We start from the raw sequence: 144,179 nt of genomic DNA, 5'->3' as shown, positions 1-144,179 counted from the left end.
GAAAGAAGTGTGAAGAAACCTACGTGAAGTGTTGTAATTGAGCCCAAATCGACGCTACGTTGAACCAACGAAATAAGAACGAGCATCTCAAGCTTTCCCGATCTTTGCTGCTGAAATTTCACAGCGATACCACGTGTAGCAGCGATCGGTAAAGAATGACGAGACGAATCGCGCATGAATAATGCATTGACCTCACAAGGCATCGAGCAATAAAAATCATCGAATGTGGCCGACTCCGAGATCCGAGGTCAACGCACGCCACGAAATTAATAATTTTTGGATTTCGCCTCGATTGGCCAAAATACGCGCCATTAATCAGACTGACATCCTCGATAAGTTACCCACCCGTAATTCCTCGACTTTCGCATATTTCCACTGAGAGAAGACGACGACCGAGCTATCTCTACGCGTTTCGATACACACCCAGGCAAAATCGAGTCGCCGCACCGACTAGCCGCGAAACGAGCGCCAACGAAAGAAAGATGTTCGGCGTCTGGCGCGCGTCTGCTTGTAATTGATTTAAATCGTTGTCTATTGCCGCGTTTGAAAGTATTAGCATACGAACAAGGCGGCGTATATTTCACGCGTTGGAATTCATAATGACGCGGTGCGCGAAGAGGTTCGATGGTTACGCGAGCAGAAGTCACGCGGCGACAGACAATTATTCAGAAATGCGGCTGGCAAGTATTGCGAATATTTTAAGAAGCAGCTGTCGAAATGTCTCACGGTGTAACTTGCGATTTCTGTACTGGGATTTGCAGAAATTTTCATTGGAACGTATCTCACTTGCACACTGTAGACTAATAGATTCTGGATCTCTACAATCCTCGAGTGTAAGAGACTTGAGGGCGTATCTGTACAAACTCGAGTTGGTACGGTAAAACCTCGACTATTGCACGAGAGCCTCGTCCATTTGCATAGTGTCGACAAGTGGAGATGGTTGCAAAGCAACAAGTAATGTTGAAGACCCTACTACTCGCTGGATTGATTATCTTAGCTATTGCAAGCCTCGATTCCTAGCAATCAAGGTCCTACTGTTGTATTTCAGGAAGGAATCTGTGGGTTACTTACGACTTAAGCTAGAGAGTCGAACGAACGAGACGCAATGCCGGACAACGTAGGAGAGAAACAAATAGGGTCCGGCCCAATTAGGGATTTATTTATACGACTGCGGGCATATTCAACGAGAGAAAATATGAAAGCAAAAAAAAAAAAAAGATGAATAAATAAAAAGTAAAGGAAAGTCGCGGGATCGTGTCCCCCCAATTCGAGCCCAGGCGATCGTAGATACACGTCGCGCTTATAAAGACCGTAGCGGGTCCTCGTTAACGAACTGCCAGGGCAGTTAAACATAAATTGTAGCTTTGAGCCGTCTCCCTGCTGGCGTGTCCTGTGCATTCTGTGCGTGCAGCCTCGTTTTCTCGCCTTAAATCCGCGCCAACCGGCCGAACCGCTCGCAATTTCAACCTCGCGAAACGGTCCCGCGTGACGACGTCTCAGAAAATCAACCGGATCAATTATTACGCCTCTCAATCTCGATCGTCCGGTCCTGACCAGCTCCGCGTCGCCTGTCGAATTTATTTCGGGACTTATCCCAAATCTTGTCATTCCTTTTCATCGATCGCTGGCGACGAAACAAGGCCGGTTCTCGTCGCATCGTTACTTAAGGCCATACACCGATGTGATAGAAGTCTCGTTTCTAACGAATGGCGAGCTAACGGCGCGGAGACTGCGATCTAGTCTCGCGAGTCGCGTTTTCTGATTCGAACAAAAAAGTGTGAGAGAAAAAAGGCACCGTTTCGCGGTGAGTGACAGGGAGCTGTCCTCTTTGCCGCGAGCGGGGCGAAAGGAAAAGAGGAGCGGAGGCGCGGAGCGAGAAAAGACGGACGGACAATGTCGCCTCGTTTATCAGAGCGGTATTGTGGGGGCATCGTTGCCCTTCTCGACACCCTCTTTGTTGGTTACATCCAGACTGCGAGCACCGGACCGCTCAATCCTTTCTTTCGTTCAGCTCTCCCTCTTGACTCTTTTCATTCTTTTCTCGTCTCGGTCGCGCCAACCAACGAGAACTCGGAAAGAAGAAGCGCGCCAGAAAGAAGGAACGGCAGGGAGATGATGACGCACGCCCTGGACCCGACGTGCCCTCGTTCCCTGCTCCGCGATTATCTCTTTAAACGGCAATTGTACTCCAAAAAATGGCGCTGTCGGTATCTGGGAAACGAATCGGTTAGGTCGTCCAAGGTGGAGGAGGGTTCACCTCGCGACTTCGTTTTGAATAATGGGGGCAAATCCCTCCCACGATAATCTCCTTCGATACTCTCACAGACGTAGTAAATTCGTCGATTTCAGAGAGTACTTGGAGCAACTTTTATAGATCAACTAATATCACCCATCGATGTGGATCATCCGTGTGACCCACGCTAACGTTCGAAAGATAAAGGATTGTCGTTGTACGCGGAAACTTCCGTATTCGTGTTCTCCTATGATATCGAGCTTGTAATGTACCCTTCGCAGTGTTTCAACGGAGATGGAAGGTAAACGGACGAGAAAGGCTGCGAACGTAACATTTACTTTCGATTAAACTTTTACGCGAGTCCGTCAGATCCGCGTCTATTCTGTTCGCGACGCGCGAGCGGAAAAATCCATAAAAGCGCGCCGGGATGAGCTGTCGATGCAGAAAGGAACAGGCGAGGATGGCAACGGTTGGCGCATTAAATTCCATCGTCCACGCTCTAACCGAGAGTTATTCACGAGCAAATTGCTCGTTCGCGTTTGAAAGGACGTGAAAAAAGTGCGACCCGCGGAGGGAAAGCGAAAACGGAAAAGCTTTTCACCTAGAAATAGGTGAAATCATATTTTACTACTGGAACGCGCGATATCATAACTTACGTGTCAAGAACGATCGTCTCTAGCCCATGATGTTTCTCTTGACTGATTTTTAAATTTACCGAAAACAGATACGAGATCGATATATAAAAAATTCGATCGCGTCGCGAAATCGGTGTGGGAGTATGGCCGTTTGCTTTTGTATGCACGAATATTAGGTTCGTGTAGGCACGTTTAACGCGAAACGCGATACGATCGCACGAGATATTCTTGGCAATTTGGCGGACCCCGGGAGTAGGTACACATGTCGTCTTCAGAATTAATTAACATATGCATGAAAAAAAAAAAAAAGAATTTCGCACTGATCACACAGTGGAAATGACGATGAATTTTTCCATATGAACGTAAAAATTACAAGGATTACAAATTTGATGGTGAAAAAACTGGCGATACGTCGATAAACATTTCTGCGTACGCGCAGCCCAAAACGAACGATCGGTCGACGAACAAATTGCTCGGTGGTCGAAGCAAAGAAAGAACGATGTAGGAGGTAGTACTAGAGAGAAGTCGGGGAGGGAAAGATAAAAAGCCGAATCGCGAGTTAACATCGGTACACAGGAACATCCTGTAGCAGCGGGACCGTGGAGTGTCTACGTGGGGCGTTACATAATTTAGCAGCGTGTATGTCGCATAAGTTAAAGGCACGGTTGAAACAGGGTGACTATAATTTCATCTCGGCCGGTTATATCTCAGGGCCTAACCCCGACGAAATGTTCAAAATAGTAGTACAACCGATTGCTTTTAAGGAAGACCACCTCTTGGTATATGGTCGCTCGATTCTGCTCCGTTCCTCTCTCCCCTAAAACTCTCTTCTCTTCGCCTATCGCGCTGAAGCTCATCGGTGATTCGAGAAACAAAGTTAGCCTGTCACGGTTATTTAAGGAAATAACAAGACTCGATAGGAAGCACCCTCCGACCTAAGTAGGTTATTTAAAGGAGTATCGTTCAGCAACGATGACGAAAATGGAACCGAAATAAATCAGTGGTAACGTTTCTTCCGGTAACGGTCTTTTCACCGAACCCCGTTTTCTTTGGTTCGTCCACATAGAGATCGCGAACGGGATTAGCGAAGGCTGAGTCGCGTCGTTCGTTATCATTAATGTTAATGTTCTAGGAGCGCGCCGTTACACTCTGGAGAGACGTTTAATTTATAATTGGGAAGAGCTTAGAAGAGCAGAAATTTTATTCACCTTTATATGCGTTTTTCACCACGCGAGGAGGCATTATTCCTTGTAAGATAAGAAAAAAAAAAATATTTTTTCCACCAGGGAGCCATTTGAATATTTCATTTTTTCTTACGGTACGCGGCTCGTTAATCTCTCCACTTATCCACTTTTACATCGTGCGAGGTGACCCTCTCGGTTGAATTACGATTTCAGTTAATTACGCTGTGAAATATTTCCTCGCGATAATTGTGTACGAACTTCCAATAGCAATCCATTCTGTCGTCGAAAGAGTTCGAAAGTCTTAAAATTCTTTATTTTACTCTTTTTGAGCGTAAAATGGGCTCGAGACTCGACACCAAATTTCGGAGTTTTCCTATTGGCAAAGCAGTGTTTATACGCGCCTTTTGACTCGCGATCCAACGCTACCCACGACGAGTAGTTAGTCTCGTAAAATAAAAAGCCAACTATTTTTTTTTCACGGGGGCATTTGAATATTTCATTTCTCTTACGGTACACGGTTTGTTAATCTCCAGACTTATCCACTTGTGCATTGTGCGCGGTGACTTTACCGGTTAAATTACGATTTGAGCTAATTACCGCGTGAAATATTTGCACTAGTGTTTGTAAGAAGAGCGGTGCCGGATCGTCGGATAGGCGCCTGTGTGTATGCAATAATAAGGCTGGCATGACTATCTGATCGAGAAGATAATTTATAATCGGCAGGGGTACGCGTAATAGATTGATAAACAAGATCCGTGTCTATTAACGGGATCCTCTTACCCACATCAAGCAGGAGCCCGCCCAACGGATTCTATGACAGGCCAGAGGGGGGGCAGACCTTATTTGAAATTTCTCAAATCTCTCCAACGACTGGATTTCGAGGCAAACTCCCATGCGCAATCGTAGATTTCGGTGTGTAGCGAGTAAATATGTAAGTTTCAGCAATTGTCTAATTGCTACTCGTTATATTTTTTCTGAAGCATTCGCGTTACTTATTTGAGGTATTTTGTCGAACAAATGTATCTCGTGAAATTCAAACTGGCAGTCGAGGAAAGACAAATAATTCTCGTCGATGTGGAAACGGGGCTGCATCAGGTACGTGCCCGTTTTTTGGGGCACCTGAAGTCTCGACGCCGGGACACTACGTTATGACGTAATAATTTAGGTCTGTGAATGCGGGTGACTCGTAAAGCCGTCCTACTAGGGCGTTTAACTTGTTTTTAATGATTTCGAGGCGTGGACAGGCCAGATCCGGATTTTGAATGGTGCGCCGCCGAGGAAATTAGGCGCGCTGAAACGACGCCGACCACCTTTCAACCCCTATTACCGTTTCGACCTGCTCTCTCGTTCGAGAAAATATATAAGAAACGATCGAATTTAACGGCAATCCGAAACGAACACCACGAGCGATAAGAAAGCATCTTTACACCGTCGTTTTAGACGCGAGGTAAAAATTAAGGCGGAATTGAACGTTGAAATGAATTTAATTCAGAGGTTCTCGTTACAGTTTCTTAACACATCCACGGCTACTGGTTTAATTTGACGTCGTATTTAATCTTTCCGATGATCATTGATTAGAAACTCGCTCGAAACTGTGGGATCAAATTTTATATGTTGAATACACGCGTATGGTACATAATTGATAAAATATCAATATATTTCGATAACCTAAACTAACAACTTGCTAACAGCCGAGGAGAACCGTGAGAGTCTCGTCGGAAAATTCATGTACCGTTTCGTTCCGAGTCGCTTTCCCTGGTGGACCGTATCGACTAATCGCGGCCATAAACGTGGACGGGATAAAGAAAAACGGCGAGAGCGTAGTAAACAGAAACGCAGAAATTCGTGAAAACGTAATTGGGGAGGGGTACCCAAAGCGTAGGTACCTGTCGGCCGTTACGGTCGATGCAAACATCACCTTGGTCCCCGCATCTGGTCGGCACGTGGACTCACCTCAGGTGTTCGTCCCCGAAAACGTTTCCCATTTTCACGACCACCTGACCAACCCCCTGCGAGCCCCATCCGCCCTCGTATATCCCGTAACTGGCGAAATCTCAGGTGCGGAACGTAGCCCCTCAACATGTGTTTCGTATTAGCGACGCAGGACCTTCCTTTACCCGCCATTAAACGCAACGAATGAATCATGGGACAGAGGGATTCTTGCATCTGGCATAAATCGTTTTATTGGCATCGGCAAGCACCTTCGAGACGAAGGTGGAGCGACCGTCTTCTAAACCAGAGCCACGGAAACGTAGTTTTCGCAAAATCTCAACGAAATACGTGTCCGAGGACAAAGAATGCTTGCACGCTTCGATGACAATGTTCTTTTTTTTAAATCACTGCAATCGCGAAATGAAAAATGGTGTTCTTAGTTACGAAATCGTCGAAATAAAATAATCTAAACGTTGTTCAGGGGGCTGAAGTAAAGTAGTTAATTACTTTAGTTATTCGGTTGATTGTGCGTTAAAAAAAATATATTTTATAAATTCATCTGATATAGAATCGATGTCTCCTTCAACTAACAGAAGTAGAAATTGACAGAAGTTATGCTGAGGTCAATAGAGCAAATATAAAACAGTCTATTTTGTATATACGCCTGAAATTGTAGTTGTACGTATTTCAACACGTCGTGTTTATTCACGCGATGCTGATACATGGATACACGTGTAGTTATCGCATCCTATTTCACGTGCATTTAATATTTCAACACGTAGAGTAATTTTCACTTTGTTTAATAGCATTTATTGGAATAAGAAAAAAAATTTCCTAAATAATTAAAAAGTGTAAAAGTACGAGGCATATATGGATATTACATGAAAACAGACCTAACGCACGTTAAAATTCGTTCTATTCACGTTCCTGCAATGATTGTCACGACCATACGTGACACCTGTATATTTTAATACACCGTATAGAATCGTAGGTTCCGCGTTATCATAGTTTCTGCATCGCATTATGCAAAAAAATGACGCATTTTTATCGCGAGAATGTGCGTGCAAGAACAGTAACTATATTTGATCCGCGACATAACCTCAAACCATAATGAACGAATAAATTAACGAGCGCATCGATTTCTCTATATTGCTTACATTCTTTTCTATCGTCTCTATGCTTTTAGAAAGAAAAAATTCGGTTCTAGACGTAGCTTACTTTCGTTAGAAATCGTAAGAAAAAAATCATAGACACTGCAATTATCGTCGCGAGACGAGGGTTAAAAAGGTTATGTCTCGTCGGTAACGTGGGTGACTACTCGACGGAATTCACCAAGTAGCAACGCATTCATTGTATTCGTGATCCTTGTAAACCGGCGACGTTGTAAACGGATTTCGACCACCCGTCGACCGTGTGTAAATACGGCCACCAGCCAAATGCCAGGTCATTTCTAACTGGCCACATTCAGCTGTATACACAGACAATATCGACAACGTTCTTGTCGTTTTGTTTACTACGGAGAAGCCGTATAATTCGAACGAGGGACACGCCCATAATCCCTAACAAATGGTTAACCGTTCGCAAGCAGCGTTGCGTAGAATTTTCTCGGAAAAGCTATATGTTTACAAACTGCAAGAATGTCGTTATTTCAATTGTTCCTACCACCGCTGATATTATTTGATGCATTTAAGACTTTATCTTTTGCACCGCAATATCATCTCCTTTCTTCGAACTTTCTCCCAGGAACTCTGCCACGGTAAAGAACGTCTTCAAATGAGACACATGTTGCAAAGCAATCGTTCGGACGTCGACCAATAGAAGTCGCTGCTGGCGGTACGTTGCCATCTCGGGCCCGCGCAACATGTAACTATCAATGTATTATTAATAATAATTTCTTCACAAATTATCTCATGAAATTTCGTATGAACGTTGTATCTTCCAACTATTCATGAGATTCTTAATCGCTTTAGTATATTCAATAAAAATATTAATGGGAAATTCGTTTTTCTCGAAAACAGGAGGTTATGGTAAAAAATTTCGTTCTATACTTTCGATTCGTTTCTGTAAGAAGAATCACTCTTTGTCGATTAAACTATGATTCTCGTGTACCCTGTGTAAAATAAGTGTCATGTTGTACGAAAATTTCCATATTTGAACAGTCTTGACTCCTTGTTAGTACAGATAATGAAGGCTCTGTTGTGTTTCCTCGAAAAAGGTTACACGTACAGCTTCGCAATCAGATAGGTCGAATATTTCAGAAAACTTCGAGGCACGTTAATCGCGTTAACGATCCGTGTTTACCTCGCCGGGATAAACCGCGTTGGCGAGGATGACGAGAAACCGCGCCGTAAGCTGCCGAAGGCTTAAGCGATAATTGTTTAGCTTGCACAGTTAAAGTTTCGTCAGAACTTTAGGAGTAACCGGATATTAGCGTTCGTCATCTTCGTTTCTCTCCTTTTTCCTCTCGTGCTTTCCTCGCGAATGAAAACTCGAAAAGTGGCGCATCCAGAAATTCAACTACGGGGTGCCACTAATAATTAACGCTCTCGCCACGATACATTTCGACGCTTTGCAAAATTATTAGAGGGGATAGAGAAATAGTTTATTATAATATTCTATGCGAAATTTAATTCTCTTTGAGTTTTATCTCTAACATTTTTCTGAATTGTTTACAGGTAACGAGTACATGTTGGAGATGCAGGCTACACTACGACTGCGAGACAAATGATGCAACATAGCAGGACATGCGGGAGAGATTGCAGATAAAAGCACATGGAATAATTGGAATAATAATTTGTATTGTATGTAATATTCGTTTCTTTAAATAATATTGAGGAATATTTTTTAACCGAAGACAATAACTAAAAACCTCCTTCGTCGAGGTTTAATCTTTATGGCATTAGTTGACTTTGACACATAAATTGAAGAAGGTTTTAATGGTTGAAGGATTGATATTCTTAGAAGGTAGGAGTGTAATTGGCCCTTTGCGCACCCGATGCTTGCGTCACTGTCTCAACGTATAATGCGTTTATCCGTCGTAGAATCAGGGCTCTGATTGCGGATCTTCCAACTCGAATTCCCGGACTCTCCGGTTTTATTAGTTTTAAACACGCGTTAAATAAAACGAGGCTAAGCCGGCTCTAAGATCAGCCCGTGGTTTAGAAACGTAAACGTTCTTTAGGACAAACCGTAGCAGGGGCGAGACCCTCGCGGGACTCCCTTTCTCCCTTTTCCGTTCGGAGGGATTTCGTCCTGAAAACGCAAGATTTCCGTGAGCTCTGGAAACGGGGAAGCTGCGTAGTAAATTGTAGGTAAATCAGGAGATACTAGCCACTTCCGAAATTATATTGCTGAGACGTTTATTTCCCCTCTGTTTGTCGCGTTCGTTGCATCGATCGGTTATACGGGATATGATGGAAACAGTCGTATTTACAACCGAAAGGGAAATAATTCTTTGTGCGAAAATAATTTGAAAATTTCGGAATAAAATGTCGTCAAAGGAAGCTTCGTTTGCGATAACGTAATTACAGGATGATTTATGGAACGGTGATTTTGACCAGAGTTTCTTGCTTCGAGTTACATAGTTAGGATTCGATAAGTGTAATTTCATTAATAATTACAATGTGTAAGGATTTGTTACAAATTGATTGTACAATGTATCATCCATTCTTGGGAAATTAGTGTTCGGAAACACCCCGTATAAGTTGTCGAGAACTGGCGTACGAAGAGAAGCTAATGGGATCGTTCAGGGGAAATTGTGATTCCGCAGAGGACGAGTCGTTTTTCCGAAGAGAAAGAACACTCTTCCCGGAAGAAAGTAGCTCATTCGTAGCGGATCGACCCCGCGTTTAATTAGGCAACCTCTTTTCCGTGGTAGTCCCCAGGAGAGCGAAAAGAATCACGAGGCGAGACCGGAGGTATTCTCCGTCTCGGAAAAGTCCTTCTACCGGTGGCACGCGGACCCTCTCAATCAGCGCGCGGATTACACTTTTAATTCATTTTTTTAACTAACTCGACCGTGTCCTGTCTCGCGCAATCGGAGACAAAGGTGCTCGTTTCCGTGGAACAGAACCGAGCGTTCGTTCAATGAAAGCGAAACGAGGGACGCGGACGTGCCTCGTAACTCTCGCAAACACTGGCGCACAATTCGTTACGACGTTAAACATTTTTTCATGCAAATGAGACGACCGGCGTTTCTCACCTGTTCCTTCTTTTTCGCGGGAATCTGTTTTCGTTGCGGTCGATTCAGTCCCCGTTCCACCTCGATGTCGTACTATTAAATTTCCCGCGAGTTCTCGATAAACTTTCAATCTGGATCGCACGAATCTATCGACGTCTACCGCGTCCTTATCCTAAATCAACGAAAATTTGTCGCGTCCACGAAGACTATGTTCGATTAAAACGGGGGATGTAACGAGCGCACGCACTTTTGCCAGGAAGCAATTTTATTTTTATCCTTTTTATTTCGAAGTAGATAAACGAATCGAAGATTCTCCGCAGAGATACGCGGGGAAAAGGTACGAAGCCATCGAGCGAACAGAAAAGGGAAACATACGGACGAGTTGTAGCTTCGTTTTCCTCTCGACCCATTATTGCTTATCAGGCCGCGCTCCCCCGGCGTTCCCGACTTTCCGCCCCCTTCGTCCCGAATTGCGTGGAATTGTGTCTTGGTTCATTCTCTTCCCCCGTTCTGTCCCCGGCGAATGAATGGCCATAAACGTAAACCGTGTTCTTTTAAGTGAGGCGCGTTTAAAAAGATCGCCAAGGCATGTATGAGCGGCGGGGTTTTGAGGGAATCGTTTTCTCCCTCCCCTTTCCCATTTCTCTGGCTCGCTCGATCTCGCGTTTCTTTTTCATTTTCCTTTTCGCTTTCACCCACGCACCCTTCTCCGTCCTCGGTGTTCCAGATCGGGTAAAAGCAGGGAGACTAAGCGGCACGGAGCTCTGCTAGTATAGGATCCAGAGTCGGGTTCTCGAGAGGGTGGGTCGACGGGGGGAGGGGGTAGTTTAGAGGAAGGCGTAGGGTAGGCTTCGTGCGGATAGTAATATTCTTGAACCCCCAAGAGAAGGCTTACTGCAATAACCCCCGCGGCTCAAACTCAAAACCCACCGTTCACTCTATGTATCTCTTTTACCCTCCCCCTTCCCCTTTTGCCTTTACCCTGCTGCTCCACCTACTACACGTTCCCGGCTCGCTATAAATCTTAGCCACCTTTAAAGCGGACGAGCGGGACACGAGGCGTCGTCCTGGAACCCTGAAGAACTACTAGAGGGCTCGTCGTCGCTTCGTCGACAGCGGATCAACCCCGTCGTTTGCCTAAGCGTGCAAACCTCAAACGGGGATGCATCGGATTCGAACGTACGCGCGTAGTCGAGGCTATCGCCTCTTGGATTCCTTCTTCGTTTCGTTTCAATCCTGACTATAAGGCTAATTTCTTTAAGGGGAGCAACCTATTAGAGCAAGAAGGTGATTGATATTGGTTTGAAAAATTTTGGGAACTTCGATGTCTGGGTTTAGGACTTACTAGCTCTAGGTTTATCAACGTACCCGGAACCCTTCGATTAAAAATTCTAGGAAAATCGATGTTACGATGGTTACCAGGGTCAAACGTCCCCGAAAGCGCTCAAAAATGCGTAAAGCGACGATACTACTTAAACTAATTATTATATTGCTCGAATGAAATTTGCATACTGGATCGTATTAAAGACGCCGGGATTAAGAAATGGAAATATCAACGGCGAGAGTAATACCGGTAACCGGTGACGAAATTGAAGATAAATGGCGATTCACGAGAAACCACGCGGTTTTCTGTAACTACGCATTCACAACCCGTACACCTAAAAAGGTAGGCGAATGAGTTAACTCGAGTGATTCGCGGCACTCTGCGCGGAGCCCTACGTTGTTGGATTTCATAATGTCCGCCTCGTTTATCTCCATACATACGATATGTATCTCGCTACATCGATCTGATAACGAGTTTACTGGGTGCTACCTCGTCTATCCGCTATCTAACCTGATCTACCGGCTACGAGCTACCTCCGCGTCCAGTCTAATGTTATAATTCTACCGCGCGAGCCCTGCCTTCAATTCGACGAGAATGTCGAGCTTAATTGTCGAATCTGACTTCTTCTTCCCGCGTCGTTTGCTATTTCCTCTTTCCCCATTTATCGAGCGGGTATTCGATTTTACGAGTTCAAGAAAGTCAATTCTCTCTTATTTCCTTATCTATTCGTACGCGTGGAAACACTTTATCTATTCGATAAAACATTTTTGAAAACTTTAATTTTCCAGTAACCGTTCTGATAAAAAGTAACGTCTGAGAAAAGTATACGTCAAATTAAGTGAAAGTTTCAAATTCTCGTTATACAGTGTAAATTAGTATAATTAGAAAAACAGAAAAGTGTCAGAAAGTTGTTTTCACATGGTATTGTTATTACACAGCGATAACGATAAACAGACTAATTTCCAAGAAGTATCGGACGATACGTGCGAGTCGGTAGAAGGAAAGTCGTAAATCACGAGCGACCGGTAATTGTACCATACCCGATTCAATGAACTTGAAGATATTCAAGTACGACTTGGCGTAGTCATCGCAGAACCTTTCTTACCATAGATAGAAAACTATCGTTATAACGCTTTGATTAAGTATTCGTGGATGAAATAAACAATTAAAGTATATGAAATTTCGAGAATGGATACGTTCGGTTAGGGCTTTCGGCGTCGAATCTCTCTTGCCTCTCGCGGAGACGAGAGGCACCTCCTCCTCGAAATTAGTAGGAGCTGATCGAGGGGTAGAAAAAAAATTGGTGGCAATAAAAATAAATTACATGCATCGTAACGCCCGGTAGTACCGGCGGGAGAGCTCGCAGGCATCCATCCTGCTTGCATACTTCGGGTCCTGATTAAAATTGGGGTGCGGTGGGAGAGAAGCGATCGGTTTGCCCCGGGCCTCGTTCCTATGGGAGAGACTCCTCGGTTTACCGTCCTTCTCTGCCACGTCTTCCGGCTTCCTCTTGCTCGTTTTGCCGCGCTGAAAATCGTAGCTGTTCGACGCGATCCTCGAATTAACCGCCCGCGAACACTTGCTGCCTCTGACACGGTTGTTAACCGCGTTTCTCGACGTTGTTCAGCGTTTTCGTTCCTCTTTATTCCAAGGGAGAGCTCCCTTCGGGTCGCGGGGTCGTTGCCGACGATACGAACATTTTCGCGGACTTGTATAAAGTTTTGTCTACAGAACCACAGTTGTCCATATTTGTCGTTGCGTGATGATCTCGAAATGGAGATCGAGCAGTAGCAAAAAGTCTTTATCGTCGATGCGATCGCGGACATGATTCATTCGATTAGCAACGGAAGTTCCCTTTCTAGTTATCGGGCGAATCGAGGCTGGCTCGTGCGGGGGGGAGGGTGGTACCAGCAGATAACAGCATCCTGTTACGCGCGTTTTACATGCGCGGCTTTAAAGAAATACCAGAAACATTGATTTTCTGTGTAACGAAGAAAACGACGTTACGGATAAAGAAAGGAGGGAGCAGGAGAGTGAGAGGAAACGAGATGCAGCTAGATACGAGCGAGGACAACGATGGTTAGAGCAACGCGTGAGCGCGTAGGCGTAAGAAACTTGCCTCTCCTCTCGAAGTAAGCGTAAGAGGAGCGCCGCGCGGTATCGACGCCGTCCAGGTACTGTTTTCGCATTTATTTAAAGCACAAGGACACCTAGTCGAGTTCAGGCTTTGCAGTCCGGTCGCAAAGTGCCAAGATGTGTCCTCGTCCGCGTAATCGAGTCGCGAGGCTAGAACGAGACGGGAAAGTCAGCGAAGTGAACGAAAAGCGAAGGAGAGGCGAGGGACCGCGCGAGCCGGTCGCTTTCATTACGCGCTATTACTCGCAATAAATCGTACGCCGGTAATAGCCGAACATCGAAATCGTTAATGGTTAACGATCAAACGATATAATCGCATTAATTGCCATTATCCACACCGATTACCGCTACCGGCAGCTGCTCGTTCGCCCTATTCGCTGGAACACGAGACCTCTGCGATCTTTTTCGCTCTATCGTCAGCGGATCTGCTTTTGAAGATTTAATTAGCATCGATGCGTATTCATTTGTCCACTTGTAAATTTCGGAAATAGTTGGTCACTTTCGGGTAGAATCGGAGAGATTAAATATCGAGAAACGAAATTTATCTCGGTTACGAGCCGCTTTATGCAAAAATGAAAGGTAGACGTACCTTGTCAGCGAGCAACAGTTATAACGAGAAAAGTCTGTCCGTCCCTTGGCGAATGGACTGGCCATTACCTACTCGAGGGACCCAGGTCCAAAGACAAGTGTACGCAATCAATTGCACAACCCGACCGACCCGAGGTGGATCGTCGATATTTTAGAAACGAAATTATTCCACGAAGGAACGGGTTCGTGTCAGGCGAACGAGAACAGCTGAGGGCCGGCGCGCGGAGTGGAATACCTGCGATGGCCAATAACTTCCTGGGAAATGATGTCCCGACGCCAAGGTGGTATCCCACGGATTAAGGAACGTCCACCTCGTTGTCGGACGATCGCGTGCACCACCGCGCCAAGTGCGCTCGTGTGTACGCGTGGGCGTCTACGAGTTTGTTTGTAAACCGTCTCCCCTCGATCAAGCTCGTTTCCATTGCCTTCGGATACGGTCCTTCGATCTTTCGAGGATTAAGGCCTTCCATGTAAATTCACCTGGCGTAAATGCGGAACGGAATAATTTGTCACCGCGGCGAGAAATTTTCGCGTCATTGGCACGTTTTGCTTTGGATCTCGACCCTTCCGATGCCAGGGGAATAGAAAATCCATCGAACACGTTCGATGAGACGGAGAAATACTTCACCACCCCCTAACTTGTGGTTAATCCAGTGGACAAATTACAACGAAAAGTATATTATACTGTTCGGTTACCTAACCATTCCCAGCCAGTGCCGTCGTTAGGTGTTTAGCAAAAAGATTAGCCACGAAGGGAAAACAAGTCTTCGCGCAGTTATCGTGAACGCATCGCAGGGGTACGGTACACGATTTTATTAATGGTGCGTCCGCGGTATAAACACTTTACGTAAGAGTATTATCGATGGATAAGTCGAGGCCTACGCGAGCTGTCTTCTCCTATCCCGTTCTATCAGCCAGGCAACCTATCGTCGATCATCCCGTTCTCTTGTAAGCGCCGCGCACGATAACTCAGTATCCGTTTTCGTTCACCCGGCGTCAAGGTTATCCCCCTATCGAGCGTCGTTTCCGATCGCCTGGCACATGGGTATCGATTCCGATTCATCGTCCATCGACGTTGAAAAATACCCGCGAAATTCGATCGCAAAGAAATAGAAAAAACGCTAACGATCGGGTCGCGTTCCGGGCGAAAGAATAAGATCGTTCTTTTTAGAAGATATATCCACCCTCGGTTGGCCGAGACAAGCAAAGTGCTTTTAATTTTATCGGGGAATCTACGCGCGGTGTTTCGGCCCGGAAACATTTTAATTTGCATTTAATCCGGCCCGACGTACAGGAGGAGTTCGAATGCGTATACGTGGTTGGCTCCGTGCAGGGCTCCTGTCGTCATTATCGTAACAGGATTCCAACAGTAATTCAAGAGGCCGCGCGTATCCCTGTGCAGCAGCGTGCAACGTCAGACGTCCTGGAATCTCCCGTTTTCGATGTCGTGCAGGAGCCCGTAGGCGAGATCGATTTCTCCGCAGGGCGATCGGCCGGTTCGCGTCTCGAGGAAGGATAAAATCGTCCCCTGGCACGGGACACGCGTTCTTCCCCGAGCTGAAAGTGCGTGCTCGCGGCGCATTCTCGTTATAATTGCACGTCGCTCGTACCTGAAACGCGATCCGGATCGCGTGACCGTCTGTATGGCAGCGTTGACGACGCCGAGGATGGCCCGCGATGGTGCCTGCCCGTTGAGTCGGTAGCAGCGTCCGGTTCCCGGAGGCTGGGCCGTCATTAGCGGCTACGATTAATAGGACGACAGATTCTCAGGAACTCTTCCAGCTACTCGAGCCACCGTTGATTAATAACCCTCGGGGAACAACGACTCACCCGTCGCTGTCGCCCGTACTCACGCTTCAGGTATTGCATTTTCGTTCGAGCCAAGGAACGACGCAATAGCGAATAATCGCGACCGTTTAACTCTTTATATATTTTCCCACCCCTTCCTTATTGGTAGAAATGAATGAACCAGTGACCTATAAAGGATTAAAGTGAATCTTTCAGTTCGGAAGAGTTCGAAGAGATGTATGTACGAACAGGTCGAATGCAAGCGTAGCTTTGTTTTGGATCCTCTCAGTGCTCCGTTAATGACATTCTTGGTATCGCGTCGCCATAGTTTGCGACGGGATACACCGCAACTCGGTCAAGAATTACGTGGCATCCTAAATAGAGCCGCATCCGTGTTACTCTTCGTAGTCTTCGTAACAACGCGCTATCAAGCAAGCTGATTAGCATCGGCAGGCAGAGAGGCACCCCGTGAAAGCGCGCACAAGGTCGGCATACCTACCCGCTTGCATAGGAAGAGCAGACGGGGTTGGTTCCCGCCACCGCCAGGATGGGTGTTGCGCGTAGAACGCGGCATAAATATGTAAGAGCTACCCCCCTTCGGGCCGTCAGCCCCCTTCGGTACCCCCGTCCCTCCTCCTCCGCCTCCTCTTCTTCCTGTTTCGCCTCCGCCGCCCAGACCTTGCGCAACCCCCGTGAGAGAAGCGTAGCTGACGTCAGAGAGCCCGCGTCACCGGCTGCGTGTAACGTCAGTGATCGAAGCCAGCTGAACGGACCGTGCCAGAACGAAGCCCCTGGAACACAACCTCACCGGTTCGGTCGTTGGCTTGCATGTATTCATGAGCTTTGTACCCGCGATCCCGAGACCCTGCTACAATTCGCCCTCCCGAGCGAGTATCGAGGCGCCGCGATGGGTCTCTTTTCTCTGACGCTTCCCAGATGCGTGCAAGGGCGAAGAGCTCCAACCGTCAGACATAGTCAGGGTTGCAGGCTACGAAGAAAGTTTCGATGGTCTTAGGACCATTGGTTTACTCGTCCGTTTAAAGAACAATCATCGACGAGCTTTTCGCGAAAAGAGGAATCGTCGCAGGTATCGGGCTTGGAATTCGTGAATTTTTTACTGGTCACTGTCGACGAAAAAGGATCTATCAGCCGTTCTTCAAGTTCGATAGGGGTGGGTTTCGTGCCATCCACTTGAATGGAGAAGACGAAAGGAACAGGACGAGGCAAGGCAAGGTGCTCATTGTGATGAAGCATGAGTCTGACCTAGTCGGGTAGTGGGGCAGGTCGCAGCGGATGATACATACATATTTATGTCGTGCACCGCGTACCACCACCGCCGGCACCACCACCGCCTCCGCCGTACTACCAACCAACCAACCCCTCTCTTCGGCTCTCTTTCTCTTCCGCTCGAATACTCTCGCTCTCGCGTCCTCTCCTTTTATCTTTCCCTCTTCTTCGCTTGCCTCGCACTTCGTTCGCGCTACCCCTTACGCTGTCGGTGCGAAAGACCAGACCAGCGGCAAGGAAGGCAACCAGCCAGTCAGGGTGCCATTGGCCTTCGCTCGGTCTGGGTTGCTAATCAGAACGCGAAGGTGCGCATCCCGAGCACGCGCCGTTTCCACGTTGCCGTTGAAAACCACCACGAGGATGCCACGTGAGACGAAAGCGTGAGGATTCCTCGCGAAAGTGGAACGTGAAACGGGCCACGCTCGCGCTACCCGTCGCACTCGGTGCAGACGTTTCACGGTTACCGAAACTTTCGCCGCGAATGGTGTTTTTCTTTTTCGAAGTAACGGGATCGCCGAACCTCGCGACGACGCTCCGTTCGATCTCGTTCCGTCGCGAAACGGGTATAGAAGCTTTCCTCGTTCCAATCAACAATCGCGCTGTTTTCTCGTCCCCGCTTCGGACGACACGTACGCTCGCTCTCGTTTACGACGATCGCCTTATTTGTCCCGTCGAACCCGATAGGCGTTAATCCATCCGGTTACATTGCAAACTCGACGCGCTTACACCGGTGACTCGTGTAAACGTTGACTGGAGACCCTTCTTCGGGAAAGCATCGTTGCGGAAGCTGGAACAGGAACGTGTAGTACACGTTCGTGGTATCCGCGGTCGCAAAAACAATCCCCCGATGGGACAGCAGACTCGTTTTATTCGACAGTCGCGGCGCATGACCACTGAAAGCCTGTGTAGACAGCCTATCGATGAAATTCGTTGCTCGGATTCGCGATCAGGAGCGATTCCCATCGTTGATCCTCTTCGATTTTGTAGCGTAAAGCGAGACACGTCTGCACACCTCGCGAAAGTCCCGACAAAGGCGCTTTTCATGCGTTGCGATGGTCTTTAGCCGCGAGGCACGGTCGACACTGGTCGGTCTTAAGGTGACGGACAGGCGCAACTCGTCATTTGCATACTTGACGATGCACGCCCGCGAGCATCCATCGACAGGTACGGACGGCGTGTACTCGTCCACCTCGCATAAGGAACGATTACCGCGCGTTTGCGGATGGCGTTGTATTCTCGCGGAACAAAAAGAAACTCGCGCGTGACAGAAACACGAGATCCCCTTGGTAATCTTCTCTCGCGTCCCTCCCTCTCGGTTTCTTTCCTTAGCCGCTGTCGTTCGCGAGATACCACCAGAAATGGGTAACGGCTTTTACGTTTTATTTTACGCGTCGATCGCTAATGCGCATTTATTATATATCGCCTACTCTTAATTCGTCGTTGCTCCCCTGCGTTACTCTTAAGCCTTTCCGTTATTGGACGTTCCGCATTGCTTCGAAAAATTATCACTTGGCCACGACGTAAGGAGATCTCGCGCGGAGCTGAAACGACAGGACATGCTCGCACGCCGGCGTAATTACAGGCCCGTTAATCGACGATAATAGAAGCTTATAGCGGATTTGTATAAATTTACGAGGAGCAGCGTTCGCCGGTATCGAAGAAAGGGAAGAAAGCGAGGAGACTCCTCTGGCTGGTTCCTCGGGAAGGGGGGCCGGCGGGGGCGGAGGCGCGCGTCGTCACGGATTACCCAGGATGCGCGTGTCTTCCCTTGCCAGCTCTCGTCCATCCCGATGGAAATCGCCCAAGAAAAAAAACACGTACCGTCGGTTACATAAAGGTTTGTGCGACCGGTCTGTCGCTTACGCCGCGTACCTGGCAATGAGATCCAGAGGATTCGTCCGGAGATCCGAGCGATAGGGACGCGCTTCCTCCGACACGATTGAGAAAAACTTCTCCGTGGAACGTGCGAATAGAGTCCGTGAGAATGCAACCGAACCTCTCAGGTGGTTACAGAATCCGCGGCGTCCTTTCCAAGGATTTTTCGTTGACACTGCGCTGAAGAGATTGGGCCGGGTGAGATCGATTTTTGATTCCGAGTTCTTTCGTGGAAGTGTTCCAACCTTTGTATTCATCGCGTTACATTCTATTCGCGTTCAATCCCTATAAAATAGAAGATTTAATTTATCGCCTCGCACAGTTTCGAGACGAATCTTTTAGGATAGCCATCCTTCTCAGGGAAGCGTTGCCCGCTGGAGGCGACGCTGACTCGTTTGCTGACGCGATCGCGTTGCATCGGAAGTAGCGTGTTAGCGGGTCGAGTGTCTCCGCAAGTAGAGGTTAATTAAGAGCGAGAGCAGAGAATACGGGACGGAAGATCGGCGATGCGACCTCGGGTCGCGCGCTAGTTGGACAACACCGCGGCGTAATTATTAGGTCGGCTCGTAAGTAATGCGGATTTTTCGAGGACCGTGCAACGAAATCGACGATACTGGACACGGAAGCGAGAGAAAATCTTCTACTCGATCTTCTCCAATCTTCTACTTATTCAAAAAAAAAAAAGAACGGATAATAGTGGTAATTTATGATCAAAAAGCGATATTCCGATAAAGAACAATCCAACTCACTCAAAGCTGATAAAAACAATTGGCTGCCTCCTAAAAACCTGTCCAGGTTCTCATTATTATGATTTTCGTGCGAGCATTTATTCTTATAATTGTTACGTACGCTCTTACGGTGATCGTTAGCAGAAAGTCATTTACTGGTGCCTTGAACACGTACCAAAGCAAGTCGCATTACTTATCGATGGCGTAATACATTATCGCGGTAATAACAGCGTTGCGTGGCGTACAGTTGATACCTCGAAGAAAATACATAATATACGAGTTGCGCCCGGATCGGACGTGACGGTAATCGTCCGCCTCTTCGCCATTAGCCGTGAACCATGTCACCCTTGTGTTATTACACAATCTCGTTACATGTTCGCGCGCGTTGCGCTTAGAAACGCGATCGGATGATCGAACGCGAGGCATCCGCTAACGCTTCAAAAAAATTTCCTCGGGGATTCCCTACCGGGATCGTCGAGCTGCGGTTCTCCCGACTTACAGCCGTGAGTAGTCGCAGATAAGGCTAAGCCAACTCGTAACACGGACTCGTTAACCGTAGAAAATATAAAACAAGCCGAAACGAGGGTCGAGCCTCTCGCCCCTAGCTGCTCCCGGGTTCGCAAACATTTGAAAAGTGCTGATGCGCGCGAAATCTGCCCTCGACGTCCTGAGATACCGCGGATCATCGAGTACGATTGTACTTTGAAGATCTCGCGCGGTCCCCGCGGACCCTTTAATCCGTCACGGTTCAAAATGCGACGAAGCTGAGTAGCCCATCGGGAGAAACAAAAAGGAAAGGGTGTAGCGTCGATTTCGTCCAAGCATCGTGTCTGGTCGCGCTCGATTTCCTGCGGGATCGAGCTGAACGTTCCACGAAATTCGAATCTACGCTTTTCCATTTGAGGCGAGCGGCGGTGGACTAATCATGCGTGACTAATCGTGTAGCTCGACGAAAAATGTGTACATCAATGGATATCTCGAACTTTTTTCATTTAAGAAAATTCGAAAAATACTCCAGTTTTTCCGTAGCCAGACGAGAATACCTCCTTGAAGACCTTTATCGAACGAGGGTACAACGCGAAGTTTCCCTCGAAGGTTTCAAACGTACTCGTGGAGAGCCAGGAAGCGGCGGAGAGGGACGAGAGGGAGTGAGGGAGTCGAGCGTGAAGAACGCGAACCGGGTAAAGCGCTCGGCTGCAATTTTTCTCGCTACATACGTGACAAGAGTAGAAACGAGTCGAGGAAGGAGCAGATACGGGCAAAGGGCGCGGAAATGGTAGGGGAAAGAGTCGGTTGCGAATTTCTGGCCATCGCAACGATGACCAGCCTGATGGCCGCGGACCGGATTATTCGCGTGGGATTTTTCACCTTTGAAATCCTTTACCACCGATTCCTTTCTTCGCTTTGTCGCCTACTGAATTATTTCTACGAAAAATTTCCCGTCTCGTGCATTTCCGAGGAACAAGACGGATTCCAAGAATGCACACTTCGTTGCTTTTAATTCCTTCGGCGTACGAGTATAATAGTAACGCATAACCTTTCGAATCGGAAGGGAGGGGGCGGAATCCCATGAAACGTGCTCGACAGATTTGTTAAATCTCATACAGACGGCTCAATTCTCGCGTGAATGGGAAAGGGGGTGGATCTCTGAGAAGAGAAGCGTCAGGAGTAAATCAGACACTATCGGAATCCACATTAGATCGGTAAGTCTGATTCGCATCGACACGTATCGTGCCTCTGGGGCGGAAAATATGATTGCTTCGTATCCGTTGTCTAGATGGGTAAGCATCGGGGAGGGCCTAGATGGGATTAATGCCACCCTCGGGGATCCACGTGGCTTTTCCACCTTCGCCAAGCCTACTCTTCTCGATCGCGATTTCGTCTCGTACTTTTATGCTTTTGTGCTTTTAAGACTGGCGCACCTTTTACGGAGATTAATCCTGCACCCTACGAACCGAATTTCTTTAACTTCTCGAGCATATTCGCAGCATGCGCAATCAACGAAAGGTCTGGCTGAAAGCCGAGGGCTACAACTTTCGCTAAGCGATGAAACATAGAAAACAGTTTATTCGACCGACAACCCCGAGCCTGGAGCCGCGAGCGATCGGTCAGCCTTTCGCGAATAGATAAATCAATCCAGCATGTACTATCTCTTCATCGGTGAGCACGATGCAGCCTTCGATGCCCTCGCGAGGGCCGCTTCCTGGCTAATCTGTTGGCAAAACAACGTCGGGGCTCAGATAAAGGAAACACGTGCGATTTATACAAAAGTTGGACAATCGATCGGACGTCAACCCGGAGTCGGGAGCGTCGGAAAGTTATCGGGATCGATAAAAAGCCTCGCAATAAGCCATCGATACGGACGGCATGGTCGTTTTATTGTGTCACGTGCGAAGCCACGCCGAGGAACCCCTCCGCGTCTATATATCAGTCGCGTCAGAGGGGAGACGTCGATATCCCTCGATCAATCATTAATAAGGCCTGAAACCCCAAATACGTAAGACGAGAAAGTCTCTGTTCCCGTCTCTCTCGCGCTTTTGACGAGGACGCGACGTGCCGCCGAGCAGCCAGCGAGAAAAATGTATCGGCCGACCGAGAATGCTTCGTGCCGTCCGCGAATTGATGGAATTTTATATTTTCCCTGCCTCGTGATTTCTTATCCCGTTTCCACGAACCGTCACGCTTTCGGTCGCGCCCGACGGCTCAGGCTTTAGATGGCTACCGCCGTCGCGATTTATGGCGGCGTGCATCGCGACACGGTTTTCAACTTATCGACTAGCAGCGCTATTTACCCCCGACGATCTTTCTCCTTTACCAATGAATCGATCGTTTTACCCTGTTGGACTCCCGATGGAAAACCTCGATGAAAACCGCAATTTTCTCCAGACCATATTTCCATTGCGAACTTATTCCTACCTAGAACTGCTCGCTCTGAACGAGCATCGACGTTATCTCCGACACGCGACGTCGATAATTCAGGTTTCAAAAGAGGCCAAATGTCGATGGTCGCGCTTAAAACCCAGGGAAACTGTCGATTCCCGTAACTTGATCGTTTCCTACGGCGATCCTTGGAATACGCTGTGTTTAAATCTCTTCAAGTTACAGTGCAATCGAGCGGTGACAGAGATTTTAATAAATCCCCGGTTGGGGCCTGTGAACGCTGTTAGGTGTCCGTGGATGCGGCTTTGCTTTTCAAATTTTTGTGTACCAGCGCGTATTTCGTCGGCCACCCCTGTCGTTTCCATCGGAATCCCTGGGGGAGACACGGGGGTTGGTTACGATCCAGGAACGAGTAGATATCGAGTTGCGGTTTAAAACTCGCCGTTTTTCCCCCGGTTGTCTCTTCTCGATCGGCAACGACCCCATCAGGAACTCGGGATTCAGCAGGCTGACCAGCAGAAATGCGCAGCCCTTGCCTTCACTTGCACTCACGAGAGCCACCCTCGACTACGAGTCGATGTCTTTACAGTCGATGACTACCCTCTTGTTTCGCGATGAGCGGTCGGAGAGGGAGGACGATGACAGTGGAAACTAAAAATCGCTTTTTGACATTGGTACCTTCGACGACCTCGGGGATACTCGAGGGACGCAAACGTCAAAGAAGTGTCTCCTTTAGTGGATCGAGCTACAAATTGTTGAGTATCCCTAGTGTAACTCGTAAAACGGAATCCATCTTATCGCTACGGAGAAGTATTAAATTTCTCATACCTCTCACGGAGTCGCAATTCACCCCTAAGCCAGCAACGTTTCGACAGAAATCCCTGTACCCGCGCGACGCAGGAAATCAACATCGAAGCCGATCGTCGTTCGCTGTTGCGATTAAAAGTGGCCGTGCAACCCGTTCGGGGCATCGTTAAAATATCGTCGTCAAAGTCTGCGGTCTCGGGTCGCGCGCGGCGGAAGAATAATGCACGCCACCGAAGCAAAGTCGCACCTGATAGGCACGACTATAAACTTCCTAAAGGAAGACAAACGTGCGCTCGATGCTGCGAGGTCGAACGTTGCATCATTGATGCGGTCTATTCCCCAAACGACGGTACATCCGGCGCTAAGGTCGTGGTTTATCTGGCAATAACTGTGAAATATCTCCACCAGCGATGCGCCGTGTCGCGGCTGATTGGCGCGAACCGTTGCACGCGGTAAATCTCTCTCCTCCTCGTCCGTTCGTTTCTCCCCTTCTGTTCAGATCGGTGCTTTATAGAGCTCCGGTGTTCACGGGCGGGCTGCTCTCGGCCTGCCGTCGCTTCGAAAACGTCGGACCACATGCGTTAGTCGGAGAAACGATCCGTTTGTTGTCGTCGATATAGGTGTGTTTCCTCGCGTAGGTGTGTTTACATGTAGCCATGCGCGGAAGCACCGAGCGAAGGCACGCGTGCTTGGATCTTGGCGAACGTTGACACATGTGGCCTCGAACGTGAGCACACGCGTTCGTGTACGTCAATGCACGTCAAGTTTAGATTAATTCTGATTCGCGTAGCATTTTTAAATGGCAGTAGGATGAATTCGATCGATAACGTGATCCGTTCCGTTCGAGCTGGCCCGAGTCCAGCCGATAGGTAGCTGGAGAGAGCGAGAAAGAAGCAGAGAGATCGCGGCGGCCCTATAAGGGCCAGACGGCGGCTGTAAGGCCCTTGGCCAGTAACAATGCGGCCTCGGCTCGCCTTCGCGGTGTCTCGTAAATATAAATGATGCCGCGACGCGGTTATAGCCGTGCTACCGTGTGCAGCCCCTCGTGTGGATGCGCGTACGGACATAAAACGCACGATGCGTAGACGGGGCTTCCTTCTCACTCCTTCTGTTTTCTTTTCTCATCTCGTGTCCCGGGAGCTTCATTTCCCGGTACCAACAGCGACTCGATCCGATGGTTTTCTCTTAGGGACGGATACAAGTTTTTATTCGTTTTCTCAAAATTCATGATAGAAGAAAGTTTGGTGGTACATGTTGTATCGAAAAATTTGGAGTATCGTTTAGTTTATTATTTAATAAAATATCTGATTTATCGCGTGTTATTTTTCTGTCTGTTAGCTACGCCCACCTCTGGACGCAGAGCGGTGCAGTCATTTCGTGGTATTCTCTCCAGTTTGTATTTGTAATACGACGTGTGATTCTGTGATTAATGAACGCGCTACTGCTACCTGCTGGGGTATAATATTTGCTGGTTAGTCATGCCTGTGTTTGTATTCTATAGCAGCTTCCCGTACACGTTCTTGTTATACGTTGGATTGTTTCTAATTCCTTATCGACGCTGGCCGTTTTCCATTATACTTTCCTTACCATTGCTATGATTATGATTATCGATGAAAGTCACGGAGTCAGGTCGGGAGACGGGTCGACGCTAAACGTTCGATCGGTTCTTAGACGGTCTCGAGTTCGGTACGCTCCAGGGAAAGGATCTGCCGTAGGAAAAGGCGAAAGAGACGGGACCAAGGGTAGAGCAAAAGGGAAACGAGAAGGCGAAGAGTGGAGAAAGGGTAGGCGGAGGTGGAGGTTAAAAGTGGCGTTAGAATGCAGTTGTAGGCAAGCAGAGGCGGCGGGCAGGGGAGATAAGGTGGAAGGTGCTGGGAGGCGGAGAAGAAAGATCGAGGACGAGGGCGAAGGGAGGAAAGGGCGGGGACGGTCCATTAGGCGGTATCGGGACCATCGCACGGTAGCACCAACGCTCTCTGCATCTCAATGCTTTCGCCCCTAGCCGAACGCGAGGCTCGTCGAGGGCCGAACAGAGCCGATTTTCGGCCCTCGGCGCGACTTGAAGCGCGAAGGCATCGTTGCGAGCTGACCACTGTCTCGTCTTGCCTCGCTCGCCTCGCCTCGAGGAATCGACGTTTCGCTGAAAAATCCGACCCTGCAGCTGCCCAACAATGTTGGGCCAACACCGGTAGCCTACGGCGGCGTTCGCCTCTGATCCGGCCCGATGAATCTCGCAACCTACGATTGGTTATTTAACCCTGCACAGCCGATTCGACTGGCTGAATCGTCCCGAAAACGGAACCTCGTAGGCAACGGGCGCGATAGAAGGTTAGACGTCCATGGTTGACATGCGTTATCAGACGGTGGCGTACGAGCGACAGTATCTCAATCTGAAAAATCCATTAGCGGGGCGTCCGTAGGGAACGAGGGAAAGAGAGCCACCTTCGCGACGTATTCGACGCGGCGATTCCGCTAATGGCCGGCTTAATCGGATTATAAAGGAATTAAATTAGGGGAGTTGTACTTGTTTTCGGTGCACCCGGGCTTCCCCGTTCGTTCTCGTGTGCGGAGTTCCGCCACGCTTTCCTGCGCCTCTCTCCTCCTCCTCCTCCTCCTCCTCCTCCTCCTCCTCTGTGCCACAAAAAGTCACCGGAGCCGTATAACCGCTATCTTTTTATCGAATTCTGAAACGCTTGGAAATGTTAATTCGCCAGAGGGCCAGGCCGTTTTTGAGAAACCAAAAATAAAAATAAATCTTCCGCCATGCGGCGAAGAGATACTTCAAGCTGTCAGAGCCCTGAGATTCTTACCTCAGCGACACTTTTTTCCCGGCTCGAAAGCGACTCCCGACATCATCGTTGTTGATTTGCCGAAATCTTACTCCCTCCCTCCCTCGGCCTCTCTTCCTTTTCCGTTCCGCCTTTCTCTTTCTCCGTCTCCTTTAAGAATTCTCTCGTAAATATGAAAGAGCCGCGCGCGGAGCTCTCTTTTTCGAGCGAAGGACATCGCTCGATGAGACGAGCAGAAGAGCGGTGAGGTAAGCCAAACGGAGCGAGTCGACGACGCCGACGAACAGGACGACTAGATTTTCCTGTCAATAAATCAAGCCCGGTATCCGTGCGCGAGGCAGCCTCGGCATTTCTGCCGCTCGCGACTCCCTTCGTCCCCGTGTTCGCCGACGTTCCACGCTGCTTGGTTCCTCAGCGCGGACCGACAACCGTTTGAAAAAACAGAAACTTACCGAGAAACGTGTAATCTCGCGAGATCCCGCGATTATCGTTTCCACACGGTGGAGAGTTTGGTCTTGTCCGTTGGCCTCCGCGTCCCCTTACGCGAGACAGCGGCGAAAACTGATGGAAGAAGCTGGGCATAGCTCAACAAGTTAACCCTCTATTGCATCCGATGAACAAGTCGGGAGAAAGTTTCGCAGGATTTACGCGCGATGCTTTCCGAGGGAGGAGTACGAGAGCTCTGCGGAGCCAGTCAGGAACCTCGGAACCTTGCGTCGAATAATTTTGTTGCGAAAATAATTAGTCTGTGACGCTTGGTAAATGCACTATTCATTCATCACTCCAGATATGAGAAACGTGGCAGTCGACGTGTTAAATAAGATATTTAGATCACGATCGCTTCGACGACGGTCCTTGTCAACCTTCCCTTGCAGTGGTTGTTTTAAGCGGTATCGGATGGCACTCGTTAGCTCGGCTACAGAGCTAGGCGATATTCTAATCGCCTGGATCGGTATATTCCTGCCTCTCGTCTATCCACGCCCAACCTATTACTCCAGAGCTGTTGCTAAACTTGTCAAGGTATACCAGGAAGAACCAGCGAGCAATGCCGATTTCGATATTTCCCGGGTGATTGAATTTCCTCGCAAGAAAGGAAAGACGACGATCACGACGGAAAACCAGCCGATGTCGTTCCATCGATTGCCCCGCTGCTAATCGAAGGATCGCGACTCAGCGGCAATCGATGGCTTCGATTTCTGGGAACCGTTGCGCGGATCGTTGATACAAATGATCGGTACGCGAAGAAATTACGCGAAAGAATGCGGATCGTCGCGGATTAATTGCAGTCGACCTGGACGGATTCCAGGGTAAATAATCGATGGCTAACCGCGGACGATCGGCAGGGCAATCGAAACGAACGCGGTGGGTGATAAAGCGAAACGGCGTCGCGCGTTTAATTGGAGCATCTGACGCGTTTCTGGCATTAAGTATGATGTTGCGTTGAGTTCAATTAAAATGGAAATCGGGGATGGTCGTGTCCCATCGCGGGTCATCGTCGCTCTTCGCGTTCTTCTTCCAGCACCGGGTCCTCCGCACACGTACGGAACAGACGGTTGTTTTCTCTCGTACCGACCGATCCTTCCAGCCTCCTCGTCCCATTTTCGTCGCTGGGCATCCTCGAGCCAACCCTATCGACTCGTTCGTCCTTCTTCCTCGTCCTGGCGCGTCGACGCTACTCGCGGCTGCGGACTCGGAGCCACCATTCGTGTGTCCCGATCTGAAAATAGTTCGGTGCTCGTCGGGGCCCCTAATGAACCCGAGATTAGAAGTCAGCCCGGGGTTCGAACGGTAGATACCGGGCGCAATTAACACTGAAATATCATCGGTGTGGGTCCGTTAGGGACGGTACACGCTCTGTGTCTCAGGTGGGGCTCCACGAGGAGAAAGAGGGATCGGAGCCCGAGACAAGGGACCAAAGGACCGGCCAATTTTATGGACTCCTAAATTAGCCGATCCCTGCTCGCCGATTCGCGCCAACTCCCCGTCAAGCTACTCGTTACGCGAGAACGTCCACTCCTGGAAATGAACTTTTCGATGGCAGACAAATTCGCTACCGTGTGCTCTAAAAGTCTAGTTTGATACTCGTTGTGTATTAGTAAGTCACTAAGTTGTACAGATTACGCTACATACCAGAGTTTGATGCGTCGAGTTTTCTACGACGGAATTGTTCGACAAAATGGACGTTTAATATTTATGTGCGTAATTTACATTTGAATGCGATTATTTATATGTTGCCTGGTAGGTGGATGACTCAAGGCATGGAATAAAGATCGAATGACTTACAACTAATTCACAAGTAACTTGCGCCGGAGATGAAAGTGGAAGTGACGGTAGAAGTTTGGTTGCATTGTACTGGTTGTATTTGGTTCCTGAAGAGGGTCATCTACATTGACCGCAGAAACGTTACGTAGTCGCGTCACAGTTAATTTATTTATTTATTTATGTATTCAAATAAATGGAAATATCTCATTAATTACAATAATTATAATGTAACTGTCGGTTGGTATCTAGAAAAGATAGCTTGGCAACTTTTTAACATTATGCATTATGGATGGACGCTGGGAGTGCGTTTTTAAACGAAACATAAGAATAAAAGAAAGAATCAGAGCTACAATTTGAATTTCAGGGCCGCTTATCAAAGGTCTCGCCTACTTCCCAATCGGTTCGGACCAGCGCGTTACAGTGGTGAAGCAAATAGGCGTCTTATACGAGGCAACAAATCGTAAATCGTGAGCAGAGCGGCGCGCGTTTATCCTCGAAATCGCGAATCGAAGCAGAAGCGGATCGTTAAGCGGGGACGAGTGAGTCTAATAGAGGTAAGTGGCTCGCCTCGCCTCGGCTTGGCTCGGACCGCTCCGGTTTAAAGTTGCTCCTGTTGCCCCCGTGCGTGGTCGAGGAGAGACTGCTCCGTGGTAGAGAGTTAATAAGACATCGTGACTCGGCGTAACGTCAGGCCCTAAGTGATCGGTTAATTGTACATTAAACCGTACATAATAGAATTATCGACGAGGCGGATTGAAAGAGAAAGAGGGCGAATCTCTGACTGGCGATCCCTTGCGTGGATCGGCCCCTATTTAGTAGGTCTCCCGTTCTGACATACTTTCGGCATTTTTTCAATGTTTTCTTCTCCTTTCCATCGAACCGTTCCTAACAGTGTGTTACGCAATCCGACGACAACCTTCCGGATTACCTTTTTCTTCCTCGATCGACTCGTTATTGAATTCGAGGTGCTCGTTCGCGATCACGCGGCCCCGTAACGCGAATTTGTTCGCAATTAGGATAGCGTGCCGCGAATTTCGATACGCGAAGCGGATGATTCGCAGACGATATCGTATGAGATATGGACGAACACACGACACGTTCGATAGTTACGCGAGGCAAGAAGATACTTGAATGGCGTTAATTGCCTAGGTTTCGTAAAATTCAATCCGTCTTTTGTATTAATTACCAGACGGTGTAATTAGTACGTATACCGGTGGCAGGGCAACGAACATCATTCCTAATCCAGCGAGCCCATGCGCAGCCAATATCAATCTTGCATACCCGTGGTGGCTTCGACTGGCGATGGTTCGGTACCCGGTAACCCTAACGCAATCAGTCACGGCACGTTACGATGATTTCATTCCCGTCCGACGCTATTAATTATCGCTCGAGTAGGCCGTAAGCTTCGTATAAACACGGATCTAGCACGTCGAAATAACTAATACCACTCGCGGGTAAAGAAGCTGGAAGTAATTAATGAAGTGCTTTGCGATACCATTTTAGTCAAACGCGTACGACTGGTTCTGCGCGGAACGTATGCGGCAGCGTTCGAGTTCGCCTCGCCAGGCCGCCATTTAAATAACGAGAATCATCCAGCGTGCTTCCTTTTACGCTTACGAGAACATTCGTAAAAATCGAACCTTCCCATTTTCAAATACGGAATATAGGATGAAATAAAAACGCGTAAATCGACGGTTACGCACGTATGTAAACAAAGCTAGGTACTCCTTTTATTTCGCGGAAGATAAAAGTCTATTTTTCATCCCTGTCTCCAGCAAGGTTGAGACAGTATAACAGATATCCCTAAAATTATTGGGTATCTACACAGAACTAATGATACACCCATCCCATCAGGGGTCTGCTACCATGCTGCAAAAGCACGTTGAAATTGGAGGGGGCAGGTCGGGTCCTCCGCGAGGGAAGGGGGACCAAACGGCAGGGCAAGAATAAGAGAAGGTAGCAGCGGAGGCAGACAGGTTGCAAGAGATTGCGCGATTGGTACCCGGAGGTAAACGCGTTAACCACGAAGAGCTCGTTCGGGAAATATGCGGGTCTTCGTCGTAACCTGTACGAGAAGCACGTGCTTCTTCGGTTCGTTTATTAACCGCGGGTTAATTCGCCGTTTAGAGGCCGGCGATCGGTCGCATTATAAAGCGAAGTGATCTCGCGATAGGTATTCATTAACCATCGTTAATTAAGACATTATCACTTCATAATGATCTCGGGACCGCGCTTTAATGAATGAATGAAACACGCCTCATAAATAATTAATCCCCAGTCGATTAAGCCCTAGCCAGCGAACGTGGCCGTGTGCCACCGTCGGTCGCGAGAACGACCGACCGTCGTCGCCTTTTCGCGCTGTAGGATCGTCGTGGATACTCCGATGATGGTCAGTGATCGTACGTGCCAACAAACAGCCCTATCTCGGGGTTCGTCCCCTGGTGTTGTATTCTGCATCGTCAGAACTTCTTGCCTCGATGAAAAGACATATAGTAAAGGGCTAGTTTCTCCATTTTCAGTTTTGGTCTACTCATGGGAATTCGTTAGAACAGGAACAGTTACCGTACTAGTGGTAACTGGTACTAATAATCAGTTCTTGGGCGCCCATTCGTCGTTTCGTCCGTGGATGGGTTCAAATTAGCACGAGGACCTGAACGCGAAGCCGGATCGCGATTTGGACCCGCGAGTCTGACCCATAAAGCAAGAAAGCATGATACACACTCGCTGAACTAAGAACGAAAGTACAGCTGACCTGTAGCGCGTGTTAACGCGGCGAATACTCGAGATTATCTTGCGCTCGCGCTGCTAACACCGTCTTCGAGAACTAGAGCCATCGATTCACGAAACATATCTCGATCTTTCCTTTTTATCCGTGGCTTCCGAGAAATTCATTATTTAACCGTGCTTGTATCTCGATGCGCAATTCGCACGTGACACGGTCACGTAACGTTGCGCGCTCGCGCGAGGACTTTATTTATGGATCGCTTTGGTTGATCGTTAATCAAACGATTGCTACGGAATCGCTTCGCGTACGACTTGGTCGGAGCTACCGTGTTTTTCGATCGATCGAATCGAATCGCGTTGGCGGCGTCGTTCGTTATTCTCGACCGTGAACGATCATTTTATTTAATTTATAGATCGATAGATGCTCCTGGACCGCCCAAGCAATGTATTTAGAACGTTTTCTCGATCTATATATGGCGAGCTTCATTGGCTGATTTTAAACGTGTTATTTTTATAGTTTGATCGTGGAAATGTACAGGGTGAGGCAGCTAAACTGTTACAGAGCGATGATGCCTGAACTATCGTAGACACAAAAAAAGCTTACAGGAAAAAATTAAAAGGTTCGAGGAGGCCTATTTTATATAACCATTGCTTTTCTTATTATCATCGAAGGATCATCATAGCTGATCGGAAAATATATAGTAATAATCGGTACGCTAATGACCTGATGAATTATATGCCTGCACTGTAATCATTCGTGTCTAATATAATGGACAATTTAAAATAGTTTTTTATAGCCAATACTTGTAACAAACTACACTGTTTTAGTTTGCATAGCTTGAAACTCTAACTTTCACCCATTGAATTTTTTAGATCTCGTACTTTAACAATTCATGACCATAAACGGAGCTAATGTAACAGTGATTCTATTAAACTGTATGTACGCAAGGTTCGATAACTCCTCGTTTTCCTTAATGGAAGATTAACAAGTCAATCTTATGTCAATGTCTTGAGTAACCGATTGTATGAATTATTGAATGAAGCTTCATTAGATGTTCATCGCAATGTGGTTTATGCATGACGGTGTACCGCTACATTTCAGACGAGCAACCAGTCATTTCCCGAACGAATAATCTTCTAACAAACGTACAATCGATATTCCCTATTCGTCCCTACGAAAGAGGCCGAATTTTCACAAATATACGTACGAACATATTCGATCCACGAAAGTGAAAAAGCTCCAGCGTCTACGACGATCTGGTTCTGTCGATGATGTAACGACAGCTCGAAATGTCGTCGGCCTTCCAGGCATTCGTTCCCTCTAGTCGTCCGGCGGAATCCGAAGATTGAGTCTTTCCCTTCGCTCCTTCGTCCCTGGCACGTTTCCTCATCAACGTTTCGTAAGCTTGAATTCCGAGGTGCCCTGTTCTTCTTCTTCTACTTCTTCCTCTTCGCGTTTCGCGTGATTTCACATCGTTTTGGCCCGACGACCTGCCGCGAATCGACTAACAGCCCCACGAATCTCAATCTTCCCGGAGATCCACGAAAATCGCTGCAGCGATCGCTCGTCGAACTCGAACTCGAGTCACGATATTTCCTCCCGTTTGATTTCTTAGTCTGAAGCGACTCTTGGTCGCTTATTATTCGAATAAAATTTTGAATCCGACGTCAGCTCAAGCCGACACGAGTCCGCGAGCGCTCGTTAAGGCGTTTCTCGTGGACGCCGATGACGTCGTCGGATGAACGTTGTTGCGACACGTGACGACGACTTGCACCGCGCTGGACATCCTTGACTACACGTACACGCTGTTGACGAAGAAAAAGAAAAACTTTCGTGTCGGTACTTCGCGGGTTATAACCTCGCGGTCGTGAAATCGTCGAACCGCTGCGACTCGAGAACCAAAGTCGAGTGGTCAACCTTCCTTCCGTCTCTATTCTCGGGTGGACTTTATTCCGCTACTCGAGTTCACGTGGCATGAATCGTACCTGTCGCGATGATAAATAATCTACCTGTTTCGCGAGATTCTCGTTTAAGACTAACAAGGGAGGCTTGAAACATTTGTTTTTAACGCGTATGGCGCTTCGACCCTCGGTTCGTGGTCATCCTCAACGCAAAACGAGTATATTATAAATTAAGACGTGCAACAAATAGACAAGTGACGCGTAGACTACGTACTTATGCATATTAAGTTACAGCTTTGTTGACGTTTTCAATAGTTTCCTTGTTTTCTCCGGTAAAAGCCACGACCGCTCCAGGAGAAAAAATGCGTAATATGTGTGCCTTACTTTGAAGTAGATTTTTTCTTCGTAGCTTCCATTGGTGTACATAAGGTACACGATAGAGCACAGCTAATCGCTTCCTGAAATTATACGTACTCGGTGTCCAGAAATATTTAGCGTGATAACGTGTTAAGCCGCGAGGTGTGCGCACCGATGATGTAGTCGGATGGAAGTTGCGACACGTGCTGCGTAACTCGCATGGTTGGCGGCCATCCTTGACAGCCTCTAGGCTCGCTCCAACCACGGCAAAACTCTTCGTACTGACTAACTCAACCGGATCACCGCGTAGGTCGATCAGCAACCACCTGCGAACCATTCGTTCAAATTATCCGCGGAAGGATCGACCGAGGAAGTCAAAGATCTTTGCGATGTTCCTTCGCCTACAGAAGTTGCCTCTAAACAACGCGAAATATACCTCTTGGTCCGTAAAGTCTAACGAATTTTTCGCTTGAATATTTATCGTTGGATACAAATTAGAATCTGAATTACCGAATGAATTACAGTCCACGCTGAACGAGTAAAAACCGATACGTATGACATCTCGATCGATTAAACGTCTAAGCGTCATTCTTATCCGATCTCCATCATTCCTGTCGGGTGTCCCAGGCGTTAGCTCCGATGATACATTTTGACAAGGTTAGCCCCTCGGAGTTAATTTCTCCCTGGTAGGAAGCGAACGCCGTCAACGCAACGAGTTGAAAGGTCGAGCCGGCTCGCACCGTCGCGATTAACGATCGTTTTTCATACGACGGACGGTTCGCGGCGATACGTGGCCAATAACTCGCGTCACAGCCGGTCGTTTCTAGAAAATTAAGCAAACCTCGCTATCGAGCCTGCCCGTCGACGTTGTCCGACCAATCAGGATCAGCGAGATCGACTTTCTTGCGAGATTTACTGCCAGCTGCTAAGATTCCACTAATTTTACGCTCCCACGGATCGAAAACTTGGCTCGTTTCCAGCGATCGTCGAACGAGAATCGGAATCGAGCTGACCTCTCGGGACCTTTGGAGTTTCCTCCGCCAAAATCATAAAAGTTCCTCCGTCGAGCGCTTTAAACGAACCCCGAATTTGAAACGAAAACCCATGTATCAATTAAGGGGGTAGGGAGATGAGAGAAGTTTGTCTAAGCGTTCTTCGAGACATCGAAAACAGACGTTCCACGGGATTCTCGCTCGACGCCGAGGAACCACGTCTCCACCTGACTTAAAATGTTGGAAAAGTTTGGTCGTTCCAACCGTCCCCGAACAGCAATCGCGAAGGGACAGCACCACGGCGCTCGAAATCACTAATAGTATCCGGCAAAATGAAATTTATTCAACGGTGTATGGTTGCTACGTGCTCTAAACGAGGATTAATTTCCGAAAATGGACAGCTTTCGTTTCTCAAACGCGATCAAAACAAGGCATCGCTATCGACCTATACAAACTCCGCATTTCTCGAGTTTTGATGGAAAGCTGCGTTTCCATGGCCAACTTTTTAGGGTTAAAGAGCGGCGTCCTGAGCGCCAGGTGCAACGTCCGACGAAGGAACCGAACGAATATCCGTGTAAACGTGTGTGTAACCACCGGAACGTGGCAAAGGATCATGCGTGACCGATACAATATTTCGGAACGAGGTCTAATTAGCCGAGAACGCGTGCAAGAAGCGCCACGCTTGGGGAAGATGAGAACGTAGATAGTCAATAACTCGAGCAGGTGAAACGCGTGCCTCGACCTTGCGTTTCGTTAATACCCCGTTCGAGTTGCAACTCGATGGCCAGAATTGGATCAGCCGCCTTGCCGACGAGACGGTAACGAAACGGTGAATCGAACCGAGGGCTACCTGAGGCAAAAACCATCTTTACACTTTTCATCGTTGGATCAAGGGCGGATCCACCGTGCATCTTACGAAGCTGCGACTCTGGATAAATAATAGGATATTTAATCGATACCTCGCATGGTACTAATTATTCTCTTTAATACGGGAGAGACTGAATCGCGTAAGTCAAAAACGTAACACACATTTTGTCGCATAGATTGACTAGCACATTACGTATAACTATTCAGGCCATCGAGGTGATATCTAGAGCTAAGCTGCTCAGGTAAGAAAAAGGATAATAACGATAACGATCGAAACGAGCAGCGAATTATCGCGACCGGTCTGGCTAATGCGCGTACTTGGCGTTTTGTACCTGGAGGACCTTTGACCGCCGCGTACAAAATAGTGCATAAATTCAAACGACATATTTTTTTTTCTCTATTTTTTTATCGTGGCAAAACGAGTTCAGCTCGAAGGAGACCTCGATGACAGAAACAAGCGTTCAGCGTTGGGTAGTAATGGGACTGACAAGATACATATTGATGATGTTCAAGCAGTTCGTTAGCAAAGTAATTAACGCTGAAGTAGGCACGCGCGGGTCGAGTAGATCCATGCATTGTGCGTTTTTCCCCGATAGAGACTGATTATTATTTAACAAAAGTGAAAAATAATGGATTACAGGGAAAACTGAAACGCAAATTTTTAGTCAGTTTTTACCGCGTTAATGTCTAAAATAGTCGAGAATTTCTTAAGCAACTATTCGTTTAGAACCCGAGTCGCGAGCTCTTGTCGAACAATTACTGTTTCCTCGACACAACGAGGCATTTGGTACACCAACTACGCGTTGTATGCAAAGGATTTGATGTAAAATGATACTTTATTATTTGTCGTCGATAATATCGACACGGTATTAGACCCATCGCTAGCGTCGGGTGTGCTTCGCGTGTACAACGCGTGTACGCGCTCACTGGGCCCTCTGACACCTGCGTTCACCGGTAGCTCACATATCGCGCACGCATACCCGCTTAAATATCGCAAGGCACCGTTCACTTTGTGGCATACGAGAGATACAAACCGTAAACGGAGAGACGTATCGACGCGAAACTTGGAATCGTCGTACGACTACCAAGTTTCGAGGAATCGATGACAACCAGCGGTGCGTTTTATAGCGAATATCCGATCTTGTCAATGCTAGCACGCAATAGATTCATATAGTCGCAGAGGTGCAATTTTCAAGCTTAAATGCTCGCGAGTACAGCTATAGATTATTATGTTACCGTGTAATACGCGTGCCTCGCTCTCAAGGCTCGTATTTCTCGGTACGATTGCTGCTATTAGATGCAACGTTAACTGGTACATAATTATACCGTTTGAGCGTCGAATATCGCTAACCAGCGAGCGATTATCAGAGCACCCGTCCCGGACTATCGTTTATGTGTCGTTCGATGCACGCGGCATTTCCAGACGACTTAATTAGATAAATAAATTTTTATACGTTTCTTACGCGCGACACATTTTCAATTCTCTTTAAAAAATATATGGTGCGAGTCGTAACTGTGGTCGAAGGCCGGTCGAGACCCGTGTGTTTTAAAAAAAAATCGAGTCAAAGTAGTAATCGGCAACGTTACGTTCTGATCGGTGACACGGCGCAATGCTATTTGCAGCTACGGGAAGTAGTCGTCGGTAGGGTGAGGAGAAGGGGGACCGCGAGGATATGCAGATCGTATGGTAATCGTGTCGCGAGTCAAGCGCAACCTGTGTCGCGTAGCACCTCGACGGGAGAGAAAAAATAAAGTAAAAAAGAAAAACCGAAAGAAACGCGAGAAAAATCGAAGAGGAACGATCCAAAGTCAATCGATGGACATTTTCGAGATCGACGACTGAGGGACCGCTGAAAACCGTCAGCGATACGAGAACAACGATAAAAACACATTTGCACACCCGCATCGAGCGTTGTTCGATCGTTCCCCGTTCCAGCCGCGACTTCCACGGATCATAATCCTGTTATCTGGCCACGGGAACGTAATTTATGATATCCTTTTTTCCTACCTGTGTTTACAACGCTCGCACGATATTTTCTTCGTCGCGCGTCCGAGCCGGGGTTAAACGAGCATCGTGTTCCGTTCGCGAAAATGCAAATCATTCGCCGTTGTTTTTCACGCCGGATAGCCTCGGGAATCTTCGCGAAACGAGCGCGAAAGTCCGTAAGGTCTGCTTGAAAAAAAAACTCGGGGCAACGCTGGATTCACTTCGGTAACATTCGTTAGCATATTTTTAAACGACTCATCCGATCTCCGAAGAAACCAGATTCGCGCGATCCCGTTGGCGTTTCCGCGTCCAAGAAACGCACGACGATTTCCGCGGGATTCTATCCACGCGGCGGTACGTTACGCCCGGTGAAACTGGTTCGCTTATGTTGGCGTCTGTCGCGGTTTGAAAGGACGAGCAGGACGAAAAAAAGACGCTTTACGAAACGGGAAGGGCAGGCCGTGTCACATACCGGATTTTCCGGTATATCTAGACGCGGCTAAGCGCGCTCGAGCGGCCAGAGGCGTGCGTCGCGACGAAGGGAGCAGGTACGTGAACGCAGGAACCCGGTGTAGGTACACACGCGTGTTCGTGACTTTTCGCGATACGCGTTTTGAATTAAGCGGCTCTTGTCCTCGCGCGATTTCGCAGTGTACGCAAGCGGCTACCGAGGGCAAGTGTCAACGAACACTCGACAGCGTCGACCTCGCGGAAACACCGACAGCCGACTCCGTTACTGCTGCGAAATCATGCGCGTGACTGTCACCGGTTTACGCTGCTCCAAAATCAAGTGCCGCTTTATTCGCTTCTTCGAAGAACTTGACACCTGTAGATTCGTTTATTACGAACATTCTCTGGCTGATTCGTTTTACATTTCATTCGCAACACTGGCGACGAAGTAATAGAATCGGAGCGATGACGGCTGGGCGTCGGAGGACATCGGACATAAAGGACAGAGGAGGATCTCCACGCGTCTCACGAACGTCTCGCGTTCGAGCCATTCATTAGAGGACTCGACCGGCGAGAGCAAAGAGCGAGAGAGCGCCCATTACGAATGCATTGGATAATAACGCGGTGTGGCATCTCCTATAAATGGATCTCGGAACGACTCGAAGCTACCGGATGCTCGCGCAAAAATCGTCGCGCTAATTGGAACCGGTAGCTCGACGCGATGGGACGTGCGCGCGTTACGCGAAATGTAATTTTAATCTGCGACGCGATTACCTGAGGTTAACGACGATTCGGTCCGTATAACGCAGGACGTCGATGGTTTCGATCAATTTGCCTTACGTTTAACAAAAGGAATCGAAGGGACATTTCCAAAATGCAATGGTTACGGTATAGACGTACATATATTTCGATGTGTACTAACAATTTTCGGGCTACATTGCTGTGGGATGCATCGTTGTAGCGATTGAAACAGGGTTCGAGGAATCCGTGAAGCGACACGCGGCCTTCCAATGCCAAAAGGTTCCCCACCGTGCCTAAAAGGCACGCGGCCACGCAGAGGATAGAGACGATGCTCGAACGAACGGCGTGTCCAGCGTTCTCGAGATAGTAGCTGTCGATCGTACGTGGAAACCGTCGCCTCGGGGACGGACAGCCTACTTGTATGCAGAATTGCGTCGTACATTGTGTTTGTTTTATTAATGCGGCTCGACCTTGTGGCTTTCGTGCGGCGCAGAGCGGCGCGCGTAAATACCTGCGGCACCCTCTCCGTTGGACGAGTTCATTTAAACTGACCGATCAGGGATATGATCGACTAAAATTGATTCGAGGAATCCGAAATCGGTTTCGGTTTTGGTCGGTGGATCAATTACCGCGGGTCGTCCGAGAACTTTTCTCAGAGACTTTCGAGACCTCGTCCATTTTAAATAAATAAATGCGGATAAAATATCCGACATTTAATTCTCGATTGTTTCCCACGAATCTCGCAAACGATATTTTAATAATCGAACGTGAAAATAACTATGGGCAGTAAAATCTCCCGCATGTTTCCCTGGAATTTATTCGATCGAAGATATCACCTGACAAGTAATCAACAGCTACCTTTATTTAGTATCATATATATCATTGCGCGTTACATATTTGCCGTGCGTATAATATTTTTTATTGGAATGCATTATATTTATGTCGAAACAAATTGATTTGCATTTAAAAAGAACATAAATGCGGGCACACAGGGGTGAAGAGTAAAGTCATTCGATCGACACGTTGCGTAATTGTTCTTTGCGCCCGATCCCTACCGTTTTTTCCCACCCCTTTTTTCACCCGAACGAAACGTCATTCGATCGTGCACGTAGAGGCGCAATTAATTCCGTCGTATCCCCGATTATTGTTTCGAATATAGTTAAAAGTTTACGATCATCGTAAAACCGCGCCACGGCTGGTGCCGCAGCTCCCATAGAGCGAGGCTTCATAAATTCTTGAAAAAGAGGCATAGACGGTTTTGCAACTAGCCTGGTCAACCTAGAACTCGCCGCGACGCGTTAACTTTTGCATAATTTACACCGGTGCGAGGCAAAAGAAACATTTATTATCGTTGTCACCGAGGAAGGAGAGCAGGAGGAAGAGGAACCGAGAAAGGCAGAGTGGGTGGCACCAAGGACTAATTTCGCGCAGAGGCAAGGCCATATTCGAAACATCCAACGATATATCGACGTTGTAAATTTTCAACATGCATCGACGTACCGTACCAATTAGGAGTGTACATCGCTAACGGAGTTCGCAAGACTTCCCATGTCCGTTCGGAGGTGACACCTAGCGTAAAGGGTCAAACGATATCGCGAACGTATGCGGAGCAGCGAGAACCACGTTGCGCGATAGCCCTCGAGGAAGGTCTCAGAGGTCCGCCAGTTCTAAGACCAGTTCTGTCACGGAGCCGCTCCCAACTCTTAACGGCTCCGGCCGAAAGCCTGGCCACGAACCAGTGTCGCCTGGCTTCCGTTTACCTCTGCTTTATCTCGATCTACGACGATCGCCGATCGAAAATTCAGGTTTCATTTTTTCTCCTCCTTTTTTTCGCTAACCTCCTCTCGCCCCTCCCCCGTTGTTACCTGCCCTCCTCGATACGCGATACCACTCTCCGTCGCTGCTCGTACCGGTTTTAGACACTCCGATACCTTCGAATCTGTGACTCTCGCGTCCTTTTTTTCGCTCTATTTTTTTTTCGCCAGTTTCTGGGTCCACGACGGAATAATATGTAGTTCACCTTCCAACGAGTGTAAAAGCGACGCCGAGACGCAGAAAACACAGTTTTCGTTTCCTCCTCTTGCCAACGATCCGCTCTCGCCATTTCGACGGTGACGTTCGCGCGAACGCGAAACGGTACATTTCGCTTTGTCGCCGTGTTATTTCGTTTAGTTTGTTCGCGTACGAAGGACACGCCCTGCGATACATGACGCATTACAATCGCCGGGTGCCGTAACGATCATTGCTCGAGAGACTGACGCGGTATCGCCGTGAAAATCTAGTTCGTGACTGTTTAGCGCACGTTCTAAAGTCAGGATCAATGCCGATGCAATTGACAGAGAATTGTTAGGGTGGCAATTGTTAGGAAAGCGATAGAAGCAATAGAGCTAGGTATCCCAGTACTAAAGACTAAAAAGGGGAGACGTTTTTAGGAGGATCTAACGAAAGCGTGGAGACGAGGTTTCCGAGACAAAATAGCAGGTTTTAAAAGCAATTTCATCGGTATCGAGCGAAGGTATCGAAAGAACCCGATGCGGAGTTAACCCCTGCACAGAGATCCGGTCTTGAGCTCCACTTTGGTGCGTCGTGGTAGACGAAACGTCTTAGGTACGTTTAAGCCCCGTTATCTCGATCGTGGCTCGATCGTCCGGCTACTGCCTACTCTCATCCGAGTGCGAGTCTTGAGGTCGTGCCAGCCGACGATAATTTACGCCTGGCGCGAAGCGTTGCGGTGATACGGCATCCGCTCGAGAAAACGGCGCGGTGCCCACTTGCGTATGTCGCGATGCACACCGTGGCTCCACGCTTAGCCCTGACTCTCGATGTTATTAATTAACGCGTCCCGATGAACGGATACTTGTTCCATAATGCGCGCGTCGTCTGCGTCGCTTGCCCGTCAGACACCGTCGACTAACCGAAATGTATGCATTTTGCCAGAAGCATCGTACGCAGACACTTTTCACCTGTAAACCACATTAGTCGCAAGAAGGTGTCCTAGTCGTCGTTCAATCGGCATCCGCTCGATATAGCGCTGCCTCGATGCACTGCGCAGCGATCGAGCTCGTTGGAAATTTCCAGCGGCGCAAAATCGCCTCGTCTCGACGCGAACCCGTGGAATTTCGCGAAAAAGACGCCGATCGAAAAGACTCGTTTAGCGGCAAAAGGAAAACGATCAGCGAAAAGGAAAAAAAGCTCCCGGTTGTTTGTACGCATGCGTAGAATCTGCGCGTACACGTCTTCCTGTGTGCGACTACACACGGCCGTCCATCGGTTCGTTCGGTACAGTCAACGTCGTGTTACACGTGTTTATGTACGTTTATGTACGTGTATAAAAAAGAAAATATATATATAAATGTTCTAGAGCCGCGATCCCGCTCGCCTTCGTCACTGCGGAATTACGCAATAAGTAGAAGTCGCTTGGTTGGCTTCGACTGCTCGTTGGACGTTTCCACGGAGCTCGACCACCTCGCGAAGATAGGAACGATTCCGTGCCTCTTACCAATCGTTCCACGTCGAATCGCAGCAGGTACGGATTCAGCTTTGTTCTTTTTCGCAGCGGCGATGTAAGGGGAATTCAAAGTTTTAATACGACGAACAAGGAAACGAGCAGGAAGGAGAACACATCGTCGGTGTCCTCGTTGTTTTCTCCGTTGTTATTTCGAGGTGTTTAAAGTCGCGTTGGATGCTGTTTAATTTAGTACATTTTAAGATTTGAAATACGGAGGAAATACCAAACGGATCACGTTTTCGAACGACCTAAGCAGAGACTCGCGTTTATGGCGAAATGACTCGTAGGAGAGTAGCGTTTCGCGATTAATACCCGTGCGGTCACAGCAGATTCGTTTCTGAGGTTAAGAGACACACGACCGCCGTTAAGACGCCGTAAGTGGTCTTCCCAGTTGGAGACGAGCGATTGGAAATCGTTCTTGAGCCGCAATTTGCAACCGCAATGCTGTCCGTGGCAATTCAATCGTTGCTTAACGTCAGGAAACGGTCGTCACCGATTTACCGTTTTAGGCGCGGCTCTCCGAGTGTCGATTTTCATGGCGCCTCTCGTTGAACGGGTCGAGACGAATCTCCGTCGTCGAATATATAAAGGAAATTGAGTGAATCGTTTCGTAGTCGAATGCTTCTCGACGAAATTAAACAAAGGAAAAGAGAAATCCGGTAGACCCCCTCGGTAGAAACCCAAATTTCAAATGACCAACAACGCGTGTACGTCGGTTTCACCGAAATGCCCGACCTCGAGCGAGGAAAGTGATCGATTTGGCCGTGGAGAGACCGAAACGGAGCCTTGAGAAGTCTCCGTAGCGGCCTCTGACGAACGTCTTCGCAACGGTATTCGAGGCTAGCGAAACGAGGGAATATTTAACGTCCCGCAGATCCATGACACGAGATTAAGCTTCGCGAGGATGGAAATCATCCGGACGGCTCGACTAACTGGTCGGAGAGAAGAGATATTGCCTAAAATTGGCCGTTCGCTGCAAGTAGGTCCAACGGATACTCGGAGACGACCTTTCGTCCACGTCGACGGCGATTATCGGTGGGATTCCGAGGCAGGCCGTTCTTCCTAAACCGAGTATCATAAATTGAACTTTCCCCCGGAGCTCGTGCGGCCGACCTCGTTCGAAACGAAGCGCCTCCTCTACTTCTGCAGGACGAGCAGAGAGGCGTCAAGACGCGTACGCGTATCCCGAGGCGCCTAGGCGGTCGGTGCCTTTTGTTTTTAACGCGACAGGTGACATTTCGAGCGTGTCTAGACCAACCTTGATGCCAGCAGCGCTGAAATTCCGTTTCTACCGTTGTTCCAGCTTCGACGGTCTTTCTCTTTCCCCTGGAGGATCGGTAGCGAGAGAGCCATCCGATCCGCGAATATAAATTCTTCCTGGCGAGCCTTCCAAAACGTCGTGTAATTAATTGCAGCCGAAATTGTGGTTCGACGAGGGATCACGGATGAGCATAATTCCGAATTTTGGTTCTCTCTCGAAAGAGAAGAAAAAGAGAAACGCCGCATCGCGATCGTGGACGATAGAACATGCTGGGAGTTGCGGAAATTACGCCATTCGAAAACGACCACTCCCGTCTCCTGTCAGAGATCCTACAATTTTTTACCGAATTCGAAATTTACATACCGCTGGAAAAATTGCGCCGCTGCCCGTCGACGACACCTTGGGAGTGAAACCATGCCGTTCGTCCTGTTTTCGACGAGAGGATTTTGGATCCTGCGCGTACACTCGCTACCGCCATGTTTAAGTGGCACGAACAAAAGTGCAAACGCAATAGTTGAAACGCGTCTTTCGAATCGACCTAAGACCAAACTTGTCTATATCGATATTCAATCGCCACGCCCGTCGGGCGGTAGATGGCTATCATCGTTCGTTATCGGAGGCGACGCGTCGCTGAAGCGGGACGTGAACTTGAGGCAAGGACGCGCGAATCGCGGCTAACGAGACGCGACGCTCACGCGCTTCGCGGCGATTTCGCAACGCGTAACCTCTAAGGTGGAATGCGTTTAACACGCTCGACGCCTACGGGACGCCTGCACGGCCGCGCGAAAAGCCTTGGGAGGGAAGAGTATTGCAACACGATCCTTTGAATCTCGGCTGACTGCCAAGCTTTTAAAAGACGCGCTCGTGTGCGCGCCTCGACTCAACCTGTCCGTAAACCCAGCACGCGGCCTGGAAAAATTTTTTCCTTCGTCCGTGACGGAGCCGTTGCCGCGAGTAGAGGCGAGCCAACTCGCGTCGAGACCTTGCGCGTCTCTATTGCAGGAAGAAACGAGCCTGGCGAGTTTCGCGCGGCTTGCCTCTTTTCCAGATTTCGCGATAGCCCCCCCCATGTTGAAGTTTACCCGATGTCCCTTCGAGAGATGTTGCTTGACACGCCCTGATCGAGACCGATCCCGATTTGTCCTTTTTGTGACGATGAAGATGATTGAAGTAAGTTAATAGACACAGGTGAGAATAATTCCGATAATTTCCTGAATTTACAAAGAACCTAGTTGGTTTACGGTGTCCCAAGACGGCGACTCAACCCGAGCGTCTCGAGCGTCCGCCCACCCCCGAAGATCGACGGTTCGCCAATCGGAGTAGAAGACGTCGAGTCGGCGGTGAATCGTCGCGAAAACGCGCGCGACTCGTCGGTCTGGCAAGAAAGGGTAAAGAGGAGAAAGGACGGAGGACGAGGGCACGAGGGTGTCCCAAGGACTCCCCATCGCGAACGGTGGCGCGAGTTATTTCTCCGGGACGTAATTCACATCGGCGGGGGTGGGGGAAGCCCCCTCGGGGTTCCGTCGGTTGCTCGCATTGTCCTCTCTCCTCCGAGGCGCACCTTTGAGCTCCCGCATTCTGCGTAGCGTCACTTTATAATATTTACAGCCCTCCGCCAAATTCCTTCTACGCCGTTTTATCTTGGTGACGGTGCCCCCCTCTGTCCTCCCGTCGGGGTGGGAGAACGAAGGGCTGCGGTCCTTTCCTCTGCCCTTCGAGAGAGACCCGATCGGGACCAGCGGTGGCCTTTGCTCGATTTTCTCCATTTCGATCCTCGAAGAGGGAGGGCAACGAATTTTGGGGATCGTTCGTGGTCCTGGAGAGGAACAGGAAAAGGAGGAAAGGAGAGAAAAAGGGAGAGGTCGTAGCTGGGCCCCTAGCGAACGGGACGCAGAAACGACGCGAGACGAGACGAGACGGAGGGAGCAGAGGAGAAACGAGGGAAGCGATCGTGCATGCGTCTTCTATTTGTTAGGCGGGAGAGGCTTCGTCGGCTCGTAACCGCGGCCTCTTATAAGACCCGAGATGGGGGCCCCCAATCGGACACATGAAAGCCAAAAAGCCGAAAGTTGTCGTTGATCTAGTGCTCCACCGGCCGCTTAACTAGGGCCCGATACCTTCGGATAAGGCCCCTCCCGCTCGCTCCCGACGTAGCAGGCCCATCGACGATTCGACTCCGTGGACCCGCCGTCATCTATTATATCCGCCAACCACCCTTTATCGAGACCTCTCCCGCCGACTATCGGCTACCATGCTTCCTCCCGATCCCTTCGACGATCCTCCCGTCAAGGGGTGAACGCCTCTTTGTCGCGAAAATTGGAGAAATTCTGCAACTATGGTGGACCAACGTCTTGAAACTCGAAAGAGGACCATCTATATTAGTATTATCGATTTGAGCTGACCTCATCCTCATACACATGGCGAGACTGTTCCCGAAGAGGACCACAAACGATGATAGGAACGTTGAAATAAAACGTACACATAAAATGATATCACCGTTGCATAAGAGCCATTATCTGCCCATCTCTTTCGTTTTATATATCACGGCGAGTGTGGCCTCTCCTTTGCGTCGATGGATCCGGATAGGAAAGTTCCAATCACAGGATTCAGAAGTTCCACCGAAGATCCCGACCGAGTTCGACACGACACGTCCGGCACATCCCTGGCGAGCATTCTGGAAGGCGATTTCGTCCACCTCTCGTCGGTCGTACGGCCAGGATTTCGTCATCGAGCGCAGCGCCGTGAAGGGAACGGTACAACCGCCGAAGAGAATCGAACGGTCGTCTCGAAAGCAGCGGTGTCGGCTGGTTATACAAGGTTAACGTCTCGGGATACTAGGAAACATCGCGTTCTCTCCGGGGAGAGACGGAGAGAAGCGTGGACCGAGGCTGATGCACGCGTGCTGCCTCGTGGATATGGCAGACCGACCATAACTTATTCACGCGTACGGCTATGGTACCTGACACGTAACAGTGTTCCCGAGGTCGAGGGCCCCTCTGTCTTCTCTGTCTCTCCCCGGTGGCGTCGCGGGCGCGGACGTGAGCGTAGAAACGCAGCCTGGGATCCCTTCGAAGCACGAACTTACGAGTTACGTATGCACGCTGCGCCGACGACGACGACGACAACGACGATCGGAGCTATTATCCGTGTCTCCTCGTTGGAAGTGAAAGGAGCGATAGTTCCGCTCCTCAGCGCGAAATCGTAATCCACTGATCGCCTCTACACACCGTTGGAATAATAACCCTAATAAATTGTTGTCGCAGCGATGACAATAACGCGACTTAACCTTTGGCTACTTTACAGCACGATTGCGTCGCGTTGTGCCGTGTACGAGAAAGCGATACCAGACTGGCACGCCGCGCCAACGAAACGGAAAGTACCGAACGGATATATCGCGTATCAGCATATTAATAAATACGGACGATTACTCCTATAAATTACCGTACTCGTTGCGTGTTCGAACCCTTGGTCCATCGCGCGAAGCGTCTGTAGCAGTGGAGTCGACTAAGGCCCGCGTAATGGCGTCAGGATATTCGGCAAATGTCAACGGTATCCAAGACGCTGCCGTGCTTTGGACAAGTCGACGAGGAATGTTAATGCAGGGGCACGTAGTGGCGTAGATGCAGCACTGTCGAAGAAGACGCGTCCGAAGGGAGATCGGTCAAGGGTAAAAGCAAGGGTCCGATGGCTGGTCCCTGGGCCCCCGCGGGGCACGTTTAGCTCGTAGCGCGCTGAAACGGGCCCGAAGGAGTAGGTGCGGACCTCTGAAGGTGCACCGCACGAAAGGGTGGGATGTACCGCGTGCAGACAAAAAAAAGGAAATTAAACGAGCCAGGCTTTTAACATTGCCGAGAACAGCCAGCGCCCTGGCACGGGGTGAAGTCGAAACGCTCTCCTCGAACTTTGGTATTCTTACTCATTGATTAAGCATACGTCAGAGATACGCAAAATGTAATCTGCCCTACGAAATTTTAATCTTCTCTTCTGAACTAGCATCGACGATTCGGTAAGAAAGTAAACAATACACCTATCGACAGAAGGGTTAACGATCCACGATGTTCACGGCTGAGTTCACAAGATGTAGTGGAAAAAAATGGCGCGCGCACGGTAGGCAGCACCGAGGCCGAGAAAACGACGATGCCTGTCGTGCGAACCGCAAAACCGCAACCGCGTCGTAAACGCAAGCACGCGCCTCCTGGAACCACGTGGAAATCCCAGCCAGCTCGTAAATGGACGCCGATCCCCGTTCGGATGCCTGCGGGCTCACCTCCGTTTTCGAAATTGCGTCTCTGAAAAATTGCTTCCCGGCGCGAACGCCGCGGTAAACGCTTCGCGTGTCTCATTAGAACGGAACGCGAACGTCGAGGCACGCTAAGAGATATTTGTCTTCGGCCCCTGGACGCGTGTCGCTCCGCTCGAGCTCTCTTCCCAGCTATCGATTGCTCGCCTTCGTCGAGATGTTTGATTTATATCGCCGTTGAACCACTTTTTCTCCACCTCTGAAATATATATCCCAGGATTCGAATGGACGAAACGTTTGAATCGGAATTCAACGCAGAGGCTCTGGCTTTCACCCAAACTGTCATCCAACAGAATCTTTGCCGAGGAGATATCCCAGCGATCTTCCTTACGCTTCCGCTCTTAATTCCGAGAGAAACGGACCACGATCGTCGGGGCCGCGTTCCATTGGGGAAGAACAGGACGTCGATGGGTGAAGGTGAGGGCTGTGGGTTGACATCACCAAAAGTAAAATCGAAGATCCGAAATCGAGCTAGTCTCCTAGGAGGCTCTCGAGGGATTTTTTATTATCTTCTGGAAGAAGGGGCTGGGGAGAAAGAAGCAGAGAATGAAAGAGGGGCCCAGGGTGGAGCAGGAGGTGGACGAGGAGGGGAGGGAAGGGCGAAGAGGGGAGATCGAGGGAAGAGGTAAGACAGGTGATGCTGGGCCCGAGGCTGCGCACGGGGAGAACGCAGACGCACGTTTTACGCATCCTACTCGGCCACGCACGCACTCACACAGTCTCAGGGGACGTACGAGGCGCGCACGATTCGAACACAGCCGCAGAAGGCATTTTAACACACGGCATTCCTGTTGTCGGGCCCCGGGATGGTTCAGCTGGCAACGTGGCTGGTGTTAAGTCTGCTTCACAAGAGCCGGTGCCTCGTGGCGACGAAACGATATCGTTGCGGGGAATTCGATCCAGCCGTGATATTTGCATCGAGTCCTCCGCTTGGCTAACGGAGTACAAGAGCGGGCCTCGTGGGGAGATGCCCCGCTCCTAGAATCGCGGAAAAATAATTAATGGTACAGTCGAGTCCACGCTATGTCGTACTATGCCACTCTTCGAGGAACTAAATCGGACATTCTCAAGGGAGAAACCTCGATCCAATCCACTTTTCGCTCCAATTCCGAAACTGCGAGGCGGTAGGAACTATAAAGATTCGGCTAGCGGAGAGGTACGTGTTCGATGGAGCTTCGATTCGAATTCGAGGGAGCAAATCCTCGGCGTTTAACGCCTCGTGTGGGAACACATAGCGGAACGTCGTTCGTCGTCATCATCGTCGTCGGCGGCGGCGGCGGCGGTGGTGTGGCATCGGCAAACACAATACACCGCGAATTTACATGCGCATACAAACAACGCGCCGGGAATTATACTTACGGGAATGCAGGTTGTAGAACACAGATAGCGAGAGAGAAAGGGAGAGAACGATAGAGGTAGCCGAAGGTGCCGTGGAAAGAAGACGAAGAAGGTGACTGCGAAGGCGGAGGAGGAGCGAGGACTCGGTATGGGAGGGCCCCGTTGCCGCAGCCTGACAAATACACAATAATATACATGCTCGACCTGTATCTCCGCGTATCTCGTACCTTTCGCTTCCAATGGACGATCCCGCATCGACGAAAGTGGATGCCGTATAACTACTCGCGATTACGTGACAAGTGGTCCGCCACGGGGGCTTGGGAACGGAACACGAGGAGCCGGTTGCATTTAAAGGTCAGAAATCTACCGGTAAATCATCGGGGAAGCGAACTTTTACCGAAACGTCCCTGGCTGTCTTTCTAATCTCCGCATAAAAAAACGTACGAGGTTTCTTTTTTTTCCGAAGGATCACGCATAAAATTAACGCCTCGTTTCTGCTACTTTTTTTTGCCCGTTGACACTCTTCCACGGGATTTTTATCGCCTCTCGCCGAAGAGAAATTGTTTCCTGGTTATTTATACGTCCTTGATGTCCGCAGAAAAGGAATACGTAATCGTTGCTTTCTTGTTAACGCGGATAAACAGCTTCGACGACCTTACGGAGACGATAATGGCGAAATAAAAATCGTGAGCATCCAGTCGGTTTGTCAAACGCTGGCGTTCGATCGATCTCGATGGCCGATCCAACATGGCGACCAATCGGACCGCGAAACCATCGAGCACCAACCGAGACATCGCGTGAATAATGAAGATTACGAGAAGGAACGTCCCTCCCATATCAAACTCATTAAACGACCAGACCTTCCGTCCTCCTCGCTCCCTGACGTTCAGCTTCTTTGCATGCGCTTGCACGCTCACGCACGCGCGCAACGTTACGCGAATGCGTGCAGCCTCGTCGGGGGAGACTCGAGATCAATTACTCTATCGCTATTGAATAATAATACAATGTAAAACTGCCGGGTCGGCCGGTGTGCGTGCATACGTTTTACATCCACGCGAGTAACGTTCCCTCTCCATCCAATTTCCTCCCCTACTCCCTCGATCTTTCTCTCTCGCGGAGGATCCCGCTCCTACCGCGCGCTCTATCCCGCGGTGCACCTCTTTCTCCTTCTTTTGGTCCCGCAACCGCTCCAACCTGGTCGCGTTACAGCGTAAAAGTTGCCATCGCGCGTTCGTCCGTGTTCATTCATAGGGGCCCGGTGAATGGCGTGTTGGCGGTAAGCGTATAGTAAACGCATGGTGTACACGCGGACTGGGACTCCAACACGGCTGGCTCTCCTCGATCGCTGCGGAATTTCCTCATTTTCATCGGTGGTTTCACGACCTGGACGGAGCAGATTTTCGTCGAGCCGAATCGGGTCGGGGATCGAGCAATAGTTTGGAGATGCGTTGACGATTTTTTTAATTCAACTTACAGTTCGTATTATGGGACGCACCGTGCGAGAGATGCTTCTGAATGCTGAAGTAGCAGCGGTGGATTTTTATGGAGCCATCGATATCGATTAAATAACAACTCTCGAAATTACGAAGCGCGACGATCTTTTCCACGAAGCTTCATGCTCGCGGGAGAAAACAACGAAAGCCTCGTAGGGGGACGGAATGATGCAAAACTCCTGGGATTTTCCTTCTTTCCTGGCACATTTTTTTTTTTTTTTTTTTTTTTTGGACTGGCCTTCTTGTCAGTGAACGCACGTACGTCTGTAACGCTGCCTGTTACGCAGTACCTCTTTTTGCATGGGTTCGTTTCGCTTGGAGCGAGCTCGCGTACAAGTCCACAGGATGCTCGACGAGCTCGCGTCGTCTTCGTGGCTTCTGACGTCATCGTTAACAAGGCCGTTTTGCGTGCAAAAACTGAACCGCGTGCACGATCGACTCAGCCTCGATCTTCGATGTCGGTGTTCCTCTCGACTACCATTCGCATTGCAATTGCAGCCATGTAAATTTCGTACAGAACTGAAGAAAAAAAAAGATCTTCCCTAACTGTGTGAGAGGCTAGTGTCCGTTCGAGTAGGTACACCAGCTAAAATTTTGGGTGGTTGCGTGTCAGGCCTGGAGCTATCGAAAACCCATCGGGCACGGTGCGTTCCTCATCCAGACGACTTTCGAAAAGGTCAGACGGCTAGGTTTTCGCTACTCGTTAACCCCAGACTAGGAGCCACTTCGGACCCGCGGGCCTCGCTAGTTCGTTAAGTTGCTCGTACACGCAACGGGGGCTATGTAGGTGAACCGATGCGATAGAAGCCTCGTTGACAGTCCCTGGCGTGTCCGAGAAATGAAAAATTAGCGATAGGTAAGGTGGCTGTAGTTATAAATAGCGACGAAAAGAATTCTAATCGTATAGCTATCGCTGACTGGTCTAGGCGCGTGCCCGATCACGCGACCGACGACGAAATCGGCGCCGGTTCTCCTAAGGACTCGAGGCGTTGCTCCTAGAAATGATGATGTTTCGTCGCGGATAATTGCACCCTATTAAAGTTTCTTGCTTGTTCCAGGTAACGCTTCATCGATTCCCGCTACGTCCCGGGGCACGGAGCGAGAAAGACCGGAACGAAAACGAGCGCGGCATAGATCCTGACCGTGAGTATGGTTATTATAGGCGTTATTGGCGCTTGCCTAAACGATAATTGGAATTATCGACTGGGGCGAGAAATTATGATAATGACTGGGGACGGGACGGAGGAAAGGTCGTGCCCGTTTTGAAGCAATTTTTAATAATTATTAAAATTCGCTCGAACCATAAACAAGCTCTGCAGGCTCGTAACGATTTTCACTGGAATCTCCGCCCTCTTTGGTAAATAAATAATACGATTATAGAAACGAAGAGGGATGAAATGTGTATAACGCGTGGATCACAGTCGGTAAAGCGCCGAGGAGGCGAGTAGGTCCAAAGGGTGCCCACCCCGAAAAGGTCCTTGGGCCCTTTCTCGCGAACCCCTTACCGACAGAGGCAGATGGAGTCAGCGAGATCCCGCGGGGATGGTGTCCTCGTAAGCGACCCATTTTCTTCCCATCGATACCGATCTCGCAGGGTGCAGAACTTTACTCTTCGTCTCGCGTAGTTCGTAGATGTCGCTACTACGTGACCCCTGATCGAACACCGTTTCACCTGAAAATCCAACGGTGAAATCTTCCGTCGAAACTTGCTTTCCACCGGTCGGATAGCGCGACAGGTGACACGAAAGAGACGGTGGTAGGGCCTGGTCGTCTAATAGTGGGTCAAGGACTCGACGCGTTGAACGCGGTAGAAACTGGCAGTTCGGGCCACAGTGTTCCCGTTCAGGTTCGAGCGTAAGCGACGGCACCGTTCGTAAGGGTAAGGGAAGCCCTCTCTTCGCTATCTCTGATGCAACCGGGGCTGACCCAGTCTCGTTTTCAGGTCTCGGCTTAACGCACGCCCGCGCTGACCTCGCCCTTGCCGAGTGGAAACACCATAATAAAACTCGTCGTAAGACAGTGGGACTTGGCCTCCTCAGATTACCCAGATAACTTTAGCGTGGTCGTGGCTAACCGCCCGTCATTCATCAACCCCCACGAACAAACCTGGCGCTCCGTCTCCCTTTCTCTCTCCCCCTTTGGCCAGGACTTCACCAGACACGCGTCTCGCTCTTTCTTGGCCGAGCACCGCGTCCATGTCGCTGCTTTCCGTCTGGTGAACCGCGGTATCTCTTTCGGGTTCGTGACTACCTTCGAGCACGGTGTACACGCACGTACGTCGCCGCAGATAACGGACCCGGCCGAGATAATTCTTCTTCCACCGCGGCATGAATGAACCCACCCCGCCGCGGGATCCGTACGAGGATCGATAAGGGCCGAACACGAAGGACGATTCACGTGAGATAATCGCGTCCCAGAGGCGACGTCGAGACCAGTCGACCGCTTCTGTGAGCCTTAAACGCATTTCGAGACGCTCGCTGTTCTCCGAGCAAAGTGCTGTTCGGTAACGATTGGTTAAGTCTGAGAGATATTACGGTGTTCGATTACTCAAATTGTTATTCTACTAGTCGAATATCGTTCCAATAGAGAAAAATTGATAAATATGTACCAGTCCCGATGGACATCGTGGGACAAACGAGGTTCTCGCGCAATAAACGAGGTTGCGATAACCGAGGTACTACCGCACCGGTCCACGTAGGACAGCGCATAACGATACGGGCGGAGAAGTCGTAAAGTCGAGTGGAACTCGTTCGGTTCACGAGGTTGTTTGCGTTTCAGGAAGGTGTCGAACGACGGATTCGGTTCGAGCCTCCGCCAAGCATTCTCTGGATGTCGTAAAATATCTGTTCCACGACAGGGACTTCCGGGCTACCGCGGGTTTTTGCGACCATCTCGTAGGAAAAGGTGACCGAGACAGCGAGAGGAAGGTAGGCCAAACACCCCCTCCGACCAATTACCTTCAATATTGTGACGGGGATTAGCGTCACGCCGCTCCGGGATTTGCATCGTATTTGCATAATTTTCGTTGCATCTCGCGGCGTCTTGTAATCTTTCGGGCAACGATTACGTCACTGGGGTACCACCTCACGGTAAACCCACATGAACAACGATCCATCGAAATTTTCTTCCACTCTCAAGTTCGTTTATTTGCGCTTTGAGACGAAAAGTCCAGGTTCGCGGTAGACGCGTCCGGATTTTATCGCGGACCGTCCTCGGTGGGCCAGACGGGTCCGGGGTACGTGTTCCTGAAAATTCGTAGAATCACGATTGGAGCACCGACGTGTCTGCCGCTCGAGACTCTGTCCCAAGATGTGACGCAACAATGTTCAAAAGTTTATGTTTATGCGTTCGGTAGGTGCAAAAGACAGTACATAGAAGTCGAAGTAGCTGTTCGCCGATGTGGATACTCGAAGTATCGCGAATAATATCGTTCGTTTCGCGGAAAGAAATTATTGGAATCGTGTGGAAGTCGACCTGGCGAGACGCAGCGGCCTATTCGGGCAGAAAACAAACCGTCGAAGCGTCTGAATGCGGCGAAGGGCTCGAAAGAGGCCTCGCGGTCCTTATAGGACCCGTGCGGCCCACGCGAAGGCACCTTCTCGCCGGTTTTCTCGGTGCCTAACCCAGCGAGTGCCGTCGCTGTCGGCTCGGCTCGCACAACTGGTTTTTTAAACGCAGCCAACGACGATGCCTATACGCCTATACGCTCCTCTTTCTCTCTGTCTCCGTCTCCGTCTCCGTCGGGTGTCTCCTCTCTTTTCTTTTTTACTGTTCTTTATAATCGCCAGTCGCCAGTCGCCAGTACTCCGGAGACCGGGCCCCGAAAGGATCTCTGGCCCTCTCTCGCCTCTAGCCGCGAGCATTCCCCAGCGCTATTTCGGCCCCGTTGCCCTACACCGCGCCGCCAAAATCCTGCTAAACTTGCTCCGAACCGTGTCTTTCGAGGAACATTTTCACCCGTATACCTCTTGATCCTCTTCGTAACGAAGCATGCTGTTGGTCAGATCGCGCGAATAACGTTAAATTAGACGCAGAAGCAGCCCTTTCATCTCCCTACGAAGATGACCCGAAGACTCATCGGGATCAATGAACCTTAAAACGTTCGAAACGTATCCAAGTTTCTGGAGCTCCTCGACGCAAATCCTCCAGGATTACGCGAGTCCACCACGAGAACCGTTCGCACAAAGGAAATTGGAGTACTTTGGAGCCAGATCGCGTCCGGATTCCAGCGATACGTCGAGCTGACTCGATCGCGAATCGCCGATTCGCCTAGAATTTTTTTATCCTTACGCCGCGTTGCGCCCGATCTCCCGTCGTATCGTAATATCGACTCGAGGCAAGTACGCGCAAATAAGAACCGGTTGCCGTAACGAAGTCCACAAGCCGCTCGCGTCGCAATTTACAGCGTCGACGACGCGATAGAGAATCGCCCGGAGAAGCTGTTCCAGGCTAGGAAATATCGCGTCGGTGGTAACACGAGGATGGCCTTGATTCGAGAGACTCGCGGAGGTGGGCTATCGGGGGCCAGCGAGTCTCTCGTGTCTAGGTGGTGCCGAAATTCTCGGTATTCGGAGTCCCCTCCGTTGCGAAGGTGGACCGTCGCCGTCGGTGGAATAGTCGAGCCGCTTGTCCAGCCGCGAGAGGAGCAAACAAATAACGAATACTTGGAAGTTGGAACGAATCTCGAAGGTAATGGCGTTCGTCGGACGGTTTGTGTGTCGAGCATCGCGCGTCCGACAGCTCGACTTCGCGTGTCCTCTTCTCCGCTTCTCGCCCGCTAGCTTCGTCTCTCTCCGTTACGCTGCTTGTACAAATATAGTCGGATCTCGGTACGTCGAAGTTGAAGGGAAATGAAGAACCGCATAGCTTCACTTCGTGCTTCGCGAGATCCGATAGATCCAATGGAAGCGAGTCGTGATTTTTCAATCGTTGGATCCTCTCGTGAAATTGCACTCTTCGAGTACCCCCTCGTAATTCGACTCGAGGAGCTGTTGCCTAACGTGGCAGAGGCTATTAGAAGATAGAAAGAAAAGCTGTCTACCTCGTAATTCATGAAGTCAATTTATATAAATTCGAATCGCGCGGTTCAAGAGGTATTGCGCAGGAACGAATTAGCTTCTGTCTATTTTTTTAATTATCAGGAATTTTCAAAGAGAAACGAATGCTCGACTCGAAGAAGCTCGAGTCACGGTCTCCGCTCCGAGTTCACCTTTGCTCACGGTCCCAGCGTTGTGTACAAAGCGCGCGAGAACGTCGCGTTAGAACTACGCAGGAACTCATGCCAGATGAGACGCGTTACTCTGCGCGACGACCTTCTTTGTCTTCTTCATTGACGTCACCTAGAACGAACTGGCCAAACTTTCCTCGGTTCCTCGTTCTTCGCTTTCATACCTTTTCCGCGTCCTTCGTGAATTCGCAAATTTTCCGCGCGAAACGATCTCCCTGGAGACCCGCGAGTGCTCTTAGAGTTCAACTCGTCGAGACTGGAAGAGATAAAGTTACCGCAACCAATCGAACCGCTCTTTACAAGTATCGGATTGATTGCCATGACGACACCTATGACTTAGTGAAAGTTGTACTCGTAAAAAATAATTATTCATCGGAAACCTAACTCCTTTTTTATATCTCTGTTAGCTTTCCATATGCTTATACATTCATTCACAGCTACGAGAATATTTTCCGCTCGTTGTACACGAATACCAACCTATGGAAAAGACGCGTGTGAAATATTTTTTAATGATTCATCCAGATGCCAAGTCTCATCAAAATCTAGAAGAAATATTATCCGCAGACGTAACTATTGTATAACACCAACTGTTGTTCTCAAGTATCCAGACCATCAACTCGTTATAAAAAAAGTGTCTTTCCTAAATTTCCCAAAGCGAGCCTTAAGGAAACGTATTTCGCATCGCGACGCTAGCGTCGGATACCGACTTTACGACGCTCGTAAACCGATAATCGACGACGACGATGTCTGCGATGGTAATTAATACGCCAGTTCGGAGTGCCACCGGCTGAGAAACTCTGTCGCCGCTCCTGATCGTTGCAAATGAAGAAGAAAAAAAATGAAGAGAACGCCGTATTTTCTCGACGCTCGGCGGCGAGAAGACGCCGATATTATAAATCAAGACCGACGACGGGCCGTTTCCCAAGACGAAATGTTTTCGCGCTTGAGTAATATCCTGTTTTGCTTTTAAGCTCGATTTTATCGCGACGCAATGGGATAATGCGTCGATACTTGCACAAACAGGTGACATTCCTGGCTCTGTTTTTTTTTTCTCCGCCGAGCACGTTGCCTCGTATATATCCAACGTCGCGCCAGTGCGTCCGGTTATGAGCACCGGTCACCGTGCGCGAGTCGCGAGAGACACGGCTTCTTGAGATAAATCCTTCGGAAATCCTAGCCGCAAGTATTTCAAAACACCGGTGGGGCCGCGTTCGCACACGTTCCACTTTGCTCGCGAAGAAAAATGTATCGCGCGTCGCGACAGGTACGACAGCCAATCAGGACTGAAAAGAGGGACAGCAGCTACTCGGATATCGATAAAATTTGGCGCTTGGAATCCACGATCGAGAGTCGTACCCCACCACTGTTCGCGTGTCCAACTTCGGCTGGTCGACTGGAGCGAGCGGTAACAGTGAGAGCTGGGCGGACCTGTAAGCGGTAACGCGCGCATTTCAACGAGACGGTTACCAATGCGAAGCATAAGTTCTTGTATTTTTACTGTATCTTCCCACCGACAGCAGGCGTTAAAGCTATCGCGAACGATGAATTTTCCGAGCGGGAACGCGAGGTAGCGCGCGTGCAGCTACGGAAACCAGCGACGGGAGCTTCCTACTGTTTGTGTTTGAGAAGTAAATTACAATAATTGAATAGACCGCTAATTCCCCCTTGGTTTACCATCTCGTTTCACGAGTTAGCCTCGTCTTTTCCTCGCAGCCTCCCTTCGAAGCCTAACGACCAGTCTGCCACGGTAGCGTCTTTCCGCTCGCTGGACTGAGAAACGTTGCTCACTGGTTTTATGGCGCTCCGAAGCTGCTCGTCGTGACCGGCGATTATCGACGAAGGATTACTGTCGGAGAAACAGTTCCTGGATGCGGTACCGGTAGCGTAAGATCGCGAAAATTCTCCAACTTAGAAGAGCCACCAACGGCGAACGAGACTCGTCGAGACAGACAAGCGAAAAAAAACCGTTGGCACCTTTTGGAGAGTCTTGGGCGAAAGGGTTGCTGCGGTTCATTCACGCATTCATCCAATCGAAGAATGATCGATATGCATACGTTTATGGGGCAGCGCGGACGGGTCGCGTTTTCGGTTGGACCCTCGTTTGAATAACAGTGGAAGGAAATTTCCCTAAACGGTTCCGCAGGTCGGCCCTGGGCTCGAGTTGCGCGGCATAATAGAAGAGGCGCGTTAACACGGCCCGCAGCCATCGCAGGATACGTTCACCTCTTTGAGCTGGAGTCGCGGTGTCGATCGTCGTTGGAGGCACCGCTTAGCCTTCCCGTCAAGAGGGAGGAACGCGCAAGGGTGTTTGCTTCCAGATCGCAACCGAGCACGGGTCCGTCTACCTCCTCTACCTGCTCTATTGACGTGGATGCCACTGCTCGGGGTGCTGGTAGCGACGGATTCGAGCTCAAACTTCTCCCGGAAGTCCAGAACCTTCGATGAAACGGTTTTCGTAACGCAAGCCTTGGTTAGATTCATGGAAAAGTCAAAATTATGGCCGGATGATTTAAAAGAAACTCTTGAAAGCATTCGGAGCTGCTGGTAACGAAATTGAAATATAATTCGAAGTGCAAAGGGTTGAATCTCGAAAGAAGAACGTCCGAGGAGGGGTTGAAATTCTAATTTCTTCCCTTCGAGATAAAATAAAATATACGCAACAGAGGGTAAAAGAATAAGTTACATAAGGGAAGATCGAATCGATTTGAGCCCGTCGCTGGAGACACGGCGTGACATCCCTAAGCGTCACGTGCACAGCCCTCGATTCTAATCGAAGCGAAATAGGAACGATCGGATGTCGCGCTTTCAGTGAATCGAGTATCTCCCCATTGACAGAGCTCGGCGATGACGAAAAGGAGACACCTTTCGGAACAGGTCGCGGCGCGCACCTGGAGGAAGCCGTGTTTCTCAGGTGGACGTGCACGTTCGGTGCAAGCTGGATCATTTTTTCTTCGACACTCTTTCCGACGACTGGAGGATGTTGCGCAATCAAGACACCTATCACGAGGGTGAGAGTAATGGATCTTCCAACGATAAACAATTCAGCTACTGGATCTATGTAACCACGGACGAAATACTTTTAACGTATTCCTAGGTCTTCGAACAGCGACGATAACCAGCGCGGGATTCCCAGCGGACTTTTCCTTCCGTTCGCTCGAAACTCTCCCGCTAGCTGAGAATCTCGAGCACGGAGGATAATTTCGGATTCGTTCGGGACTCGTAACTGAATTTCGAGTTCGACACGCACGCACACGCTTCCGGCGAGAAACTGCAAAGTCCACAGAAGCCACGCGAACGTCTCTTTGCGGCTGGCGGTCGGGAACGAGTCTAACCGTAAACGCACACACGCGTCACGACGCCACCTTCGCCAACAATTTATTAGATAGTCCTGGATAACTGGCAACGCTAATAACGGTCGAGCAGAGGAAGCTGGAACGGCGATAAGAGACCCAGCGCCGGCCTCGACGCCGCGGTTCGATTTCCTGGGTCTGCTCGACTCGAGAAAATCGACTATCCTCCCACGCCTTGGGGAACGTTTCGTCGCGCGTACGGAGAGGGAGGAAGGGTCTGCTTTACGACGCCGATTCTAAACCGAGAATCGAGGTAATCCTCGGCACTGGTTAGTCAGTAAAACGAAAACTGCTACTCCCCTGGATACTTCGTTACGAGGTTTATCGACGGTGCCCGTTCGATGAAGCGATACAGGTACGGTGGACGAGGGAGGATTGACGTGTCGCTGGAGCGAGGTGCTCGATTCCTTCCTAACGAGGGTGGAACGGCTGTCCGACCGATCGGACATGTTTCAGACATAGTAGACTTGGCGAGTTCTTACTTTGTATGTAAAGTGGATCGTTAACACGTCGCGAGCCACGAACAGCGCGGCCAATTTGTCCGAGTAAATCAATCCGTTACATTCTAACGTAAAAACGAGGGACAGGGGCTGATCCGTTGCTGAAAGGCCTATCATAAACGACTCGACTCGTAAAAATGCAGGTTGCGAGAAACCGTGTTCCCGTAGTCCAAACAAAATTCACGAGAAAATGAAAAAAGAAAAGAAAACCAGCGGTTGAGTTATCACTTCGGTGGACGGCGTCGCTCGAAAGCATTGAGTAACAGCTTCCAGACGACTCGTAAATCGCGGTCTATCGGTTAGGCTGCGGATCTCGTTACGATAGTAGCCAGGTGCCTGCCGACAGCCACGGAAACGCTCGACGAAGTGGAACGCGTACTACTTAACAGCGCGTGTCCGAAAATCTGTTCTCTTCTCCGGCGTGCGCGGCTCGCTTCTGCGTGTAAATCAAGCGAATTGCCGGCCAAACGGTCTTAATGTACCGGGTGACAACGTGGCCCCGTGTCGTTGACGATAAGCTGACAGGTTTTCTCCATCGCGCGCGATAAATATCGGCCGAAACTCGGACCGTGGAGTGATGCAACGTTAATGGAACGAAAAAAGGAATCTCGACGGGGTCATTGTGCCAAGGACAGAGAAAAAGACCCTAGGTGACGAGGAAGGGGACCCATAGAGAGAGGGAGGAGTCATCGGTTTCCCACATTTCGAGAACGGACCCTCTCGTCGAGCACCTGTCCACCTCGCTTCCACTAGGCCCCTCTCGATGGATAATACGAACCGTCGAAAAGGGTAACAAGGGCCCTTTTTATTTCCCGAAGTGTTCGCTAGCTTATCGCTGGACAGACTCATCGTCCACCGATCTATGTTCCAAGTGTTTCCCGCCTATTTCGACGCTTGTCCCGACGCGTTTTCTCGTTAAGCTCCGCACACACTCGAGAATGCTCATCGTACTCGTCGAAATTAGCGAAAGAACGCTGGCAACTTTCTAGGATTCAATAGTTTTCAAGTTACAAAGCATGTATTGTGAGGCAGTTATCTCAACCGTCCTCTTTTAACTCGTCGAGCAATAACGGAAAAACCTAGAATTCTTGAGCATGTGCAAACCTCCACGTGGAACCGTGTCGAGGTATGCATCGAAATGGACGGAAGACACTTCGCAACACGCACTGTCGCGAAATAAGATTCTTTCTTGCAAACTATTACTAGACACATGTTTGCTAACATTTTTACACTCGTGTGTACCTAGGCGTAGCTAAAGCATGCAGCTAAAATGTGTAGCTGGAGTGTGTGCCTAAAGTTTGGATTGCCAATTTTAGCATACTACAGTGCAAGAGCTAAAAGAACCAGCGATGACGAGCTCTTGAGGACGCGCACGAGCCTACCGGGTCAAACGTGTCAGGAGATGTTTGACGAATGCTAATAAATGGACCGCGTGTAAAAGATGCGTGCTAATATGGAAAAAAACTGGATAATGCGACCTCGAGGAACACGATACCGGTGCATCTGGGTGCATCCCTGGCCCTGAGCCCGTGTCTCATGCTGGACGTTTCACGGGACGCGTGCGAAGGATCGGCCGGCGCGCACAATTCCTGCATCGTCCATTCAGGCTGCATGCGCTTGGGTAAACGGTGGTAACAGGTTCACGTGGATTAGCATAATCGTCATAAAGCATGCAGCCTCGATGAATTATTTATCTGTCGGAAGAGTCGGTGCGCGCACGACGGAGATATACCGGGTAGGGCGGGAAAAAAGTCGAAAAAATGAGAGGACGGGAACGCGTGTACGAGTAAGAACGAATTATAGAGGTTGCGTATATCGACTCGTTCCTTCTTTTTCTTCCCGTTCGCCGCGGTTGGGATGCCGGTCCCAACGCTCTCGCGAGATGAGAAAGAACGCCAAGCGGAAGGCGACGCCGCCGTCGAGATAGAAAGGGCGAGCGAAGGAAAGGTGGAAGGTGTGTGTGTGTGAGGGGGGGGGGGGGGGCCGGAGATATCTTCCATTCTCTTCCTCGTTTCGTCGAGGCGCGAGCCGGTCTCCAGACATTTGCATATTACGCCTGGCTTTAGGTAGCCAGTCTCGGAGCGATGCGTTGCATTAATTCCCGATTCCGCGACAAGGGGGATGACCTTAACCCACCGTAGGACCAGACGCGTCTGATTACCGCGCGAGAAAAACATTGCCACGTGCTGCAGACTTCTCCGATTCTGCTCTTAACCCTTTGAGTACCAAGGAACGATATCCATACACTTTCAAAACAAACAATATATCGCTGTTCGAAGCTGTAAGTGCTATAACTCGTTGAAAAAATCAATTTTGCTTTACGAAAATAACGTCAGCTCCCGAGCAAAGCCAACGCTACGCGCGAAATCTCAGCTCTCAGACTTGGAACCGCAGGCCTGCCATACGAATAGAAAGGCTTGCGAGCGAACAAACTACCCCCAGCTGTCCCAGATCGGTTGGAACGTAACGAATTCGCCGGATAGCCAGAATCCGCGGTTCTATCGAAGAATGTCCGTTGGAAAGTCTCGAATCAACGACGATTGGCAACGGTTTTCCGTGAGAGACCAGATCGAACCCTTCGACCACGGATCGTTCGAGAAGATGCAAACGCATCGGTCCCGAGCCGCGTGTCCTCGGCGTCGTGGCTGCTCCCCCCTCTGACGAGGATCCTCGCGTCCGATAGGCAAAACAGCTCACGGTCGGAAGAAGCGGAAGCGGAGAGACACACCGTGAGAGAATCTTTCCCACAGTCTTCGTTGGTGGTGGCATCGACGCTGGTTGCTTTTATTATAAATCTCCGATGATCGGGAGTGGGGAGGGGGGGGGGGGTACGAGGTAGCTCGGGCTGTTTGAATAGGAAGAGCCCAGGTAATATGCCCATTTGAATATACCTGGTTGAGCCTGCACCGCGTCCCTCTCGGTGTCTCTTCGTCGCTCCCTTGCGCAGTGTGCAGTGGCCGGGTCGTTGCATAATTTAAAATTCAAGGGTGGCTCCGTCGGGAGAGAACAGCCAGGAAGAAGGCGACGGCAGGCCTCTGCGGGAAAAGGGGTGTAGGGGCGGAGAGGGTACGGGCTAGCGCGCAACCCTTCTCCCGTCGATCTGGAACAATAAACACCGTGGAAAGGGTGACCCCGTGGTATCGGACGGGATACAACCTTGCTCAGGTACCGCGCGATTTTGCATAGATCTCCATACGTTACGTGTCCCTTTTCTCTCTTCGGGCGGCGTTTAAAGGTCCAGGTATACATCCGCACGGTGTCATCCCTATGGGAAAGTGTATGCAAACCATTGTGACCCCCGCGTACGTCCGTTCCACGGGGATTGCGGGGAGGGGGCAGAAAGATCACACCCCTGAGATAGATGGCCGTCTCGGAGGCATCGTCGTTGAACCGTGAGGATGGATGCCGAGAAACCCTTTCCTTCCTGTCGTCCTTCCTCTTACCGTGCACCCCCTTCCGCGCCCTTGCGCTCGTTCTTTTCGCTCTCCTCCTCGATCTCTCCCTCTGGGAGACAATCGTGCATACGTAAAGAGTTCGCTCGTCTATCTCCAGCCGTGGTGGATCCTCGACAGTCGATGCTTCGGGACCAATCACGGCGAAAGCGTAACGGAATATAGGTAGCAGTGGCACCCATTGTTAAGCAAAGAAGTAACCGCCGAGAGACGATTGCCAAGAGCTTTTCCATCGACCGTTTTTTTTTCCTCTTGATTCTCGGCTGGAAGCTTAACGTATACGTTTCGACGGATTGCGGGATCGATCTTTGGGCGATTCCATTCCGTTGATGTCGGCGAAGAGAACCTGGAATGACCGTACGTCTTCGAATACTCGATCGGGTACATGTTGCTACGTTCTATACAAAAAAGATAAAGCGAATAAAAATGTCGATCCGATATGCCACATGTTTGACGTGTCTTTCCTAGATGGATCACAGCCCAGCGTGAATGACAAGTGTTTGGAATAAAGTATTGACAAAGCCGAGTGGATGACGTAGACTATGCTACCGGTTGCTAGTGAAGTGGCGCGCATAGGAATGGTTTCTAAGAATATCTGTCGAGATTCCAGTTGCTAGAGTCAGCCTTGAAGAAGAAACAATCGCGTGGGAATAGGAAATGTTGATCGGAGCGCAGAAAATCTGACCTAAACCCCATCGTATAGCTCGCCTACTTTGATCTGTCCCGCGTACATTCGTCCTTTAGTGTACACGCGGTCATAGGAACCTCCTTCGCTACTGGACATCTCGGTATTTGACTATGCTGACTACGTTGTTCATTAGCCTTGTGTAACTAAACGTTCCACTCGCATATAATTATGTTGCTTACGAATCCGGTTGGTTAAGTGTGAAGCAAAGGCACTTTATCATTTTCGACTGTACGTTCCGTATAAATAGTTTTTCACGCATGTCGCAGCGCAAACTTTGTTGTCCAAGTTCCTAACCTTCTTTGGCGCTTCGTTCAACTCGTGGCCATCCAGGTGCGCGAAGGGTAGAGGTTCCCTGCATTTTACGAGACAGATGACTTTTTTCGACCTTTGAAGGACGATCAAACGAAAAGGGAAAGCCAAAGTCGCCAAGGTGGAAAGTTCGCGGCGGACCACCTCGGTCCATCGGCACGAGCCGTGGGCAGGTGCACAACCGCGGCGCACGGCTGACGTCCTTTGCACCTGATGAAATTAAAATAAACGCAGTCATCTCATTTTCATCCTCATTAGTATACGACGAACAAGTGGGTTAACGGCTTCCTACGAGCAGGAGAGACTCCCGGGGCCCGGACCTTCTCTCCCCTCTGTCTCCCTCTCGTCTCGTTCACGGGGTGAGGGAATCCCGCATAACATTAAAACCTCTAAGGCTGTCGCGCAGAGTCGGTCGTCTCCTCCTCTCATTTCCACCTTTTCGTCTCCGCGTGGTTTCCACCGCGCCATGGCGAGCGACACGCGTCTCCGTTTCCTTCATCGATCCTTCGGTCCCGTAGCTTTTGTTTAGAGGCCAACAAAAAACACTGCGTGCTCGAAATCCCTCCTCTGGCGGGTTCGACTCGTTACGCCCGGACCTCTCACGGTCGCGTGCCGACTAACCACCTATGAAACAGCCCGTGCCGAACGAGCCTGTATGCTAATGCAAGACGCGCATACGAACCGTCCTTTCTTCTCTCTTTCTCTCCATGATAGAGGAATCTCGAGGATTCGGAATTTTTCGACCGAAAATCAGAGCGGAATCGAGACGAGAATGAGAAAAGTGTGGGAAACCGCAGAGGATTTCCGCGGGGCCCGTAGGACGAGTCTACGGCGTCGAGTTGAATTACGAAAATGACGCATCACCCTGCGGCGGAGCGCGAATTAATTTTCGTTCGAAGACGCATAAATCGCATCGCGAGCGGGCAAATTTATTAAGCGCGCGTAATGACAAACACGCGCATATATTACGCGTGGCTGGACGTCGTCGTGGCGTGGCGCTGCGCGGCACGGCTCGGGTTTCGCTTCGCGCATTGGAAGTTCAGTAAGACGTCAACTCGCATTCTTCTATGAAACCGCGCGTCTCGTTTTGTCACGGTTAATGAAGTTACCAGCTCCGTTCCGTGCAACAGTGTGTAACGGGCTTTCGCATTCACCGGTCAATTCGCATTAGCATTATATACCGTCCGCCGATCTGGTAGCCGCGGCCGCAGTCCCCCATTAATCCTTCACCTTCCGCGCGCCGCCATTAATCACCGGCTTTATCATTTTCCTATCGTTTTAATAGAATGCACCAACGGGGGCGTTCGTCGGCGACCTGTATCAACCGAGCAACCTAAAGTTTTGTCATACCGAACAATCCGATTGACCCACTTTTGGGGCAGTGTTAATCCATTTCGCTGCTCAACTCTTTCGAAGAAAACTTCAAAAAATATACGCCAGCTGTCAAAATTATTCAAACAATAAGTGCATTGATACTTTTTTAACTATTCTGACGGAAGTAACGCCTCTTCTCGAAACATCTACGATCGCAAAGTTTTAGAAAAAGCGCCTATTTTTAACATTCCAAATTAGTGGGCCCCGCGCGATGTAGTCTCGTGAGAAATTCCTGCGCGAGCCGTTATGTACGCGAAAAGCAGAAATCTCGTGGTCGGTGTCGCGCGTAGGACGCACGTGTACCTTCAGCTGGGTGAAGGTGGCCGTGTGGGTGCGACGCCTAAACGCGCAGTTGGGTCAGCTAGCTGGAATTCTCGCGCGTGTGGGTCAGACGGCGATCGTCGCGCGCAGCTCAGGGCCTGAGGCCCGAAACGTACCTTCCTCGCATCTCTCCTCTTCCCGGCATCATTCAGGCTCTGCTATACTGCTCGATGCTCGTTTCGAAATAACGGAGACTCCCGTATTTTCTAAACTTCTTTCTCTCATAAAGAAAAGAAAACTAAACCGTCGAGTTCGTATCTTTTTTTCCTGCGGAATCGAACATTGTGGAGATACATCGCAATTAATGCTAATGAACGCAATAAATATGAAAGCAAAATGTACTCGAAGTTTCTAGAGTTCTGTATGTATTTCATGGCCATCGTCTACTCGCCATTAATGTTACGAAAGTATCAGCTGCGAATTGGACGATAAAAGTAATTTATGTATGCGATTGTACATGGTATAATGCAGTTCCGTGTACAGCTCCGAGTATCTTCAAATTTACTTCACATTTTCTTAATGGCACTGGTTAATTTTCTGTACTAAACATCTTTAAAATACGCAACGCGCGAATAATTTGCGAATAAATAACAATCAACGACGATGGAAATAGTCGAGAGTGTGAAATATGTTTGCAATTTGTAAAGTTCCTTCGTGTCATAAATGGAATGTGTTGTAATAGCCGAGGACAATAGGAACCTGTAAAACGTCAATTTTCTTGTAAATTGAACGGGATAACCTAGTCTGTTATTCGAAAAAAAAAAATGTCGCCCATCTGTATCCCACGCATAGATATCTCTGGCGTTCCAAAAACTATTGTAATCGAAACCCCGTTGCGCGCGTGGTTTCAATAAGCCGGAGCGGGATTACACGATGACGTGTTCGTTATTTAAAAAAAAAAAAAAAAAAAAAAAAAAAGACAGCGAAATGGATCGCACGGCGGTCTACTTACCTCCGTAAGCCTTCCTCCGTTCGTCCAGTGATGCATTTCAACGAAATCGCTGCGTTGTTTCCCGATATCGAAACTAAAGTCCGGTTTATTAAACGGAATCAATTACGAGCGACCAGCTGCGATATCCCGACTGCGACGATCCACGCGGGGAGGAAATTGAATTTGCCACGATTGGTTCGCGAGGGGGGCAAAAAAGAAAAAAGAAAAATCATACCTCGAAGACCCGGAGTTGTCCGTTGTCAATTTTAATGAAATTATTGGAACGCTGGTTACGCGGTTGTTCCTGTTTGCCAGTTGCCATTATCGTTCTGGCGATTGCACGCTAATAGACGAAATTAATCGAAGCGTGCCAGCTTCGACGAACGCCGTCGCGGCGTACGGCGATCTCCCATCCGCGGAGGCAAACTTTATTCGACGTCGCAACGCGGGAAGCCACCCACGCGAAGCGTAGATCAGTATCGACGCGTAATGTACCGCGCGATAACTTTCTCGATAAATAACCGGTGAATCGCTTGGCAATATTCATAAATTTCCGAGGTACGATAAGCTGGGATGGATCCTCGGTTGACGACAAAATTCGATGTTCGTTCAACTTACCTTCCTCGATCTTCGAGGGTAGCGATCAGACTATCATCGTATTGCGAATCATTGCATCGTTGTACTTCCAGTTTCCTTACCTCTCTAGAAATGAACCATTTGCACTCGAGAGGTGACTCTCGGTCACCGCTAGGTTCAACGCAGCAAATACGGATTTTTTAACCTAATCGGACCTATCGCGAGCAATTTTATGACCGTCGTAGCGACTTCTTCCGATTGGAACGAGACGACTCGAATCCCGACGACCTCGAGGCGCTGGCGCTGCCACCAGAGCTCGCGCTCGAAGGTGGACTCGATTTTCACGCGGTGACGGACCGAGGCGTGACGTCGTTCTCCTGCTTGACGGGGCATGAAACGCTTTCAGATAACGCGACTGGAAAGGACATTCCGGTAGGCTTTCGGACCGAGAACACGGCCGCCAGGGACTCACGGTCCGAGGCTATCTCTTTAAAAGTCGGTGCGTCGATGTTTTCAACGATCTAGCGTTGGCTCTCTCGAGCTAGTCAGTTGTTTATCGTCGAAACTCGAGGTGGGAGTCGCGTTGCAATTATATCTCGAAGAAACAACTTTACACGGCCTATAGGTCTGGGATAAATCTGGGTTACATCGGGTACTTATCGTTGGAACTCCAAGTGGGAGTAATGTTGCAAACACCGGCGAGTCTGACGCGAGCTGCCAGGTTGAACCCTTCCTCTTGACGCGATGCAGAGAATGTCTCAATTTTGCCTTGCGGGCAGAATCGAATAGGATAAGTTTACTACGAGACACGGGGTTCGTCATTGAAACTCAATGTAGGGGTATGATTGCAAGTATATTTCCAAGAAATAGCTTTACACACACGTTTTACAATATCTTGAACTTGGCGAGACTGTGGAGTAAACGTTGCCAAAGACACGGTCGGTCGCGAGAGTTGAAAAACACAGGGATCCTCTAAACGGGCTGCGAAATCGCGCTCGCGGTGCTCCGTACGCGATGCAGTTGCGCGAGGTTTGCGGTAAAAATTATATAAAATTAACACTCGGGCGAAATTAAACAAATTTCACCAGACGGCGCGCACGCCTCTCGGCCGCGTGAGCAAATATTACGTAGATAAACATTCCCGCTTCTGAAAGGATCCGCTGTGCTGGCCGCTTCGCTCTTTCATCCTCGACCTCTCGCTCCTTCGTCTTAAGCGCCTCTTCTTCGACGCGTGGGTCCTCGCTTCCGACAGCTGGCCAGGAAACGGGACATGGTTCTCCTTATCCCTTGGACTCCGACGGAATACCCTGCGAACAGAAAATTATCGCCTTCAGGTATTTTTACTTTTGGAGCCACTTGAAACATTTGTATGCTCGTAGCCTATCGCCATTGTTTCGAGGATCGAGGAATATTTGAAAGATATTAACCCTTTGAGTGCCAAGGAGGATATATCGCTACTCGACGCTGTAAGTGCTACAGCTCATTAAACAAATCAATTTTGCTTTACAAAAAAAAATATACATGTCGCATTGAGTAACCTCCTCCTTTTCGAAGTCGGTTAAAAAACATGCGACAGTGCTGCAGTGGACAACAGCGTCTCCTACTTAAACATCTAAAGGAAGACAGTTTATCGATGTTTAGGATTTGAAAATTACTGTTCGGCAAGCAATCCTGCTCCGAGTGGCCGTACAGCAGATGTCCAAAAGCTCCTCGGCCAACCCTCTGCACTGGAAAGCGATCTACCCCGGGTAACTCGCCTCGAAGACTGCGGATCTCCAACAGAAGTACTCGGCGACTGGAAGTAAATAACAGCGAATGTCCTCGGCGAGCAGCGCTAGCCATTGCAGCCCGACTTTCCGCATTTGCAAGACGATTTAAAAGCTGGCTGGACGTTACGACGACGCCAGAGCACCGCTTGACAGGTTCCAAGCAGATGTTGCGCAACTCCTTAACGACGGACGGAATGACACGTTGTAATGGTATCGATAACGCGAGATCTAAACGCGGTAGAGTGGAGAAAGCTAGTCGGGACACGATACTTTCAGGGAAGGACTACTTCGAGGACGACGACGATCATTTTTCCAGACTAGGAAGTCCTCGCGGTCCAGCATGTCGACCCAGTGTGCGTGAATCGGTGTCGGAGTCGCGCGTAAACGTCGCCTCTTAACGGAGTCTCGGTTGTCGTGAGTCGGCCTCTAAAAATAGCCTTGCGCGATGCTGCGAAAAATCACTGTTTTCACGATAATTACCGTCACTTAGTGGCCCGGCTCCTTTCATCGCAGCCATCCACGCGCGCGGCTCCGCTGTTGACGTACAAGACGCTGGCTTTGTGGTTGAGTAGGGTACACGCGGTTAAAGGGTACACCGAGTTGGAGACGTACAGTATTTGTAGTTTTTCAAGTATTCATCGCGGTGGTGCTGTAGATGGCGTGGCCTGACCGATCGGAGCAATTGTTGTCACGAAGATTGCACCAAGTTTGTTCGTCGTTGAGATAGTTAACATCGGTAAATTGTCTTACTTTTGCGCGTACAAAGTTGTCCACGGTAACGCTGTCACGTGCCTCTGTAGAAACTGTCGTTTAACGCTCTTATCATATAAGGCAGTGCACCATATAAGATTGTCTACAACGTGCATCCTAGCATGTGGAGCTCATTGCAGCCATCCTGTTCGAAAGGATTTATACAGTCGTTTCGTAGGTCTTCTGTGGAAGATTGTACCACGTTTGGTTAACGCTAGTCGTCTAATCGCGATCATCGATAAATTGCATTCCGGTTACACGGTTTGTGGATCACCTGACGCGATTCCTATGACGTTCAAACGAGGAGACAAAGTTGTCCACTGTAACACTCGTCACATGCTTTTGTAGAAGCTATCGTTTAACGCACTTAGCATTTAAAGTGTAACCGTACCGTATCGGATTATTTACATATGGCATCGTTACTCGCGGGGTCCGTTTTAGAGGTAACGCTGTTGGCATTTAACCGATAGTTCCAACGAAATAGTAAACTGTCGAGTAATTAGAAACTGTTAAACGAATCGATACTGTCACGTCTAAAATAGTAGATATTCCTTTGCCGATGAATACACCATTGTTCCGTCTACGTCAAAAATACGCAACGCATATAAGGCATCTGAAAGGTAAACGACCCTCTCTACCTCAGCTTATGACTGAGCTGAAAAATTTGACTCGTGGGCTCTCTAGGTGTGACAAGGTTTATTATAGAACGAGGCTTCCGAACGCGATCCGATTTATCTTTCAATTATCTCCAGCGCTGGTTCTCTTCGTTGACAATGGAGAGGATTCTGAAGCCTGGAGGCTAAAAACGCCGCGACCCACTTCGATCAGGATTCGTCCCCAACCGCACCTAGAAGCAATTCGAGGGTTAACCCAATCCTCGGAAGCTAAACGATCGGTGGCAGTCTACGTTGATAACACGATTTTGCAGAATCAGGGTCGAAGGTGCGCTCTGAATCTGTACGGGGAATCATCAGGCCCAAGTTTGCGGCCCGATACCGCGAGCCGACGTGTGTGGGCACGCGTGCTCGGATCGCAAAGGTCGAGCAATATAGCAGTATTCGGCCACCGCTTCTGCGGCTGTTGGTCCCTGTCGCTGCGAGGTCTCGCGGCCGGTTGGGCCCAGGACCCAGCACCCCTCACTCCCTTCTCCCTCTCTATCTTACTCCCGCCGTGTATTAGCGTCCGTCTCCGTTTCTTTCTCCGTCCGTCGCAGTGGTTCAAATAAGTCAAACCGCTTTTATTCTCGGTCTCTCGGATATTCTTTATAGCGGCGGTGGCGTCCCTCGGGCCCTCCCGGCTCGATACGTGTGCCGTATGTTATGAAACGCAGGCAGCAGCAGCGCACGGCGCAAACTACAAGAAGAAACGGAGGGCCCTGCGAGCCGGGGCCCTCGTGTTCGGTCCCTTACTTATTGGACAGTTTACACGCCGTGCGTTTTCATGTCCGCCCGTTGCACTCCGGATCGCGCGGGGACCGCGACACGCCTACGGAAACCCCGTGTGCGTTTTCTTGGCAATATATCAACCGCGGACTCGGGACCCGCGCGAGGCCCATTTATACATCGACGGTCCGAGCTCGGGGCTCCTTCAAAATCGAAGGGACTTTTGGGTTCTCCTCATGGGCCTCTCCAAAACCTCTCCAAATTTATTTTCATTATGGCCTCACTTTTGGAAATAATTGTTGAGTTCCTCAATGAAAAGTCCCATTAAACGAATATACATATCCGTGCCTCTGAGGCAAACAATTCTTTTTCCTCCCGACGTTTCGCCGTTATTCCACGAGGATGAAATCGCGTCATGGTCGAAAAGGGGGAGAAAAGGTTTTTCGATCGAGCCCCGAAACAGTATCGAGCCCGTGGGCCGACGCAAAGGTCTCGGGCGAGGTAAAAGGGGGCCCTGGCGTAAGTCTTCTGAAATAGCGGCTAATAATATGCGCGCGGAGTTTATGTCGTCGGTAGATTCATACGTCACGGCTTTATTGTGAAGCCTGCGAGGACTGGGGGATCCTCGTGAGACGGTGTTTGCATAAAAATACGCAGGGTGATTGAGCACTTTAGAAAATTTAAGAGCTATAGATTACGCGACAGTCGCGACGGAAACAATGCCTCGTCGCGGCTTCTTTCGATCCATCCGGAATTGAAGGGGTGTGCTGTTGCGAGGAATTTTGGATTTGATCGATTTCGTCATCGAATTTCTCCCATTGGTTTCGCTCTTTTTAGACGCACTGTGGTGTCTAAACGCGCGATTACATTCGAAGCAGCCTCTAATATTCTCGTCCCAGCTATCGGGAGTCTCGATCGCGATACTTCCAATTACGTCCAGCCAAGATGTCCTCGATACCCCCGAGGAAAGTGTCGGGGATAGGTCGACGTCGACGTCAACGGGGACAAGCAATCGGAAGGGAAGAAAGGTAGAAAGAAAAAGGGAGATGGCCACCCCCGCGGTGAGATCCGGTCGAGTAGATGATTATCGGGGCATATAGGAAATTGAAAGGGTGTCTAAGGAGGTGTCTAGCGAGCAGTCCGCGGGGGCGGTTTTCTCGGTAGGGTGGCACTCGACTTATGGGGTCTTAAGGGTATTCGGACACCCACACGGTGAGATGCTGCCCACCGATAGCCGGTTGCCCGCCTCGGATAATAGGTTCCACGGGTTTCTGTGGCCCGCAGAAGCAACCACCTTCGGCTTTCCTCTCCTGGCCTTCTTCCTCATCCCCGACCGATCGTCGCCGATTCATGCCCGTCCTTTTCTTCTTTCCGTCTCGCGCGCGCACCGTCAGGTGCACACCTCTACGCGTTCTCCGATCGCTATCTGCCAAATCACTATCAATCACTCGCTGATCCAGACACCGGACGCTCAATGAACCAACCTTCGAACCGATCCCCGCTAAGCCTCCTTTCTTCTCGCGATAAATAAATCGGACTAGCGACTTTAACGACCACCCGTCTCTTTCTCTCCCCCTCTCGCTATCCCTTGCTCCTGCTGCCATTCTCTCCCACCGTCTCGTGGACAAAGCCTGATTCTAAGGGACGTCGCGCGCACACCGAGAATGAGAAAAGGAAAAGGGTTTGCTTGAGCTATCGAATAAATCGAGCTAGCGAGAACAAAAACGATAACGACTTCCTCGCGATAGTTTGACTTTCTTTTTAGAGCGACCTACACCTCCAGCGATGTTCGAGGACAGGAAGAGTCGGACTCTCGTTAAGGTTCTCCGTAAAATTTGGTAACCTGCTCCCGCGCGGCCAGCCGATCATCGATCATACCGTTGACGGGCCTCAGAGCAACGCGCGACCGAATCGCATCTGGCACGGGAGTCTTCGGGCCAGAGGCAGACAAGCTCGTCAAATCGCAATTAGACGGACGATTTAAAACAGATTTTTCATCGGGGCCCGGGCTATCGTTGAGTCGCTCGCGGATTTTTTCATCGTTTACTGCAACGATCCTCCGCGGACCTCGATACAGGCGAAATGGCCCGAAGCGGAAACATTGCCTAAAATACCGAGGCAAGTGAAAGAATCGAGCTAGAGGAGTTGGTCAGTTGAGGAGACCTCTTCCACATTTTTACGATCTCGGTCAGGTAGAATCTCGAATGCTTGGAGCGCTACAGCATTCGGTGAAAGTGGCGAAAGAACTCAGATAATTACCCTCAGGGGCTGTAGATATGTTTGATAGTAGCTACAGTATGGACTTAGCGATCCCGAGGTACCCGAGCTATCGGCACGCGATTTATAAACGATCTAAATTTAAGCGCGCGCCACGAACAGAAGCACGACTTCGCCTATACAACGCTTACCGTTATCCGGACAGCTGCGCCCCGATACGCCGGACAAATGCGCGCTCCTTGGCCTCCCGATTAAATCGTTCGATCGGCTGACGTCTCGATAGAAAAGTAATCTATTCTCGGACATTGCATCGGTTCGTGAGCAACGCGTATTACCAGCCAAACGAGTCGTCAACTTTCGTTGAAAGCTCCGTCTGTCGCTTGCTTTCGGCTGGCCGTGTCGTTCGTAGAAACCGCCGATCGATGACGGAACGAAAGGTTCCTCTCTAATATTTCGATCAGGTTTATCATAAAGCAGGTTGCACGAGTCGTTGCTCGGTTTGAACCGAGCTGCATCCTGGAGAACGGGTAGGCGAAATTTGGTCGGTCTCACCCTACGTGGCGCGTCGCACAGAGGGCTTACGAGCGTCGTCTTTGATCGTCCATCATACCGTTGCTCGATCGGAATCGAACTGCAGCCTGAAAGACAGGTAGACGAAACGTGGTCGCTCTCATCCTACGATCGCAGTAAAAAGAGAGAAGCAGGAAAGACGAAAGAGAGGCGGCGATCGGATGAACGGCAGGACAAGACAGGCTTACGCAAGCCTCATACCTATAAGTTAAGATTAACCTTGCTTAGCAGCGCGGAGGGGGCACGGGGACTCGGTCGGGTCCCAGGCTGGCTAACGAACGAGGACATTTGACGGGATTAATTTATGTCCAGTTTGGTAACCGAACGCACCGATACGAGCGACCATATCAGGAGAGAAGACGCGGACGGGAGGGGGATCTATCCGCGTACAGGTATCATCGTACGTTCGTGTTCGACCAGGGTCATCGGTTTTAGGGAATAACGAGTCTCGCCTCCGACATTCTCCCCTCCGTGTCCCACTCTCTCCCTTTCTTTCCTCTCGAAGAGTCTCCGGACTCCTTTACTCGTGATCTCGTACTCGCTCTCTAACCCGCAAACCTATCTCGAGGGTTAACGGTGAATGGGCGACCGCGTTGCCAAACCGGACACCTTTTTACGCCCGATCCTCTCGCGCAGCTGGCAAAGAACTCGGAAAGAACGACCGCTTTTGCGGCCGATTCGAGTGACCTCGACCGATATATCTCTTCCTACTCCAGAAGAGACGCTCCAAGGGGGTGTTTTTCGTCGACGATGTCCCCAATTCGACGGGAGTCTTGCTCGTTGTATCGATAGTTGTATTAGGTTGTCCTCAAAGTTCGTGCCACTTATACTTCTGCTACTCAAATTAATTCGTGTAATTATCAGTCGTCTCCAGGCAATCAGGAACCAAATTACCAACGTTCCGAGGCGCCGAACGAAGGCGTTCGGGTCGAGGGAAGCGTGTTCTCGATATTTAAACCGAGCCTGACTTTCCCGTCGAGCCGAGCGACGTATCGACGGTAAGCCAAGGTTTAAGCCTCGATTTAAATCCGCTGCGAAAGTGATGCAACCGGTCGCAGCTGTCCGCTTACCGTTTTACCCAAAGTACGTCTAAGGATGCCGCGCGGTGTTACCGGTTCCACGGGACAAGCCTTATCTGGTGGTCAATCGCGATCGATCGATCGGCCAGATCGCCAAGCTGAATGTCCGTCGCCGATAATGGCCGCCGCGGATCATTTCTGAAAAAGTACAACCTCGAAGTCTCATAGGAGTCACGGATGCAACGACTCGGTGCATAGTAACATAGATAGCGACCATGGCGAGTAAAACTGTAGAGTGGACACGTCGCCATGAAGAGTAACACTGAAACGGTCGACAGCCCCGAGAACCACCCTCGCTTGCGGGTCGATGTAATTCAACAATAACCGCAATATGCTTTCTCTCGCGGTAACGGAGCAGTATCGTTTTATAGCCAGAGCGGTAACTTGGCAGCGGACTGCCGCACGGGGGATGTAAGGCCCCCCACGTGCGCGACGAGGGGGATGGATCACGTCTACGGCCTGAAATGAAACGAAACGACAGCTCTGGGTGTAGTTAATGTTCCCGTTTTCGCGGCTGGTCCCCGAGAGGCGTTCGAGCCTCTGTCCAAAACTTTCTCGACCTCCGCTGGTTCTCGCCGTCCTCGAACACTGAAAAATCCCTCCCCCCCCTACGCCCCCCCGACGATTCGACACTTATAGCCAACAAACATCAAACGATGGATCAAAACTTTTAGAATCATCTAAATATGCCAAGCTCCTTAACTCGTGATTTTTAAAATTTGAACTTGAAGTTGCCTTTCTCTACCGTTTCGACGTTGGCGAAGATGATTCTCAAATACCTCGACATCATGGAAGAAAATTCCGAATAATGCCGCGTGTTTCACGGAAAAGGGGGTGAGATATATCGAATGGATTCGACGGAGCTCCGGCACTTCCGTCCCTCTAGTAGATTCGAGCTATTCCAGAATCTCCCCGAGGTTCCGCTGCGACGGGGTGTCTCGCGATTTATGCAAAATGGTACGTGGCTCCCTCGGGAGCTCCTCGACCCTCCTATCTAACACGTGCGAGCGAGGTTCGCGGGGCCCTCGATGCCACCCCCCTAGGTCTTTCTCGCTACTGCCACTCGAGGCGGCTAGATCGGCCCTGAAAAGGGGCCCCCGTACCTTCGAATACCTCAGACGTATACATATATCCGCGAACAATCTCGACCCAGCTGCTGCGAAACCCTTCTTTCGGAAAACGATTCCCTTCTCTGGCCTCGGAGACCCTCGGACGACGGATAATTACCAACGGAAAGGCTTCGCTATTCCAAAACACCTCGGAAATGACGCAAGAAGACGAAGAACGAAGGATTCATCGATAGATATTTCGGTATCGGATCCTCGAAGAGCGAATGAGGTATGCGAACGTCGTACCGAGTTTAAACAAACGTATAGCCTGTTAGGGGCGAAAAGAATGTTAAGTTGGGAAAGAACAATCGAGCATGATTGTACCGTTCTCCGATCATACTTATCGTCGATTCATTCGACGGAGACTCGAGGAATTCGAAGGGACGTCGCGCGAGCGTAGACAACGGCAGACATGCTTCGAATCGTAGGGTGTCGGAATAAATAGGCACTTACGAGCCGGATGATCGAGGGACCATGGATCATTTAATTTAATTAGTTCGCGGGGGTTAATAGTAAAGATAAAGGTGGCTGGCCTCGTGTTGGATATTATAGAGAGTGGTCGAGCGTCGTTTCACGCTCGCCCCCGAGAATAAATCGTTTCCCTTCTGCCACTCCCCGCAGACTATGGCAACGGGGACTCCCCCCTCTGGACGCGTGCTTGAAAAACTGCCGCGCGCTGCTTAATTTCGAGCAAAGCGCTAAAGCTGTTATGACAGCGGCGGAGCACCCTCTCAGCTCGCGGATTAGGCCTCGTGTTTATGCTACCGACCGTAGATCGCGAGACAGTTGATTAGACAGAGATGGCAGGAAGAACCCAACCAGTGGAAGATAGCTGATAAACCTAACAGTCGTCGGATGAGCACATTTTTCGCGGAACCTTCGTAAGCTCCATACTCTCCCGCGTGGCAGGAGAACACCATGGGACGCGTCAGGAGGTCGATTTAATTTCATAAACCGCAACTGTTGCCGCAATTCCGCTCGAAAGGGAGCAGCGCGACTAACAGTTACGAGCTCGACCTCCTTCTCTTAATCGATCGTGCCTCCTTTGTTCGGATCCGCGCAGGAAACTCCTAAACAGTTGGTGCAGCGACGATATTATGTATTTCAACCGTGGTTTCTGAATACTATGCAATAATACTATCTTCCTGACAAACGAAAGACCGATCGTTCAAAGCTTCCACGTCCAGTGGAGGTCCGAACTTCACCGAATCCAAGGGACGAAATCTGTCCTCAGCCTCCGCTTTCCTCGAACGGTGTCGTTCCACGGCGACGGTCGTCTTTTTGCGTCCTTCGCGAGGAAGGACGAAGCTAAAACGAATCGTCGTCTCTTAACCGTGGATCGGGACGATAGGCAGCAACGGGCAGAGAGACGACTCGCAAGAACCTCGACGCGAAAGAATTCGAAAGCCAAACCGCAGGGCCTCGACACGTGCTGCGCGCGTTCCTTCCGCTCGCCTCTCGCCAGGGCTCCCCCAGGTTCGGTAATTTCAATGGGCGGCCGTATTAACGATATCCCGATGATACGTCGGCCCGCAAGGCGGCTGAGACGAAGGGGGTCAGAGGGGCGGACGGTTCAAGCCGCGGATGTCTCCTGCATTGTATGCAGATGAAGAAGGCAGGGCGACAATGACTCGGGACGTCGGGACCGAGGACCCGTTCGTTTTGAACCGAAAGCGAGCCATCCAGCAGGAAAGGGGCCCTCCTTTGGCTCGTGCTTGCCACCACTGTACCCTCCGCTGCCACCCCCTCCTTCTTCCTTCCAGACACGCTCTTATGTACTACGCATCCATACATTAACATGTCATCATCGCGCGGAAACTCAGCCTGATCGAGTCTGGGCCCTCCTTCCTCTCTGACGCGCGACGTTCCTCCTGCGAGGGGACGCCCGGTCCACAGAAACATTTCGACCCGGTCCACGTGGGCGGATTGCTCCTCGCCGTGGCCGGAAATGGTCGCCGCGCCGACCCTTTCGATGCGTTTCGAAGAGGAACCGTCGAAGGTATAGTTTGCAGAGTTGGAAATCATCTTCGGAGGGAGTGGTCTGGACCGTAGCGAGATGGAGTAGAGAGGCATGACAACTCTCGAGGATGCTTTCCAACCGGTCCAGCTATACCTACGCGTGCCTGTCCGAAATGTTCGGAACTTGGCCGAACGAGTCCTTCGCTGGAGGACTCGACGGCCTTCCAGCTGAATCGTTCGAATCGAACCTTTGGAAAATCGTTGACGAGAGAATTTCGGTATCGAGAGGGGTGGAGAGTCGGTGGCGGGTCGATACGACTCCGGGGGTTGTTTGGCAGAGATACACGTACACGGGAAGGTATAGGGCCCGCAATGCCGGGGCGAAAGGTAAAGAGAGACAGGATAGGGGCGTCGGTGTTGGTGTAGGAAGAGCTGGATTGGTAAACCGGTCACGTAGTGCTCGGCGATGAATGGACCCGGCGAGTCGAGGCCAGAGCCGGGAATTGGCTACTGGGCATACCACGACCACCTACCCCACTGCGTCAGCTTTAGCCACCCCACGGCAACGTAAAATTACAAAGAGGTGCTCAAACCCGGGCTGCCGTCTGGCGCGCGCGCGCGTCCACCGATCCTCGCGCGAAATTGCCTCGTGGAACGGCCGAAAGAACCCCGTCGACTACCCAGACACGCTCCTTTAACGTCCACCTCTGGAACCCACTGAGTTTGCACTTTCGACATTCTGCCCTCATCTTCCATCGATTATTTTCATTCCTAGTCGAAATACCCTCAGAGTCCTGAAGGAAGAGAGGTGTAGCTCGAACTTGGTAGGGGTAGTTGTCGAATTTCGACTACTTCGCATAATTTAAGGCGTGGTCGTGTTGTAAATACGTTCGCCAATTATAAATATTTATCGTTGCAAAGACAGGGCTGAATTAGCAACCATCTTCTTTAAAACCTTTCACCGCCCCTAAAATTCAAAATGCGCAACGATGGATTACCGATGACGTTACACGTAATCAGGATTCCATTGGCGGAATCCTCGAGGGTCGAGCTCCTCGTTGTCGTACGTTGGAAACGATCCTTGGACACGTCGCTACCGACTCGTACACCAAGCCTAACTCGGGACCCCCTATGCAATCTAAAGCGAGCCTCTGATCTGCCATAAAGTCATTTCGTAACCCATCCCGAGGGTTAAGTACCATCGAGTCCCAAATCTTGAGCTGAACGCGATCCGTGTCGCGCTGCTAACTTTCGCGATGCTCTCTGTACCCTCCGATAATTTTATAATAATAATTTCAGATTAAACTTTTTATTTTACTGGACCTTTTTGCGGTAAATTGTATAAAAATCATCACTTTCAAATTAATTCCTGAGTTGACAATGAGCCGTGAAGTGCGCCTTCTTCGTCCTCGATAGCGTCGTTCGTTGTCGAGCAAGTTTCAGTGGCCGAAGAAACGACTTCTGGCGATAAATTCACCAAACGGAACGCCGCGTGACGGTTGAGCGCGGGGATTAAAAAATAAAAGCTCGTTATAAATCAAACGACTTGTCAACGAGCAGCGGCGCGGCTGTGCTCTGTGCTGTCGCGTAAGAGGCGAGATAGGGCGGCTGGGGGCCGATGAAACCCTTTCGTTAATTGCGCATCGCAGATGCTGGCCGTTGCAGCCTCTCTTTACGAGCCACTCTTTCCCTAGTTGCACGTCGAACGACCCTGGAAAAAAGGAGGGCAGAGCTTCTTTGCTCGGAGAAGGAAAGCTCGCGTCCTAAACTCTGAATGTAGCCCCCTTTGGACTGTGATCGCGAGACTAGTTCGATTTCTATCGAAGAATACGGACGCCGAAGTGGAGGACGCGTGCCTGCGTGGAAGGAAACGAACACGAGAACGCACTTTACATAAAATAATGTATTTATTGTTAATACCCCACTTCGCTACAGCGATTAACATTGATTTAACACAACTTATACCGTACTTCTATGTAATGTATGCAATTTCCACATTGACACGATGCCTGGCTGCGACGGGACCCTGGAACGATCGTTTGCAGCAGGACGATACAAGAGAAATCTGTAAGCTGCAACAACATAAGCAAAATCATGTTAAAACGTTTGATTTTTACACAGCGCCAGGAATCGTATTTGGGAGCACCTCCGAACCAACCCACCCAAAAATGTCGATAGATCACAGAATAAACCTAATTCTAATTCGCGTGTAAAAAATGTGTATCGCGTAAAGTGGATCAGAGGGTTCCATGTCGAGGGTGGTCCCATCGTCGCGATATCGAGCAGGGTGCAGGATCGAACAGGTACGGGTTTGCCAGGGCCTTCCGAGGGTCCAGGAGAGTCCTCGGATATCTCCGAGGCGAGATCTCTTCTTCGCGGCGAAGGTGGAGCCAGGAAGGGGGGCAGGGGTCCCAGGGAAACGTTATTAATTGGCTACACGATAAAACAGTGTTAGTCCCCATTCGCTGTCCTTCGCTGGACCCCCCCTGGCTTCTTCTTAAGATATGGGGCCACGCGACTTGGTGCCACGAGTGTGCGTATGGGTGTGTGAGTATGCGTGTGTCGTATTCCCGTGCTCCGTGCTGGAGGTCCCGCGAGAATCGGTCCCCTAGGAAAAGGGAATACCTCGACCTCCACGGGGATGACGGTATTCTGGCCGAAGCAATCCGTGGAACCCCAAAGATCGAATTGTGGATTGGGAATAGCAACGTTGTACCTTCGTGCTAGTTTAGGCTAGGTTACCATCCTATAGGTGACATAGTAGACCCAGTCCAGACCTAACCCTTTGACCTACACCCTATCTCCCGATTGCTCGGACCATAGTAAGCAGAAAGGTAGCAAGTCCGAACCAAGTAGCACGAGACCAGAAATCATCCCATTCACGGATCTCCGCGATCCAGCTCCGCACAGCGTACCCTCCCCGCGATATTCTAATTTATAGGCTACTAATTAAGTGGTAGGGACGGCCAGGCAGCCTGGGCGCGAGGTAATTAAATTTCCGCGCGGCGGAGAGGAAAGAAACGCGAAAATACAAAAGGGGATCCCCCTCCGGTTTCCACCCGCGTCGCCTCCACGGGTTCACCTCGGTCTCGACGCGTTCGTTTTTTGTTCCTTTCTCGGTTACAACGCAAATGCCTCGGACGTTCCCTCCTCCTCTCTCTTTCGTCTTGTGTACCCTCGGTCACCGGTTCGCTCCTTCTCGATTTCTGTTCTACCTGGGGATCGGCGGGTCCTTTGGTTCGCTCGTTACACAGACCCCGGTGTCGATGGGGTATATATATCGCGTGTGTTTCGCGTTTCGTACCCCTATCGTTTTCCTCATCCACCCCACCCCACTCGCCTCCCACTCTTCTTCGTTTCTTGCTCGTTTTTTTCGCGATCACGGTGCGTGCATGTCGGCGGTTGTTGCCGTTGTTGTTGTTGTTGTCCCTCCTATGGACAAGGGAGCGAGCGTATGAGCGCTATAGGCCATAAGGGCTAACAAGGCGATTACTCATGCCTCCCATAAGAAGAAGTTACAAGCGGGTTCGAAGGTTTATTGCGGCAAATGGCGAAATTTGTACCTTGCTAACGATCGACCGTCTTTTTTGCTCCTCCGCCTCTGCCCGCCGTCCTCCCCTTTCCCAACCCCGTGTTCACCCTATCACCGATGGCTACACGGACTCTAGGCCCGCTTCGACGTTTATAATTAACGAATCGCGACGAGTCGATCCACGAGCTCGCGACCACCGATTGCTCTTCCTTGCCCCGAGTTGATATCCTATATTTCAGCCCCCTTCCGTGGCTTCGAGTACCCTCGAGCCACCCGTTTCGACGCTCGTAACCCTTGTAAGCGACTACCCCTTAACTCGTTGCACTGCAACGCAGCAAAATCGTTTCTCCCGTTCTTGTAATTTCTCTGATTTCATGATTTCCAGGAATCGTCTCAGCGAGCGAATTCTTACCTCGAATCCAGCGACGATTATGACTGTCCAAGTGTTTGGATCGCGCGCAATTCCCTGAATCATTCGAGAACGCCTCGAGAATCGAACGCCGAAGACGACGTTTAGGTGGACCGCTCGTGAAGCATGCTGCTGTTGGGTCCAGAAGGATCCGTGGGTCGATCGGCGATCCAAGGTCAGAGAAACTGTAATTTCACGAAGCAGAGGCTTAGATTTTGCGATAACCGGGATCAATGGGTCGCGAGAATGAACACGCGACCGGTGTTGAGCAACAATCGCTTCTCGATTACTTGGTATTAATAATATATCATAAGTGTCAGGTTGATTACTAATTGTAAATTATATTCTTAATTTGCAATCATAAATCAGTAGTTTCTAGTCTTTCAGAGCTAATCCTACATGACTTTTCATTAATTATTAATCGTGGTTACCGATTATTCATCAGTCATTCGTCATGATTGATCAGGTATCGCTATTATGATCGACAGAGTTGGGTAGCTTCTTATTTGAATAATAAATAATAAACAACGAATGAATATGTAATTTCAATTTCACGTTACGTTATTTGCGAATCGGAAATTACCTCTTGATTCACGAAAACCGAAAATCTGCATTAATATCGAAGTCCAAGGACAGAGAGGTTAAATAACCAATCCGAAATTATATTATTCTTCTTTAAATAATTTCTCAATGAAACAATGCCAATTCTGCTGATCGCTCATCCTCGGCTTCCAAACCTGTCGGTTTGCCCATTGCAACCAACCCACATCCCAGAGAGCTCTAATTACGTCTTAGGTGAGAAATCGGGCCTGCAGGCAATTTTAGGGAAGTCGAGCTCTGATCGATATCATTACGCGTGACTGAGATTGGTCGAAATCATCGGCAGAGTGACGTCGAGACCAAACGAGAAGCATTCGGTGGGTTTACAGGTTTCGCCACTTATCGTTCGGTCTAAGATGCTCCTCGGCTACCGTCTGAGATTGTCATAGGTGTCTTCTACACCTTGAAAACACCACGAGTAAGCAAGTTCCCCAGCCGATCGCCTACTTTCCCCCTCGAAAGATAAAGCAAAGCCTACTCGACGGAGCGTTAAGGGGCCCGCTAAGCCTTCGTCTAATGACTGGACGTGCCGCAACGCGTCAGAAATTGACCTCGGGTTCATCGAAGAGCATCCGTGTGGAGCGTGGATCGGCTCCGTCGAACCTACGTCACGTGGACGTACGCAAATGAGGCTCGTGTCGGTTCACGCGATTAGCAGCAATGTTGCACATTTCGACGTGCTTTTTTCGTCTAATTTATTCGCAACCGGGGAAAGGATCGCGGCTTTTTATTTTTTCTCCTTTTCGAGATACACGTCTCGATAACCGTTTAATTGCGGCACGCTAATGACGGCTCCCGACTTGGACTAATGATTCCGATCGAGCAGAAGCCGCCGACAGCGGCGTCTGGAAACGGTAACAGGTAACGCGCAGATTTATGGAAAAATATTCCACGTCGCTGGAATCCCATTGCCGTGGATCCGTTCCGCCGGAGAACTACTTGAACCGTGCGCCGGCTGCCCGCCGATCCGGCTCCGATGATGCAATTAACGTAATCCGATCGATTATACGTTACGTTTCGCGTCGCCAGATAATACCCGCGAATCGAAATTATTGACATTACCGACGCTAAGCGGTACGACTCGATAATGAACGCCGGATCGCATTAATCTGCATCGAGCACCGCGCGAGATCGCCGCTCGAAACTTCATCGCGGCGATCAGAGCACAGTCACGAGCCGAAGAAATTGATCTTCCCGTTCAACGACCGGTGTCATGCCAATTAGCATCTCCGATCGATCGAGGGATCTTTGAACGCTTCGATCGTTTATTCGGACCTGGAAAACGTTCCCATCGATTAATTCGTGGCGTCATTCCTGGTGGATCTCGTGCTTTTATCGAGACTTATTGTTACATGTATTTAAAGAAACAAAATCTGAAGGAAAATTATTGTTTCGGTAGCTACCTCTGAAATCGGCCGTTTAAGAACGGAGAATAAGATACTTCGTAGCGTTTGAACTTGGACTCTCTTTTCTTCGACGACGCGACTCCAAAGCTATTAGTCTCCACGGCGAAGAGACACGGGGGAATATTAATTTAAATCGCTGGCTAGGAGGAACCGCCACCGTAAATAACGGAACCCGCCGAATCGCTGGCGAGATAAAAAATTCGAACCCCGTCTCCTTCCCTCCAGGAAAGGCGTTCTTTCTTTTCAGCTAACAGATATATCCATTTACTCGCTAACAATGGGTATCTTCCCATCGCTTTAGGAAAAGACACTTTATCTCCGGAAGCCTTCAGACCTATATCAATCTTGCGCTCAACATGGAAATCACTCGAAACGATTGTTTACGACTAACTGAACTCATTCCTAAACGAGGATAGATCACTCGATCCCTGGCAAGGTGGATTCAACAAATTCATTTTTCCTCCGGTCTTAGTTTCTGGAGTCAAAAATTGTTCAAATAATAAGTACATTGATATTCTTCAAATTTAATTTGGTAAATCAGGCTGCTAAGAGTTAATGAAGTATATATCCGTTGAAATTAAATGTTTAAATCGGTTTTCATAAAACTAGTCCTGACTGAAATCTCAAAAATCCAAGCGTTTGTCTAATTTCAATAGGCAGTGCGTCTCTATCTGTCACTCCTCCTCTCGAGGAGCTGGGTGAACGAGCATCTCGGGCGCCCGTTCGGGGAGACTTAAAAAATGAACGAGGAGTCGTCGGTTAGTAGGGCTAATTAATGACCGAATTCATCACTGTGGACGCCGGGACAATGAGACCTCGAGGAGATCTCACCCTTCCCTCGCGCAGCTCACAGGACAACCCTTCCTTTCGCGTGGACACCTTTCCGAGCACAAGCTGCCGGAGGAGACAAAACCGAGCTTGACGGTTGGGATGCCTGGTGTCGAGCGGCTTCCTCGCGCTGGCAACGGTCATCCTGGACCGTTTCAGGAGGATGAACCCGATTCGAAAACTGGATTCCGATGCGGCCTGAAAGAGGCTGAGGACAGGACCAAGCCGAGGGTCAACCGCGGGAATTGTCCAGCCGTTCAGCGACGCGCGAGATCCTCTTCCGCAGAGGGAAATATAATAGCGCACTCGAAACTAGAACGTATGAATGACGTCTGTCTCGCGATCTGCAGGGAACGAACCTGCGCAACGTATAACGGAAGGCCTGGAGACCTGGGTGCTAGCCTTTCCGTCGCGAGATTTTAAAAACATAAAGATCGAAAGCCCTTCACGATTCCAGTTCTTTCCTGACTTCTACCGAATACTGTATAGATTCTGCAGACATAGAAGAAGGCAAAGAAAAGACGTTGGAGGGTGAAGAAAGAAAATCGATAAGAACCTTACGCGCCCCGGAAATTTATGCAAGGTTGACTCGGAGCAGATTGCTTTCTCACTGGAAAAACCTCCACGTCTACGCGGGGATGCTTAAAAAAATCTAACGGTTATACAGAAGAAACTCTGGCAGACGAACAGAAGTCATAAAACAATACATGGTATCAACAAAGGCATTTTGTCTTTAAGGAGTCTTCGCTTGTTCGACACCATTGTCGCCACGTTCTTCGGATGTTCAGGTGGTCTGCATAGCTTCTCGACGCATTTCTTTAGCTATTGTTGCAATCTTATTGGCAATGTTCTATTACAGAATGACGATGAACACGTGGAGATACTTTGAAGACAAAATACGTTTCTCAACCCTAGGATGACGTCTGGCGGAGTTTCATTTCTTAGGTCGTTCGAGACCCTTATCGGTTTTACACTTCCGTACACTTTACACTAATTTAGTTTACTTGTAATGTGTCAGTGCCGTGTTTACTTGCGATGATGTGTCAGTGCAGTGACAGTTTGTGAATTTTGTGAAAAGAATGTACACCTAAGCTGTACGCACAACCGAATCGACGTAGGACTACAAGCCCCAGGAGCGTCGGGCAGGGAGGACCTGCGCTGTTCGAGAAGCGACTCCGCGAGACTGAAATCTCGCATCGATAACAAGACAAATTGCGTAGGTATTCCTATAATTAAAGGCCCGGCAGCAGCGGTGGTAGGCAACCAAGCGGCAATATCTCGCATCGCGCAGAATCCTCGTAGCCTCTTGTATCCCGTGGCTCGGTCGCGCCGCGGCAAGAAAAGGAAGAGGTGGTTCTCTCGGTTTCTCCAGGAACGGATCAGATAGTGCGCGGTCGTATCGGTGTCGCGCGAAGCTGGTCCGCGCGTAGTATCAAGTCATCAGAGAGCCCAGCCAGCCGAGTGGCCCGGACGAGCAAAATAGAGAGAGAGAGACGAAGCAGCATGCTCGTTGCAACGAGGCACGTTCTCGTCCGATGATAAATGATACGTTGAAACGTAGTGGGTAGCACCAGGGAACGGGTCCGCCAATACGGCGCGAAACTTCCTCCCCGCTGGGGTAACAGCCGTCGAGGGAAACGAAGAGAAAGAAGACGGAAAGGAAGATACGAGGGCAGCGAGAGGGAGAAAAAGGCCGCGAACGAACAGTCGAACTGGCCAAAGAGTTGGTCCAGTCGTCCGCGTTGCAATGCCTACCTGTGACCAGCAGCCGGTGAGGAGAATCCTGGCGGGCACTGTTGCGAGTCCCGAAGGCTAGAACTCCTAGGGAATCCGGGCAAAACCGGTCCAGTCGGATCCGGAGCACCCGCTGCTCACGTCCTGTGCTGCCTACTATCGTCTACCTGCCCTCCTGCTTTTCTCTCGCGCCGAAGCCATCGCACTGGCTTTGACTTCTTCCGTTGCGTGCTCCTGCTCCCCCTGACCCTTTCAAACAGCCCGAGAGATCAGTTATGCGTTCGATAGCGAAACATGTGCAAAACCCCCGTTAGCGGTGACAACTTGGCTGCAAAAACCATCTGCCAGCAGTTTTTCTCGCGGAAACGCAGAAAGTTTGGACGGAGTCGTAAAGTTACATCTACATCGAGAAAGTCACCCTCGGTTTGATCTACAAATTCCCACGGACCTTTTTGCTCGATCCGATGCTATCCTCTTCGAGATATACAGCTAAACGGAGGACCAGCGCGAGACTCGAGTATAATGGAATAAATGTACAGCGATTCGCTGTTTATCGCTTCTCCTATTACCAAAAGATATTCGCGTGCTCCATTTTCCATGAGGATCGATGCCACGGAGGAGGCCGACAGATGCACGGACGATCGGCCGAGATACCGTAGCAGCACCTGCGCGCTGCGAGAAGCAGCGTGCATCCAGTCGAAGGCCTCCATCGGCGAGTATCGAGCGGTATGCGGTAACAACATCGCGAGATCCTCTATCTCTAGAAAAAAAAAAGTCGAGCGTCGTGGACGTCGATGACGCGATTAGGATGGAACGTCGCCGTCGTTGGGTCGCGCCTATGACGAATCACCGCGAGAACCACCTAAGGACGCCCTCTCGCTCGATCCTGAAGCTGGTTGGCGCCGATGGCTGTCGACGCGACTACAAAAGCTGCCACCGGCGTTTCGCGACGAACCCTGACCTTTCGAAGATCGATTTCGTCGTCGATCACCATTAGATTCCAGCCTGGAAAGCACTTTGGAGCGACCAGCTGACCGCTGGATGAGACGAATTCAGGAACTGCGTTAGGATGCGTCAGGAAACGCGTCGTTACTCGTAGAACGACTACTCTCATGGCGACGAAGCTTCCCTCGACAGGGCAACTGGTTGGAGGTCTTCCAAGTCGATTCTTTCATTTGCCGGACTTTAGTTACGTGGAAACCTAACACCGTGGATTGTTCTTTCGGCGTAAATGGCGCGGAAATCGTATACGCTCGGTTTTACGATAACCGCGAGCGCGACAGCGTGCTGTAAAACTCGGCCGATCCCGCTCGCGGACAGGCTGTTACGCGCGCGACTTTATAGCGACAATCTCGTTCGAAGCTCGGCTGAGCGTTATCGCCGGCCGTTAATAGAGCCAAGCAGAGGGCCCAGGGGCCCCGGTCTCTCGACGCCTCGCTCCGCGACGTTTATCATGACGTCTTAATAATTTCTCCGAGTTTACGGCGACGGTATCCAGCTTGCGAATCGACAGCTGTGTAATGTACCTGTCTAATCTATCGAGAATTTCTTACTCGCATACACCGAGATACTCGTTTCTATGCATACCGTGTCATACAAGCGTTGCTCGCTTCCTAGTTTTCGCACCTATATGTCCTGCGCCTTGAATTAGGATATACTTGACGCCAAAGAAAATGCACAGAGTCCTCTCGGGACTTTTAACTCGATTCGATAGTTTGAATCGACCTCGGAGAAATGTGAGAACCGCTGCAGGTCCCGAAACGTCTCAGGAAGGTTCAAAGGGAGCGGACGTGGCCGAGGGCCCGAGCTCGTTTCACGCCGAGGAGTCCTTACGACGCGTTCATAGTCGACACGTGAACTTTCACGCACGGGGCCTAGCCATTCGTGCCGATGACGAGACGACCAGCCCACGGAAGATCGACCAAGGACGAGCAGAAAACCTGGGTTAGAATGCCGAAGGTGAGCTCCACGGGATACGTAATCCTCCGAGCATGCTTGCGAGGCACGATCCTTTTCGAAACTTGCGCGATGAAAACCAAACTGCCCTGCCTTTCGTGATCGATACTGTACGTACCAACGAAAACGGACATAGAACCGTGGAAATGCAATATTTAACAGATATACACAAATTGATTTCGTTGTTCTTCGGTGCTGTAATCATCCTTGTGGTGTGAGAGAAAAGACGTACTCGGGCCATAGAAGAAGTACACTGCACCCATTGGGACGTTCGGTGTGCGCGTTGGTTTTCCAGTTTCGTCCGCGAACAGGTCCGGATTGCATTCCCGAGATCTTAATGAGATGTAATTACACGGCGAAAGGTACGAGTCGACGGATGCCTTCGGAATATAGCTACTAACACGATAATTGCCGCTATTACGTTCCGAAACATCGCATTTAACTGCTAAACGGTGTTCGCCTACTAATCGCACAGGGAAGCCCCCATTGATCGATCGGAATTGATACCCCGCGTAACCTTCGCGTTCTCGAGCTTCCTCGCGAGTAATTTCACCCTGCGCTCTGTCCAGCCCCGATTCTTTTACTCCCGACGAATTTCAAATCGCAGAGATTGTCATTAAAAATTCAACAAGCCTCTCCCTTCGTTGCGAAGCTGCCAGCGAAAATGGCGTGACCCCTTGAGGCGTTTCGAGTGGTTCATCACGTGCATGCTGCATGTGTCAGGAACCGGTCGAAGACGTCGCCAGGTCGTGTTTTCAGCGCAGAAACGAAGGACCGTGATCTTTGTTCGTCGACGGTTCTGTGTGATCTGCGAAACGAGATCGAGGTCTGCGCAGCAGGGGGCCGAACGCGCGCGAGAGAAGCCGACGGAAGCTCGGAGGATGGAAAAGCGCGGAACAAAAAAGCTAATGCCGCGGGAGAAACAGTTTATAATCCGTAGAAGTTAAGATCGAGCGACAATGGGCCACGCGGAGCGTAATAAGGGGCGCTTACAGGATTACACGGCTGCCAGGTAAACGCATTTGCCGCGTTACCTCGTCCACGAACGAGGCCTGGAACGTCGTTATTTCGGATGATCGAAGAACGATCTACAGGGTGGCCCTATAACTATTAACGGCCCAATTACTCGCCAAGCTGCACTTCGCCATTGCATTTAGCCGTTTCGAATACGGAGCAACAAGATTTCGCCGACTGGCGCGAAAATTGACCCGAGATCCTTGAATCCTCGCCCTCCACGATTGAATTCTACCCCCACACACCCACGGTATGCTCCGTTTCTCGTTAGGCGACGCAATTTACCCGAGGGAATTACGCAAATAATAAATAATCACGAGTGGCAAGGGAAGGCTTATCGCGTGGCACCGCGAAAAAAAATATCGCGAATGGGGCATATCCTTCGCTTCGGAGCGCCAGGCCAGCCCGATGCGCGGATAAAGGCGGATCCATAATTCCTTCTTTCTCTTTTCTCTCTCGCGGGGTGCCTGGCCCCCGGTAATTAATGAACACCGTGTAGAATAGGGAGAATTATTGCGCGCTTACGGGCGCGCGAGTTCTTTTATGAAAGGACCCCGAGATTGAAATCGTGCCCACGGATGCGCTCCTCCGCACGGCTCGTTTCCTAGCAATTTATGCGCGTTCCATAAAACCGAGAATGGAGCGCGTCATTGGACACGCGTCGCGCCACCGGTCTTTCGATTCGACGCAACAGTGTCGTTCGCCGGGTCTTTATTCCCAGTGCAAGACCCCAAATATAAATCAACATGTTGTTTTTAAGTCTCGTCGACGGAACCTGTGTTCTTGCGTCGGAGATGTCATCTAGCTGATCGTAAAACAAGCTCGAGTCGTTAGAAGAGAAACACGCTACGCAAACACGGAAAAACGCTCGAATTCTCTTTTAAAAACTGAACATTAAAACCTGTCAAAGCAGGGAAAGTGCACTCCACGTTCTTGGAATAAAATTAAAAATTGTTAACGTTCGTAATTCTCCCACGAAAAATTCCCCAGAAATTCTCCAAAAATTCCTCTTCTTGTCGTCGATGTATCCCTTTGACATTCGGCGGTCTTGACCCAGACAGCGCGTAAACTGACCCTTCGCGCGTTCCCCCGATCCTGTAAATACTGTCAGACGTTCGACTCGCCCGATGACGAACAGCTGCAGTTTGGCGCGAACCCCCGTAAGCGATCCCCGTCGCAAGCGGAACGAGTACGCAGGACCGTGGAACGTGGCTCGTCGCGAGTACCCAAACACGCCCGTGGACAAAAACTGAGCGTGCATCGACGCACAATGCAGTCGGCCTTTGCACAAAAGACACGAGACTTCGCTCCATCATCGAACGTCGACGGATTCGGCATTTGGAACTGGGAGGTAGCAACGGACGCGTTCAACGCGACCATTCCCCTGACGCCAAAAACCGGACGGTTTGAGCGTCGCTAATAAATACATCTCGTAAACGCCAATGACTATTTACAGTCGTTATTCAAATTATTAGAGGCATCGATCAAAGAACAGGTTTTTCAAGAATTTCACGCTACAATAAAATAATTATAATTCCGCAAAAAAAGCAGTTATATTGTGCAATTACCTCACTGGGTAGAAATACTTTTTTTAATTCCGTCGTGATGCGCGCCAACGATGCTAAAGTTCAAGGCGAGCGTCTGACGAACGCATCGCGCGGAAAAAAACACATGACGCGATAAAGTTTGACGAAACAAGACAGAAAAAAATGAACGTTCGACGGAACCAAGAACGCGATCGATCCGAAGATCGCGAGCTCCAACGTGTCGGTGCTATGTGTCAGCGTCGACCTTCGCCAACGCCGAGGAATGTCGACGGAAAATTGTCATTTTTTCCTACACTTTTTATCGCGCGCCATTATTTGCCGTGCTGTACGTAAACCGAGAAATGACGAAGCGTGCCGAAAAAAATGTGAGTCCTCGGTTCATCCCCTGTGCGCTTGGCGAACAAAAGCGGAAAAACCAGGGGTGGAGATGGCTCGGGCTTGCTCGATTTCGGGGATCCCGTGGCCCTGTTTCCCTCTCTTTTCCACTGTTCTCACCTACCGTTACCGCTGCTAATACGACCGGACAACAATGCGGACCCGTCCGCATTGCACGCGTCCGACCGCTAATTCCTCACGTTTTTTCTCCATCCCCTCTTTCGTCGCCCTTACCAACCCCGCAAACAACCTCCCTCCTCCTGACGCCCAGATCCACGTCTTCTGTTTCTGCGCGTCGTTTTCCATTCCTCTCCCTTCCCCCTTGCTCGTTCTTTTCCCGCGTTCCTCGCGGCGCTTTCGCCCTTCGACGACCGCTACTGACCAGCCCGCTGCCCCGTGGCCGGAATTGGGTTTCAGGAAGGACTTTTTACGAGGCCCTGCCCGTCTGCCTTGGCACGCTTCAAAACAACGCGACGCGTTGGACGCGAATAGTAAACACGAGTACGTGGAAGAAGACCGAATACCTGGAAACGAGTACGCGTCGAAGACTGCTACGGGTGGGGTCTTCGGAGAATTCGTATCGAGCCGGTAGAAATGGGAGCCGAAAGGAGACACGAGAGGCGTTGGCCATTGAAATTGATTTCCGGTGGATCCCAGAGACGCGGTGACTGTAGAGTTATTTGAATTTGTTCGGTTTCACCTCAGGGGCTGTAGATACGTTTGATTGTAGCTACAGTACGGGCTTAGCAATCGCGAGGTACCCGAGCTATAAGAAGGGCCAGTGGGCCCCAACAGACGGGTGAAGAAGCGTAACGTAAAAAGTTACGGATTAATGAAAGAAAAGACACGTGTACACGACTGGGACCACTTATAAAATAAAGAAACAAACAGTCTTACTTTTTTCATTCGAGTACATCGGCGCGCAAATAAATTGCACACCCGTGCGAACACTTCGCGCTGCGCAGCACACCTGTTTGACAACTAAGGAAAATGCGACTTTTTTCAATACCCCCTCGCGAAACTGAATATGGTAAAAACGACTCTATAACCAGAATATTCAACAGTGCCAATAACCTTTGTAACTGTGTTGACTCCTTTGCTGAATCTATTTACATTTCTAAACGTGCTACGAGGAAACTAGTCTCAAACTTATAAATTTCCTGCATATTACGTTTCTGTACAACTGTAAAGCTCCCTAATTTTATTACGAGTAAATGTAAACATAGAGTGGCGATAAGTTGCAATTCTAAATGCTGTTCGCAAAGAATCGGGACGCAACGCGTACCGTAAACGTCCGTTCCCTCTCTTCTGCGAAATTATGTTCGCGCACACGTCCGGAGAACACGGTAATCGTATCTTTAGGTGACACTAATCTTCCGGAAAATTGTTTCGAACGCGTCGTTGCGCCACAGAAACGCGTTCGTCCGTCGATGGAGCTGCGCGTAACGAGCCGTATAACGGGTGAAAAACGTATACCTTAACGAGGCAATCGCGTCAGCTGACAGCAACCATTAACAAAAATTGTTTGAATTAACCTGTCCAAGAAAACAAATGTTCCACTACCAATCGGTCAGTACTTGTCTATAAATTTTAATTCCACTCACTCGCGCCCCGAAGATAGCTTCCAAATGAAAATCGGAAACCTTCAATCGTTGGCGCGCGACCATACAAAACTCTGTGGCGCCTGAAAGCCCGCACCTTAATTCCCCTGGTCCGATACAGGGCGGTCTCCCTCACATCTAGTTTATTTCGCCACCCGTTACGTTCGGTAGCCGGATAGGGCAGCGATCCACCTCTCTATCTCTTCCTCTCCCGCATCCGAAATTTGCATGGCATTTACATCCGATTGCGGCGCGACGCGGCCTGAAAGTGCCGAACGCCCGTCCGCCCCCTCGCGGATCGAACTTGCCCCGAAGGGCACCTGCCTGCCCTTCGAGGGTCACGGACGCTGCGGTCCCGTCTAGCGCGAATTGCGCGTTACTCGCCTCTATGTTACCCACACCAGTGACGACTCCTATCGATCAGCCCACTGGAACAGGACAGAAATCCCGCTGCGAACGATCCGTCCATTAGGCATTTTGGAATCGGTGGAAACCGACCGCGTATCGAAGAGCAAAAGGCACCGGTAACACGAGGAACTGCGGGAAATACCCTTGTCATTCTACCGATTGCGAGTTGCTCGCACTCTTCAACGAAGGGGCCTAAGAACCGAGTCGAGAGGAACCCTATTCCAGCTTGACGTAAGATTGAGAAGCACTGTGGCAGATAGAAACGTTGCGCGAGAACAGGGACGCGTGTTGGGCGTCGACACCAAAGAATGGTACTTTTACAGACGCTTGCATGGATGTTTCCGCTACGCGAACGGGAATCGATGCAAACCTCCAGCCTACGACGCTTCATTGTGTTCAGTGCTACGCGTGTTGGCATGCGTCGAGCGTAATAGCACGTTACTTGCGCGGTGGATAGTCTGGATAGATAGTTGGACCAAAACGTCTTATTGCTCTTCGACCAGGTGCCCGATCTGGACTGTAAGGTGAATGAAGATAGACCGATGGATGGATAGCCGATAAGTGGAACACTTCTGGTAGACAAACAATGGTGTTCCTCGTCAGTCGATGAGTCACCTTTATCGCCAACAGTCAGCTGATGTGCAGGAATCATGGAACAATAGAAGGAAAGCAGAACTTTTCTCCTTCCTCTCCCGCGCGAGCATAGGTTGATACCCACGCGAAATCACGCTTGATAATAATCTACCGGCGGATTCACCTTCCCCACATAGAAAGTCACCGATCAGGACTGCAACGACATTTACGTAGAATGCGAATCCAAGCCTTGAAGAGAAGACATTTCGAAGTGTCAAACGGTACGTAAATAGTATCAATGAAGATGCTATCGGAAATGATACTACCACGAATAGAAGAAAAGTTGAAAGGAATCCACGTTCGGAGGAAGGAACGTTCTTTCAGATGTCAAGATGGAGAGAACCATTCGGTAGCGAGTTTTGGAGAACGTTCACCGCGCCACCCACTCGCTGGAGCATTATGCCTTGGGGTTTCCGAGCGAACGCTCAAGGTAAACCGAGAGGAGTCAGGGTCATAGGTGCAGTTACGTCGGAATTGAACATTATTTTCAGCGAGTGCTGGCCACTTAACTTAGGCGACCGCGCGCGCGCGCGCATGTGCGTGTCATAGGTCCCATTATCGCGGCCACTTGGTGTCGAGTCTGTTCGCTGAAGTTCATGCCGCGTTCATTCGAGCTGTTTCGCGTTCATATAAACTAGACGCTTTACGACCAGTCGCATTTTCAACCACGAAGAGCGCACCTTCGACCAGTGATATTTTATTTATTATTTATTTATTGATCTAGCAGAGAACTACCACCCATTTTCAACAAATTCGAAATCAACGAAAGGACGACTTAAACCACCCGTATTCTTATCGAGACTGTCACAAGGGATGTAACAGCAATCGATCCGAACGGTTCTTATGTTAAGTACGTAAATAAAATTTTATGTTTCCGATTCATCTAAATATATTGTACGATTTCAAAGAATTCGAAGCGTTCAAGAGTGACTCCCATAAACAATTGTTATCGAACGAAAGCAAGAGGTTTCCTATTCCCCGTTAGCACGAACGTTACGCTCTCGATTGTCCCTTGACCCTCGCTGAAGAGGACTGGACTCGCGCGATAGAATTACCTTCCGCGTGAATCGGAGAACGTGGACGATGGGGCTCGAGAGTTTAAAAGCGTTTCTTTTTTATTTCTGGGGCCGTTTCTCTCGCGTCTGCTATCCTAGCCAGGAGCAACAGGCCGGTTATAAAACGCTCTCGACGCGTCGGACGAACGTCGTAAACGCGGGACCGCCAGCGAACGAGGCTCCATTCGATTTTTATCGACGATCTCGCTGAAAGACTCGCGGCTAGACGCTGAAAGTTTAGATCTCTCGCGCATTAAACAACAAATAAATTTGAATGAAACTTTAGAGTAGCCTCGAATAATGTTCGAGTCAAAACGAGTAAAGAAGTCCTTTCCCATTTTGCAATCCGAGGCTTCGTTATCGAGATACAGACGTGTGAAGGTCTTACACGCGATCAGCTGATCGAGCTACAAAATGGCGCGCACCGAGAGTCGCATTAACGAACTTCAATTGCTCGTATCGAGCTAACGAATCTTCCGATTCCAAAATGGTAAAGGACTTTTCCCTTTCTTTTCTCGCGCAGAATGGATTCTGAGAATCCTGCCCATTAAATCCAGAGCAACCAGGCATTCGAATAATATATTCAAATTATATTCGGCGAAATATTCGACGAGATGCTCCAGTCCTACTTCAGAGGCCAGGAAAGAGCGAACGGCTAATTGAATCGTCGCTCGTTCGAGATTAGAAACGCGCCGCGGATGAGCGTGACTCACGCCGCGATCGGTGAGCGTATATTAAGTGGCTCGATTTTATGGACCATCCAGGAGTCGATTAGGCGGCCCGTAACGGCGATACGCGAGACGTAGCTGCATCGCAAATTCGATTCCATCGCGAGTCCTTTCGCGCGACCGTTCGATCAGGAATTTTGTCCCGAGACGAAAATCGACGCTGCGCCTTCCGCCTCGCCTTCTCCTTGACATTTTCCGCCCGACACCTACAGACTACTTAACTCCGCGGAATTCAATCGCCGCGTCGAAGCGATTAGACGCACTGGAATCGATCGTTCGACGCGTACGATCCTCGACTCCATCCTAGCCAAGACGGAGACGAATCATCGCAGAATACACTTTCGTGTTAACGCGACCCTTATGGTTAACGTAAAGTCGTTTAAAGGAAGTCCTCCGCGTATACGAGAATCGGGTTTAAGCGAATCGGCTTCGGGGTGGTCGGTGGCGGAAGCTGCCAACCGGGGACATCGCATTCCAATCGATCGCGGTCGATCTTCGCGAATCGGGTGCCCCGAAAAGAGCACGGCGTTCGACTCGCCGCGATTCGATCGTGACCGTCGATAAAATTGAGAATGCACGCGGTCTGCCGGGTTTTAATGAATGAACGTCTCGCGTGGATGGGGCACGGGGCGGGCGAGAGCGCGTGGAGGGGTGCATACGAGAAGAACGGGCCACTGGAAGGGCGCTGGCGGGGAGGTAGGGGAAGATAGAGGAGGGGAGGACGTTTGTACGCGACGTAGGAACACAGGGAACGAATACAGGCGCTCGCGAGAGGTAGTCATAGGCGAGTTAACGGCGTTTGTGTAACGACGGGACGTAGCCGGAACGGATAGCTCGCCGCGGCTGTGCGGATCTACATAATGTTTATTATGCTAACCTAGGCCAACGCGCTCGCATCAACAAGTGTTATATTATCATTCAAATAAAATGTTTTAATCTGCATACGTTTTATCGGCCTCCCGCGGGCATGCGGAATGCGCCACCGGCACGAGACACGCGTTCCATCGCCCCGGGACCAGACACGCGTCCCCCCTCCCCCTCGCCCTACAATGACGCGCCTTTCATGCGTCCGAATAACAGGGTACCCCGAAACAATTAACGACCAGGATATGTTTATGTATATCGGCATGGGTAATATGTGGACGTCAGAAATTTGGCGCGTAAGGGAGTATATACATAATGTTGCGGAAGTGCAGGAACACCCTGTCGTCCCTGTCGAGTGGCGACTGGAGTTTCCATACTTAGAAGGAACGGTCGCAGGTGGAATTGTCAAACTGTCGAATTGTTCGGGAACTATAAATTGTATTATTATGTAGTACATCTACATAATAATATAAACATCCGCGCGTATGGTCCATCCACAGACCGGTTATCGAAGGAATCGGCGATAAACTTTCGAGCGGAATTATAAATTCGTTAGCGAGTCGGTCGATCCGGTGCAGCTGCGAATTTACGAAGCCGGAATCCCGTAGTAGCGGGTGTCGGCGCGGTCTGAAAGGTCAATAAAATTACTCGGGGGCGCAAATACGCTGCAGATTCGATAGCGTACAAATGTTACCGGCGCGCACCAACGCCGCCGATAAATATACTCGCCAATCCAATTACGATCGGCGGACGCTCGTCCATCCTTCGGCCTGAAAATACGACGCCCACGTCCTGTCGCGATGGAACCTCGAATTTGTTACCATTCGCGGAAAAGCATGGCAGCCAACTCGATAACTTTTTTAAACAGAAATACTACTGCGCTCTTCCTCGACGAAATAAACCGTTTTACCACACTATTCGTTTCGAAATATCCACGAGTCTCCTCCGCAGAAATGGACCAAGGATCGAAGTTTCGCATCGTCGAACATTTTCGTCGAAGCGCGGCATCCCGGGAATCTTTATCACGGTCCTGCGGGTCGGCCAAAACTTGGGGCGAAAACTTTGCAACGGATTTTCGATTAGACCGGACGGAAAGGGCCCAGGCGAGATTCGCGAAAAAGTTTTCGAGCAAAACGCCGCCGTAATCCGACGGTTTATCGGTCTCGGGGGTCGCGTGCGAGGATAAAACGGCACGCACGGGATAATTCGCGGAGGGGCAGGGGATAGGCGAGCACGAGCTCGTCACGTGAGCGGAAAAGGGCCAAAGGAGCCGCGGGAAAAAGTCACTTCGCCGAGGAGGCATTTCGCTCGCGTTCCGTCGGCTGAAAGCGTGACGGCACGAATTCGAGCCGACGCCAATCCGTGTGACACATAATTGAATCAAACGTCCGCATTCTTGTCGTCGACGGACAGGGGGTGAGCGAGACGAGCGCAAAAAAGCGGGACGTCTTGCGCCGCGGGTGTGCACGCACGCAATGCTACCGCCGCGACGCACGACACTGGGCCAGTAGTCACTTTTCGTTATGGTAACATTTCTATTAAACAAACAGAAAATTTTCGCCCTCGTTATCAACAGCCTTTTGCCATCTACTGTGCAAATTTTCAATGCTAGATCGATGAAAATGAATGAGCCTATTGGACGATAAACAAGTATCGAGAGTCGCAGAAATGACATTACTTTCCAGTCCGCCTAATATTTCAAAATTTTGGTTAACAGATATCTACAGAGAAAGAGGAAGAGGAATAGATTTTTCGTTTGTAGCAAAGAAATCGGAGCCGCGATGTCTGTGTTCTCGGAGAGGAACGGTTGAATGAAACTGGTGGCTCGAGTGAAATTCTCGATTCCAGAATTACATGCTCCGACGGAGGAAGCGCGGCGCGTGGTAACCAGTGATATAACCGAATGAATAATAAACGCTCGAATAATAACGGCGCCGCAGGAATTAATGAATAAGACATTTTGCGTGCCTGAGCGTTTCGACTTATTTTCGTATGCGGACATCTACACTTTCGCTCAAAAGTCGCTTGGCACGATTAGTGTACGTCACGTGAGTCTGAAAACATGCGACCATTATTTTTTTTAAAAAGTGGAAAACTATTGTTTGAAGAGGTGACCCCTATTATGAATAAAAAATTTGCAACCTTGAAAGGTGCACGATAGATAGCAAAGTGAAACTAGATCATCCCCTCCAGGACGTAACCAATGCCGATTAGAGGGAGGTTATTAAACTTGACCTCTAACACATGCAAATGGGTAATCGGTAAAAATATTTTTAATTTGTTTGTTGGAAATATTATAATTTAAGAAAATATCCAAGGCAATCCCATTTAAGTCAGCAACTAGTAATGGATTGCATACATTAGATAACGAAAGTAGGTAAACATTCACAAATTACTCGAAACGCTAAAGTCGCGTTAAAAAGAGCAGGTGTCCTAAGACTTTTGAGCGTTAGTGTACACTCGAAGGATCTCTAGGATGAACGTTCGACCGCTAGATTTAAATATCCAGTTATGCAAAGTATCGTGACGGTGCTCCAATTGTCCTCGTCGAGTTCCGGGCTTCCACGAATGGGACAAAATTCTATTACGCTAATAGACGATAAATAAAAATACGTTACACTGATTTATCAGCGATGTCTGTTCAATCGAACAATTACACAGGTTAGTTTGCATTCATTTAACGCAACCTATGATTAGTTTGAGACATGATGTCGGTAATTGCTTGTTTTTGATCATCTTCATGAATAAAAGTATGTTTGTGGTAGTTGATTGATTTTAAGAGGAGTTACGAGTATTTGGTTTAAAAATATCGAGGCGACTAACGATTTTAGAGTGAATCATAATTCCATTCTATAATTTGAATTGTAATTCTTCCTTGACGTACAACGAACACTGTTTATCTTTTATCGATTACGCGATATTATTATTCAGATGGGAATTCTGCCCATTCCCGATGGAAACCGAGTTTTGGTTCCTGGTTGAATGGTGGCCGGAGGGATCGGACGTTAGGTAGAGATGCGTGCCGTCTCTTTCTGCTGGAAGTCGGTCATTCGTCTCTCTGTCTCTCTTTCTCTCTCATTGGCGCTCCACGCGAGCCTCCGCGTTGCTTTCTCTGTCTCTGGGTCACTCGCACGGGGAACCTGGGTGGGATCTTTCCGTGCCACCTGTGTCTTCATTATTCAGCAATGCAAATAGATTACCGGCGCATTACCATAATTAGATTCAATATTTGTAACTTGTCACGCCATTAGTATAATTCATCCGGTCGCGGTCGTTGAGTTCGCTCTGGCGATCTGACAGCTTGGCGAACAGGATCAGAAACCAACCGAAGCGAGCGTATTTCCTCCCTTTGGAAATTCCCGCCCTTTCGACCTGCTACTCTCGTCTGCCATTGCCACAACTCGCGAAGGAAACGTAATCAATAAAAGGCAAACAACTTTCAAAAGTACGTAAAGGTTAGTAAAACCATCCGATAGAGTAAATTACACGAACGATCGTTGAATGCATACCCACGATTACCCTCGGTTATCTTGATTACGTTAGGTCGGAATAATTAATTATCCGACAATTAATATAAAGGAGTAGCTGTCTAGTGGAACACTCTTGTTTTTGTCGAGGCGATAAGAAAATCACCCAACGCAGATTTTCCGCGACAGAACGATCTTCGTGTCGCGATCGGCGCGTCAATAACGCGACATCGGGGCAACCGGAAGCCTCGCTGCTCGTAAAACACGTAGCGATCGACGCGATAAATTATCAGGTTGCGAGCAAACACAGGTAAAAAAGGACTACTGATAATGTTCCTGGTATTCAAACGATTACATCGATTTCCGCGTAGATTTATCATCGTCAAAATTGGAGATCGCAATCGTCGTTATCCAACGTTGCACGATCATTCGATTAACTTGTTTTACGAAATACTTATAGGTACGAATTTAATCGTTTGTACTATGGAATTCTATTTTAATCCTTGCGTTCGGATGAACACCCTCGCCATATAAAATTTCAACCCTCTGCCCATTCCACTCTCGACGTAGCATTAATTTAGAATTTGAAACGTGTTCCAAGAGCGGCGCGGCTTAAGGAAAAGCGTGCAGTAAAAATGGAAAAACAGGTCTTGGAGTCCACCCTGGCTGTCGAAGGCTACTAGAACGCAATAGCTCGCGGTAAAAGCGTTTTTCCGACCGAGGAATGAGCTGCTCGGCGAAGGTCGACGACGACGTCGTCGAGAGGAACGCGGCGGAGGCGCGGTCGCACGCGCACCGATCGCATCTGGAGCAGACAGATCGCTCGATCTTCGACCACGATCAACGTCTATCCGTCGATGGTGCGAGATAAAGGCAAGTTGCGTAATCGAGGTCGGCGATTCTGGCTGGGAACAATTTTTTTTCGACGCAATTCGCTGCGGCGCGATCACGAGAGGTTATCGGGTCGGTGATGTTTTCGGGTTAGTCAGTAGGATCGGTGGTGGACGTTTGCCCTCAATTAACTTCATAAGTGAGTAAGGAGGCGTGCGGCCAGTCGGTCGTCCGTCAGTTCGCTCGTATCTCGCGCGCCCGACGCCGACGCCGACGCGACGTCACACGTCGAACGCGAATCTTGGAGGATGCCGATGATGGCGGATGGTTGCCTCGCTACGACCACATTTTCTCTCCAGAAATCGCGGAGAGAACCTCGACCTCTTCGCGCCATCCCAAAGAGAAGCCATCAGTGTCGGAACGAGCGATTTCGTTTACCTTTGGTCCGTTTCGATCCAACTGCGACGATGATAAATATCGAAACAGAACTAAATAGCGTTCCCTTGATCGCTGATTATCGTTACGACGAGAGAGGAAAATTTTCAGAGACCTGCGAGCCGCTTTCCGGTCTGATTCCGCGACCGGCGGAGAGCAGCGCGAGCCAGTCGCTGTAATTTACGCTCCTCGTCCTTCGGCCGTGGAATCCAGATACCGTGTCAACGAGACCGATCGTTAAATCCGACCAAACTGGACGCGAGCGTTCTCCGTGTCTCCGAAATTGGAGAACGAGCTCCGATTGGCGCGTAGAAAGCGGAATCCCAGCTATTCGACGCCGCGGCCCTTCTTCGCCGCGGGGATCCGTCAAGTCTTTAGGCTAGGCCAGAGATCGTCATTCCCCACAAGGATCGAGTGACACGATCTAACGATCGTCGCCGAAGGAAAGCTTTGCAAGATTTTTTTAAAGCTTTTTTTTTTTATATGTAGGACTCGAGGATAAACTTTTCTGAGAAAAATAAATCGAAAAATCATTCACTGTTTTGCATTCGGAGGCCCCGTCGCTCAGATACGACCGATTAGAGACGTTGGTCCCGATGCGCGCCATTTTGTACCGCGGTCAGCTGATCCGTACTCCCACACACGCAAAAACTTGGACTGTTCGTATCTTGATAACGAGGTTTCCGATCGTAAAACGGTAAAGGACCTTTTGGTTCGATGGCACGAAAAGAAAGGCTTCCTGATGAAAATACACCAAGTTCATCGAACACAGAAAACCGAACATCGCGCGTAATCTTCCTCGCGGTTTCTATTACATACGTCGCGTGAGTCACGCGCGAATGTGCGACGCGCAATTGTTTCACATCGTTTACAAAATCCCTGCGCTCGGCGTGGGGCTAGCCTAAACGAGCCACGCTCGATCTTTATTGTATCTACGGCCTCGATCGATGCCCGCGCTCTTTGGCCGCTTATGAAAACGGCGTCGTCCGTAGGATCAGCGAGACACTCTCGCGAGTCACGCCTACGCGAGAATTTGCCGCTCGAGTGAAAGAAACGCGAACAGAGGGACTCGGGCCAAAGGGAGGAAGAAGGAACAAAGAGGTGTACGCGTGTGTATCCGTGTAAGTGCGCGCGCGTGCCTGTGAACGTGTGCGATCGCGTTGGTGGATGGCGCGCACGCGGGGACCCGAGCTGTACGCGCGCGATCCGTACAGGTGTACGTTTCACGAATGCGCGCGTAGGCTCGTTTACTTAGCCAATGCCATACCTGAGTTATTTATCTGTCTTTTGCCCGGCAGCACCAACCGAGAATGCCTCTATATACGAGCAGCGAACACTCTTAGAGAGCTGTACGCGTGGGTCCGGAGCTGTTCAAGGCCTACCTGCTCGCTTGCTCGCGCTGCTCGGACGATCGCTTCTCTCCCTCCTCTGTCTCTTTCTCTACCAGCTACGCAATATCGCCGCGAGTCGACGGGAGAAAAAGAACGAGCATCGAAAATTCGATGGAAAACTAAAGAAGAATGGGGAGGGAGCAGCATCTTCTTTCAGCTGGGGTACTGGACTCTGGACCAGATCTCGGGCGATGCAGGACAGTCAGATGACGAAAAGCCTATGGTACAAGGATAGATCCATCGATCTTTGGATCAAAGAAAAAGAAACGCAGACTTTCCACGAAGATGAGCAACTTGGCAGTGCGGGATCACAAAGCATTCGTCCATCCCGTACGATTACATATGTCCGGTAACTTGGCTCCCAACCTCGACTCCCAAAAGTTGGATAGATTCCTCCGCCAGTCCAAGAGAAAGTCTATCATACCCTGCTCTAGCCCGTCTAGAAATCTCGAAACCATCGGGCCACAAGAGGACCCGATCGCGAGGCTGGTCAAGGTCGCCTTTCGAGTCCCCGAGCGTGTTGGGGGGCTCCAGCGTGCAGCGACGGGGGTCACACGGTGGAAAAACGGTTGGAACGTGGTCAGAAGACCGCGGCGTCCTCGATATCGGGGCGACGTTGGGCGTCGATCGGAGGCCGCGAGAGGAAATCGCGGCCGCGCTAGGTGTGGGTATACCTAAACGATGGACGAGGCTCTCTGTACGTGGCTCGACGAGCTCTCCGTAGCCGGATTGTCAAGTGACGTCAGCGCACCGGAAATGGAATGTAGGTAGCTGTGCTTATTAAGCTTCGCTGGCTGCCCGCAGAGGAAGAGACGGGGCACGGGGGTACAGGGAGTGAGGAGGGGGCGGTGGTGGCAGGAGGGAGAAGGCCTGCGGAGCGCAAGAAGCGAAGGAAGGATGGCGTTCAATTGTTTCCTCTGCACACGCGTGCCGAGTATCGTCGACGTCGTTCCTCTTCGCGCGAACGGACGTGTGGCGTTGTACGTATACCTACGTCCGTTTCGCGAGGAGAACGTGGCCGACGGAGACAACGGCGTCAACGACGACGGCGATCCTAGTGTGGGGATCGGCTATTAAATCAATGCGCCGCTGTCAGGATCTGTTCACGCCTCGCTAATGCGTCCGTGGAATGACAACGAGCCCTGCTAGCAGCTCTCGCGGAGCCTCCGGAGGTCTGCCAGGTTCCATAGATCCCTCGGCCTGCCACATCCCAGAGATCACTTGGCGTGAAAGTTCAATTTCAAAAGTATGCTGTCTGCACGCAACGCGACGGCGTCTAATCAGACGATTGTACGAGCAGACATACCAAGACCTGGACGAAGGCATTCGCAGCGACATTCGCTGCGGTTGAGAGGATTCTATTTTTACCGCAGGTGGCTGCGGCATCTTCTTCCTGTTGAGCCATCTGCTTCGCAACGAGCAACTTAATTTTCGAGGTCCATGCAATGAACTTGGTGCTACCAGCATGGGGATCGAGGAAACGACGAGGAGCGTTTGAGAGCCACTGCATGGGAGGATGACCGATACACAAACTTGGAGAAACCATCTACTAGGGCAACCGTTTCGGGTGGACACTTAATGGTCCAGGACTATCGCCGCGCCGCAGAGAAAGGACGATCCCGATTGAATAATCCGTAGGACGATATCCCCGAGTATCGACAAACTCTTATCAGAGGATTGGGAGGATAAGCCGTAACGCGAATCTCCAACGTGCACGTACGCGGCCGTTGGGGCAGTGTACGCAGACGTCACGGTACGCCTATAACAGTAATTTTGGTAGGTGTGAACGAAACGTTGCGCGACTAACAGAGGGTGGAACGTCGAAGGATGAACGAGGAGGACGGCTAGACCGTTCGCCAAAGCGCATGTCGCCTCTGTTGGAAAGGGGGTAGCCGACGCCTGCGCCTCCGATCGACGCCGACGTCCCTGCCCCGTCCGCCCAGTCTCCTTTCTCCCCATTTGTGTCTCCTTCTCCTTACTCTTTGGCCCCCAATTCGTACCCCTTTCACGTCCCTCCCTCACTTTCCATTTCTCTAGCATTTTTTCCCCTCCGTCTGTGAAATCTCTGCTCGCCTGTCTCCTAACTACTTTTATCATCCCTCCCTCGTACCTCCGCGCGCCACTTTCCCTCCCCCCGACAGCCTCCGGCGTGTCACTGTCCTTGCTGGCTGGGATCCCCTCCGCCTCCGCCTGATAGTTTCACCCCCTTTCGCCGCGACTCTCATTGTACGCGCGCATCACGCACCGACTAGGTGAAACCGTCCGACGATTTCCTGGTTGACACCTGATTCTGCGGCTTTTCCCGCGAGCAAACGTCTCCTCGAGACGCGAGAAGTCGAGGAGTCGAGACGCTGCGGAGATTCGACGAGTGTCGATTAAGCATAAAGAAGAGGAATAGAGAACTTTTCAAGTTGTTAGATGTACGGTAAGAAAGCTCGAAGAGTGGGGATAACCACGCGACAGTTATCGAACAAATCTCCCGCGACAAGTATCTGTATTAGTCTATGCTCTCGAGATACCGTGGTACCCGGCAATTTTCTCAGCTTTCGATATCAATTTTTGCCTGACCTCTCGCCTTTTTGTTTTCAAACGGAACGAGTGTCCGCTAAGGCAGGTGCAACGGCGGAAACGCGGCGATTAACCGCATTCCGGCGTGGCGATAACAAGACTGATCGAGCGTCTCCGACAATCCGATAGTTGGGGACCCCCGGTTAGTTGCGTCACTGGATGTCGCAAAAATTACGTCTCCGAGAGATCCTAGAGTCGATACGGGGTGGACAAGCTCGCCCCGGGATTCAAACCTGTTCTGAAAATCGATTTAACGGTCACCAGCCGTTCCAGGTCTACCTCTAACCGCGAACCTAACACAAAGAATCGCCTCCCTTTTCGCCGATGATCGCCTCCCGCGCCACCTTATCGCGCCGGTTAATCGCGCTGCTTCTCTCCATGCATAATTAAACGCAATTCGCGCTTCCACGTAATAATCGGCTGCGCTGCGAAGCGACGCGAGTCGCCGAGGCAGCCTGAGGAGTATCGCTCGTCAGACGCAGGAACCGGAAACGCGTGTCTGCTGGCCGATCAACGCCTTTATACGGACAGGAGATGTCCGGTGCCCGTGATGGTCCCTCAGAATGAGCTCAGAATGAGTACCACCACTCGACCTTCGAGGCGTTTTTCGCCGACAGCGCTCGATAATTATTATTAGATGGCGAATCACTCGGGAGTGGGAGTGGGTCTGACGAGGCCAAGATGACAGTCGCGTGCTCAAATTCGTTTGGAAATTTATTTCGCAGCTACCTAACCTCAGGGTCGAACGTTCTCGTCGCGAGTATGCGTTTCCCACAGCATCTAGCGAGTAAACAAGCCGCGCATTCGCTGGCGATAGCTTATGCTCACCGTGCAAATCCAGTTCCACCGTGACACACGCAAGTGCCACAAAGGATCCCTCACTGGGCCGACGCGGAGAGCACCCAAGTGACTGGGCCAAAGGGTCGAAGAAAGGGGAAGGATCTAAACCTGCAGAGTTTCTTTTTCTTCCAAGGAGAATCGACTACCGTTTCAGTCAACGCTCAGACACTCAATGGGTCGTTTCCAGTTTGCACACTTTCGTTCCCAAGCATCGGATCATTATAGCTCTCGGAGCAAGCTGTCGGTAAATCTGTTAAACGACGGACTGGTTTGTCCACCAGACGACCAATCTCGTCAATGCCATCGACAATCGAGTCGTTCGATTATTAATATCGTAAAGCGACACCTCCGTGGATCAATCGGGTTTAGGAAAAATCGACGCATGTTGCTTCTTTCCTCGTCTTTGTCGCGTGTTAAATTAAATTAACAAACGCGCAGCCTCTCGGCCAACCGGATTTTGTTCTCCTCGCGTTCGATTAATCCACGAGGCTCTCTTCAAACCTCGATTCCGCAAAGATTTCGATTCCCCCGCGCGACGAAACGGGATTACATAATCCCACGGATCGCAGTTCCAATCGGGCACGAAATAATTGGAGGTGGATCCCGACCGGGTCCAATTTTTGCGCGCGGAAGCGAGTAATCGTTCGCCTCGAGGATCCTAGGGTTGCGCAACGCTGTTTCTGGAAAGGTGATCTACTTTGCACAGCTGGCGATTAAGTGTCTCGAAAACGAATTCGACGCTAGATGGGTCCGATAAGAATCGATGACGTTCGACGATAGAGGAAGCGGGCAAACCCAGAGGTCGGTAAACTCGATCGCGCGTAAAAAGTAATGGGACAGGACTCTGAAAATATTTATCGGCGAACAGATTAGTAATCGATATTGTACACATCGAGGTGTCAGGTCGATGGAGAATAATGAGATGAATGAGTGATATTGTTAACGGAAAACCGCAAATAGTTCAGGCTATGTTGAAAGCAGTTTAATTAACGATGGCTCTATTTATTGTGTCAAGTCGGTTTCATAGTCTATAGAAATAGAACCTGATATTAGTCATCGAGCAAGTAGTTAGCGAGGAGATAACGTAGAAACTATCGATATTTAGCATTTCCTCGGGTGATTACTTTGAAACAATAATCATTTGTTGCAATGAAAAATGTTCAACTCTTCTTCAGCCTACGATTAACTCGGAAACGAGTTTAATTCTATTGTTGCTTTCTTTATTTAAACTTTATTTTGTTTCTTCGCTGAAGTTGTTCAAAGTTCACCTTATTTTTCTCATTGAAACAGATGGTCTTCGCGAGAAAGAAAGGAAAGATCAACAAGCAGCAATTAATCCACGGTCGACGTGGTCTGTGCTGGCGTCAATTAAACGAGCGAGGATTAGTGTGAATCATAATGAATAGTATTGTCTATGAATCGTTCGCGAGACACTCCCATTCACCGATCTTCGATGTAAACGTTTAAACAAACGGAGCGTAAATTTCGCTTGGACTCCACGACTGCGTCCTAGAAACCAGTCTCTTTTGTCCATATTCTTCTGCCACCGGTTGCATCGGTTCGAGTAACGAATCCGAAGGGGGCTCCGTGTCTGTGCGCAACCAGAGATGGTGGAAAATTGTATTCGAGCAATGGACAAACAAAACATAAATTCGATAAAATTATTAAAGAAATTCCAAGTTCCAATCGGGCCACGAATAAATCAACGATTGGGTAATTTACCTTGTCAGCAAACACGAGAAAGATTCTCTCCCTGTTCCGCATGCGGGGATGTGTAGTATTGCCAACGAGAGCAAAAAAAAAAACAAATAATAACGCCAGTTCTGTTGTTGTATTACTTTCATGTCGTTTATTAATTAAAATTCAGTAGTAATTTAGTTTTTGCCATTCTAACAAAACGTCACCACCATTCGCCAGATCTTTATTTTACGTTAATAATAATTAATGTTTAATTATAATAATATACAAGGGAGAAGGGAGGAGCTGTTTACAGTTTTTTTGCGTGTTTCGGTTTCTCGATTCGTTTTTCGCGTTTCTGTGTGTGTATGTGTGTGTGTGTATTTTTTTCGCGTACACCCTATAAGTAACTTTACATGCCTTTTTTCGTGGTCGCTTCTTTTGTCTCACTTTCACACGCGGACGCATTCTCGGTTGTCTCACTCTCTCGCCAGAAGCACGCATTCGTCGTTGACGCAATAATTTTCGATAATCTAACCGCGACTAACGGAGAAAAATTAACAAAACAACGGTGGCTACGAGCCAGAGATGGGCAGAGATTATTCGAAGAGCGGACGACGAATAAAACCAACACCCACGGCAATTTATTCGCGACGTCTACCGGAACGGAGCAAGTTTTTGTTCTACAAATAAAATCCTAATTTTTATTCCAAGGGTAGCGAACAGGAAAGTACTATTTCGTTCGTTATTCGAAAGATTCGCGTGGGGGTTTTCATTGCTCATCTCTGGTTCGAACGGATCTCGTTGGCCCAACAAATCGCCCCCACCGTTCTTCGCTTTCCCATTCCTCTGCTAGTTTTCTCTTTAAATAACAAAAGCCAGGGCCAAAAATAAGTGGCGAGGGAATGGAACAAACGCGTGGCGAACTGGTTCCTTATCGAAAAGCTCCTCGTCGAGAAAGCTCTGCGAGAGTCGCGATTGGAGTGACATCTAGACGGCAACCGACGGACGCCACGCGATTCACCATTTCCCTGTCTCCTTTTCTCTCGTTCTCTCTCTTGTCGTATCGAAATAAATAAATAAAACCTGAAAACGCGTTTCTGGAGCTCGATTCCAGGACACTTTCGGTGGAGACCTGTGGTCGAGGTCAATTGAGCAAGTAATCGCGAAATCTCTCCGCCGTCGCCTGAGGATTCGCTCGCGAGGAACATCAACCAACCTTTGCACATTTCGCGCAAAGTACAAAAGAAAAAACTGTCTAATATTTTACGTATTATAGTTGGGTGATGTTCCCTATACTACCAGGTCCTATTAGTAAGCAGGCAATGGCTAGAACTCGCATAAGAATCGAGCTTGAGGAATCAGTTGACGAGACATTTCGATCGCTGACATAGTTGTCATATCAACACCTAACCGCCTAACATACTCGCCACATCTCTCACAGAATGATTTGATCTTACCTGAGGCAAATCTAATAAATTAAAGATGACCGAGGTCCTAGACGAGCCCGAAGATTCGATGGGGCTCAAGAGCGTATCATTAGAGGCAGAGACCAATCACTGAGAGTCTTTGGAGGGTTAAGCTGCGAAGAGTACGATCGCCACGGTCTGTCCACCGTCGGGACCTGTCACTTTTACGGTTGCACTCCCCCCCTTATTAAACTCGTGCTCGGTAATAGAGCCGTCGGGGACGATAACGCGTCACCTGTTCCTAGTGTTTACTCCTGCACGGGTCCGCGCAGGGACGATCGTGGCTAGATTTGGGTGATTTCGTGGCCGCCGGACCTCTTGAACGAGGATCTTTATGGCTTTTTAAACGCAGCTCGTCGCTGTCCCAGCCGATTACCGGAGGGATATTGATGGCACTGCGGTGAATCGGTGGAAAAGCGACGGGAACCGATTTCGTGGGCCTGGGAAACGCCGAGGTGGCCGAACATTCCTGGAATTCTATCACTGTAACGGTGAACACGATTCGAATTTCATTTGTTCCCGCGACAGATTGAAATACACAAACTAAACGAGGGCCCACAAACGTAACGATTTTTTCGATAGTTTGGACAACTATCGTCCACGTTTAAACGATAATTACGAAGTGTACATGATTGTCGTACAGAAAGTTGCGATTCGATGGTCGCCTCTGTCTTTTCTCGTGTACACATCGATTTTCTCCTGTAATAATTCATAGACCGATAGCTACGAATTTTCATCCATCAATTTCGAACAAGTCGTTGCGTCCGTGTGTTTCGTAGGCGTACAAAGAATCTTTGAAAAACAGATCAGCATCTTTCCGAGCGACCATTCGAAATCCCCGCCGAACTACTCGCGCACGCCGCGTGCGTCGAGGATCGTCTCACGCGCATACGCGATTCGCATAATTCGCGCGTGCTTCGAAAAATTTATTCGAGAATTCTTTCTGCTCGGCGACGATCGGAATTCGATCTTTGCCTCGACAAATTCGCGCCTGAAATTGATAAGATTACTATCCAAATAAGACTTTTGAGGACGAATCAAATTGGAATGTTTTATCAGGATAGTAATTTTTGCCAATACTGCTCAAAGCATTCTGCTTGGCTACCGCGAGGGAAAAAAAGAAGACACGAATCTTGGGGTCTCGTTTAGCGTAGGCACGCGGTACATGGTATCGGGTGTCATCACAAGCACGGAACACAACCGTCCAGAGAGGAAAGAAACTCGGAGAAAAAGCGAAGGGGTGGAGGAAACAAACTGCGCGGCCACCTACGCGCGAAAAGGCGTGAAAAAAGGAGCCTCGAGGTCGCGATCGCCTATTCATGGCGCAGTATTCGTGAGAAAAGAGCACCTTCTTCCTCGACTTCGATGGGAATTTTAAGGGCAATCGTAAATTAACACCTGCTGGCTTCTTTGCGAACAAAGTGGATACAAATTAAAATAATAGCGTTCCCTTTCTTGTCCATTAACGTCGAATAGAATAATCGAATCGATTGCTTCGGAGACGTGTCGCCTCTCAACTCTTGGGAAACATACGAGATTGGATTGTTTTCGTCGACTGTATCTACTCGGCATAGCGAAACCTATCGAACATTAATTAAAACAGAATAAAACAAGGAAAAGACTCTCAGATTCTGTTCGGAGTATTCGGTTTGCTTCGAATGCTACAAAAATTAACGGAACTTTTAATGAAAATAGAAATCTTTCAAACTTACAACTGGGAAAATAAGAAGACGGCGACTTTAGACTTTTATCAACATCGATCACTGACGATTACGAAAATTACGAGAAACGAGTGTTTCCGTCGCGGAAAAAGTCTGATGCTGATGCGCGACGTCCAGTGACCAATCCCAGAGCGAGAGTATCAGTTCCAACATCGAAGAAACAATTAACAATCCACAAACTTAAACAAATCTAACGTATTTATTTCTAGTATTTCCCAGCTTCGATTTTTATATATACGTACAAATTTATACATAATCGCGAGTACTGTCCAAAATATCTGATCTCAGTCTTTCCTTTACCATTCCAAATCGATACAAAAAATTCGCTGACTGCTCTCCAACGTAATTTCACCGACTACCACTCAAGCAAAAGCTAATGATCGGAGATTAAAGGTAATTTAGCATGGGGACGGTTTACCGCGAGAAATCTGGTAGGGAATTTTCTTTCGACGGCAGGAGAAGCTTTCGTTGTATCGAGAGACGATAAGAACGACTTGATCGAACGAGAGAGAAGAGAAGAGAAACGGAGCGTAAAGAGCAATTGCAACGAGGAACAAAGAGAGCAAAGAAGGAGGCTCCGGCGACGACCGTAACGCAAGGTTCTCGCTCTACGATTAGCCTCCGGGGCGAACGGAATGACAATAATAACATTAATAATAGTAATAATTAATAGTAATCGGTAATAATAAAGAATAATAATAAATGACAATAAAGAGATGACGAAAAAAGAAGAAAGAAAATATAATAGCGATAATAATTAAAAAAAAAAAAGAAAACTATCGTAACGCACGACAAAATAATAAATTGACAGACCTGTCTCATCGTTTACAATAGTTCCTTTTTCTTTTTCATTTTACCATCCGCGAGAAACGGGTGTCTTGACAATAAAAACGTCGCAAATAATATATAATATAGCTACAACCTCTCGACGTCGCCATAGATTTCTTTCTCTCTCATATACATAGACTTTGTTTTATTTTATACATATATAATATTTATATTCATTCCGTGTGTGTGTGTATATATATATTTATTTATTTATATATATATATATTTATATTTATATACTTACTCTTTATACAGAAGGGGTTTTTCTTTGCGAGGGGGCTCTGCTGTCGCTAGGATTCGGCACACGGTTTTCCGAGGAAACACGCGCGTCATTAATTTTCTCCCGTTTTCCGGGCGCGTGTCCTGTTTCCCTCTTCGCGAATATCAGCTTCGTCTCGTTCGTCTTTTCGTCTTTGCTCTGTTTGTTTTTTTTTTTTTTTTGTAAACATATTTAGCTTCGTCGCGCCCTGGCGTCGAACTCTCCCTTCCGACTTTATCACCCGTTTATTTTCCGTTCCCTGGGCGACGACAACGAAGAAAACGAGACGTTCGACGATGCACGCTCCTCATCACTTAACTTACTAGCTTTTACGTGGTACATTATTTACAGTCCATATTTACTTATGTTACATCATCCGTGCGGGTTTGCCTCTCGTACAAATCCCGCGCGAACACAACCGCCATCATTCGCCACCGGTCGCGGCGTTCGTCCGTCGGTGTCCGTCGGTATTCCCTGTCGTTCGTCGATGCACACAAAACGTCCCCCTCGAGATAGAAACGAGAACATCGCGCACTTATTTTTTATCGCTAGCCACGTGCGAGGGAGGAGGGGCAGTTGAAGCGTCGTCGAGGACGTCGAACGACGTCAAACTCGCAGCGTCTATCCTTTATCGCGAACGAACGAACGTACGAACGAACGGACTGACGGAACCGAGGAGATCGTTACACGCGTTTACGGCACTTTCGAGACACCAGGGGACGTGGACGCGGACGCGAGAACGGACAACATCCAAACACAGCCGGAACGATCGACGGACATCCGATCTTATCGCTGCCGACGATGACGGACAAGCGTCCACGACGAACTCCCTGGCGCGTTGCTGACGACGACCACGAGGGCGAATGGGCTGGATAGCAGGCCTCCCTAATGGGCCCGGCCTCGTAAACCCCGTTGAACCTCATCGAGATGAATGTGTGCGATATCTCCTGGCGCGCGTATCACGAACGTAGCGTTCGGTGGTGCCTACGTCGCGCCATAGTGGTAGGCTCCTCCGTCGAGCTGCCGACAAGAAGTGGACAGAACGCGAGGCGCGTCGGGACAGCTCGTTGGTCACGGCTACGAAGTAGTCGAGTAGCTGCCTGTGCGCGCCTGCAGGTAATGATGATAGAACGGAGGGAGCGTGTCCGGCGGCGACGATACCGCCGGGTTATTCACCAAGTTTTGAGAGGTTATCGAGAGGCCCAACGGGGGAGGCCCGGGCGAACGCTAGTGAGCCGCTAACGAGTGGCCCGTAAGACCCTGAGGACTGAGCATCGGTGGACTATGGCTGTGCCCCATAGGCGAGCCGTGAAGGTGATCCTGCGTGTGGTATCCCTGATGCAGACCCGCTTGTCCCTGGTGTCCGGGCGGCATGCCCTCCATCATACCCTCAGCGAGCGTGTTCGGCGGCGTCATCCTCTTCTCTTTTTGCCGTCGGTTGCAGAACCAAACTCTGACCACCTCCTTTTCCAACTGCAGGCTGCCCGCCAGCGTGTTGATCTCTTGCGCGGAGGGTTTCGGTTGTTTGTGAAAGTGTTGCTCGAGGGCACCTTTGACGGACACCTCGATCGACGTGCGCTTCTTTCGTTTCCTGCCCTGGGCGGCGATCTTGTCGATGCTCGTCGGCGAGCCGGTCGTCGAGTCCGCCTCCTCGAGCCACTTCTGCAGCAGCGGCTTCAGCTTGCACATGTTCTTGAAGCTCAGCTGGAGCGCCTCGAACCTGCATATCGTCGTTTGCGAGAAGACGTTGCCGTAGAGAGTACCGAGCGCGAGACCGACGTCCGCCTGGGTAAATCCAAGCTTGATGCGCCGTTGCTTGAACTGTTTCGCGAACGCCTCGAGATCATCCGAGGTCGGAGTGTCCTCTTCGCCGGCGCTGTGATCCCTGTCGTGCGCGTGGCCAGGATGCAACGGATGTCCGCCGGGCGAGCCCGGGTCCCTCAGGTTCGGATGAAGTCCCGTCTGGTGGTTGTGCAGCTGAGGATGATGCTGATGCGGATGGGGGTGCAGCATACCGTTCATCGCGGCGTGGTATTGTTGCAGGGTGGAGGGCGAGGCCGCGCCACCGCTGGGGTTGTAATGCGCCGACGGGACGACGGGCGCGTGCCAAGGATGAGGCGATCCCATCCCCGGCGATTGATGAGGACCACCGCGATGATGCATCGATTGTTCATTAGCAGCAGCAGCGGCCGCGGCTGCGGTCGCCGCCGCGGTCAGAGGTTTTACATCCAACCCGGCGTTCGTCTGATGCGGATGATGATGGGGATGATGGCTGGTGTGGTGCATCCCCATCGAGGACGCCCAGTGATCGCTGCTAGGTTGAAGGCTCACCCAGGGATTCGCCGACGAAAGGCTCGCCGTCGGATGCGAGAGTCCATTAGGCGACGGGGACGACGACACCTGGTGATGATGGTGATGATGGTGATGATGCTGCGGCGCCGGCATGTACTTCATCTCCCCGGCATCGGCGGCGCTGCGAGGCGAGCCCGAGGAGTAGCCACCCACGGCGATGTTCATCCCGATCCCGGATCCCGAACCAACATCCAGCTCGGAAGACACTGCGCTACCAATCGGCATGTACGTGGTAGCTGCCATCTACCTCCCCTCGTTCAGAGGTTTCGACAACCCTGCTCACTGTTTGCCTAGCTCTCTACTGCCCAGCGTTCGGGCTGCCCCGACAGGGCACCCTCTCGGTTTACCTTCTTCTCTCCTCGTCGACGGTCGTTCTCCGCCGCTCGTATGCCGTTTGTTTTTTCGTTTCCGTGGCTTTCTGGTGTAGATTCCGGAGTAGCGCGAACAAAGTTCACGGATCGTTCTCGTTTAACGCTTCGAACGATTACGCAGACTGTACACTTTCCTCTCTGTTCTCCCGAACGAAGAACCTGTTCCCTTGGTCAGCGATCACCGATCACACGCAGCGCACAGTCCATCGTTCGCGACGACGCACCAAATCCCGAGCAAGCGGCATCCTCGCGCGTGCAAACAACTCGTAGTCCATAGTTTTGTCAGATCGACGATGGTAATCCGCGACGTTACGAAGAACACACAACGTTGTATCTCCCTCGTGGAACCTTGTCCCGTCCACCCGGGGAGAACGTCTCCTCCAGGAGACGCTTACGCGTCTTCGTTGTAATCTCGGAACAATATCACTCGCGAAGTCCTTTACCGTGGATCACTCATCGCAGAGACGCGCGTTATCACTCGACGAATCGTGGAGTTGGTTGCTGGCGAGAGACAGGCTCGTGTCGTAGACGGTGCACGGCGCGACACTCGCGATCGGGACGTCTAGGGACGACGCTGCTGGCGCGGGCACAGGACGGTACTCCGGGAACGCGAAACGGATCCACGACGACGAGTGCGGACGATCACCAGCACGGTAGGCAAGTAAAAGGTGCACAGCGGTGACTCCGTACGGTGCGCGTGTGTGCGTTTTCCTCGTCCACGGTTGTCTCTCCGGGTCGCGAGTGTGTGGTTCGCGACGAATAAGAGGGAGAGAGAACACGATCGTGTGTTGCGCGCGAGAGGAGAGACGACGGGTCGCAAAAGATCTCGCTCGGGCTCTCTCATGCGTTATGCATGTCGTAGCTGAGAGCGACTGACTGCCTCGCCTCGCAGCTCGCTCGAGGTTCCCGAGCTCCCGGACCGCCGCTCGGTGGAAACGACTCATGCGCGCCACCGTCCTGCACATCCCTACCAACGGCCAATGCACCAGCTCCGATTGGCCCCGAGAGCAAGGTGGCCGTCGACGAACGTCACCGTCGGGCGGGGCGAGCAGGGACCGCGCCTCTTAGGCGGCCTACGCACCCCAGGCGCCACTGATCTCACCCCTGTCCTCTCATTCCGTGCCCCTACAGCGCCACCACTGCCTCAGCTCCGACTCGCGACTCGACTCGACTCGATCAGCGCCGAGCGCAACGGAGCCTCTGCTCGACTGCGTCCGCTGACGTTGACGCCGTCGACGCGCCTGCACACCGAACCTGCTCCGAGATCCGTGAGGACAGAACAGAAACCGTCAGCCGCGCGACTCGATCGCTTCGCTGTTGCACGCGTTCCCTCAAAATTCAACGCGTCTACGCGTCGCAACCCTTGCCCATCCACATCTGCTCTTTGGACGTCGTCGATTTGGCTCGCTCGCGACTCGCGGCTCTCTAGGAAGTCCGGTCACGAAGGTCGCGAGGCTGACGCAACAGGTCCCAATTTCGAGGCTGACTCCGCCGAACGAGAATAGAGGATTCGCGCGAAATACGAATATTTGCTCTCAGATACGCGGTTAGGGACACGCGACAAGTTGAAATCTTGAGTATTTCAGTCGTGGATCGATGTAACGAACGTATCTCGTCACGTACAAGTATAGAGATTCTTGAAACGTTTCTGGTCAAACTTTGATATGACTGGGGACTGGGAGCGTGGACGAGCAATATACCTGTAGATTTCAAACGAGTTCGAGATTATTACGCGTACATATTATGCGTTCCTAGTCAAGCATTTCTTAAGTCTTGTCGAAGCTCGAGCGAGAGTATTCGTACAAATTGCACTAACTTGAGTATCGATACTTTTGGTTTAGTTTGCACGCGAGCAACGTGTTCGCACGTTCGTCTGTACGATCGATTCAGGCGACGGCTAGCGATTTAGAGCGCAACGTGGATCGAGCGAGTAAACCTCGAAGCCAGTTATCGAAGCTAACGATTAATTGGAAGAGAAAAGTAGGCCAGAAGGGGCCCACCTTCCCATCGGAGGTGGTATCGATAGGAACCAGCTGGATAAAAAAGAATCTGGTTTCGCGAGCTAACGGCGAGCAAGAAGGAAGGGATATAGCGCGAACGAGCGAGGTTTAGTACATTTAAATGAGAGCCACAGGTAGCAGCATTATGCAGTACGTGCCAGCCACCCCTCAGGAGGGGTGAGTTAGATCATCGTGTGCCGTGGATCCCCCTGTGTCGTACCGTTTCAACTACCCACTACTGGCTTTGCGCCTTCGCACCTGTGGGCACCTCGTTGCTGTGAAGGGGGTGGGGACCAACGAGAATCATCTTTCTTTTTCCCTATGGTGTTTGTTGTTTCGGTGTAACATTCAATATATTCTAGAAATTAAAAAAGAAAGAAGCAGGCTCTCTATAATGTTGAGAAAGTTCGTTTCTCGATTAGCCAAGGCACCGCGTGATATACGCTAACAACTGACGGTATTGATACCGTGAAAACGCATTTTATGGGCGAAAAGATGAATTCCTCTCGCATCGCGAACATCACTCGAGGGCATTCTTTATAGCTCCTCGCGGCAATTACTCTCGCTGCTGCGTCCGCTCGAGAGTCCTCTGGAGAACGATTCTCGCTGGTAAAACACTCGAGTGGACTCGCGGCACAGGAACGCATACTGGTATGCATCTCAACTCGTCGATTGCATCGACTGCTAAAGACTGGAAGGGTTCGAGTTGCGCAAAGTAACGACACTATTTCGCTAAAAATATCTAGCAGCGATTTAAACGGACTTATCGCTCCGAAAAAGACCATCAAAAGTCAACCGAACCTAGACCTAGCTCTTAATAGCTGAGAGCTTGAATTTTTGAACACGTCTGTATGCTCCTTCGCTGCCGTTTCGTCTCCTGTCGCAACTTCCTTCCGTTTCGTTGGATCGAGTGTGACGCAAGACGACGCGACGGAATCGCAACGAACCTCTCCTGCGACGACCCAGAAACGTCGCGACAACTGTTGCACTCCCGTGGACGATCATTCGGAACGGCCCAAGATATTAATTTTGGTGCGACGCCGAGCCTCGAAGCTTTCAACGTTCTTCGTACTCGCAGGGTCACGGGTACGATCCTAGGCAGCTTAAGAGGGTCCTGAAGGGCTGTTTTACCGCGATGCGCGCACGCACGTCCTGGGGGCTAGCTAATATCGACTGACATCGTGGAAGATACGGCAAGCACGCCGGAGATGCCACTCGCGGCCCGCTAACGATAAGTATAGCCGAGCTCTTACCGAACCTAGGAATTTCGTGCGCACCACCGATGCCAATTATGCTCGACTCTGTCATTTACGGGGTCCGTTATTACACGCCGCGCGAGCGGCCTGTTTCGCCGGAATTACGAGCATTTTAATGTCGGACCCGCCATTATCGCTTCTTTGCCAACTTTATTACACGCGCAGACGTTCCCTGGGACGTTGTCTCCCTCGTACCCGAGCGGAAACTTGGGGAAAACTCTTCGCGACAAATCGGAACGATTGCGACGAAAGAATGCAGTTGATCTAGAATACGCTTTCTGTTACATTTAAATTGTTCTAAATGTAATTGTTATTAACGTTATTATTATAAAGAAATGTTAATAATATCGCTATCTCGTCGATGTAAGATTCTCGATCCAGCGGTAATATTTTCTCTCAAGAGTCTCTAGCCTCCGTCCTCTTCTTCGTCTCGATCGATCGCCGTCTTCGTAATGCACCCTTAATTCGATTTTGCGCAGCCCTATTGTGTCAAATTGGATCGAACGCTGCCGTGAAATATTTGCTTAGGACCCGACAGGTAGCAAGGGGTGACGGTCGGGGGAAACTAGGGAAGCGACCAGCGAACGGGCCCCTCTGCGTGAAAACACTTTGCTACCTGAACGTTCGCTTGCATAATTTAGCCGGTCTTTCCTGACCCAGCGAGTCCCCTGCACCTTGTCCGGGATCTTCGTGGGGTGCGAAAACATTTGTGAAAAACACCAGGGGCACGTTCGAAACGGTCTTCAGGGACATCGACGTCCGATGACGTCGCTACGAGTCCTTTTCAACCCTTTGCGGTAGGATAATCGTCTCGCTTTAATTTATTAAAATGTTCACCCCCTCCTACGTTAGGATATCTCCGTTCTCACTTGGCCCAGGAACCAAGTTGCGAACCACTGCGTTAACGCATCCACGGTCGTCCCTGGAAGAATAAAAGAAAGCTAACCGAAGCATCAGCCGGGGGAAGTTTGGGAATTTAGAACGTGTCGTAGGTCGCGGCACAGCCGTAAAAAAAGGAACGATCGTCACGACCCGACCCCCGTGCGTGGATGAAGGACGCTAACCGGCGTAATTTCGCCGCCTTTATGCTTCGAATGAATATTTTAATATTTTAATACGAAATACGCTACGGAGGGATTTTACTGGGGCTATAGCGTTTCCTCGTGGCCGCGAGATGATTCCCCGTCGACCGCGGTTCTAGTTGCAACTGGGACGGTGAAGCGGGGGGGGGGGGGGGGGGGAGAAAGAAACGAACACAGGGTGGAAAGAAGGACGAGATAAGACGCGACAAGGAGCGAGAAAAAGAGGAAAACGAGTGGCATTGGAAACGGCGGAAAAGGGAGAGAAACCTGGATGGATCCGTGGAAGGAGAAAGAGGACATGGAGTGGGGATGAGATGCCAATGGTGGGGGTGTTAGGCGATCGTAGGAGGAGCGTTGGAAAGAGAAGCGACTATTTGGAGAAAGACGGTGGAGTTGCGTGGAAACTGTTCGCCAGGTGGCAGCAGCGCACGGTGTCCTCGCACCCTAAGAAGGGTAGAAAAATTACGCTAACAGCCCCTTGGTTGGGAATTCCCCGAGCGATCCACCGGGGAGTTACCGTGCTGCCATCCCGTGGGAACAGGAGGAACTGAGGTTGCAGAGGAGAACAGCTGGTAAACGAAATGATCGACCGTCGAGCATGGGAAAACCTCGTTTGACTTGGGAAACTGAGCGAATCCGTTCTAAAGTTTTGCACTTGTTTAGTAATTTATTACGTGCAAATAAAAAAAAAATAATATTAAAATTGTCGAAGTATGTAAACAATTCTAACTTAGGAACATATAGGTCGTATAGCTCGTAGGTTTATACGACCTTTCCACGTTACCTTTGCGTCCCTAATCTATCATCGAAGACCCGTCGATCGCGAAACTATTCGAACGTTGAGAAAATATCGAGAAGATAAGAAATCGATGGCGGCATTCGAACAAACGCGAAAGAAAAAGTTCGTCATGGGTTCATCGTTTAGCGTTCCGTCTGCGAGAGACGGGAAGGGAAATCGATAGCTCGCGCGTGGAACGATGCGAGGAGCGCGAAGAAATATGTCAACGATGAAGGAGGGGGGAAAAGACAATGGTTTTATTTACTGCCAGGGACTCGTGACCCGAATTTTTCATGAGCCACAACAGCGAAACTACGCTAGTCTGTCCTCAGATAACCGCAATGTCGTGGATCCGGTGTCTCGTTAGGTCGGAGAACAATAAAACCACGGATTTTCGTTTCGAATGTCTCGCGACCTTTTGCGCTCGTCTCCTGGAAATCGTGTAAACGCCTCTTAAGTGAATAGAACTCGGTGGACATAGGCGACAGAACGGAAACGCTGCAGTAGTTGGCCCTCTCGGGTCCCAAATAGTTCGTTAAAACGTCATAAGCGTCGGCAGGAATGAATTAAGCTTGTTCAGGATTCGATTATAGCTGACGGGGGATCGAATCGTCCCGCGCTAACTTCGCCAACCGCGATCCTTGGCGGGGACGACGCGAAACTCGCAGAGGGACACGCGGCGTACGCGAATTTGCGTTTGAAATCGAGCATGGGGACTGTTCCAGAAGCTCGCAGGGACAGCTCCCGTACCAGCAAACTATTTTGAACCCGTGCTCCAGGGACCCAGCGAGAAACTTCTCCGACGTGACCACGTAACGACGCTGCGAAATTACGCGACGGTACGAAACACCCGATCGATTATCAACTTGAAACCATTCGAATTACTTTTTTAGCTAAATAAATGTTTTATTTCTGTAGCTAAACAAGTGGGCCAGGTTTCGCCAGCAATAAAGAACCCAAGAGCAAAACTCCTTAATCCGCAAACATTAATCCGCCCCCAAGCCTCCAGGTACAGGTACTAGTCCTAGAAATATATACGTGGAAATCTGTAAACAACTCGAATCCTTTTAACTTTCCTTTCGTTTCCAGTATTGGCAACGCGTGGTTCCTGACTGGGAATGCTCCTCGAATCGTTTCACCCCCAAGAGGGATGAACGAAGCACCGCGAGGAGGAAGGCATTCTGCTTCGTGTACGTGCGTGACGTCAATATGTCCAAGATAATAAGATGGCCGGCGATAAAGTGGTGGGTGTAGATACAAGATAACAATCAGCTCCAGTAGCTCCTGGCCATCTCGTGATTACAGGCTTAGCCTCCAGTCTCGGCGTCTCTCTTTCGCCTTGCACGTTGCGCCTCCCGTCCTCCGACCCATTCCCATCCCCCTCGACCAGGTACCCAGATCTTTCCTCGACGTTCCACGTCCTCTCCACCTTCTTCTTCCTTTTCCTTCGCGGCTCCGTTCGTCGGGCTTCCTCCCGAAGGTTTTACGATATATTTCATAAGCGACGTGGACTGCCTCTACCCACGAGGGCACCCGCGACCGTCCTCGTTCCTCCCGTTCCAAGCCCCAGTCTCCGGTCTTTCCGATTTTCGCACATCGAATATTACAGCCTGACGGTGCAAAACGAGAAGGAGCCGCCGGTTCGGTACGACGGCGACGCTGCCAGGGCGTTTCATCCCCCCTTTTGGACCTCTCTCTCCATCCCTCTCGGCGGCCCTTTCGCCAGAGGTACCTCTTAATAATAATTTTGATCGGCAAATTGGCGTGGTGCATATTTCAGGCTTCGATCGTTATCTCGCGAAACTTTCGGCCCTACCCGAGGTTTCGTTGCGCGCCGAACTGGGCCCGATGCGTCGAAGAGAAAGAGGGGTGGCCGAAACGAGGGAGTAGGGTGGAGGGCCAGCCCGCGGGCTCGCGCTCGAAGGACACGTCTCGCGCTTTTGTTAGGGACGCTTGACCGTGGCTGAAAAGATAGCACGGTAGTGCCTCGCTTAATGTTAGACACTTGAGGTAGCCGGCTAACATTAACCGAGAGTGGAGAATTCTTTTTAAGAACTGGTCCAAGTTAAGGGGCCTACTCGACGAGGACGAGGATTCCGATACCTTGGGACGGTGTCCTCATAGCTGAGATTCGTCCTGGCATAAAAGAGCGTTCAACGATACAAAAAGTCCGCGGCAAAAACGTGCGTCATTCGTTATTCCAGTATCCAGATATAATTAATCGATTCGCAGAAACGACGCGTCCCGACCAAAGGTAGTTATTATCAATCGAATCGCTCGATTTCAGACCGATACGAATCAGCGTTTCTCTTTCTCCCCCTCGTCCTCGTTTCGTTGCCGATTGAGAATACCGAGGATGTCCTCGCGCAGCCAGGGGAATGGTGGCTGCTAACGTGGAAGAAGAATGTCGGGAGATCGCGGTAACCAATCATAGCCGCGCAGTCGCGATAAATTAAACGGCTACAAGTCGTTATTACGACTCGATTCGATCGCAGACGCTTTTCATCCAAAGTTTATGTTACCGGCGCTCTCTTCGCGTGGGGAAACTTCTTTCTTCGAGGGACACTCTTCGATTTCGCGCTTTGGAAAAACGTGGGACGACAGATTTAGAAGTCGAACGCCGAAGCCTGCCGGAGGTACAGATAGAGCAGGATCTCGAAGGATACGGTACACGTTCGATCGCGCAGGATACATGTTATGGATCCACGGTCCTGCGCGGACGTGTACAAGGCGCTAGAAGGAACGTTGCGCGGTTTACAAGAACCTTGCCTTGGAGACTATTCGCTCCTTCGAATTGCATCTTACTCGTTCTCTTAGAATAAAAAAAGTAAGTAAAATCCCAGCTATTGCAGTGTGTTATTTTAATATCAATCGTTATTTTAATATTATATCCATACCGACAATAGTTCAACTGTAATCCTGGACCACTATCGAACCTCTTGTTATGGTTCTTCAGCCCCGGTACTTTTCCCTCGGTCATCGTGCCTGTCGAACCCCGTGAGATTTAATTAAAAAGTGGGACGACTCAATCGATCCACTTAATCGAGAAGGACGGAATCGAAACGGCTGATTAATGCCTCGTTCTCTCCAGGACGGTTTCGAGCTATCAGCGAGCATTCTCTCGGCTTCCTACCTCCTTCGTCGACGATATTGAATTCTCATCGTTGGTCTGCCGTGTGCGGCCGGTATTGTCCACTGTCCGCCCACGTCTTGCGAGAGGCATGCGCGTGTAGCCCCGTGTCGTTTCCGCTCGGAGCGTAAACTTTTTCGGTGTACTTAACAAATTTCGCCGAGCATCGTAGGAAGGACATCGAACGAAACAGCGAAGAGCGAACTCGAAGGGTCTTCGATGCTCGATTGCCGGCGAGTACGATCGCATCGATATTTTCTTTCCGTTGGGTCTCGTATCGAACGGGACGCGCCGGGCCGAAGAAGGGCCAACCAGGGAGGAGCAGACGGGAGGAAAAGCAGAAACGGCACGGACGAGGAAGGAAAGAAGGAATTCACGAACTGCAAAATGCAATTATCGGCATTTGTCCGCGGGTTATCACGATCCGGCGGGGCTGGTCTTGCCGTTCGAGTGGGTGGCGAAGCTTCTGTACCGGGTGTGTAATCTATCGTCGACGAAACCTGCTATTTCCTATCCTCGTGCGTGGTGAGTTTATCGACGGGACGTCTCCTGCGACGCTGGCAGGCTTTTAAGAACGCTCCGGTACTCGATTCGGTACTGTCTCCATGGTCGTGTTCAATCGCGAATAGCGTGGGAACTTTGAGGACTATCCACTGCCAATTATTAACGCGCAAGACGTTCGTTTGCAGGTCAAAGGAATGCGAGATGATCCATTTAGTTTCGCAAGAACCACGAGTCATCGGTTTCCAGCTGGATCAGCGGTCGGGTCAACGAGGACCAGATAGGTTCGTTCGCGAAAAACAAAAATGTTCGGCGGTGTTTCGGTCGATTACCTTCGGATAACGAGCCGCTTCCCCTCGTAATCGTAATCGTGCGACGATTCTTCGTTACAAAACAGGCCTAATAACCCGTCTGGCCGACTCACGGCGACCGGTCGTGCCTCTGGAAACCGCCAACGACGACAAGTCGATTTTAAATTGCGAGTGCACCGTCCGAGAATTAGCCCTGGCTGGCTACCACCTAATAGGAACTAATTCGAGACGAATCACCCGGCGAGAATTATGGCGGCGAAAGAATTTAGGATTAATAATTTAGCGCGTCGCGAGCTGCATGCCGAGCGGCTCGCTCCTCTCTATACACGGCGATCGAAAACTCTCCGTGCGCTCCAATCACGAAGAAGATTCAAAGTTAGACTATTCTGTGAAATGCGATTCTCGTTTGCACATTTTGCAACAAGATTGTAGTTTGTAGACACTCGGCAACTTGAATTGGGAGCACAGTACCAGTCGATGACTCCGAACTCGAAGGACTCGTCAGGACGACGATCGCCAACGATCCGAAATCCAGAAAACGCCCTAAAGCTTTCGAACCGCCTCCGTTGCAACTAGGCAAATACAGCGTTGATTTTATCGAGTTATCGACTCGACGTAGACGAAGTTTCATGGCGGTTGAAACGCGAGACGTCGAGACTGGTCGGATTTTCGTATAAATCAAACCTGACGCGACGGTTATTTTGTATTTTTTCCCCTGTTAACAATGTCGCGAGGCGAGCACGACAGGTCTCGTGACCGACACAACGCGACGTTAAGAACAGGCCGGATTACGGTAATCCAGCGATCGTTAATTATTTCCTAACTATATTTATTTTTCACTGTACCATTAATTCTCCGCGCATCAGCCCCGCGCTCGTTTAAATGCATAACGTCGTGGCCAGAAATACGATTTCGCGCCGGCAAACAGCAAACAGTTCGGGGGTGCCGCGAAACAAAACTTTCACGAGATAGCGTATCGTTTCGCGGCGCAGTCCCACGATAAATTACGTTTCGCTGTGTCGCGCCCGATTAAACGAACTCGCGTTCCTTCGAACGGTTCGTGGGTCGGTCGCCACTCGAATTCGAATACGCGAGTTAATTCGGGTTCCTGCGTGCTTGCCTGACGCCGGATTTCGACCCCCCGCTGGCAAACTGTGTTCAAATTTCGAGTTGAGGTCAGATGAAAGGTTCGGGATCTTCGGTTCGAATAGCATCATTTATAAGGTGGTTAGTACCTAGAGCAAAGGTGGAAATGTTTGTGTCTCTTTGAAGCTTTGGCTATGGTCTCTTACCCTATTTTATTATTATTTCCATGCGCATGGTTGCTCATGTTACTCGTTTATTATCGGTGCACGTTGGCGAATCGAATGAAGTTTAAGTGCGTTTCTGCAGACACCCCGTATAAGAGCACCAGCTTAGGTACGAAGCCCGGTAGCCCAGGGCCATAAGGTCGGCCCACCTCTACACCCTCACCTACACGCACTCAACCGCCGTGAAACGACGAAGAGAAAAGAAACAGAACTGGGAGAGGAAGGCAACGACGAGCAGAGAAGAGAAAGAAGAGAGAAGGGACGAGGTAGAAGAAGGAAGGAATAGGAGGATCGAACTGAAAGAAGAAGGTTCGAGTCGGCGATGGTGGAAGAACGAGAGAAGAAAGGACGAGGGAAACAGAGAAGGCCCGAAGATCGACCACATGCGACTTGAGAGCTTACACGGTCTATACTTTGGGCCGTGGTATCTGTATCTCAATTCTGACGCCACACGAAGGAGCTCCGAGAGTGAAACAGAGATGAAGAAACGGGTGAAGAGGACGAGACGGAATCGCTCGGTAGGCAGAAGGAGAAGAAAGGAGATGGAACCGGGTCCCTGCGTTGTGTCGGAACTGACTCCGTAATTTTCTAATTATATACTCCAAAATAATTGGTTATTATCCCCCTTGTATACCTGTGTGTGTGTGCGATGCTGCGCAGGATCGCGGATGCACCGTAGCTTGAGCCTAAAGGGAATCACGAGCGCGTCACGGACCTTCTTCCTCTTCTTTTTCTTCTTCTTCTTCTTCTTCTTCTTCTTCTTCTTCCTCTTCTTCTTCTTCTTCGCGCTGGGAGATTTCTTCTCCCCGTATCGTTGCTTTCTGCCACTTCGTCTTCGCTTCGCCGACGCGCGTGTCTCTCGATTCTTCTTCGTCTTCATTCCTTGGCGACGAAGATACTATTTCATTCGAGCTAAAATTGCGAACTCCTCTCGCAAACCCCAAAAATCACAGCCAACCAACCTAGGCACTGCCTGCTGATCTCGTACGCGAGATCGTTTCCGTGGCGGCCGGGCAATTAATCTCTGAAACTCGGCGAGAATTCGAAGGCGCTTCCGAGAGCAGCGAGAGGCGTCATCCTGGATGCACGGGACGAGGCAGCGAGGGGGGACAGCGCTCTCCCAAACGATAAATTAGCGTCGAATTCATGAGTTTTCGTCGGTAGCAACGGTAGTCCTTCGAGGACAAAACGATAGTCATCTCCTTTCACGAAGGGTCGAAAAGATTCACGAGTGGAGCGCCAGCGCTTCACCCTAATTTGCCGTGGGCCCATGCTATCTACCAAGGGGCCGAAGGGTATTAATAAAAACGCTGAGAAATAGCTCGCGCAATATCTGAAATCGGTTTTTCCCGATCATCGACGCCGCGATTCGTCCCGATACTCATGGGAGCGCATTCCACCGTGGGCTTCTTCTTTTCCAGCAAAGGACTCGGTTAAATATGCGTCGACGGGCACCGTGTCGATCGTTCCCTCGAGCAGGCCGCCTCGAATCCCAGGTAACCGCGTTTACAAGCCGATCAAACGCGTAGTTTATCGTCGGAACCGACATGGACGACGATGTTCGAGCTTGTACAAATTTGAATTCGTGGCGACTACGATTTCCTGACATCCAAGGTCGATGGGAACACGTTCATGCCACGAGAGAATCCTTGCGAGCGATTCGTTGCGTCGCTGCAACGCATTGTGAAGCTGCTGATGCATTATATCGCGCTCCCTTTACGAGAAGCGCACGCCTGGAAGGATCCAAGAGCGGAAAAATGTTGTCGATTACTGCGTTCACATTGTTTCTCGACTCAACGTACATACACGAAAGGAAGCTTCGAAGACTACACGATGATTTCCAGGAGGATCGAAGATCGGAGATCAAAGGTTCGAGAAAACGGTTGTCGAAACACGAGGTCTCGAGCGGATATCGTGGATATCTAAGGACTGCGGAGCAGCACGGCTGACAGATCGGCGCCGCGATCTCCAGGAAGAATGCAAAAGGAGGTCGAGACCTCGAGCGCCGGCCCAACGGAAACCTTCGACCCCTTCAACCGCAGCTGTCCAGGGCGGTTCTTTGACGTGACACGCCGGAACGACAGACAGGGTCGTTAGTTTCTGTGCCGACGACATTAGTTCGCATTAGCGCACGTTTGTTTACCTGTTCCCGTCCACTAGCGTCGATAGATCGAACGTCTCCGGGACAGATTCGAGCAGGCAGCCAGCTAAATGGAAAAATTATACTCGAGACTCGCCCTTCGAAGTTTGTGAACGACGCCAGAGATTCCGATCAAATCCAACCCTGACGAATTCGCGATTTAAGAGATATTCCTGTTGCGGACGGGACGCTTCGGAAGTCTTGCGCTTTTCGAATAGTTACAGTTTAGATCGCGCGGTGGAAGAATAAGAGCCGAGACGGAAAAAGATTCGAATTAGCAGGGAGTTATTGCCTCCGGAGATCAAAGTTCCTCGGGGTCGCAGGCACAGCTGATCCATCGGGCAGGTTCGGTGGTTGTATTCCCACTGAAACAAATGTATTCGTGGGGAACGAATAATTAAGGGCGTATTCTAGCCGAATTCAACGAAATCCGTTGGCAGTTATATTTTTAAAGATCTACACTTTGAAGAAATGCAAAAAAACCATATCGATAAATTGAAAGTTTTAGACTAGAATACACCCTTTTAAGAAGATTCACGGTTGACCCAGTACACGTGCCGTGATGAATATTTAAGAACCTTCGTGTTTATCGAAATTCAGACGGCATAACGCCCTCAAAAAAATTCGAGACGCCGAATCAGTGGCGTATATCTCGTCGCCAAGGGGAAAAAGGCTGAAAAGTGGATCCGTCGAAGGCACAGAGCCGTGGCCGATGGCTCGAAAATCAAAAGGCCCCGACGTCGACGGGGGTTGATGCATATGGAAACAGGAAGGCACTCGTCAAAAGGTCGTAGAGTCGTTGGTCGTTCGAGTGTCGAAAGGTTATCTCCGTCGCGGACACGCGGCTGTGTCGGACATCGAGGTCGCCCCTTTCCTAGGGCCACCAAATGAAATTCAATCTTTGACTACGACGGATTTGCATACTTTCCCCGGGCTCGGAAGCGCCGGCGACTGTCAACGCATAAACACGGCATTACCATAAAAGGGATCCATATCCTCTGACGAAAGAGAGGCGATTTTTCGGGCCAAGCCACGGTCAAGCGAGCGGGGCAATCTATTTCTCCGCGAGCCCAGACGCGATCGATCGATCGATCCACGGGCTGACCGTCGCCGCGGTGGATTCTCGACGATCTTCCGTGATCGATGCACGCCGCGACCCTTCGTCCACGTCGATGTTTCGTCGCGCTCGCAGGGCTGGATTCCACCAGTGTTTGCGCGAAAAATTAAAGAAGTCCTTCTTACCGTGTTTTTTTTTTATTACTTATTAAATTAATTAAAGATTGGGAGAAGGATATGTTATTAAAGGTACTTTTACTTGAAATTGAAACATCGGGTATATTCCACACCATTCGTGTTTTACAAGCTTTTAGACATCGACGAGACGAGGTCCGCGGAGCCAGGAGAAGAGTCGAAGGAAATGATGGAGGCACGGACGAAGAAAGGGAAAGAGACTGCAACGCAGCAGAGGAAGAAAGGAATCGTAAGGTCGTCGTTCCTGCGGATGATGAAGTGGCCCTCTTGTTATCCCTAAATACCACGCGCGGCTCATGAGCAAACACCGACCGCAGTGAGACTGCCCGCCGGTTAACACCGCCGGTCCCTATGGGGCCCCATAAGACCCGCGCCTTAGGGGGGCCCGAGCCCCCACTGGCTTCTAGCACCCTTGTTCAACCCATTATAAACAAGGCCTGTCTGGACCCCAATGCATTATCCCGATATTCCTGCTTCAGCGCCAGATTCGGAACTCGCGCCGCTCCTATCCGCCCCCCTCGTCCCCCTGTCTTCTCGTTTCCACCTTCTCTCGTACCCGGTGCCACGGCGTACTTGCGTAATCAACGAGAGTCGAACAATTCTCGAGCCTCGATCGCGATACTTATCTAGCTCGTTGTTGGATGAATTTCACTTCGAATCACTGAGTCCTGCGATATTTCGATTCCGAAATCTAAGACTTAGAATCTCAAGACTCTCTAGAATCTAAAACTTTGAACTCTAATTGCCGAAAGCTCTGTATTCTACGACTTCGATACCTAACGTACGCCAGAAGAGTGTAGTCGGAGACCATAGCGCTGGTCCGGAAGATGCCAGTTAAATAAATAAATAACAACCCCCCAAAAAAGTAGAACTCAACGCACACTGACCATTAACATTCTCACCCGCAGGATTTATATAACCGGATTTTGCCATAAGTCGTTGGATGGGTCCCGTTCTAACGATCAGACCAAACCCGATAGGTCCCGAAGCCCGAGCAATCGTTGGATCGTGGCATCCTTCCTGCGACCCGCGACGGGTATACCCTGCCACGTGAGCGTTGATTAAATACTGTACTAATTAAATAATTTATTACGGACGGCCGAGCACCCACGACTAGTTGATAAACGACGCCCCATTCTTCGTGACGGGCTCGGAATGCTGACGAATCCGGATTGGAGTTTCTTCTTGGGCGTTGCGATCGGACAGGCAGCATTATCGTTTAACGAAGAAAAAATCCATCGACCCGTGAAATTAATCCTCCGGCCAGAGGCTCTCACGTGGATCCGAGACCTCTGGGATCTCTAGGCGCTACATTCTATATCGACGCTCTGAGACTTCTAGGATCTAGAAGTTCTAGAACTTAGAATCTCGAGGAAACGCTGGGACATCTGTCCGCGGATCTTTTTAATCAGGACCATTTTCTCGGCGTGTCGCTTCGAGCGTTCCTCCTAAGCTGCCTGTTCGTTGGAATAATAGAAACGCGGTGACATCCTCGAAGCATCTGTTCGATAAACCACAAAAGAGTAGAACGCGGGTAGGAGTTCGAAAACGAACGATTGCTCGCTTTATTCGATTCCCGTCGTACTTTAAATGGCCGTTTATTTATATGTACGTATAAAAAATCGGTAAAAAGCGACGATAGGAAAACCAGAATGATCGCAAACAGTGGACAATAGTCGTCGTTCGGTTCCCCGTCCTTTCAATAAGCTGCGTCACTTACCAAACGATAAATTAACAGTTGGGGTGGTGGAACACGAGAGAGGAGACGTCTCCGAATTGAATCGTTTCCGGTTGCCGCGTGTATCGCCCCCGTCGTATTACCGAGCCATTACTCGTCCATGGATGATCCTGTGCCATCCAGTCATCCCCTCGGAATAACCACCCCGAAAGAAACACCCCATAAGATCATAGAGGGGTTGACGCTGGTGCTTGATTTCATCCGCCGACCAATTCTGACATCTATCTTGCGAGACTAATATAAACTAAAAATTAAGTAAATGACATAGTATAATTCTCAAACTAATTAATATTCTTTTATTGTAGGACTGATGCAAACGCAACATAATTGATCGCTTCAAATAATTTCGTAAACATGACTAATTACTTCGAATGATTTCCAGGAACTGTCCCGAAACTATCGATATGGACAGGCGCCTAAAGAAAAACACGACGAGAAAACGCTCGTTCATCCCCAAACCCCAAAAACCCGTGCTGTGAGATCACGTTTAGTGCCACGATGTGTCGCGACGTTCTAGGGTATGAAAACAACCCCCGTATGGGGGCCAGACCGGATCAGAACGAATCATTAGAACCGTTGCGACACAATGGGACGGCCACGTGGATCCCCAGGAAGTTTAGCACGGAGATGCTCTTCCCCACCCACCCTTTCGCATTTTTTTTCCTTCCTTTCAGCAGCGTAACGCCCGTACACGCCGTCTCTCGATCCAAGGATCGCGTATCCGGAACGAAAGAGGAACCGCGTCGAGTAATTTACGATTTGTCGTTCCACCCTGGTGCTCAAGAAATTATATCACTTATCACTATTGTAGATCGAGTTAAAATTGAAATTTTAACTCTTTGCAGTCCGAATTATAGTTTCAACTCCTAGAGGATTTCTAGATCCTGGAAGTCGAGTAAGTCCCTCGCGAGATCCCCTTTGATCTCGAGAGAAATCGAGCAAGCCACAAGCTCGGAAAATATTTTGGTATCCCCATTGAGGATGTTTCGCAACCAGCTTCCCACCCCCGCGGTCTCTCAGCCGGAGGTTCCTCGAGCTATCCTCGGACAAAACCGAAATAGACGGCTCGACAATGGTCGTCTGAAAGCGATCCTCCTCGGCGCTGCATTGTGGCCACCGAACGCCCGAGCTCCAGGGACAAATTTCACCCCTAAACACGCAAATAAAGGATAAAGGATAAAGGCCAGCAAATTAGCCCAGTGAAAGCGGCATAAATCAAAATATTAGAAAACAGTCTCGAGACGGATGAGGGATTTATGGGGTTGGCCCCGCTATGTATGGCGTGCAAGTCAGGGCGTTCCCCCGCTGCTTCGTTCCCCCGTATTCACTCCTCTTACAGCTTCTCCGAAACGCGCGGCGATCCGCGACTTTTGTTTAAAACATGATCTATCGCTTAAATACCTAAAGTGGACAATTTATGAGCCCACGAAGTCGGTGGCGCGAGAAGAGGGAAAGCTGAACACGAACGATGCCATCCTCTTCGTGTCTCTTCCTTTTTATGAGCAGCGTCGCTCGCGCAGGTGAACTCCCACGGCTTTGAATCTTCACGGCCGCAATCCCCTTTCGTATATACGCAACGCTCCCTCCAAACGAAATTTGACGCGTCTCTTTTACGCCAAAGAGGATGCTCCTTTATCGTTTCGACACACTTTCCAAGATTCCCGCGTCCTGGGACCACGCAGGTACACCCTGTTACCATTCGACCTGGTTATGAGAAAGTAACGCGTTCGAAAGTGAATCTCTAGGATTTCTAGGCATTGAAATATGTAGTTGGCATCGCTAAAAACTTCTTCCATTATAAATTTCCTACTAGAATTAGTTTCCTCTAACCTCTGAACGGAACGTGCTAGATTCGAGCAGCCGATATCCGTGGATAGCCAAAGGTTCGTCGGTTGCGTCGGCGAGAGGTCGAACAAGTGTACCGATTGTTTCGCCTTCGACTTTCCTGCAGGGACGCACTTTAGATGGAAGCTTCGATAGATCGTGACCGTGGACGTGGGGCTGCGTGAAACAAAAAGCTGACGAGATCGCGCCGAAGATTTCGTCGAGTCTGTCGCGGAAGCCACGTCCTTCGCATAACTCTCGCCGCTTGGGCTTCCCCGATTTTCTCTGCTTTTTCTTTCTTACCGTTCCAATCGCTTATCTATCCATCTTCTTCTCGTCTTTACCCGCGAAAAACATCGCTCCGCGCATGTAGCTATACTAAACAACCCCGAGAGCTTTCACCAATCTTCGAGATTAAAATTCTCACTCGAGGTGCATATTTCTCGAGCATGAGACCAAGTGGAAAACAAACGAATTTTTTCGATTCCTCCAATGCTACAACGTCGCCGTAACCTCCCGAGGTGGCATCCTTACGTAAAGGTAACAACCGCGATACGCCGTCGGTGATAAGGCGGACACGCGCGTCGATACCTACGTAATATGCGAACGAATGCCTGAATAATGGATGTATTTCGGGCGTTATCTATCTAGCGAGCGTGCCCATCGACGCGGGGATATATAGCGAGATAAGGAACGGACGGAATCGGACAGCGACTCGATATCCCTCGCGTCTCAGATAAGACGCTGCTGGACGTAAGGGCAGACGACGTGGACGTCGAAAAGGAGTCGCAGTGACTGTTTTGGTTAATGCATTTATGTATCCGTCCCGATCGGACTGGTATCGTCACCGTTCCGCTTTCCTTTCCTCTCGGTCCTCCGGGTTGTCGTCATACGCGGTGATACGACATCGCGTCAGCGAACGCTATCTCTCAAAACCGCGACGCGATCCCCTGTTTCACCTCTTCGTCTTCGTCCTCGTATCTCGTCCGTTCTATTCTTGGACGAACGCGCACCGTTCGGTCGGATACACCGCGATCGATCTGCGTTGCTTATCATCGTCCCGGTCACGACCCTCCGACTTTCCAGAGATCCGTCGATACATGTTCGACCGAAAGACGTCCGTCGATTAACCCTTTGCACTCTGCGCCATCTTGCTACAAAATGAACGAACAGGAATCGCGTTACATAAAATAGTCTAATCTTATATTAATCTTTATATTAATTTATATTAATCCGAGTTCAAAGAGTTAAAAATGTCTCTCGAGGGGAGACGTTCCGCATGATTCGAAGCGTAAGAAACAAAATACACGAAAGAAAATGATTCATACTCCATCACTCATTTCCCTGTACACAGTGAAGAACCCTGAACTACCCCAGCGCGAGGGCAATCACCCAAATCATTCCCTGTCGAAGGCCGTTATCCGCTCGTAATCGCCTAACGGAACGCAGCAACAACGGTTACACGGCAAAAAAGAAGAAAAAACCGCAAGCATCACGACCAGCGACCGATTAACGAGACCGTCCCTTGTAGAACAACGGATGGCGTGGTTAAACATTTATTCGTGGCGTTACCTTCCGTTAACGGGGAAAGGACACGTTTCCTCCGCCAGGATCTCGCCGTGGCCGAGGAGGACCTTCGTTTTTCTGGACGAACACCGAGTAAATATCCTCGATCGCCGTGAGATAACGGGAGCAGCGCGTAGATCATGTAGCAGGATCGCGATCGTGAGCGGATAGGCTGCGTCGCGTTTTGTTCTTTCGGCGATGAGAGCAAGGATCAGATAATCCTGTTTGGGGTGAAGAACGAGAAAGGTAGAGGATATGGCGAAGAAGAAAACATCCTGACTGGTCGTTCCGCACCAGTTCCTGGTACCGGAAAACGACCTCTCAGCTACGCGTCACCAGCTCGACCTGTCCACCAGGAGGATCTCGCCTTGTCCTCTGTCTCGTTAAGAGCAGGTAAAACACCCTCTGGTCTTTCCCCTCCGGGAGCCACCTCGTGAAAAATGGCAGACGAAGAATCGTGGTCACGAACGCGAAACAGTTAGAGGAGAAACGCAGGCGCCCGAAGATCTAGCTCGATTCCCTTTAGTTTATGCTTTTTTGGGTCGTCGATAATTTCTATCTAGGCGACACTCGTTGGCAGGGGTCGGAGACGCCATTTCCAACGGTAGTAATGCGTACTGTGAAAGGCATGTCTTTCTTCTATAAAGACCTACATTCGGAATAACATCGCTATTTAAAGTACCTTTTCGTTGCAAAAATCGCAAAAAATTATGGCTCTTTCGTTTAAACACCTCTGAAAATGTAATATTCAATTTTTTAGGGGGGAATTTAGGTTCCTCTTTCACGGTTTGATTTTTGCGACGGGATGACGCGATCGAAACGGATAATCGTTTAGAAGGAGGCTGGCCCGTCGCGACGACGAGCCACTTCTTCGGAAAAGAACGCAACGTCATGGCGTGATGTTCCAAACCGGAAAAAGGTTCCTCGACGCGCACCCCCGGCGGGAGAAAAACGATGGCACAGGTGTAAGTCGTCGCGCCCGGAAATTACACGCTTCCTCGACCTCCTACCATCCTCCCTCGTACATTGTTTTCCTATAACGAGCGTTTGCGTGAAATTTCTAAGGTACTTCGACATCGGTCACCGCAAAAGAAACACGTATTTCGTGACGGCTTTGGACGAGCTCGCGTCGAAAGTCCATCGCTGGTTTATCTCTCGAACTTGACGTTACCTGTTGGACGTTATCGTGCTCGCGACCCTGCCCTGCTCGGTTCTCGATCGACGTTCGGTTATTTCTGGAACGTCTCGTTGGAGGAAAACATAATTAACCCGAATGCCGATGCTTATTATTAAGTATCTACGGCAGACACGCGATCGACTGCCAGTTGACATTATTCAGTAAACCCATTACACTCTCGAGGCCAGCTGTAATCGGATGCACTCATAGTAAATATTTTCCCTGACTTATTATTATTCCTGGCCTATTTCAAACCACCTATCCCAAAGAAAGTCGAAACAGCGCGATTTATTTGACACGGTAAACCGTGAAACGAGCGGGGTGGAGCGTCTCGAAATTTCCGGAATTCAGCGAGAATAGAGTTGCAGCCAGAAGGAAGAAACAAGGGCGGTGGGAGGCGGTTGGGCTCGAAGAGCAAAAGAAAAACGGGAGAAAAAGGAACGAAACTGCGAGGAAGAGGAGACCCCGAGAGACCCAGGTAGATGCTAATGGGAGTCCATTGTTTTTTCTCCTCCGTTTCCCTGTGACTGCATTGTTCTTGCAACGGGTCCGGCTTCGCTCATCAGTTAACATTGTCCGCGCATTAGATCGGCCTTGTTCCAAATTCGAACCGCGGTCGCGCGCGACCTCCTATCGCCGAGGAATGTGCGACGACGCTTTCGACCTGGCCGCGAGAGAAACCCGAAGACGAAGAAAGGACAGAGAGAAAAGAGAAACACGAAGAAAGGGAGTCGAGACAAAAGGTGGCGGGCAGAGATGTTGCTGCAACTGGTGTAAACGAGAGGACGCCCTCCCTGTTTAGCCTCCCTTTACCTCTGTTTGGTCGACCCGGACAATCGAGTCCGCGTAAAACAAACAAGGGTTCCTCTCCACCGAAACGAAAGATCGGGCACGAAATATTCCAGCGGCAGGCAAACACTTTCGTTTCACGGTCTGGAATTCTTTGAGAGTGTTACTGCCAGCAAAACGTTCCCGGGAGTACCTGAAGAGACCACGGCGCAGATTCGCGGTCAAGATTGATGCGTTGCGCCTACCAGGTCCAGATGAAACTGCCAAAGAAGACGAAGCGGCCTTCGAGAGGCTCGAGGGGTGTCTCTTGCCGAAGCAACGCGAACGTACCCCTGGCAAATGGACAGGAGGAGGTGCCGATATCTCGAGCGTAATTTATCACCGCGCGAGTGACGGGGACCAGGATAGAACGGGGCACGGGGCCCAGGCACCGTTGAGGGACGCGAAATAGACAGAGAAGAGATCGGGACCCGCGGAGCGAGTTGCTCTTCGGGTCCAGCCCTCATTACCACGCCCCCAGACTTCCTAGTCATTATCTGGTGGTTCCAATAGCGAGATCGAATTTCATCACGGATTCCAGGACGGGCATTCCACCGCGATAATCGGACCTTCTCTCCAAACGGTCCATCATCTGGAGCATCTCCTATTTTCGCCACTGGCCACGATCCATGCGGCTTGTAACACGTTATTACCAATGCTGACGTTCTAAGCACCGTGGACCACGTGTAATTTTACCTATTTAACAGTAGATTGGAAGAGTAACTCGAATTGTTTTACGACACGTGGCAACCTTGATCTACGCTGACTTTGAACGAACCGATACCACCTGGCCAATATATTCTTACCTGCATATTAATATATAACTATCTATGCGACGCAGTCGTCCGAACGTCATTTGATTGAAATGTTCGACATGAAAAATACATATTTTTAATCTCTCGGTGACGAAACAGATTCCAATGTGTGTACTACTTTCAAAGCGGAGGCCAACTCGAAACGGTCGTAACACCGATACGTTCCTGAAACTCATTCATCCCCGATCGATAAAATACTTTTGCAACCCTGAATACACGATAATTCGATACTTAACGGGTTAAACTGTACCGAGGCGACCGACGAAAGGTCCAGGAACAGGGGCCCCGAGGAGGAGCAAAGTAAACCGTTGGGCTCCACTCGGGGGCTGGATGTAAATAATTAAAGAGGTCCAACGAAAACAAATATATCGTTTCGCGCAGTGTGATAGATGATGTTGCTTATTCAGCGTCCTGGATGAAGAAGAAGGAGCGCCGGATGAAGAGGAGGATCGCGCGAGTCGAGCGAAGACGAGAGAAACAGGAGGTTCGGGGCCCTCGGTAGGCTTTTAGCTTTTAGGACGCTGGGTGGACCCGGGAGAGAGTTCAAGGGCGTGCTGGATGTTTCGAGGGAAGGATGGCGAGGCAATTAGGAGGCTCAGCAGGGTGCCAAAATCTTTGCCCTCTTCCTTCTCCCTCCTTCTTCCTCGAGTCTTCCTCCTACGCCTCCGATTTTAACTTCTTCCTATCCCTCAGCCGCGCTCCTCCACCTTCCCCTGCTCTCTATTTTTTCAATTCGAATCGATCTTCGTGCTTTTCTCTTCCTCCATTCGGTCGAATCAGGAAGGACAGGCATTCCTTACCCACCCGTCGATCGTGTAACTAACCCGAAACGCCCTTTCGAGTCTACACCCTCGTATTAATTCAAACGTCGACGCCCTTGAACAATAGATGCCTAACGTCGCTTTAGGAACGCTCTTTTGACGTCGTATCCGATGGGCCCAGAATGTTTGGCTATTCGACGATCACACCAGAGCGCTCCGTCCACCTTGAAAACTTGACCTGTCTTCGAGCACATAAATCACGGCGAGGAGTTGATGTATTTTCAATAATAAATTGCGAAAGATGGATGATTGTTTGGAATAAATAAATTCGTCGAATCTCGTCGTCCTCTTGATCGATACATCATAACGTTTTGAGGATTCGACTACTCGCAAGGAAGACCTTCCGCAATGCAAGAAGCGTAGCTCCACGTAGCAAGAAACTGATTACATTGTGCGTCATGCGTGATAACGAATTGTTTGCGACCAAATGAATGCATTCAAGGTGTTTTGTAAACAGGTTCGTAAATTATTCCGCCGTCTAGGCTACGTTTGAATCTCCGGAAACCGCGCGAAGATACGATTTGAATAGTCCGAACGGTGGCGCCCTTCGTGGAACTTTCTGGAAGTCACTGACACGGTCAACGAGGTAGAACGACAGTAATAGCTGTAATATCGACGGTGCCATAGTAAAGAAGATTTCCTACCGTCGATAGCATAGATAGCGGCAATATCACCGCAGGTAACGACGTACCTTTGGTGGAAAAGGTAAAATAACATCTATTCCTTCCATCAATAAAATCATCTACCGAACCAACGGAACGTACCAGTTATTATCACTAGATAACGTTTAGATACGTGGATGGCAAGTTCATTTAAAGCTCGTATAATTGATTAATGACTTCAAAGAATTATATAAGCCTAATAGATCGACGGTATAGCCTGATTCCAAACAAGCTAGTTGGAAAATTTACAAAAATAAGAAAAATTCTTGTTCCAGAAGTGCCATCAGCCTTTCCCAAAATGAAAAGAGGGATGATCGTAAAGGCTATCTCCATAAATGATCCATTATCTTAGACCCACCATCCATCTCATGCGCAGAAATCTCCTTTCATTAAAAATTTAGAAACCACTGAGTTACATCGATACTTGTGCGTTCCAAGCTCCCTTCTTGTTTGCGTCTCCCTGGCGACGTTGGTGAAATTCAGTCGTGCCACGAAGCCGCCCCAATTTTTATGGGTTAGGTTCTCGATCGACACTAACGGGCGCGAAAGATTTCCCCCCAATATATAAGTTTATCGCAAAGGTGTTCCTAATAACGCGATCGCTATACGTTTCGAAATCACGGGAGCATCTTCGGAAAGAGGTCAGTGATCGAGAAGTGTTCGAGACGTTTTTCGTCGAAGAAGAAGTCCTGAGGAAGAAACATGGCTGCCAGGACCGCTGAGAGATGCCGTATGTGCAGTCGTGGATTGCAATCCTACAATGTACCTACCGCGGAGGCGGATAAAAGGGAGATGTACACCTTTGTTAGGAGTCCCAGGGCCATTCTGCATATTCAGAAGAAGTATAGGAATCCTCCCACGTAAGTGTCGCTGAATACTTCAATGGATCTGGGAACCTCCACTGGATAACATTTGGAGCCCCGAAAGTGGAGGAATCCTAGCGATTTAAGTCACAATTTATAAGTTGCGCAGAAATAGCTAGAAATTGCCTCATCTGTTTTTATTAATTTCCTTTCTTGCTTATCTATCTCGTAAGGATATTTGTATATTAAACATTGTAAACGACTCCAAAGCAAGAACAGCAGTGGAATCGATCACTGCTTGCTGGCAATTCGTGGGCAAGCGTCGAGGAATAAAATGCTAATCTCAAAGAGTAACAGAGGCCCGTGTCGTAAGTTTTTCAAAACTTTCGTTATCGCGTCGTTCCACCTAGGCGGCGATATCGCGACAAGAGAACAGTAATAACTTGGCGAACGTTGGAGCAGTGTAGAGGAAAATAGCGCTCGTCGTTATCGAGAGTCATCGTCGCCAACTCACCGTTGGATAATTAGCCAACGTAATTTCTGTCTATTGTTTTTCTTTCGTTCCCAAACAAACGTTTCGATGAAAAAATTGATTCGCGAATATAGATTCGATATTCATGGAAAATCACGCCTCGTTTGCACGCTGTTCCAAGAAATCTTTATTGGGCAATGGGTCGTAAAAGGTTGACATTGCAGGCGACTATGGACTCCTGCCTACAATCATCTATTATTACGCTAGGGTAATCAATTCTCATGCGCGTCTCGGGAGGAAATAGAAACCACGGACAACAGTAAAGGTGTAGATCCGTCGATAGCAATAAACACTGGACGCGTGTGAATTATTTCGTTGATGGCTGCCAGAAGGGAATGACCGCGCGTTGATTTTATCGCGTTTGCCGTGCGCTAAAAAGATAGACCGCTCCCGAGCGATCTGGGCGCCAAAATCGAGTAATAAATTTCAGTGTAAACCGAGTTTACCAAGGGCGAACGAGTAATAAAATTATTTGTTCCTAAAAGAAACGGAATGCGTGCAATTTGGTTCGCTTATCTTATCGCGATCGAGCCATCGAGTGTCACGATTTCGAATCACGCGGCGCGTTTCGCGCGAAGCCGTGAGTTCACCTTCAAGGACAGCCGCAGTATGCTAATGAGAAATAGAAACGAATACGTCACGATACTTTCCAACGCACTGCGTTGAATGCTACTTCGTGGAATTAGAAAACGAAATTCGTGGCTAAGGATTGAACTACTCGAATAATTTATTATTTAGTCGCTTCTCTGTGCTCGTCTTTTTTGTTTCCGGTTAATAGACTTTAAGAAAATCTTTGGACTTTGAAACCTTTCCACAAGAAAACACACCCTCAACTTTGTTGTACTCCTACTTTAATCGCACCAAGTTCGTGAACTTCCCTCGACGATGGCGAGTCGAGGCGGGAGAAAACGATCGGTCAAACGCGTAACGTGTTTCACCTTGAAGAGGTTCACGATGGGGGTCGCGTGAGGCTCGGGACAAGTTCCTGGCGCTGCTGCACGGAACGTGGACGGACATACGTGGTCATAGTTACCACCGATTTCGAGCCCCTTCGGCATCACTTAGGCATGCGCAAAGTTGACGGTGGTCAGCGTTATTGAGTGGCCGCTGCTGTAGTAAAAATATACACGCGCACACCGTCTGCGGTCTATATCGGTCGATTCTAAGGACATTGTCCAGTCTCTGAACTCGTTCGCGCCGTTGCGAGCCGGTTAGTAATGCCGTGAACGCCGCGTGGTCATCCTCGTTGACTTCTCCCTTCGACCTCTCTCTTCAACCGCGACCAAATCGACGAACACAAGCTCGACTTTCGACCGGAGATTGTTAGAATCTCGTTCGAACGATAAACAACGAATTAAATCAAAGACATATCGATTTATCTAGTATTTAGCGAGGATTTCGTTACGATTGAATTCTTACTCGGATAAGTCTTCAAATTTTTCGTTCGACTTCAATTCAACCCTTATTTGTTACTCGAGATGTCTGCCTGGATAGGAATTGTGTCCGTCTCTGAACCCAAATGGAAGGTTTGATGTCTTCGATACGTACAAAGTGATTCCACTATGCTCGCCGTCTCGAAGATCGGGAGTTTCTCTGGCAAAAGTTTTCGTCGAAGAATCCGAAGTTGACGAGAGTCTTCTGGCGATCGATGGCACATCGACATCGCGATTCTCCGGTTACGAGTAAATCGAGAATTATTTAACATGCGTGACTTTATTCCTGAATAATTCAGATAGTAGTCGAGGAGGCGGTTTCCTCGCTGTGCCTCTCGTCTGACCATAAGCTGACTCTCTCCACTTCGATGGTGCCCAATGTGAAAGTAATTATACCGAACGTGTGTGCCTGACTTTGCTCCGCAATTGGAAGATGCCAGCAGGGATTTCCGCGTTAGCGCCGACAGCAAACGGGGATCCTTTCGACCACGATCGAAAGGATCCCCCAGCGTTCACGATCCTTCAGAAGGATGGCCTGGACACCAACCTGCCGTTACTCCACGTCAACGACGACGAAACGAACGAATCGGACGTTACCAGGCTGGAGAACGCGAACAACAACCTCTTCTTCCGCAAACGCATCAGCAGATCGAACGATCACCTGGTCCAGGCCAGCCTGCAGTCCAACCAGACGAATCCCCTTCAAAAGAAAGCGAGAAGCAGAAGTCAGGAGAGCTCCAGATCCGCGGAAAAGGTCCCAGTGATCAAGCCAGCCATCACTCTGTCGACGGAGGACTTCAACGAGGTTCTCAACGCGAAACTGAAGAGGATCCAGGAGTTGGAGAAAGAGGAGGAACGCAAGAGCACGAATAGGACTCAGATGTTCGGCAGGAAACCGTTCATCACCACGGTGAAGACCGGAGAGTTCCTGATGCCACCGCCGGAAGTGGCGGCGCTGCTTGGAATCGGTCCCAGATCGAGCGACGCTGATGAAACGGATACCTGCCCTCTGAGGTCGAGATTCAAGTCCCTTGTGTCGCTGGCCAAGAAACCGGAAGTGCGTCACAGCAGCCACAACGCTAGGTGTCCGGCTGCCCTCAAGGCTACCGTGGACTTCACCTTGGGAATGATGAACGCGACGACCATGGCCGCGGCGACCTTGGACGAGCGAGCGAAGATTGCCAAGAAAAGCGACGCTACGTAAGTTTGACGGATGCTCGACGCAGGATTGTTCTTGGTATCCTTGGAAAACGCGTCCATGTATTCGACAATTTTGTTGGACTTGTGTACGTCCATATTTTCGTTGGGCATAAATGCATAAACATTATCGTATATACGTTAATCTACATTAATCTACGTTAATTCTATGAAAATCTAAGGCGGAGGATTCAGGCTAAAAGCTCTGGCAACTCGTTCGAAAAATAATTTGGGTTGCAGAGAGATCGAATCGGGCATCGCGCGTCTGTGGCCTCTGTAAGAGACGCAATTATTTTTCTAGCTTGCCACGGCTGCCGCGAGCTTTACCGAAAAAGCTGGAGCCAATCAAGATCACAACGCTTAGGCGACTACCGAATATTCGCGGGTAACGATCACGACCGAACGATCGCACTTCTCGTGTGTGACGCATGCATGTACCATTCTTTTCTCGCAACAATCCTCGAATCGCCTCGAATGCCGCCTGCTTTTCATTCCGTTCACGTTTCGAGGTAGCAAGCTACTATTGGTGCACGCTGCGAATGGGCCATACAGTGGCAAAAGCTGGCTAGGGGTCAGTGGACGTGCGAGGAGTGCCCTATTATTGTTGTCTTTTGGTCACAATTCGCCGACGCTTACCCAAGAATGACAATTTTCTCTGAATTCTTTTAAATTTTATTTATATCTTTTACATACATTTCCGATACATCTTTGTTCGAAATAGTAGGGTCGTTTTTCCACTTTTTTTTTTTACAGCGATCAACCGGTTCCTTTCGGGAATATCATGTTCGATCGGCGCGTTGTACGCGGAAGCACCTACGCCACCGCTCCTACCCTTGTAAGTAATAAAAAAAACCAAACTTAATCACAAAACTGAAGCCCAAAGTAACGCGAGCAAATTCACGAACGACGCGTTGTCGTTTTTCGGAAAATATTTGCGTATCTCCTGCAGATCGATGGCGAGCAATCGATAGCGGCGAGGCAGGCGGAAGCCAGGAGAAGACATTTGGCAAGGAAACGGGCTCAAGCGCAGGCCACCAAGGCTCTCGTCACCAGAATAGGGTCACCCCCGCCTGTTCCTGGTCGCAAACACGAGCCAGTGCAAACGGAAGTCTTTCTCGAAGAGGTAGACTAATAATTGACTACCCTCTGTTCACCCATTAAACACCAGCGTCGTACTTAAACGACGTCCTGAAAACCATTTAACTTACGATATTAAAAATCAACCCTCGATAGAGTGCAATGTAATTTTTTTAAGGGTATTCTCATAATAATTTACTTAAGCTTTCAAGATGAAGTATTTTCAGATTTTAATTGAAATAATTAATTCGATGTTCCACCCCGCAATTAATTTCGTACATATTACAGCTGTTCGAGAAACCAGACGAGCTGGAGGTCGCGACGCAAACCGACTACTTCCTGGACAGGCCACCGACCCCGAAATATTGCCCGGACAAGGTTGGCGAGGATGCCAGCACGCAGATCGAACCCGGTGACGTAAGTACTCCTGCGTGTAAAATCGATCGATACGGCGATCATGTTTAATGGAAACGTCGTCTGCTCAGCTGTTCGACTTCGACTTCGAGGTGCAACCCATACTGGAGAAGCTCGTGGGCAAGACGGTGGAGCAGGCGCTGATAGAGGTCCTCGAGGAAGAGGAGATCGCCGCCCTGAAGGAGCAGCAGAGGAAGTTCATGGAGCTCCGAGCAGCGGAGAAGGCTGAGGCGCAGAGGTTGGCGGAACAGGAAAGGAGGATAAGGGAAGAAAAGGTATTAAATCTACGCTGATATTATAAACAGGTAAAATTTGTACGGTCAAATTTCTTGAATAGACATAGGGAGACGAGTACTTATAGGACTGACTGTAAATAGCATTCCACACGAAATGAATAAAACAATATTACGGAATAGGTTATTCACGGAAATTTATATTTTATAGGATCAACGATTGAGGCAACACGAGAGAGCAGTGAAAGCTCAAAGGGAAACGGAAGAGCGGGTCGCTGCAGCCACCCTTC

The 144,179-nt window shown here is 49.7% G+C and overlaps 3 protein-coding genes and 2 long non-coding RNA genes across 5 annotated transcripts in view; 2 read left to right on the top strand and 3 right to left on the bottom strand.

Moving 5' to 3' along the window:
• Positions 1-28,756: 28,756 nt before the first annotated feature.
• On the bottom strand, positions 28,757-43,894 carry LOC128877469 (uncharacterized). The gene is made up of 3 exons (XR_008457248.1): positions 43,781-43,894; positions 32,561-33,937; positions 28,757-29,322 (listed from the first exon to the last, which is right to left on the bottom strand). It is a non-coding gene; the product is annotated as an uncharacterized LOC128877469 (long non-coding RNA).
• Positions 43,895-68,119: 24,225 nt separating this feature from the next.
• LOC128877126 (uncharacterized) lies at positions 68,120-104,471 on the bottom strand. Its single transcript, XM_054124155.1, has 5 exons — positions 104,232-104,471; positions 86,642-86,783; positions 82,056-82,237; positions 80,082-80,183; positions 68,120-68,583 (listed from the first exon to the last, which is right to left on the bottom strand). The coding sequence occupies exons 1-5, from the start codon at positions 104,469-104,471 to the stop codon at positions 68,557-68,559; spliced, it is 693 nt and encodes a 230-aa protein (XP_053980130.1). The 3' UTR covers positions 68,120-68,556.
• A 4,904-nt stretch (positions 104,472-109,375) lies between these two features.
• Positions 109,376-115,947, bottom strand: LOC128877468 (POU domain protein CF1A). The gene has a single exon (XM_054124796.1). The coding sequence runs from the start codon at positions 114,880-114,882 to the stop codon at positions 113,515-113,517; it is 1,368 nt and encodes a 455-aa protein (XP_053980771.1). The 5' UTR covers positions 114,883-115,947; the 3' UTR covers positions 109,376-113,514.
• A 4,907-nt stretch (positions 115,948-120,854) lies between these two features.
• LOC128877471 (uncharacterized) lies at positions 120,855-122,040 on the top strand. Its single transcript, XR_008457250.1, has 3 exons — positions 120,855-120,965; positions 121,045-121,141; positions 121,216-122,040. It is a non-coding gene; the product is annotated as an uncharacterized LOC128877471 (long non-coding RNA).
• An 18,714-nt stretch (positions 122,041-140,754) lies between these two features.
• LOC128876205 (radial spoke head protein 3 homolog) overlaps positions 140,755-144,179 on the top strand; it is a 5,105-nt gene continuing 1,680 nt past the window's right edge. Inside the window, exons 1-6 of the mRNA XM_054122379.1 lie at positions 140,755-142,168; positions 142,919-143,000; positions 143,115-143,288; positions 143,531-143,659; positions 143,728-143,931; positions 144,101-144,179. The exon at positions 144,101-144,179 is cut by the window's right edge and continues 84 nt beyond it. Of these exons, the coding sequence (XP_053978354.1) occupies positions 141,402-142,168; positions 142,919-143,000; positions 143,115-143,288; positions 143,531-143,659; positions 143,728-143,931; positions 144,101-144,179 (1,435 nt within the window). The 5' untranslated portion in view covers positions 140,755-141,401. The remainder of the gene's footprint in view (positions 142,169-142,918; positions 143,001-143,114; positions 143,289-143,530; positions 143,660-143,727; positions 143,932-144,100) is intronic.

The sequence above is a fragment of the Hylaeus volcanicus genome, chromosome 5 (assembly GCF_026283585.1).
Source record: "Hylaeus volcanicus isolate JK05 chromosome 5, UHH_iyHylVolc1.0_haploid, whole genome shotgun sequence".
NCBI lineage: Eukaryota > Metazoa > Arthropoda > Insecta > Hymenoptera > Colletidae > Hylaeus > Hylaeus volcanicus.
The sequence above is the reverse complement of the archived record's forward strand: the minus strand, read 5'-3'. Positions and strand labels throughout refer to the sequence as shown.

Coding starts and splice junctions, on each gene's coding strand:
- LOC128877468 (XM_054124796.1), bottom strand. CDS start 114,882: ATGGCAGCTACCACGTACATGCCGATTGGTAGCGCAGTGTCTTCCGAG.
- LOC128877126 (XM_054124155.1), bottom strand. CDS start 104,471: ATGGTTTCTCCAAGTTTGTGTATCGGTCATCCTCCCATGCAGTGGCTC. Junction 82,238..86,641: donor TCACCGGCTGCTGGTCACAG/GTAGGCATTGCA, acceptor GTGAAATTACAG/TTTCTCTGACCTTGGATCGC. Junction 68,584..80,081: donor ATTGCATACATTACATAGAA/GTACGGTATAAG, acceptor TTCTGTTCGCAG/GGTATTCCGTCGGAGTCCAA.